The sequence below is a fragment of the Cavia porcellus genome, unplaced genomic scaffold (assembly GCF_034190915.1).
Source record: "Cavia porcellus strain 051 isolate PalLab524CR breed Dunkin Hartley unplaced genomic scaffold, mCavPor4.1 scaffold_7, whole genome shotgun sequence".
NCBI lineage: Eukaryota > Metazoa > Chordata > Mammalia > Rodentia > Caviidae > Cavia > Cavia porcellus.
The window spans coordinates 30,908,161-31,052,339 of record NW_026947490.1 but is presented as its reverse complement, the minus strand read 5'-3'; the positions used below and the strand labels follow the sequence as shown (position 1 = coordinate 31,052,339).

At 35.0% G+C, this 144,179-nt stretch overlaps 3 pseudogenes; 1 reads left to right on the top strand and 2 right to left on the bottom strand.

The window, feature by feature from the left end:
- Positions 1-15,735: 15,735 nt before the first annotated feature.
- Cavporv1r-ps685 (vomeronasal 1 receptor cavPorV1R-ps685 pseudogene) lies at positions 15,736-16,669 on the bottom strand (annotated as a pseudogene).
- Positions 16,670-46,369: 29,700 nt separating this feature from the next.
- On the bottom strand, positions 46,370-47,287 carry LOC106026659 (olfactory receptor 5AC1-like; annotated as a pseudogene).
- Positions 47,288-66,906: 19,619 nt separating this feature from the next.
- Positions 66,907-111,299, top strand: LOC106026635 (olfactory receptor 5H18-like; annotated as a pseudogene).
- The last annotated feature ends 32,880 nt before the right edge of the window (positions 111,300-144,179 follow it).

Genomic DNA, 144,179 nt, shown 5'->3' with positions numbered 1-144,179 from the left:
AAATGATGAAAGTAATGAAAGAGATGGTGAACACATCTAAAAAAGATACAGTTAAAAATTAGAGGAACAAAATAAAAATATAGAAGCCCTGAATGAACAATTTTTTATTTAAAGAGAAAAAAAGAAAGGACATGAAAAAACAAAGCAGTAAAAGCATACAAGTAATAGAGAATTTCAAGAAAAAAATATACAGTAAGAAATCACCAGTTAATAGGTTACATATTATCTTCCCAGAAACAGTTGTCCAAATTACAAAATTAAAGCATATAAAGTAGATATTCATACAGTGACATTGTAGACAGTTCCATTCAATGATCGAACAAAAGCTCAGTAACATGGTTTTTCGTCCTACACACTCGAACATGCCTGCAGTTGTATCCATTAGTCAACCTTCCTTTCCTCTGTTTTTTACAATAACAATTACACTTTTTGGTTTTACTACTCCCACAGTTCTTATTACTTTTTTTGAAGAGAATAAAACCAAATATGACTAAGCAAAACAGAGTCAGTTAGAACAGAAGGGTGGGCATAGTACATGATGCAAAAGTAGAATACCAGGTGATCAAAAGTGGTTACCATTGTGCCTCTTGCTATTTTTAAATTGAGTTGCCTATATCATCAGGTATAATAGAATTGATCAAAACAGTGCAGAGCAAGACCAATAAAACATACACTGGAAACCTTACAGGACTTCAAAAGAAGATACTAGTCAAGCCATAATGGGGATCATAGTATATCTTTTTGCCTTCAAAGTGGTTGCCTATACCCTCAAACTTGATAGTATCAAACAAAATACAATATAGAATAATCAGACAGAACAAGATGGGGAGAGCAATACTGGGGTTCAAATTGGGTTAATAGGAAAACCAAGAAAGTTACTATAATATGTCCCACTATTTTTTAATTTAGTTTTCCCTTAATTAAAAAATGAGAGAAAATAGATTAATTTTTTAAAAAGGTGGAGATTGAGATAAGAGAGGACATTGTAACAGAACAATGCAGGTCAGAACCAAACAATTCAAGCGTCATTGTGTTTCACCACCAGATAATCTAACATAATAGTAGCTGCCATAGTACCTTTTTCCTTGAATTATTTGAGTGTAACTTCACATGCTATAACGTCAAGCATATCAAGACAGTGTGAAGCCATTCAAGAGAATGCAATAATTACAGGGTATTTAGAACCAGCTAATAGAAAACAAACAATGGTTTCTATATTATCTCTTTGCCTATAAAGAGTTTTGTTTATATTATAGCATATAATGAAAAATTATAAGATACATCATGTTAAAACCAGTGGAAACAGATGTATCACAGCTTGATGGGACTTCAAAACAAGATGATATTAAATCAGCACTAGCTTTTATGTTGTGTTGTTTTCTTCAAAATAGCTATTTGTACTATCATAGATACTAAAATCGAACAACCAGGTTAAAACCATTTCAATTAATGAGTGAAAACATTATATGGCTTCAAATCAATATGATTGTGAATCATGATTACCACATATTTTTATGTATTCTTATCATTTCTTTTTTGTTTATTTATTTTTTGGGTCTTTTTCCTTTTTATCGGTACCAGGGATTGAACTCAGGACTGCCTGATTGCAAGGCAGGCACTTATGCAGCTGAGCTAAATCCCCAGCCCCTCTTATCATTTCTTACACTAGGAAAACTACTCAGTATTTATACATGTGAGTTTGATTTATTTCACTTATGAGTATGGTCTCAAGCTGCGTCCATTTATTTATAAATGTCTCAATATGGTCCTTCTTTATAGCTGAGTAGTACTCTATAAAAATACCACAACTTTTTATCCATTCTTCAGTTTATGGACACTTAGGTTGTTTCCAAGATCTGGCTATTACAAATTGGGCTGCTATAAACATTTGCACATACATCACTGTGGTATGATGCTTTCAGTTCTTCTGGAAATATCCCTAGAAGTGGTATAGCTGGGTCACAGGGGGCTTCCATTTCCAGTTTTCTGAGAAATCTCCAGACTGACCTCCACAATGGTTGCACTAGTCTACATTCCCACCAACAGTGCAGGAGAGTTCCTTTTTCCCCACAGCCTCTCCAGCCTTTGTTGTTGGTGGTTTTCTTGATCTTGGCCATTCTTTCAGGAGTGAGATGAAATCTCAGTGTGGTTTTGATTTGCATTTCTCTAATGACTAATGACGATGAACATTTTTTCATATATTTATTTTTCATTTGTATTTCTTCATCAGAGAATTGTTTATTCATCTCAGATGTCCAATATTGGATTGGATCTTTTAATTTGGTGGATCTGATTTTTTTTTTAATTCTTTATATGTTTAGACAGGAGTCCTTTGTCTGAGGGGTAGTTCACTAAGATTTTTTTCCAGTTTGTGGGTTTTCTTTTCACTATGATGTAGATTTCTTTTGATGTGCAGAAACATTTTAATATGAGGTGATCTCAGTTATTGACTCTGAGAAGTATTTCCCGTGTGGTTTGAGTCCTATTCATGAATGCTCTACCTACTTCTATGTCTTCAAGGTTTTTACCCAAATTGTCTTCCAATAGATTTAGTGTTTCTGTTTTAATATTTAGATCTTTGATCCATTTAGATTTTTAGAACATAGTGATAGGCATGGGTCTAGTTTTAGTTTTTGACGTATGGAGAGCCAATTCTTCCAGCACCATTTATTAAAGAGACTGTCATTCTCCCAGTGAACATGTTTGGCCCCTTTATCTAAGATAAGGTGGTTGAGTGTGTTTGTAGTTGTGGTCGTATCTTCTACTGTATTCTACTGATCTTCATCTCTGTTTTGGTTCCAGTACCATGTTGATTTTATGGTTGCTTTGTAGTATAACTTCAAGTCAGGGATTGTGATACCTCCTGCCTTGCCTTTGCTGCTTAGAACTGTCCTTGCTATTTTAAGTCTCTTCTCGCTCCAGATGAATTTTAGGAGTGATTTCTCAAGTTCTATGAGGTATGTTGATGGTATTTCTATCGCGATTGCATTGAATCTGTATAAAAGTTTTGGGAGAATGGCCATTTTCACAATATTTATTCTTCCTATCCATGAGCAAGGGATGTTTTTTCCATTTTCTGAGTTCATCTTCAATTTCACTTTTCAGTGTGCTATAATTTTCCCTGTACAGGTCTTTCACTTCTTTCATGAGAGTAATTCCTAGATATTTCATTTTTTTGGTTGCTAGTGTGAAGGGTGTGGCTTCTCTTATTTCTCTTTCTGTGGCTTTGTTGTTTGTGTACAGGAATGCTATTGATTTTTGAGTATTGATTTTATAGCCAGCTACATTACTAAATTTATTTATTATATCTAACAGTCTGTCAATGGAGTTTTGTAGATCTTCTGTATAGAGTATCATGTTATCTGCAAATGATAGCTTAACTTCTTTTCCTATCATTGTGCCTTTTATTTCTCTCTCTTGTCTAATTGCTTTGGCTAGTATTTCCAGCACTATATTAAATAGGAGCAGTGATAAGGGATATCCTTGTCTTATGCCTCATTTTAAGGAAAAAGCCTTCGATTTCTGGTAATTTAGTATGATACTGGCTGTTGGTTGTCATAGTTGGCCTTGATTATATTGAGGTGAAGACCATCTATTCCAATTTTCTGCAAGGTTCTTATCATAAATGAATGTTAGACATTATCAAAGCTTTTTCTGCATCTATAGAAATGATCATGTGATTCTTACTTTTGGCTCTATTAATATGGTGTATTACATTTATTGGTTTACATATATTGAACCATCCCTGCATGCCTGGGATGAATCCCACTTGGTCATATTGTATGATCTTCTTGATGACTTGCTGCATCCTATTTGCCATTTTCTTATATTTCCGTGTTTCACATGTTGTTCCAGAGTTTCCCTTTGGCATGTTAGAAATTTTCTCTTATGTCCTGGGTTCCTGGAACTCCTCTGGTAGTGTAGCTCCCCCCTTGGGCAGTGGAGCCCCTGGATTAAAAGAGGGTTGCCAGGCTCCTCTCAGCTAGACCTAAAGCCTCCTCAAGCTGCACAGTTTCCCCCTCTGGTAGCAAAGCTCCACTGAGGGCAAGAAGGCCACCTGGTGTGGTCCAGGCAATCCCAAATCGTGCTAAGCCCAATCTAGTGTGGCTGCAAGCCCAGCAGACTCCCAACCCACTAAAGCAAGGATCTCATACTGTACCAGAAATTGGATGTTGTGTACTTATCCAGCTCCTTGGATAGCAAAGCTCCCCAGGCTGATAGAGGGTCCCCTTATGGCCTAGGCAGGCCTAAAACCTCCCCAGTAGGGCTGCTTCCTCCTCCAGGCAATGGCAGTAGTCCTGGTGCTCTCCAGGTCAAAAGAAGGTTGTAGGCAAGGCTAGAGCAGGTTTCAGTGGCTCGGCCCAGCTCCCTCCTTCCAGTGGGCAGCTGTGGTGTGCTCCTCAGGCAAGAGAGGTGGCAGGTGGGGCTGCAATGGGGTGTCTCCACTTCACTGTGCTCTCTCCTTTCAGCTGGCAGTTGTGGTGCAGTCCTGGGGTGGGAGAAGTGGCAGTTGGGACTGTAACGGGGTCCCTCCGCTAGGCTGTGCTCTTTCCTTCCAGCATGCAGCTGTGGTGCACTCCTCGGTTGGGAGAGGTGGCGGGTGGGGCTCTTTTTTTTTTCTTTTTTCCAGTACCAGGGATCAAACTCACGACCACCTGCTTGCAAGGCAGTGCTTATGCCACTGAGATAAATCCCCAGCCTGGAAAGATCTTTTAAAAATAACAAGGAGTCAGGAAATAACAATTCAACAGCTGCAAGATGATGTAAAGAAAAACAACATAAGATTGATAGGGATAAATGAAAAAGAAGTGGACAACAAAAATGATATCAAGAGGCTATATACAGAAGTAAAACTGAAAATTTCCCAAACATGAGAATGGATAACTGAAATTAAGATTAGTGAAGCATATAGAACTCCAAATAGTCAAAAACAAAATAAGACTAAACTTAGATATAGTAATCACCATCCCAAAAATCCAACATAAGAATAGAATACTAAAAACCATCAGAGAGAAAAGACAGATAACCTACAAAGGAAAACCTATGAGAATCAGAACAAACTTCTCAGCACAAACAATGAAGTCAAGAAGAGCATGGAGTGAAGTATTTCAGATTCTAAAGGAAAATGATTTCCAACCTCGACTGATGTACCCTGCAAAATTGTCCTTCAAAATGGATGAAGTAATAAGATACTTCCATGACAAAGAACAGCTGAAGAACTTCATGATCACCAAGTCAAGCCTGCAAACAATACTGGAAGACAGTCTAGATACACATAGGAAAAAAGCATTATGCAATGTAGACAAATAAACAGAATGGAAAGATAAAGATGCAACAGCAGGATAACGTCAACAATAAACTAATATATAATGGTTATAACCATTAATGTAAATTATGTCAATTCACCAATAAACACAACAGACAGGCAGGATGGATCACGAAACATATCCAACCATATGCTGTCTGCAAGAAACCCGTTTAACCCAAAAGGAAACACACAAACTGAAAGTCAAAGGATGGAAAACAATACTTCATGCAGCAAGAATGTAATAAAAAGTGGCGGTAGCTAATCTGTTTCCATAAAATGTAAATTTCAAACAAGAATGATCCTAAGAGATAAAGAAATTCACTACATGCTGGTTAGGGGAAAACATTAAGAAGAAGAGGTACCTATCTTAAATACATATGCACCAAATTTCAGAGCACCCAGTTATTCGAAGCAAGTATTAATAGATATGAAAAATCAAATTAGAAATAACAGAATTACAAAAGGAGACATTGATGCACCATTGACACCAAGGAACAGATCAAGAGGGAAGAAAATCAGCAAAGAAAGAAGAGAACTAAATCACACCTGTAAATAAATGTACTTGATAGACATATATAGAATGTTCCATCCAACAACATTAGAATATACATTTTTCTTAGCAACACATGGGGTTTTTCTCTAAAATAGAGTATATACTAGTTCACAGAACATATTTAAATAAATGCAAATAAAATGAAATTAATCTATTCATATTATCCGATCATGGTGACATGAAACTAGAAATTAATGGTAAAATAACTGCAAAACCCCAACAAACACATGGAAATTGAATAATACACTCTTCAGCAATCAGTGGGTCACAGGAGAAATAAAAGAAGAAATTAAACCATACCTACAACCAAACAAAAATACAAATAGAACTTACGATATCTGTGGGGTGCAATGAAAGCAGTCCTCAGAGGAAAATTTATCGCACTGAATTCCCACATCAGGAAAACAGAATGAATACAAATATGAAACCTGGTGCTACACCTGAAACATGTAGAAAAAGAAGGGCAAGTCAAGCTGAAAGCTAAAATAAGTGAAAAAATTATTTAAAAAAACAGAGTAGAAATTAACACACTAGAGACTAAGAAAACATTCCCAAAAATCAATGAATCAAAGATTTTGTTCTTTGAAATAATAAATAAAATTGATATGCCCCTACCCAGCCTTAATACAAAAAGGAAAGAAAAAGCTCAAATTCATGCAAAGAGAAATGAAAAAGGTGAAATCACTACAGACTCTGTGGAAATACAGAACATCATCAACACCTATTTCAAAACACCCTACTTTCATAGGGTCAGTAACACAGAAAAAATAGACATATTCCTAGGAACATATGACAAACAAAAGCTGAGTCAAGAAAATGTAAAACTGCTTAATAACCCAAATTCTGTTAATGCAATTGAAAATGAAATTAAGTCTCTACCTTCAAAGAAGAGCGCAGGCCCAGACAGATTCACTGCAGAATTCTGCAAGAAAAAAAAGAAGACTTAATGCCAATGCCCCTCAGACTCTTCAATGAAATCAAAAGTGAAGCAATGCTCAAGTCATTCCTGGAAGCAAATATTACTCTAGTACCAAAACCTGAGGAAGACACAATTAAAAAAGAGAATTACAGGCCAATCTCCCTAATGAACACAGATGCCAACATCCTCAGTAAAATATTGGCAAACAGGATACAACAAATCATCAAGAAGATTATACAGCACAACCAAGTGGGATTCACCCCTGGCATGCAGGGATGGTTCAACATATGTAAATCAATAAATGTAATCCACCATATTAATAAAGCCAAATGTAAGAGTCACATGATCATTTCTATAAGATACAGAAAAAGATTTTGATGAGATACAACACTCATTCATGATAAGAATCTTACAGAAAATTGGAATAGATGGTCTTTATCTCAATATGATAAAGGTCATCTATGACAAACCAACAGCTCGTATCATATTAAATGGCCCAAAACTGGAGGCCTTTACCTTAAAATCAGGCACAAGACAAGGATGTCCCTTATCACTGCTCCTATTCAAGATAGTACTGGAAACACTAGCCAGAGCAATAAAACAAGAGAGAGAAATAAATGGGATAAAAATAGGAAAAGAGGAAGTTAAATTATCATTATTTGTGGATGAAGGGATACTCTACATAGAAGACACCCAAAAGTCAATTGAAGGACTCCTAGATATAATAAATAAATTCAGCATTGTAGCTGGATACAAAATCAATACTCAAAATCAATAGCTTTTCTATACACTAACAACAAAATCACTGAGAGAGAAGTAAGAGAAGCCACACCTTTCACACTAGCATCCAAAAAATTAAATACTTAGAAATCAAACTCACAGAAGAAGTAAAAGATATCTATACATGGAAAATTATAATATCCTGAAAAATGCAATTAAGACGATCTCAGAAAATGGAAAGACATCCCTTGTTCATGAATAGGAAGAATAAACATTTTTAAAATGGCTATTCTCCAAAAACTTTTATATAGATTCAGTGGAATCCCAATGAAAATATCAACCACATACCTCATATATCTAGAGAAATCACTCCAAAATTCATCTGAAACCAGAAGAGAACTAGAATAGCAAAGGCAATGCTAAGCAGCAAATGCAAGGCAAGAGGCATCACAATCCATGACTTGAAGTTATACTACAAAGCTACTGTAATAAAATCATCAAGGTACTGGTATAAAAATGGATCTGAAGATCAATGGAATAGATTAGAAGATACAACCACAGCTAACAACACATTCAACCACCTTATCTTTGATAAAGGGGCCAAACATGTTCTCTGGAAGGACAGTCTCTTCAATAAATGGTGCTGGAAAAGCTGGCTCTCCACATGCCAAAACTAAAAGTAGACACATGCCTATCACCATATACTAAATTAAAATGTAAATGTGTCAAAAATCTGAACATTAAAACAGAAATAATAAATCCGTTGGAAGAAAAATTGGGTCAAAATCTGGAAGATATAGAGGTAGGTAGAGAATTCATGAACAGGAATCAAACCACATGGGAAATACTTCCCAAAATCAATAGCTGGGATCATGTCTTATTAAAAAGTTTCTGCATGTCAAAAGAAAACTCTAGCATAGTGAAAGGAAAACCCACAAACTAGGAAAAATCTTAGTGAACTGTCCTTCACACAAAGGACTTCTATCTAAAGTATATATAGGTTTTTAAAAAATCAGACCCCTGAAATTCAAAGATCTAATCCAAAAATCAGCATCTGAGATGAATACACAGTTCTCAGATGAAGAAATACAATTGGCAAATAAAAAATTACAAAATGTTCATAACCATTGGTTATTAGAGAAATGCAAATTAAAACAACACTGAGATTCCATCTTACTCCAGAAATAATGGCCAAAATCAAGAAAGCTACCAACTACAAATGATGTAGAGGCTGTGCGGAAAAAGAAACACTCTTGCACTATTGTTGGGAGTGTAGTCTGGTGCAACCACTGTGGAGATCAGTCTGGAGACTCCTCAAAAGCTGGGATTGGAAGTTCCATTAGACCTAACTATTCCACTTCTGGGCATATTCCCAGGAGAACTGAAAACATCATATCACAGTTATATATGTGCACCCATGTTTATAGCAGCACAATTTGTAATAGCCAGATCCTGGAAACAACCTAACTGTCCATCAACTGAGGAATGGATAAAAAAGTTGGAGTATTTTTATACAATGGAGTTCTACTCAGCTATAAAGAACAGTCACATTGAGATATTGATAAATATATGGACTCAGCTTGGACCATACTCATAAGTGAAATAAATCAAACTCACATGTATAAATACCATATAGTCTCCCTAGTGTAAGAAATGGTAAGAGTACATAAGGGTTTATGGTAATCATGATTCCCCATTACATTTCTTTAAAGCCTTCTAATGTTTGCATTCATTAGTTGGAATGGATTTATCCTGATTCTTTGATTTTATTATCTGTGATAGGATGAACAGCTGTTTTGAAGAAAACAAGACATTAGAATAGCCAGTGTTGATTTAATACCATCTTATTCTGAAGTCCTACTGTGCTTTGTTCTTCTGTTTCTTTTGGTTCTATCACGATGTATCTTGTTATGATAGTATAAACAAATATTCTTTGGAAAATGAGATAATATAGTAGCCATTGTTCATTCTCTGATATCTGGTTCTGAAAGCTCTCTAATGCTTTTACTCTCTTAGATGGTTTTATACTGTTGTGTTATGTTTGATACTATAGTATATGAAGTTATGCTCAACTATTTCAAAGAAAGAGACGTTATGGTAGTTACTGTTAATTATAGGTTGTCTTGTGGTAAAATGCTGTGTTGCTTGCATTGTTTTGATCTGATCTGCTTTGTTATGTCCTCTATTGTCTTAATCTCTTTAAAATAAAAAATAAAAAAAGAATGTCTGATAGCACCGTATTCTGAGATCAGTACCAATTGCCAATGGATGTGTTACATGCTCAGGAGATGGTCCTCCACCTTCCAGAAATCTGTGCTGGTTCATGCATCTCACACCATGCACATCAAGCAATCTCATATGATTTCAAAAAATGACATAATGTCCACGAAGCAAAAGCACAGTCAGGACTCTAGAATCAGAATCCAAGGATCAACCAAGACAACTTCCCATGTCCCATACTGAGTCATTCAAAGAAAGCAAGAATCAGCTTTTCTCTAACTTCCCAACTGAAGAGTCAGTTACTTGACTTGGGAATTGTGTAACTTCCACCACTGCCCAAAGGTTCCCAAGCTTACAGTGCAATTTATAGCTACAGCTTCTTCCCTACTCATCAGAACTAAGCCTCCCCTATACCCTACACCATTGCTGTGCTGCATTCTAGTGTCTGCCTGCCAGCCAAGGTCTGGTTAAACCCAATGAAATGTGCTCCATGAGATATGACAAGGGCTGGCAGAGTTCCAGGAGCCAGAGATTTCCTACTCACACCTAACTGTGAAGAGTATCTCTCTTGACCAGAGTCCTCACGTATTAAATGAAGGCCAATTCTAGATGTCCTTTATGAAGAACTTCCGAATACTTCCGCATTTGGGGACCTGACAGGAAATAAGATTTCCTGACCTGTTGGAGATATGCAGGGTCAAGATTAGTACAACTTGAATGTAATCAAGAGAACAAGGAGTAACAGGGGTTGTCAACCAATGTTTCCCATAAATCACTGCTTCCAAGGCTATGGTGTTTGTAAATTGTATAACTGCCTATAAAATTTGAGATATGAACAGACACTGTCTAATGAAATTTCAAGAATTGTGCTCTGTTTAAAATGGGTCTTATGAGTCTGTCTTATAGGGTTCTTTGAACATTAGAAATAATTATATGTGAAACTAGGTTAACATAAAAATAACATTTCAGTATAATGTAAATGGAAAGCTGTGAGTTCATAAGTTCCTCAGAAATGAGTGAATTTGGAGATAACTGGGAAAGGGCAGCTCTAAGCCAGCTGTAGTGGCAAAGCTCTTCATTCCAAGTTCTGGGGACAATGTAGCAGAAAGATCTCAAGTTTGAGCCCATCCTGATCAATATAGCCCTTAACAAAAGCCTATATCAAAAAAATTAAAGAGTTCTGTAGATGTTTCTCAATGTGAACAAATGGGACTGTAACCCCAGTAAGGAGAATCAACCAACCAGCCAACAAGGCAGCCAACTGAGTTCCATCAATTGTCAGAAAACTGCAGAGCTCTGCACATATTAAACAGATTTTCTTGGGAATCTAAAAAACTTTTTTAAGTGGAAGTGTTTTAATTTCATTATCTCGTAACGCTGTACATGTTAGGAAAATTTGTTTAGCATCTGGCTTTTTGGTGAGTTCACTCAAATACTTCTATAAAAGGGCCATGGCATAGGACCAACAATCTCCTGCTCAGGCTTACAAACACTGAGTAAAACACATACAGGATACATATGTTTTAGTTAGAAGGCACAACTGATGGTGCTCCTTGTATTAATATCAATCAAAGTCACAGAAGGACTAAGACCTCATGGTACCATGTCCCTGGCCTTTGTTAGGTGCACAGCTCGCCTAGTGGTTATGATGGTGTGGTGCAGGTAGTGATGGGGGTGAACTGCTGATGCAGGCCAGGTTCAGAGACTCAAAGTGCAAAGCATTTTTGGAAAAGTACACAGGAACTGTTCGTGGTTGAAGATCCACCTGACTTTCTGTTACTGGACACCACTGAGCTGGATGGAATTTGGGAGAGTCAAAACCTCAGCTGTAGAAGTTCTCTTGCTTTGAGGAGCCAGGACTTCACATACTGCTGCTGGTTATTTCCCTGGCGTGGCCTGGGTATTAATGTCATCCTCATGCCAGCCAAGAACTGTGTCATAACTCACTTAGGCCTAAGAAACTCCATTCAACATACATTTATGTCAGTTTATTAATTAATATCAATCACTGCCTGCTCGCCCCATATCTACTTGGTCCTCAGAACTTACACATTTCAACTCCATACCATGTGATGGGATTCTCAAGGTTGGAGTTACTGTGATGGATCAATGAATTATGTAACCTTCTTAAATACTGAGTGGCACATGGCAAATTTTATGTCTTTCATTATTGTCATACCCTAAATAAACAATGGATATCTAAATTTTATGTAAAATTGAAATGATGAGGGAATGTTGTTGTAGTAAATTATTAATAGTTAGTGTAAAATGACATTTGGTTAATTTCTCCAATTAGCAATGAAGTTCTCTCAACTATGATCTTTTTGGCTCTTTCTGTAGACAAGGTCTCACTGTGCAGTTCAGGCTAGCTTAGAACTTAATTGTATCCCTGCAGGTTTCAAACTCCCAGCACTTGCCCTGCCTCACCTTTCCAAGTATTGGGATTGCCGTTGTGTGCCACAAATCCCACCATGAACTATCACATTTTTTACAGATGATTTTACATTCCAACCAACTTTCCTTTTTTAAAAATAACATTACTAATGGGTATAATTTTATTAGTGACAATTTGTGATAGTGTAGTGCACACTCTTGTTTTAGTGCACTGAATAATGAGATTTTTTTCAGGCTTATAAAACATGAGTATTTCAATGTTTTACTAAGTGTGTATAATATTTTCTGATATCCACAAGAATTGTGATAGGACAATCCCCAGTGGCAGTAGAAACCATTGACAGTGGCTCTGCCTGCATTGTGGACAATGGCACCTGGTTGAGTGTCCACTTATGGTTGCTTTCCTGGCTTCTTCTCCTGAAAAAGGTTTGCATTTCATGGGTGTCTAGATCTCTAGACTGGGTCTTGGCATCACCTTTGTAATCTCAGTATACGCTTGCTGTCATTACAACAGACTCTGAGCAGCATCCTGGTTGAGAGAACACTTGATACCATGATAATGTCAACAACATGCCTTTCAGATTTTATTTGGATAGAACTTGAGCTTCCTCACAGCTTCATTTCTTCCACTTGCAGCTCATTTTCTCCATGCCACCTTCTTGGTGTCTTGCTCAGGGCCTATTTCAGTTACTCTACCACTGTAGCCATGTGGACTCTGACTGCCCATGTTGGATACTTTTGGGGGCGCTCTCTGAATGGTAATTTCAGCCACACCATGAAGAAATATTTATTGGCTTTTTAATAAATCAATTTCGTGTTTCTTTATATGACTTGGTTGATTTATTTCCCTTTCTAATTATTTTACTTAATTGGAAACTGGATCTCTGAATAGTACAAGAAAAATGGAATTCAGGAAATCACCTTATCTCATCCCTCCCCAAATAGAAATTTTGTTTCCTTGATTATTCTTTGTGCTATGTAGTATATGTTTTGTCAACTACAAACTGAGGTGTGCAAACTGGTGATCAAACTGAGGTGTATAGGCAAGGTCTTCTGAGGTCCTTACAGTGTTTCTTCTTCAGTTGTTCACATATAACTATGTTCTCAATTCCACTAAATCTGAAAGTACTTTTAAATGTTAGAGATCTTAAATGGCTCCCTGACAGAAGTGGGAAAGCAAGCAGAAACAAATAGTAAAAATGGGAAACAGAGACACTGGCCTTTTAAATCTCAGACAAAAAGAGTGGTTGTAATGGTGCCAGAAGTCTTCTAGGAGTGTTTCTCAGGCTCTGGGGCAATACTGCCAAGTCTAAAAGTGGCATTCAGAACACAGAACCCACCAATTGAACCACAAATATATTGATTCCCCCATGATTTTGGAAGATATAGGCAGGCTGCTCCAGAAGAAGATACATGTAGCCCTGTGCCATCAAGAATGGTCGGGCAGCTGTTACAGTACTAAGAGCTATAAATGCAAGAAGTTGACATTAATTTACTAACACAGCTTTGTTTGGAAGTTTCAGACCTTTAATGTGCTCCAGAGTTCCACAGTGCTCAATGTAGGTTCTGACAGTGTAGTTCCTGCCTAGTAGTTGAAAGAATCATCATGCTTTCAACTTCTTAATCTTCCCCGACCCTCATCCACTGTGGAGTTTTAACATCAAGACTGCTCTTGACTGTATGGTTCACTATCTCTTATATGACAAAAGAAAAATGAACAGATACAATGAGCAGGAGACTTGTCATGAAAGCCAAATCAGAGAAGTGAATTAACCACGGTTATTCAGTAGATATTGAGAGGCAAAGGTAACCATAGGCTATATTTTCAAAATAAATTGAAATTTATTAGTAGCTTGAAAGGAAAGAATCAAATCATCACTAGTACCTAACAAATTGGTTATGAGTGGATTGTGGTTGAAAACTTTAAATTTTTATGCTTTAAATAAAAATAAATGACACAATCTACAGGCCATCTATAAAAATGACTTTAACTAGTCATAATGGAGAAAAACTCGTTATATGTTGGTGAAAATGAGATCATTACTTGAGTGGCAATTTATACAAGCTTTTTGGAAAACTGACATTCACCACAGGATGCATGAATTGTATATAAAAATGTTTTAAAGGCACAGTATTGTAAGATAATAGTCAACAGTTAAAAGGGAAATATATGGTGCCCTCCTATGAACCAGTGACAGTCAGGGACCAGGTAATGAAGAATCCAAGATGTGCCCTCCCATGAGCCAGAAGCATCAATGAGGGACAGGAAGAGAATGAGGAAGCCAAACTGGCCTCTCATTAGCCAGTGGCAGTAGAGGGTTTGAAAGAAAACTCAGAAGCCCTGCTACACTTTCTTTGAGCCAGTTCCAGTTGTGGGCTGATAGGAGAAACCATGCACTCCTGTAAAGCATCTGGGGTTTGGGCTGGGAGACACGAAAAGCTCCCTGCCACCACCCCATAAGCAACTGGCTGTTTCAGAGGAACACAATCTGAAATGATAGCAAGTGTAGTTAAAAGAAACTATAATGTTAGAGTTCTTTGATTGACATTGCAGACATAAAACTGGCAGTCTGATCATCTATTTACGGAATAACAATATGCAATATAGCAAGTGTTGTGGATTTTCTTCTGTCTTGTTTTAGAAATCTCGTATTTTTCACACTGTTTAGTTTTGTTCTACTTTTTTCAAATCCATTTTATTCCAAAATAAAAAAGTAAAAGAATAAGATTAAGATAAAAAAAAAAAACTACTACAAAATTTCAAGCACATCAGTCAGGGCAACTATGGTACATACATTGTACAAAGTCATGCTTAAATCATTCTCCCACAGTACAAGACATCTGCATTCATTTGTCTGAACAATACCAGTGATTTGCTCCATTCTGTCTTGTTTTATTCCCTTTAAAATAATTTTTTTAAAAATAAAAATACATCAGTATCCAATAACATCATTGTGAATGGTTAAATATGTGGTTAAACATTAACAGCATGTACTGACAGGTTTTTTAAAAGAACATATAGATCAAAGAGGAGTGTGCTTCAGTGATAGAACAATATCCATGTCAACATCCATGAACAATGCCATACATTTAATCTCCCTACAATGAAATGTACCTTTATGGAAGTAAATTAACATAATAGAAATTAGCAAAGAAAATTTAATGATTACAGTGACAACATAAGTTTATGATTACTGCCCCGATATGTCCTTTGCTGTATGAAAACTATAAGGTTATTTCAGTTGCTAAATTCACCATATTTCTTTCTTAAACCAGACCTAGTTCCTTTCTAGTGGCTGAAAGAATCATAAATGAAAAATGTGTCATATATTTTATCAAATTAATCAACCAAATACAAGAATATATAAAGCACAGTATATGGTAAACCAGTTTACTTTTGTTGTACCTAGTATTATTTGCAACCATGAAGTAGACATTTGCTATAGAGAATTTTCTTGAGTTATTCCCTCATAAATGATAAACAAAAATGTATCCACACATAAATATCTGATACACAAGTACGGTTGTGTAAACATGTATCCTCGTGTAATGTGAATATATGTGTCAATAATTCTGTTGGATAATGGGGGAAAATTCAATAATGCAAAAAGTTTTTAAAAATTACCCATTTGTCATATAAATAGGTGATTTTCCATTGCTTATACAGGCAAAGCAAAACCTGGATACTCTGTATTCACACCTCAGAAGCAGCAGAGGGCTGAAAGCTGGGAAAAACCCAGCAATTATAGCACAAATGTTCACCAGGAAAAAGTTAGGATTATAAGTAAGGGAAAAAAAATTTGAAAGATGCAGGAGAGTGTGTAAAAACAGACATAAGAGCTAACTAGGAAAAGGATGTGTTTTGTTGCTCTGGATTCAGGAGAAGATGTGGGACTCAGATTAGTTCTGTGGATGTGTCTTGGCTGCTTCCTGTGCCTATAGAGGATGGAAATCATGCTGGTGCAGAGCATCAGACTCACATGCAAAGCATCAGGGAGGGACAGCAGGGCTGTGTATAATGACTGGGCAGTTTTGTCGTGACGAACACTGGAACAGTTCACATGATATTTTAGGCCTGTGTGATTTTCCTTGGTTGAATTTCCCATCATGTACATAAGAAAAATAACATTTACAAGGCTGTACAGGACCCAGATGAGGCACAAGGTGTAACCAACCTACTTGGAAGCCTTCATTTTAAGCTCTGCCAACTTGGAGTTCCTGGGGCTGATAGTGATTGCCTGGAAGACACTCAGGAAACAGATGGTGCCAAGGGAACCTCTCCTGCCCACTTTGTGTAAGTAGAAGAGTAGTTTGCATCCCACCTTACCAAGGGAAACTTGCCAACCAAATGCTTCCATGGTGTGAGGTACTCTTCTACAGAGGAGAGTTAAGAAGTTGGCAAAAATCAAGTGATTAAGAATCAGGTCTGTACACTTCACCTGCACCCAGTGAAGTAAAGGAAGAGATAATGGTACAGAAGAGAGGAATTGCCCAGAACCCCAATCACAGTTTGTGATAAGAAGATAACACTTACAGCCACTTTACTGGCTGCCATCCTGCCCATTCTCTGCTGTCTGAGTTGGGGACCCTGCAAAGAAATATGAGGCATTGGCTGCATGTACCAGGTTACATGGACCAACATCCCCACCTGCCAACTGGTTTGCATCAGAAAATATGTGCTGCTGATTTTCCTTTGAGAAGACTCCAATTACAGATTTATACAGTTAAAGTAATTGTAATTGTAATTGTAAATTTAATTGTAAATTTCTGTTGGGAAGTGGACAGTCATGAAGGCTAATTCCTTTTTCACCATCTATGATGCAAGCATGAGTAAGATGTGGAACTACAAAGATAAGGAAATCTTACACACAGGCAAGTCAAGTATTTTTGTAAATTCATGCCTTGATTAAAGCTAGGTATGGCCTTGCTCCTGGATGAGAACTGACATGAAGAACCTCCATGTTTTCTTAAAAGCTGTATCCCTGATTTCCAAAAGGAATCCAAAAATACATTTGATTTTTTTGTATGTTCCTGCTATCTTCTTTCATAACACTTGATGTTACATTTCCATTTAGTTTTGAACATTTATACTACTGGTCAACATCATTTATAAGATAATATTTCAATACTTAATAAATATAGGTGCACTGAGGGACATTACTGCTGCAGGAAGCAGAGAAGCTTTGTGCAATAAGGGAAAAAACCAATGCCAGGAGAGCTGCTTAATGACTGAATTGAACTCAGGTACTGAACCAAGTGCAATAATTCCTGTTACAGGAATTGTTCAATAACCATGTCATACACTAAACTTTGGGATGTGACTCCAATATATTCTATAAGAGTGTAGGTTGGTGACAACTGGTTATTTATTTCTTATCATTTACTCATTTGCTCCTGGATCCCTGAGATAACTGAAACTACTCACAAAGAACCAGAATAGGCAGATGCAAAATGGCAATGCAAGACATAGAAACGTATTTGTGTACTTGTTAAGGAGTGGATTTGGGTTTGTTTGGGGCTGTTATAGTGCAATGTATACTTTAACTATTCTGCAGGAGTTATTTTTCTGTTCAAAGCTAATTTTAAGGAACAATAGAGAGATTCCCTCTATATGCACATCTTCCACAAAATTACAATTCAGAATGGCTTGTTACAATTGATGAGAAGGCTTTTAAATATGAAAATTAGATTATATATTGTTGCCAGTAAATGATGGAAAGCAACAATGATTATACTGTTTTTCTTAAATGTTGCTATTCTAAATTTAAGAGAGTAAGTATCACAAGACACTAAACATACTAAACATTTTTAGAAAAAGTAAGATTACTGTCTTCATGAGTTACATATTATATCCATAGTTAGAGAAAAATCTTTCTATTTGTCCAATTTCTTGATTCACTTCCTGTGCAGGATATGATTTGCCTTATGAATTCATCATGTTCTTTATAGATACGAAGAAATCATAGGCTCAGTGTTGTAATCCTAAAAGTGTATTTATGATTTCTTAGACTGAACAGCAATTTTAAATTTTTACTTTTTAAGTAATAGCACACATATTTCTTTTGGCTGCCTATTTTGTATTGTGAAGGACATATTCCAGTGCTTAACTGGAAAAAATTATGCACTTCAATGTTATACATTTTAATGACATTATATATGCACAGATCACGTACTACTATCACAAATTCATCACACATACACCACGCACATATATTTTGCATTTGTCTCTGTGTGGATTTTGGTGTATGTATTGTAAAGATGTTTAAAACCTGCCCATTCATAAATTTTCAAGTAAATAATACAGCCGTACCCACACAGTCCTTCATTAGCTTGCCTTGTTCTTTCTGATTATAACTGAAATTTTATTATCAATTACTTACTTCAGTAAGCATGTTAAACATCAGGTTAAAATGTCACATAGACTATACCACCAAATCACTGCCAGTGAAGATCTCATTAATTTAGACACAATCAGGGATTAGCAGAAGTTCTAGAAATATGATTTCTTTTTACTTTCTGACCCCACTACTCAGAAAAGTGTCAGCTCAATGTGTAGCTTTGGCACTCAGTCAAGCTTAATCCAGAATCCTTTATTCCAGTACTGTTAGCTACACTCTTCAGAGAAAATTTCCCTTACTAACTCTGCCTTCCAAATTGCAATAGGAAACGATCATCAGGGTGCCTCACTTCGCCAGGATGGAGATCACTGTGTGACACTCTCCTCTCTCCATGAGGGAGATTAGTTCTGCATAGAGGTGGCTGGTACCTCATATATGGGTGTGTGATATTGTGAATTCATCTCCCCTCAGACCTGTCATTACCACTTCGTCTGTAGTGGCACTGAGTGTGCCGGCTTGGGGAGTTGAGATCAATTCTGACAGCCATTTTTTCCCAGGTGATGGTTGTCAACAACATTTACAAGTTTCTTTTTAGGATCTCTTAAGGGAATACTAAACTTTTAGAGAGACTATTACTTCTACCTGACAATTTCAGGGAGACAGGTCCTTCATGAAATGGGACACTAAATGCTGAGTCCTACATGAGAGACAATGGGATTGAGCCAATCTCAGCATAACCCCTGCTTTTCTTAATTTTTGCCCTAAGCTAGTTTCATCTTATTGTTTATCTCATTGCATTTCTGTTATTAGAAGAGCAATGGAGGGAGACAAGAACATCTGGGAAGGATTTTAAGAGACACTAGTAAAAATAAGAACACAATTCTACAAATGTCAACACCAGTGGGCAAGGCTACACAAGTAGATTCATTAATTCTAACTTTGTGATCCAGTTGAATGGCAATTAATATTGAAATTCTGTCAGGAAATCTAACAAACTTCCAAATGAAGTAAAATTCTTTTGTAAATGATTTCTAGCAGTTCATGAGCAACAGGTAGAAAATTATCAACTTTGGTTGAAAAATAAAGATTATTCTTGATTATAAATTTTAAAAAATAACAAATATATGGTCTCAAAATGAAACAATAATTGTGAGGAGTATTTTGAGGGAAATTAATGCCAACATATCTTTATAAAAATAAACATTTAATTGGGAAATTCATCACATTTTTCAAGAACATCTCATGTAAACAAGAAAGAGACAATACAGTAGGTACAAAACACTGGGAAAACTAAATTGAAGATACTTTGTAGCCAGAGAGAAAAGTTGGATTTTGAGTTGCTCATATTCTGTGCATGCTAATGCATACGTGGAAGAAGATATCTAGACTGAATATATATCTGATCCTGAGGGTATCTACTCTGAGCTCCATTTAGTGGAAAATATAAATGAAAATGGCTTCAAATTGGAGAAACTCGACTCAGGGAAACTGTGGGTTAGAGTAGGACAGGGTGACTTATGGATTGGGTGAGGTACACAGAAATCTTCACTATGGTTTGAGAAGAATTTTTCTACTCCGACCCAGTCTTCCATGGAAGTACGACGCAGACTTGATGTTGCTTATTTTTCAAAATCAGATGAGATCAAGGATATTCAGAGTGGTGTGGCCATAGAGGCATGTCTGAGGACTAATTTCTCTAACCAAACAGTAATGCTCTTCAGGAGAGGATGATGATGAAAGATCTCAGACTATGGGAGTTATTGGAGATAGGCTATCCTTGCCAAAAATCCAGATGCACTAATAAGAGCAGATCCTTGATGCTCCTGAGGCTCAAGTTATGATGCACTGGTGGAAAAGAAGCTCCACTAATGTCCTTCTGCAGGAATTATATGATTAGTACCTGTAAACTGCTGATTAGTTTTGTATCTTCCAATCTAAAGAACTGCATTAAGCTGAAAATGATTCATAGCTCCCAATCAGTGCAGCCAAAGAAGAAATGGAACCCCGCATATCATGAGAGTAGTTAGAAAGACATCTTTATTCCTATGGTGGAGAATGTCAGGTGCTAAGCATAGGCTTCAAGGTCTTTAAAGTACTAGACAAAAGCAGTCTTAAAATATATATGGAACTAGAGGAGATTGGAAATAACAAATTTTGAGCAAACTAAATGAACCTATAGATACTATTCTTTTCACTTTAATAAATACTGAACATAATACTTAAAACAGTATGATGCTCGCATATACAGAGATACATAAGTAGAAGAGAATAAAGAAATCACACGAAACAAAATAAGTGAGTCAACTAACATTAGTGGAAGGTATTGGAGATACATTTTGATGCTTCATATACCTCCTTTACCTGTGGTTTTATTTCTTTCCCTGCACTTGGAAACTTTTCTGCTATTGTTTCTTTCAAAAACAATTTTATTTGTTACATCTTGTGATTTTTCACTGATTACAATTAGTTTTCTTTTATTTTTTTATTTCAAAGAGATAAACACCCAGAAAAAAACCAAAAGAAACAACAGAAACAAATAGACAACAACAACAAACACCCAAAAACTACAGCAATATAGGATTTCAAAACAGGATTACAGGAATTTAGTGATGGTTGTTACAATGCATACTGTTATCTTCAAGAGAGATGTTCAGATCTATGTCAACAGTTTCTTACCCTTCCACAATATCTATTGTAGATTTTGAATCTTATATACTCTTTCAGTTTCTTACACTAGGAAGACAATATGGTATTTACACATGTGAGTCTAATTCATTTCACTTATGAGGATGGTCTCAAATGCAACCATGAACCTACAAAAGCCTCGAGCTGATCATTGTTTATAGCTGAGTAGTGATCCATTGCATAAAATAATCACTATTTCTTATCCATTCTTCAGTTGATGGGCATTTGGGTTGTTTCTACACTTTTGCTATTACAAATTGAGCTGCTATAAATATGTACATACACATATTTTTGTACAATGATGTTTTTAATTCTTCTGGGGAAATACCTAAAAGGTGAATAACTAAGTCAAATAGAACCTCCAATTATCGTTTTTGAGGAATCTCCACTACACCAATGATGGAGAAGGGTTACTGTTCACAATACCCATTCCAACATTTGCTATTTGTTGATTTCTTGATATTGCCCATTGTTTCTAGACTGAAATGGATTCCGTGTTGTTGTAATTCACATGTCTTGAATGACCAATGATGTTGAGCACTTTTTCATGTAATTAATTTTCCATTTGTATTTCTTCATCAAAGAATTGCATATTCATGTCAGATGCCTATATTTGGGTTGGAGTATTTGAGTTGGAGAGGCTTTTTTCAATTCTTTTTACATTCTAGGTAGAAGTGTTGTCTGAATAGGACCACTACTGATTCTTTTCCGTTAACTAACAGAATTTGTAATACAGTTATCTGAGTTATCATTCAAATAAATATATGAAAATATATAAATTTGTATATTTTTTTCTTTTCCCTCTCTTCATTTCTTCTGTCTGGACTTTTGTCTGAATCTTTTATTCTGTTCCATTGATCCTCAGGTCTGATTTTTTACCAGTACCACACAGATTTTATTACAGTAGCTTTACAGTATAATTTCAAGTCAAGGATTGTGATGTCTCCTGCCTTGCTTTGTTGCCAAGGATTGCTGTTGCTATTATAGGGCTGTTCTGATTCCAGATGAATTTGGGGAGTATTTTCTCAAGATCTGTGAGAGATGCTAATGATATTTTGATGGGAATTGCATTATATGTATAACAGTTTTGGGAGTATGATAATTTTTATAATATTGATTCTTCCTATCCATGAACAGGGAATATCTTTCCAGTTTCTGAGATCCTTTTCAGTCTCCTTTTTCAGAGAAAGGTGATTTTTCAATATGTAGATCTTTTACCTTCTTTGTGAGATTGACTCCTATGTATTTCACTTTTATGGAAGCTATTGTGAAAGGTGTTGTTTTCCTAATTTCTCTTTCAGTGGCTTTGTTTTTTGTGCTCGAGAATGCTATCAAATTTTGAATGTTGACTTTACATTCAGCATAATGCTGAAGTTGCTTATTATAATCTAGTAGAATTTTGGTGAAGTTCTTGGGATCTTTATGTAGAGTATCGTGTCATCGGTACATAATGATAATTTATCTTCTTCCTTTACTATCCTTATTACTTTCACTTATATCTCTCATCTAATTGCTCTGGCTAATATTTCTAGAACTATACTGATTAGGAATGGTGATAGTGGACATTCTTGCCTTGCTCATGATTTTAGATTTAAAACGTTCACTTTTGGTCCATTTAGTATGATGTTGGCTGTTGGTTTTTCATGCATGACTTTTTCATATTGAGATAAAGACTATCAGTTCTGATTTTCTATAGGATTTCATCATGAATAAGTGTTGGAGTTTAACAAAAGCTTTTTCTATGACTATTAAGATGATCCTAAGATTTTTTTTCTTTCACTCTGGTGATATGGTGTATTACATTTATTGATTTGCATAAGTAGAAACATCTCTGCATCGCTGGAATGAATCCCTTTTGATCATGGTGTACAATATTCTTCATGATTTGCTACATTCTCTTTGCAAGTGTTTCACTGAGAAATTTTGTATCTGAGCTCATTAGAGATATTGGCCTGTCATCTGTTTTTTGAATGGATCTTTTTCTGGCTTGGTATCGGAGTAACTCATGCCTCTAAGAATGAGTTACTGAAAATTGCTTCCTTTTCAATTTCATTAAAGAATTTGAGTTTTATCAGCATTAATTATCTAAACTTCTGGTAGAATTTAGCCACAGATCCTTCAGGATTTAGGTTTTTCTTTGTTAATAAGATTTTTATTACATTTTTAAATTCACAGACATATTGGGTTATTCATAAGGTTTACATCTTGTCCACTTTGATAATTCATATATTTCTAGGAATCTGTTCATTTCCTCTGCCTTCTTTCCTATGTGAATAAAAATTTCTGAAGAAGTTCTTGATGATCTACTGAATTTCCACAGGGTCTGTAGTGACTTTAACCTTTTTGTTTCTCATTGCATGAATTAGAGGGTTTTTTTTCTAGCATTGTCTCCATAATACTGGCTAAGGATTTATCAAGTATTTATTCTTTCAAAGAACCAACTCTTTATTTCAATAATTTTTGTATTGTTTATTTAGTATCCACTGAATTAATTTTCACTCTATTCTTTATACTTTCTTCCATTGTACTGGCTTTGTGCTTGACTTGCTCTTCTTTTGCTAGGAGCTAGAGGTATAGTATTGGGTTGCTATTTCTGTTCACTCTGCTTTCCTCATATGAGGATTCACTGCTGTAAGCTTTCCTCTTAGGAATATTTTGTATCTCACAAGTTCTGAGATATTCTGCTTCCATTTTAATTTGATTTTACATATTGCTTATTTTCTTCTGTAATTTCACCTGTGATGAGTTGGTTCTTGAGAAGAGTATTATTTAACTTTGAAAAGTTTATGTAGTTTTTGCATAAACGTCTATATAACCAGAAAACATCTATATCTATATACATTTTCAAAACAAGATGATAGGCATTTAACAAGTGTTGTTATGTTTCATATTGTTATCGTCAAGAGTTGCCCAGTTAACCAGGTACAGAAATTAAATAAAACAGTAAAATGAAACACAGCATTGCATTTCAAAATGAATACAAAAGTAAGTGCCCCACAGTTGCCATAATGTGCAATGGCATTCTCTTCGTAGATGCTCAGACCTGCAAAGTTAATCAAACAATGTAAGTATCAAGTGATTCATTTCTCCTCAGTTGCTGTCATCTCACTATTAATTCCATAAAACCAGCCAGTTGCTTCGCAGGGGTGGGATTCTTTTCTTGTCTGCCAGCCTGTGCACTATCACATGAGAGGGTGTGATTAGGCTTCTTGACTCTCTTCCTGTTCCCATAACAGGCCTTGTTTCTCAGGAAGTCATAGATTGGTTTCTTGATTGTCTTCCTGTTCCCCATGGTTGGCCCTGGCTCATGGAAAGGGATGGTTTGGCTTCTTAATTCTCTTTCTGTTCCACATGGCTTACAATGATTCATGGGAAGGTGAGGTTTGGCTTCTTTTTTAAAAAATTTTATTGAAGGAGAAAAAGAAAAAAAAAACAGAAAGAGGATACAAGTTATACAGAATTTCAGAAAAAATAACCAGTAGGAAATCACTACTTAATAGATTACATATTGTCATCTTAGAAATAGTTGTTCAAGTTACAGAATTAAAGTATATAAAGTGGACATTCAAACAGTGAGACTGCAATAAGCTCTGTTCAATGATCCGACAAAACTCAGTAATATGGTTATCTATGTATACACTTAAATATACATGCAGTTATATCCTTTAGAGCACTTTCTTTTCCTTTCTTTTGTACAATGACAGTTACACATTTTGAGTTTTATTACTCTCACAGTTCTTATTACTTTTTTTGAAGAGAAAAAAGCCAAATGTGACATAACAAACAGAGTCAGTCAAATCAAAAGAATGGACATAGTACATAATGCAAAAACAGAATACAAAGTGATCAGCAATGGTTACCATAATGCCTCTTGCAATCTTAAAAAGAATTGCCTATATCATCAGTTATAATAAAATTGAACAAAACAGTAAAGAACAAAACCCATAAAACCAAAACATGGGAGACATTGCATGACTTCAAAAGAAGATAATAGTCAAACCAGAATGGGTGTCATAATGAATCTTATTGTCTTCACAGTTGTTGCCTATACTCTCAAACTTGGTAGTATCAAGCAAAACAGAATAGAGGAAAATCAGTCAAAACAAGATGATGAGAACAATACAGGGTTTCAAATCAAGTTAATAGGAAGTCAAAGTGGGTTACTATAATATATCCTGCTATTTTTTATTTTTCCCTTAATTAAAAAGATAAAAATAAAAAAGTAAATAATAAAAAAGGGATATTGAGATAAAAGAGGACATAACAACAAAACAGCACAGGTCAAAACACAACCATTTAAGCAAAATAGTGTTTCACCACCAGATATCCCGACATAAAAGTAGTTACCATAGTGTCTCCTTCCTTGAAATATTTGAGCATAACTTCATATACTGTAGCATCACACATATCAAGACAATGTAAAACCATTCAAGAGAATGATAGTATTATAGGGTATTTAGAACCAACTAACAGAAAATGAACAATGGTTTCTTTATAATCTCCTTGTCTATAAAAGTTTTTGTTTATATTATCACATATAATAAAATCCAATAACATACAACATGTTAAGAATGATGGAGATAGAAGAACAAAAGCTTGATGGGACTTCAAAACAAGATGATATTGAATCAGCACTAGCTATTATGTTGTCTTGTTTTCTCCAAAATAGATGTTACTATCATTCAACCTTCTCTGCCTCATTTCTGTTGAGCTCTTTTTCTGTTGTTAGTTGTCAGTTTGTCTTCTTCATTTTTCTTTCTGCTCCATTCATTGTGGCCTCTCTGCCACTGTTTGTGGAATCTTGGTATTTTTCTTTTTTTAGAATGTCCTGCAGTATTCTCTGTAGAGTTGAATTGGTGGTTGCAAATTCCCCTAGTTCATCTTATCCTGGATGCACCTTGCTTTTCCCACAATTTCTAAGGACAGTTGTGCAGGATATATCAATTTTGGTTGGAGGTTATTATCTTTCAAACCTTGAATTATTTTCCCCCACGCTCTTTGTGATTTGATGGTTTGTGCCGAGAAGTCTGCTGTAATTCTCATGGGCGTCCCCTTGTAAGTGATCTGTTTCTTGTCTCTGACAGCTTTTAATATTCTGTTCTTATATTGGATTTCTGGAATTTTGATTATTATATGCCCTGTTGTAGCTCTGTTTGGGTTGTAGGTGGCTGGGGTCCTGTATGCCTCATACATCTGAGTATCTTTACTTTTTGCTAAATTAGGGAAATTCTCCTGGATTATTTCTGTGAATAGCCTTTGTAGTTCATTTGTTTGTGTCCCTACTTCTTCTTTTACATTCTTAATTCGTAAGTTGTAGATCCTCTTATCATCTTCAGGCCTTTGTATTATTGCTGTTTGTTTTCTTGTTATGTTTAAGAAGTTTTTCATTTCATGCTCCCACATTACAAATCTGTCCTCCAGTTCAGATAATTTATCCTCAGTTCATTTCAAGCTGTTATCCCAGCTTTCAATAGAGTTTTTAGTTTCCTGGTAATCTCGTTGAACCTGCTTCATGTATTCTATGTTTTCTCTATTTTCTCCATCAAACCATTCTCACCTTTTTTTCTTCCATTACACATCTGTTTTTTCTTTGGAAGTACTTAGCATTTCTGTAACTATTCTACTTATATCTTGCTTTAGGTCATTAAATACTTCACTTTTGAACTCGTCTATGAGGCTCTGGAGATATCGCTTTATGTCTATTGGTGCCATGTCTGATATTGCATGTTTTCTGCCCTCATTCTCCTTTGCATTTACCTTTCCTGGATCAGTGTTCTCAGGATTGGGGGCCGAGGACCCTTTCTTGTTACTCCCTCTTCCCATACTTTTTTTTCCCTTTCATACGAGTGTATATAGGTGGCCCAGTTTTTTTTTTTCTTTGTCCATTACAGTTTGTTTGAATTGCGCCAGCTAGGTGTTCCTGCACACTGCAGTGTACTAGGGAGACACAGACCTGGGAAGCCTCTGCTGGGCCTGCCCCTCCAGGTCAGTCAACCTACTGAAGGCTTCACTGCTAGGGTGCACCACCAGGTGCTGGGACCTGGTTTGGGCTAGTCTACTGGGTCTTAGTCTGTGTCATCACCCAGGCCAAGCACTCCCCACCAATCCCGCTTGAGAGGGGAGTAAGTGATTAAAGTCACTGCAGCGTCTTCTTTCGGCTAGTCTTCCCAGTCCCAGAATGTCCTCTGTTGGAGCCTCCTTATCTATGGAGGGGTCCCTGTTCCTCTCATTCACTGCAGGTTGATGCAGGTCTCCCCGCCCGTCCCGCTCTCAACTCTGTTCACCGATTCCCGCTCTCAGAGATTTTGCATCTTTCTCCCTGCTGTGCCAATTCAGATGCAGCTGTGGCAGCAGGAAATTCAAATCATGGCTTCCAGCAGGTTCCAGCTTCATTGCTGAGATTTTATCTGTTCTGGTTATAGCACTGGGATTGCATTTCCAGTTGGTTTCTCTCAGCTTAGTTCCTTCCTAGGTCTGCAGGATGTATCTCCCCTTGCTTAGGACTCCTCACATCACACCATTCCTGGATTCTAGAGCTGCTGTTATCTATCTGCCATGTTCTCCCGGAAGTCCCTCGAGGTTTGGCTTATCTTTTCCTTCTGCATGGCTGGTCTAGGTTCTCAGGAAGGCCTGGTTTGGATTCTTAGTACTCTTTGAATCTCACATGGATGGCCCTGGATCCAAGGAAGGGGTGGTTTGACTTGATTCCTTTTCACTTTGGAATGGCTGGCCCTGAGCTACAGGAAGACATGGTTTGGCTTCTTGGTTCTCTTTCAGTGCTCAAAAGCCAAAATGCATGTAAGGTTTATATCCACATTTCAAAGGGGAAGAATAAGAAGACAAATTTGAAAGGTGTCAGTAGCAGAAATAAAGTTAGAATCAGTATAATCCAAATTTTACTCTAAGCATCCTTGATTTCTTGGTTAGGAAAGACCACAGTTTTCCACATGTGACCAACTGTAATGCACCATTTCCTGAATTGGTTTTATAATGTTCTGTTTTTGGTTTGATTTTGCTATACCTAAATGATTGAACATCTATTGTGAAGATAGAAAGATGCACTGTTTGACGATTATCTTCTTTGGAAGTCTTGTAGGGTCTCCAATGTGAGTTTTAGTGGTCTTGTTCTGTACTGTTTTGTTCAATTCTATTATACCAGATGATACAGGCAACTCTTTGTAAGATAGCAAGAGGCTTAATGGTAACCATTGTTGATCACCTGGTAATCTCTTTTTGCATTATATACTATGTCCATCCTCCTGTTCTAACTGACTCTGCTTTGCTTTGTCACACTGGGTTTTGTTTCATTTTGGTTTGTTTTTTGTTTTTTTCCCCTCTTCAAAGAAAAGGTTATAAGAACTTTGGGAGTAATAAAACCCAAATGTGTAATTGTTATCCAAAAAAGAGAGGAAAGAAAGTGATCTAAAGGATATAACTGCATGTATATTTAAGTATGTAGGATAGAAAACCATATTACTGAGTTTTTGTTGGATCATTGAACAGAACTGTCTGCAATCTCACTGTATTAAGGTCCACTTCGTGTGCTTTAATTTTGTAATCTGGACAATTGTTTCTGAGATGACAATATGTAATCTATTAACTAATGATTTCTTACTGTATTTTTTTGAAATTCTGTATTACTTGTACCCTTTTACTGTTTTGTTTTATATTTCTCTTTAAATAAAAAAAAAGATGCACTGTGGTGCCTATTACAGTTATATCAGTGTCCTGCTGTGAAGTTCTTCACCAAGTTCACTGCACTGTCTCAAATGGCTTTGTTCTATCTCATTCCTTATAAGTGTTGGGCGCAGGCGCTCAACATACCATACCCCAGCCGGGACTAAGGACTACGCCAGCTTCCACAATGCACTACGTTCCTCTTTAAATTAGCCAACCCGTGCGCACCCCGCGCTCTACTCCATACTCTGTGGCAACTCCTGATTGGCCACAGCTGGATATAGTAGCCAGAGCCTGCATCCCATTCCCGCCCTGCTTCCTTGTGGCAGCCTGTGATTGGTCACGGCCAAATATATAAACCAGAGCCCGCGTAAATAAACTAGCAGTTAACTGTAGTCCACAAAAGCATCTCCTGTCTCCTGTTTCATTGGAGCTGCGCCGGTCAACTGGTGGCCCGTACGTGGAGCCCAGAACGCTGAGACCCTCTCTCTCCAACAGTACGGGAACGAACTTCTCTCTCCGACGGAACAGAGACGTCAACAGGTAAAATCGTCAAGCGCCAATAGCGGGGGCTACTTGGCGGGCGAGGGCTGACAGGTTAAACTGCTCAACGTTGGTAACGGGTGCTACACAACAGGGCCGGATGGCGGGGGCTATCGGGCAACCTTGGGCAGATGCGTCGCAAGGGTCAGGAACTCGTAAAGAGAGTTCCGGGGGCCGTAAAGAGGCCAGTTTTGGGGGCGCTGTAAAGGGGCGCGGGGACTAAGCTGTCCCTGTATAAAAAAAAAAAAAAAAGGAAAAAGAAAAATATAAAAATAAAAAGAAACTCTTGAAATTCCGGTTAACATGGGTAACATGGCTACTCAGCCACTGTCAGTCGCCTTAAGCGACTTACTGAGAGAAAAGGGATTACAAATAAAACGAGAACAAATTCAAAACTTCCTCGATCAGGTCGATAAGGTAGCACCTTGGTTTGGTCCCACGGGGTCCATTACCATCCCCAGCTGGGATAAATTAGGGAGAGATCTTGACTTTGCAGCAGAAAATGGCCTCTTGGAGCCAGGAGTCAGACCCCTTTGGGCCGTAGTGAGAAGCTGCCTCGCAGACACCTCTTGTCGTGACCATATAAGGGCTGGCGCCATGGCGCTTGATTACCATCAGGCAGAATCCTCCCGTGAGCAATCTCGCGAGTCCAGTGCCGCAGGCGAGGTGACCCCACCCAACCCAGAAACAAAGGACTCGTCAGATAATGAGGGGGAGGAAGGAGAAGTATACAAAATGGCGGATGCAGACACCACCGAAAGAGGGGAAGTCACACACATGCAGTCGAGAGGGCCCTACTCTGAGGCCATAAATGAGCTGCAATGCAGGATTTCTCAGAGTAAATGGGTCAATAAAAGCGAGTACGGGATCCCAGGGCCACCCCGTATAAGACCTATGGCTCTACCTCGCGACCCGCCAGATTATCATGCCCACCAGAGACCCTGCCATCAGCTATGTAGCTGTCCGCAACGGGTCCAGATGTCCCCTGGGACATTCCAGGAAGACCTTTGGCATCAAGTCAAAAGAGAGGACCCAGGAGGCCTGGGCCGTTTTCTCCAGGCTTTTCCGGTTGCTGTAGATGCTCAGGGAAACAGAGCCCACCTGCCTATAGATATGAAGGCGATAAAGCATCTTAAGGAGGCCAGCACCATGTACGGTGTTAATGGGGCGTATACCCTGTCCCTAGTAGAAGCCATGGCAGGAAACGCCATGACACCTGCTGATTGGGCCAGTTTGTGCAAGGCAGTGCTCAGCCCAGGCCAATATCTTGATTGGAAAGCTTGGAATGTTGAACTTGCCACAAAACAGGCCCAAGCTAATGCCCAGAACAATCAGGCCGCCTGGAACGCGGATATGTTATTAGGACAAGGGCAGTATCTCAATAACCAGCTGATATTTCCACAAGAGGTATGCACAGATAAATAAAATAGCCATACAAGCATGGAAACGGGTCTCGGCTAGGGGAGAAGTCTCAGGCCGCTTGACAAAAATTTTGCAGGGCCCGAGCGAGCCTTTTTCAGATTTTGTGGCCCACATGATGGAGGCGGCAGAGAAAATTTTTGGAGACGCAGAGACAGCCATGCCGCTCATTAAACAGCTCACAGCTGCTCTGGGTCAGCACCAGGTGTAGTTCGTTAACTTGGCAGGAGTCGGGGCTTGCCATTGTTGACGACCCTACCACGAGACAAAGCAGAAGCCGCATCCAAACTTATTCAAGAGCAATTAAAGTTAGGCCATATCAAACCCTCAAGTCTATTCTGTTTAAACAAAAGGAGGGTATTGCCCAGGGCATGACACCTAGGGCCAGACTAAATCTCGCCCTCTTCACTTACAATTTTGTAAACATCAACCCACAAGGATCCACGCCAGCACAGCTACATGCCAACCCTGTCGCACCCAAACATGGTTGGGTACACTGGAAAGACCTCCTGCATGGGGTGTGGAGAGGCCCCAGCCCAGTACTTAGTTGGGCGAGAGGGGCGGTCTGTATCTTCCTACAGGAAGAAGGCAGCGAACCTGTCTGGGTCCCGGAACGCCTGATACGTCCCTGCAAACCACCAGACCCCGACCCAGAGGAAACGTCAACCACAGAACAAGGGAACCAACAGGAGCCTCACAAGCCAGACCAAGCAAGTACACCCACAACTCCCATTAACCATGGCACCTTGGCCAACTCCCCTGGTTAGTAGCCTCCTTTTCCCCTCCTTCTTGCATCTCGTACGGTCCTTGCAGCCAATGACTTTTCTAAATTGCTCCACCGCAACCTATTATATGTTATAATGTTGGGATAACAGTACACTTTCAGCTGTTGTTATGCAGGTACTCTAGTTCGCACCGGTTCCAGTTATGGCGGACTCAGACGAGTTTCCTGTGATCCAGCTCAGGCCAACTCTCCAATTGGCTTTCATAAAGGAATGGGCAAAAACAGGGGCTCTGGCTACCATAACTACACTTGCCGCATTCGGCAGTCTACTTCTGCTCTGTCCGATTCGCAGACAAAGGAATAGGGACAAAGTATCAAACAAGCATTGCTGATCATGGAATCTGGTCAAAGCCCAGCAGCATGGCTCACCATGCTGTGACGCAGGTGTGGAGCAAAGCATCGCAGGGGGTGTCGTCCTTGGCCAGGAGACACCCCGGTCCCCATGTTGGTGAGCATGTGGGTTGGGCTCATAAAACAATACTCCCGCCCCCTCCAAAAGAGCACCAACAAGTAGTGAGGCACTGTCATGACTGCGCAGCATGACGCCTCACGAGGGGCACCGACCTCTGGAGACCCTGCGTCAGTTATAAAGAAAGGGGGAGATGTTGGGCACAGGCGCTCAACATACCATACCCCAGCCGGGACTAAGGACTACGCCAGCTTCCGCAATGCACTACGTTCCTCTTTAAATTAGCCAACCCGTGCGCACCCCGCGCTCTACTCCGTACTCTGTGGCAACTCCTGATTGGCCACAGCTGGATATAGTAGCCAGAGCCTGCATCCCATTCCCGCCCTGCTTCCTTGTGGCAGCCTGTGATTGGTCACGGCCAAATATATAAACCAGAGCCCGCGTAAATAAACTAGCAGTTAACTGTCATCCACAAAAGCATCTCCTGTCTCCTGTTTCATTGGAGCTGCGCCGGTCATATAAGAAGAAAATTAAATAATTAGATAATATTGTGGCAAGGTAATATTTAGAAACCAAAGTATGACTAGGATATAAGTATAGCACATGAATAATTGAATGTAGAGTATATTTATTAATGGATGATTATGAAACTTCACTAACAATTATATTTGAAAGATATAACATGAATCTAAAAGGAGTGGTAATATGTACATTAAATTGAAATTGATTTATATTGAGATGAGATGTGTCATTGGAATTTTTAAAAATAAGCTTTTGGATTTAGCTCAGTGGGAAAAGCACTTTCCTGGCAAGTGCAAGGTCATGAGTTCAATTCCAGGGAAGAAAAAAAATAAAGTTAGTTGAGATATAAATTATATACTGTGGAATTGAAATTTGCTCATTTTAAGTATATAATTTAGGAACTCAGTAAATTTACAGAATTGTAAAACCAACTCTAGATTATAATTTTAGAGTATTTCAGTCCATCTAAAACATATTTTTTACAAAATAGTTTATGCAATCTGTGACCACAATCATGGAGAGTTACGTTCATTAACTGAGGTGGCACTGTATATAAAGTTTTATAGGGAATGAACCCCAGGACCAGCATCCCTTATTTCTGACTGCTTTCTGCTATTCAATCCAGCCCTCTTACATTTTTTATTTTGAGACAGAGCATATCTGAATGTTTAAATTACCCATGATGGGCTCAGCTTTGTGATCTTCTTGACTTAGCTTGCCAGAGTACTTAGATTACAGGTATGTGCTTCCATGTCTGGTGATATATTCTAGAATGTGGAAATAGCTGTGGCATTTTGCTTCAGCTTGCTTGGTATACCACTCACACTGGTGACACTGATTTTTCCTGAAAATGTTTCTTTTTGTGAACTTGAGAGAACTCTCTCAGTGAAACCTACCACATGACCAGCATTACAGAAAAAACAGTCTAACCAGATTTACTCATCTAGAGTTTATGTTTATCCTCCCTTCACCCACATCAGCTGGAAGTTGCCCTGTGTTAGGACTTGGCACTAAGGAAAGATGCCAGCACCATCATGTTGGACATGCTCCAATTTCATGACCCAACCAAATTCTTTTATGAGTGACCTAGTTTCAGGTATTTTGCTATAGTAACCAAAAATGGATGAAAACAAAGGTAATACAAAATTCTCCTTCCCATAGACATTAGATTTCCTTCCAAAAACAAGTTGATTCCCTAGAGGTATCAGAAGATTGATTCTCCTTGTAAAATGTGAATTCACAGGTCATGTCAGATTCAGGCATCAATATCACAACTTTTTAAAAACTGCTTTAAAATGTAATTGATAGAAAATGATTCAATTAGTGAGGGCAAGGCAGACTGGGGTCTACCTGCTCACCCAGCAGGCTATACAAGGATGTGACCTTTCCTCTGCATGTACCTGGCCTTATGCAAGAAAAACTCAGCTTGACCCCTGCTTCTGGTCCTGTGAAATCTCACAAGCAGGAGCACATACCAAGGTAGGTCAGATTCAACTTACTCTGGAAATTGAACTCAGGACCTAATGTTTTCCAGGGAGGTGCTATGCCATGAGCTAAATCCCTGGCTTACTTACTCTTTTATCCCGCATCACCAACCTAAGAAACAGAGTGAAAGCAAACCACAGGCGCTATGGGCTGCTGTGTACCCAGAGGCTTAGACAGTCCATGACTCAGACATCAATAGGTTCATGCCGGAAGTTGGTTTTAGCAAGAAACCCTTGAAAGCTCTGGGTTATGCTCCAGAAGCTTGGTGGCAGAAAATTGGTTGTTTTAACTTAAATGGAAGTTTTAAGAGATTGCGCTTACTTGTTCAACCTTGCTGAAAGAAGACTGATTTGTTCTGCTATCTGTGGAGGTGCACACCTGTAATCACAATGCACAGGAGTCTGTGGCTGAAGGATCACTTCAAACTTAACGTGAGACTGGGATACAGAGTCAGTTCATCCTGCAGTAACTAGTGTGATTTATTTCAACACAAACAAACAAATCACATAAAAACAGAAAGAATGACATGTCCTAGACAGCAACATTGTACCCTCAATCACTATGGACTTTTTTTTTTAATTAACAAAACTAAAAGAAAGAATAACATTAAGATAAAAGAGGATATAACAACATAAGAACACAGGTCAGAACAGAATGGTTTAAGCAACTTGGTGTTTCACCACAAGATATCTCAACATAAAAGTAGTTACCATAGTGTCTCTTTCCTTGAAATATTTGAGCATAACTTCATATACTGTAGCATCACACATATCAAGACAATGTAAAACCATTCAAGAGAATGATAGTATTATAGGGTATTTAGAACCAACTAACAGAAAATGAACAATGGTTTCTGTATAATCTCCTTGTCTATAAAAGTTTTTGTTTATATTATCACATATAATAAAATCCAATAACATACAACATGTTAAGACCGATGGAGACAGAAGAATAAAAGCTTGATGGGACTTCAAAACAAGAGGATATTGAATCAGCACTAGCTATTATGATGTCTTGTTTTTTTCCAAAATAGCTGTTCAAAACTCACAGACAATAAAATCAAACAACCCAGCATAAAACCATTACAATTAATGAATGAAAACATTATAAGGCTTCAAAGCAATATAATGGGGAATCATGATTACAACATACTTTTATGTATTGTTATCATTTCTTACACTAGGGAAACTATTCGGTATTTATACATGTGGGTTTGGTTTATTTCACTTATGAATATGGTCTCAAGCTGCGCCCATTTATTTATAAATATCTCAATGTTATCATTATTTATGCCTGAGTAGCACTCCATTCTATAAAAATACCACAACTTTTTTATCCATTCCTCAGTAGATGGACACTTAGGTTATTTCCAAGATCTGGCTATTACAAATTGTGCTGCTATAAACATTGGCGTACATATATCTCTGTGGTACAATGCTTTCAGTTCTTGTGGGAATATGCCTACAAATGGAATAGCTGGAACAAGTGGGAATTCCAATCCCAACTTTTTGAGAAATCTTCAGACAGACTTCCACAATGGTTGCACCAGTCTACACTCCCACTAATAGTGCAGGAGAGTTCCTTTTTTCCCATAGCCTCTCCAGCATTTGTTGTTGGTGGTTTTCTTGACCCTGGCAATTCTTTGAGAAGTGAGATGGAATCTCAATGTGGTTTTAATTTGCATTTCTCTAATGAGTAATGATGATGAACATTTTTTTCATGTATTTATTTTCCATTTGTATTTCTTCATCTAAGCAGTGTGTATTCATCCCAGATGCCCATTTTTGGATTGGGTCTTTAATTTTGGGGGTTTGATTTTTTTAATTCTTTATATGTTTTAGACAAAAGTCTTTTATCTGAGGGGCAGTTCACTAAGATTTTCCCCAGTGTATAGGCTTTCTTTACTCTATGCTGGAGATTTCTTTTCACATGTGGAAATTTTTTAATAAGACATGATCTCAGTTGTTGATTCTGGGAAGTATTTCCCATATGGTTTGATTCCTGTTCATGAATTCTCTACCTAACCCTATGTCTTCAAGTTTTTTACCCAATTTGTCTTGCAATAGAATTAGTGTTTCTGTTTTGATATTCAGATCTTTGACCCATTTAGATTTTAATTTAGTGTACGGTGATAGGCATGCGTCTAGTTTTAGTTTTCGGCATAGGGAGAGTAAGTTTTTCGAACACCATTTATTAGAGACTGTCCTTCTTCCAGGGAACATGCTGGGCCCCTTTATGAAACATAAGGTGGTTGAGTGTGTTTGTAGTTGTGGTTGAATCTTCGAATCTATTCTATTGATCTTCAGCTCTGTTTTGATTTCAGTACCATGTTGATTTTACTACAGTTTCTTTGTAGTATAACTTCAAGTCAGGAATTATGATGCTTCCTGCCTTGCCTTCACTGTTTAGAACTGCCTTTGCTATTCTAGGTCTCTTCTCACTCCAGATGAATTTTAGGAGTGATTTGTCTAGATCTATGAGGTAGGCTGATGGTATTTTTATCGGGATTGCATTGAATCTGTATAACAGTTTTGGGAGAATGGACATTTTCACAATATTTATTTTTCCTATCCGTGATCAAGGGATGTCTTTCCACTTTCTGAGATCCTCTTCAATTACTTTTTTCAGTGTATTATAATTTTCCTTGTATAGGTCTTTCACTTCTTTTGTGAGAGTAATTCCTAAATATTTCTCTCTCTCTCTTTTTTTTTTTTTTTTTGGTTGCAAGTGTGAAGGCTGTGGCTTCTCATATTTCTCTCTCTGTGATCTCGTTGTTCATGGATTGATTTTTGAATATTGACTTTGTATCCCACTACCTTGCTGAATTTATTTATTATATCTAAGAGTCTTTGAATGGAGTTTTGGAGGTCTTCTACGTAGAGTATCATGTCAACTGCAAATAACGATAATTTAATTTCTGCTTTTCCTATCTTTACCGCTTTTATTTCTCTCACTTGTCTAATTGCTCTGGCTAATATTTCCAGTACTATATTAAATAGTAGTGGTGATAAGGGACATTTTTGCCTTGTGCCTGATTTTAAAGTATAGGCCTTCAATTTTTGTCCATTTAGTGGGATACTGGCTGTTGGTTTGTCATAGATGGATTTTATTATATTGAGGTAGAGACCATCTATTCCAATTTTCTGTAAGGTTCTTATCATAAATGAATGTTGGACCTCACCAAAAGATTTCCTGCATCTATAAACATGATCAGGTGATCCTTACTTTTGGTTTTATTAGTATGGTGAATTACATTTATTGATATATGTATGTAGAACCATATCTGCATACCTGGTATGAATCCCAATTGGTTATGGTGTATAAACTTCTTGATGATTTGCTGCATTCTATTTGGGAATATTTTATTAAGGATTTTTGAATCTGTGTTCATTAGGGAGATTGGTCTGCAACTGTCTTTTGTAGATGGGTCTTTCTTCGGTTTTGGTACTAGAGTAATATTTGCTTCCACGAATGACTTAGGAAGGATTGCTTGCCTTTCAATTTCATTGAACGGTTTGATGAGTGTTGGCCTTAAGTCTTCTTTGTACTTCTTGTAGGATTTTGCAGTGAATCTGTCTGGGCATGGGCTCTTATTGAAAGTAAGGACTTAAGTCCATTATTGATTTTGTTAATAGATATTGGGTTAATCAGCAGTCTTATATCTTCTTGACCTAGCTTTGGTACTTCATATGTTTCTAGGAATCTATCTGTTTCTTCTGTGTTATCAAAACAATGAGAGTAGAGGTTTTCAAAATAAGTGGTAATGATATTCTGTATTTCTACAGAGTCTGTATTGATTTCACTTTTTCATTCCTTATTACATGAATTTGAGCTTTTCCTTCCCTTTTTAAAATAAGGTTGGGTAGGGGCTTATCAATTTTATTTATTCTTTCAAAGAACCAACTCTTTGATTCATTGATTTTTGGATTGCGTCACTATTGCATTGATTTCTGCTCTGATTTTTACAATTTCCTCTCTTCTTTTGGCTTTGTGTTTGACTTGCTCTTCTTTTTGTAGATGTTTCAGGTGTAACATCAGGTTATTTGTATTCACTCAGTTTCCTGATGTGGGAACTCTGTGCAATAAATTTCCCTCTAAGGACAGCTTTCATTGCATCCCACAGATTCTGATAGGTTGTATTTGTATTTTCATTTGCTTGTTGGTATTTTTTAATTTCCACTTTAATTTCCCATATGACCTAATGATTACTCGAGTGTTTATTCAGTTTCCATGTGTTTGTGGGATTTTTGCAGTATCTTTTATCACTAATTTCTATTTTCATGGCACCATGATCTGATAGCATGCAAGGGATAATTTCAACTAACTCTTTTGCATTTATTTAAGTATGCTCTGTGAGCTAATATATGGTCTATTTTAGAGAATGACCCATGTACTGCTGAGAAGAATTTGTATTCTGACATTGTTGGATGGAACACTCTGTATGTGTTTATCAAGTCCATTTGTTCACAGGTGTGATTCAGTTCTGTTATTTCTTTGCTTATTTTCTGTTTTGTTGATATGTCCCTTGGTGTCACTGGTGTGCTAAGGTCTCCTGTTATAATTGTGTTACTGCTAATTTGGTTTTTCATTTCTGATAATACTTGTTTTATATGATTGGGTGCTCTGGAATTGGTGCATATATATTTAGATAGTTATCACTTCTTCTTGAACTTTTCCCCTAATCAGTATGTAGTGACCTTCTTTATCTCTTCTGATCATTATTTGTTTGATCACATTGTCTGCAAGCAGAGTAGCTATGCCCACTTTTTTGATTTCTTGTTGCATGATATATTGTTTTCTATCCTTTGACTTTCAGACTGTGAGCATCCTTTGGGGTTAGATGAGTTTCTTCTATACAGTATATGGTTGGATTTTATTTCTTGATCCATTCTGCAGTCTGTTTCTTTTAACTGGTGCATTGAGACCACTTACATTAATGGTTATAACTCTTATATGTTGGCTTATTTTTGAGATGTTATATTTCTGTTGTTGCATCTTTATATTTCCACTCTGTTTAGTTGTCTACATTGCATAATGCTTTGTATGTTTGTAGTTGTTGTTGTATCTTCTAATCTATGTCATTGATCATTAGCTCTGTTTTTATTCCAGTGCCATGTTGATTTTACTACAGTTGCTTTGTAGTGTAAGTTCGAGTCATGGATTGTGATGCCTCTTGCCTTGCCTTTGCTGCTTAGAACAGTCTTTGCTATTCGAGGTCTCTTATTGTTCCAGATGAACTTGAGAAGTGATTTCTCAAGATATATGAGGTATGTTGATGGTATTTTGATTGGGATTGCATTGAATTTGTATAGCAGTTTTGGGAGAATGGGCATTTTCACAATATGTATTCTTTCTATCCATGAGCAAGGGATGTCTTGTCACTTTTGGAGATGTCTTCAATTACGTTCCTCAGTGTATTATAAATTTCCTTGTATAGGTCTTTCACTTCTTTTGTGAGAGTAATTCCTAAACATTTCATTTTTTTTTGGTTGCTAGTGTGAAGAGTGTGGCTTCTTTTATTTTTCTCTCTGTGATCTTTTGTTTGTGTATAGGAATGCTGTTGATTTTTGAGTACTGATTTTGTATCCAGCTATATTGCTGAATTTATTTATTATATCCAGGAGTCTTTCAATGGAGATTTGGGGACTTTTATGTGAAGTATCATGGCATCCACAATAATGATAATTTAACTTCTTCTCTTCCTATCTTTTCCCCTTCTATTTCTCTCTCTTATCTAATTGCTCTGGCTGGTATTTCCAGTACTATATTAAATAGGAGTGGTGATAAGGGACATCCTTGTCTTGTACCTCATTTTAAGGAAAAAGCCTTCGATTTTTGGTAATTTAGTATGATACTGGCTGTTGGTTCTCATAGATGGCCTTGATTATATTGAGGAAAAAATCATCTATTCCAATTTTCTGTAAGGTTCTTATCATAATGAGTGTTGGACCTTATCAAAAGGTTTTTCTCCATCTATAGAAATGATCATGTGATTTTTACTTTTGGATTTATTGTTACAGTGAATTACATTTATTGATTGATGTATGTTGAACCATCCCTGCATGCCTGGGATGAATCCCACTTGGTCTTAGTATATAATCTTCTTGATGATTTGTGGCATCCTATTTGCCAATGTTTTATTGAGGAGTTTTGCATCTGTGTTCATTAGGGAGATTGGTCTGTGGTTCTCTTTTTCAGTTGGATCTTTCTCAGGTTTTGGTACTAGAGTAATATTTGCTTCCAGGAATGACTTAGGAATGATTGTTTCCCTATCAATTTCATTGAAGAGTTTGAAGAGTGTCGGCAGTAAGCCTTCTTTTTATTTCTTGTAGAATTCCACTGGAATCCATCTGGGACTGGGCTCTTCTTGCAGGTAAGGACCTAATTACATTATCAGTTTCATTAATAGATATTGGGTTATTCAGAAGTCTTACATCTTCTTGACCTAGCTTTGGTACTTCATATGTTTCTAGGAATCTATTTCTTCTGTGTTATCAAACCTATGAGAGTAGAGGTTTTTAAAGTAGGTGCTGATGATCTTCTATATTTCTACAGAGTCTGTAGTGATTTCACCTTTTCATTTCTTATTGCATGAATTTGAACTTTTCTTCCCTTTTTTAAAATAAGGTTGAATAGGGGCTTTTATTTTATTTGTTCTCTCAAAGAACCAACTCTTTGATTCATTAATTCTTTGAATTTTTTTTTTTTAGTCTCTATTGCATTGATTTCTGGTCTGATTTTTATCATTTTCTCTCTTCTTTTGGCTTTGGGCTTGACTTGCTCTTCTTTTTCTAGATGTTTGAGATGTAGTAACATATTATGTATTCGTATTCACTCAGTTTTCCTGATGTGGGAATTCTGTGCAATAAATTTCCCTCTGAGGACAGCTTTTATTGCATCCTACTGATTACAGTAAGTTGTATTTGTATTTTCCTCTGCTTATAGCTATTGCTTAAATTCATCTTTAATTTCCTTTATGACCCACTGATTACTCAAGAGTGTGTTATTCAGTTTCCATGTTTTTGTGGGATTTTTGTTGTATCTTTTATCATTAATTTCTAATCTCATGGCATTATGATCTGATAACATACATGGGATAGATTCAATTTTTTTGCACTTATTTAAATATGTTCTTTGGCCAACATTTGATCTATTTCAGAGAATGTCCCATGTATTGCTGAGAAGAATATGCATTCTGATGTTATTGGGTGGAATACTCTGTATATATCTATCAAATCCATTTGTTCACAGATATGATTCAGTTCTTTTTTTCTTTGCTGATTTTCTGTCTGGTTGATATGTCCCTTTGTATAAGTTGTGTGTTAATGTCTCCTATTATAATTATGTTATTGTTTGGTTTTTCATTTCTGTTAATACTTGCTGTATATTACTGTGTGCTCTGGAATTTGGTCCATATATATTTAAGATACATAACCTGTATTACTGACCTTCTTTATCTCTTCTGATCATTATTGGTTTGAAGTTCACATTGTCTGCAAACAGAAAAGATACCCCCACTTTTGGAGGGATTCCTGTTGCATGATATATTGTTTTCTATCCTTTGACTTTTAGTCTGTGAGTATCCTTTTGGGTTAGATGGGTTTCTTGTAGACAGCATATGGTTGGATTTTGTTTCGTGATCCATTCTGCAGTCTGTTTCTTTTAATTGGTGCATTGAGACCATTTACATTAATGGTTATAACTGTTATATATTGGTTTATCATTGACATGTTATCTTTCTACTGTTGAATCTTTATCTTTCTTTTCTGCTTAATTGTCTACTTTGTTTAGTGGTTTTTTTCTTAAGTGTATCTAAACTGTCTTTCAGTATTTTTGCAGGGTTGGCTTGGTGATCATGAAGTTCTTCAACTGTTCTTTGTCATGGAAATATCTTATTTCTCCATCAATTTTTAAGGACAGTTTTTCAGGGTACATCAGTCTAGTTTGGAAATCTTTTTCCTTTAGGGTGTGAAATTCTTCACTCCATGCTCTTCTTGACTTTATTTTTTTGTGCTGAGAAGTTTTCTGTGATTCTGATAGATTTTCCTTTATAGGGGATTTGTCTTTTCTCTCTGACAGCTTTTAGTATTCTATTCTTATGTTGGATTTCTGTGATGGTGATTTTTACATGCCTGGGTGTAGTTTTATTTTGTTTATGGCTATTTGGAGTTCTATATGCTTCACTGATCCTGAGGTTAGTTTCTGTCCTCATGTTTGGGAAATTTTCAGCTATTACCTCTCTAAATATCTTCTTGATATCTTTTATTTTGTCCCCTTCTTTTTCATTTATCCCTGTCAATCATATGTTGTTTTTCCTTGCATCATCTTGCAGCTGTTGAATTGTTATTTCCCGATTCCTTATTATTTCTAAAAGATCTTTCCTTTCCTGTTCACTAGCTGCCATCCTGTCTTCAAGTTGTAAAATTCTATCTTCACTTTCATCAAGGCAGTTTTTACAGCTTTCAATGGAATGTTTGATTTCCTGTATATCTCTGTGCATCTGCTTTATGTATCCTGCTTTGTTTCTTATATTGTTCATCCAGGGATTCCACCTTTTAGTTTAGTTCCTCCAATTTTTTAACTGTGTTTTCTTTAGGTATGTTCAGCATCTCTTTCATTTATCATTTATCATTTCTTCTTTTGCCTGGGATATTACTTCTAGCTTGAATTCCTTTAAAGCTTCCTGGAATTGCTTATTTATTTCAGTTGCTACTATTTCAGATATTTCAGGTGTTTTACATATATTTTCTTCTATGTACATAGCTTCTAAGTTTTCTTGGGATGGGCTGGAGGTCTTTCGCTTTGTCATTTTCCTATATTTCTCTGCTTCAAGTGTTGTTCCAAGGCTTCCCCTGGATATGTTGCAAATCATTTCCTGTGTCTCAGGCTCCTGGGACTGAATGGAAGTTGCTGATCCTGGTCCAGTTAGGCCCTCAGGCCCTCCCATGCCACCTTCAGTGTTTCAGGTCATTGAGCACGCACCTAACCACTGTGGATGATGGGTTGAAGCTCTCCATGAATGAAGGCCAATGCCCTGGAACTCACTTCACCTACTCTCAAATCCTGTAATTGAAGAAAGTCACTGGGCATAATATAGTTGGTTCACACCTCCCAAAGCTAGTCTAGTGTGCTTGGGCTCTGGGGATGTCCTTGAGCTCTGGAAAGATGGTCTTAAAGTCTCCCCAGGGCTAAGGATAGCACAGATTTACTCCAGCCACCAGCTAAGCTTCCTGGTTTGGAGAAGTTCACTGAGTGTGTCCTGGGCAGGCTGCAACCTTCCAAGGGCAGCCTAGTATTGCTGGGCTCTGGGCTTGTCCTTAAGCTCGGGAAGATATGTTCTTAATGTCTCCCTGGGATTCTGGATGGTGCAAGGACTTACCCCAGCCAGCTGTTTCCCAGTTTGGAAGGGCATTGGGTGTGTTCTTGGCAGGCCTAATACTTGCCAAGGGCAGCCCAGTGTGGTTGGGCTCTGGGCGGGTGCTTGAGCTCCAGAAGAGATGTTCTTAAAGTCTTCCCAGGGCTAGGGATGGTGCAGATTCACTCAAGCCACCAGCTGAGCTTCCCCATTTGTAGAGGATCCCTGGGCCTGTCTTGGGCAGGCCTGAAATGTGCCAAGTGCAGCCTAGTGTGGCTGGGCTCTTGGCGGGTCCTTGAGCTCCAGAAGAGAGCAATCACTATGGACTTTTACAAGCAATAGCTGAATGACAGTAGGTATGAAGAAGTAAATGTTGTAAATTACTGAGAATTTAGGAATACTTGTTGCCATGGAGTAACTTGTTCAAAACTGAGTGGTGCATTTTTGTTTACTTCTTGTGTTTTTGAGACCAGATTTCACTATGCAGTTCAGGTTAGGCTTGAACTCACATTGCAACTCAGGCTGGGCTTGCTCGCATGGTGACCCTCCTGCCTCAGGCTCCAGAGTGCTAGGACTATAGGTATGTGCCAACATGTCCAGCTGACTGGTACATTTTCAATGATATTTTCTTTATCCAATTTATATTGCTTTTAAAATCTTGGTTTCAGGATTCCCTTCATAGAGCATGTTGGCACATACCTGTAGTCCTTGCCCTCAGGAAGCTGAGGAGGCCACTAGAGGCTGATAGTAGGAGCTAGAGATGGCCAAAGAGTCATTGCCAGGAGAAGATGTGACAATAAGTCTTGGACACAAGATAACTAGTGTTGAATTGCAAGACAGAGAAAGAGCCCTATGAGCCAAAGTGTGGGTGGCTTATATTATAGAAACTAGAAAAAGAAGTGGAATAGATTTTCTCATGGAGCACATAGAAAGAAATGCATCCCTGACAACATACTGGCTTAAACCCAGTGAGATTTATGTCAGACTTATTTACTCTGGAAATATGATAAATTTGTGTTATGAAAGTATTACCATACTAATGTTATGGAAGTTTGTTTCAATAAAAATAAAAATAAAAATAAACCACTTCATGTCTACTTTTCCTCTCCATTTTCTAAAAAAATCTCCTAATCTTACAAGTGAAGAAATTTAAATTCACATATGTGATTGTTCCCACACACGGCCATCTCCTATATTTTCTTCAGTTTCCCCAAAGCAAAAGAAATGGGTTTTTCCATCACATCTATCTTCTAATAGATAAGCAAGTTTAAGCTTTGTGATCATACACAGAAAGACCAGAAATCAGTCCCCCAAGCCTATTGAAGTAATTCCAAAGAAAAGAATAAATAAATTTATAAAGTCAGCTATTTATCATGCTTTAAAACATCAAATATAAGCTTTTCCTCACCCTAAGGGATCATGGAAAAGAGTATGTTTTAAAAAAAAAGAAATTCAATGTTCATTGTTACACCTTTGCAAAGTACTGTCCTCACTGATGGTGGAAATTCCTGTGATACTTTTCCTCATGGAGTGACTGTTAGATAACACTTGTTCCAAATGAATCCAGCATAGAAAAAGTATATGTAATATGACTCTTCACAGATGAGGAGCAGTTTTTCTTTAAATGATAATGAAATAAATGTGACAGATAACAACATTTATCAATTACATAAGAATAATCAGGATGCATGGCACATTTTTAGAAAGTGACAAAACTTTGTCGCTAGGCTGAACTGGAGTTAAATATAGCAATAACTTTTATGAAGATTCTGTGAACACAGAAAATAAACAGCTTGAATTCAAACCTAAGCACGGTACAGATCTATTGAGAAGAAACAAATCTAAGGCTTTCAATCTTAAAATGTACTACGCTGGAAGTCAATCTTTTCCACACTAGGTAAATTGTAGGACTCAACAAAATTGTTACTTCTTCATGGTAATATATATATATATATATATATATATATATATATATATATGGAAATTTGTGCGACATAACAAGAGAAATCTTTTTTTAATTGAATATATCCTCAAGTCATTAGGACAAAGGTTATATACTTATACAATGACCTTGCAGAAAGCATATGTAGTGTGAATAAGGAAAAATCAATTTATTTAATCATAAGATGATCAAATATGATTGTTCATTTTATTTTGGTTTCAATCCTGGAAAATAATATACTCATTTACTACTGTGTATGAGGAATAGGTTTCTCAACAATACAAATAAATGACAAGGTAGAAGTTTTAAAGAACTCAGAACTTTCCAATTTTGTTGTACTGAACCACATAATATTTTAAGCATTTTAATTGCTAAAGTTTTATAATTTTCAATGATTGATATAAAAATATGCTACCCTCCAATAGTACCCTAAACTTTGTAGAACTATTCGTTTTAAATGGTGTAATAGGTTAAGGTTTGTCATATTTGATCTAACATCATTTTAGTTTACATATTGCTTGGGTAATTACATATATCAACTAAAGTGAAGACTTGAAAAATACCTTGCTTACAAGAGCATATGTATATTTTAAAGGAAGGATTTACACACATTGCATCTTCCCTTAAGAGAATATAAGTTTAAGAGAGTTTTAAAATGTATATACAGAAATACAAGTGTTTATTTGTTCCAATGGTATAACAATTTATTGATTCAAGTTTGATCTTTGAACATGAATTTAAAACAATAAATAATTGAGATCTCCCCTTAAAGTCATTGTCAGTTAGTCTTGTGATCATAATAAAGTATTACTAAGAAAGCAAATATACTCTAAATTTCTATTCTTTTAACAATATATAAACTTTTTACCTTATGAAAATTATGTGAACTCTACTATGTGCAAAATACAAGACTAAATTTTGGTTTTTTGAGACAGGCTCTCACTATGTAGTTCAGGTTGACCTGGAGCTCACTGTGTAGCCCAGACTTGTCTCAAACTCATAGTGATCCTCTTGCCTCTGCCTCCCAAATGCTGAGCTAAAATGGTGTATTTTTAAAAGAGAAAATAGAATCTTGAAAGTTTCTCAAAAGAAATATCTATTTCTTTATCACTTTTCTCAGTTCATTTAAAACTTCTTTGTTTCTTAGGCTGTAGATAAATGGGTTTAGCAAAGGAATTATAATGGTATAGAACAGCAAATATATTTTATCCTGATATTTATCTGGACCAGACCCTGGACCCACATACATGATGAAGAGAGTGCCGTAGAACAGACAAACTGAGAGCAGGTAACCACTACATGTGGAGAAGGCTCTGCTTCTGCCCTTTTCAGACTTCATTTTCAGGACAGCAACAAGGACATGAGTATAAGAGACTATGATACTCATGAAAGTAATAGCTTGTATAAAAGCAGCAAAAATAAAAACTACTAATACATTAATAGATGGGCCAGTGCAAGAAATTGTATAAAGTGGCAAGATTTCACAATAGAAACGATCTATTATATTTGACTTACAGAAAGTTAATCTAAATAATAATCCTACATGAATGATGGGATGAATAAAACCAATTGCATAAACTATGCTTACCAAGCAAGTGCAGAATCTATCGGACATCACCACTAGGTAAAGGATTACAAATGGCTACATAGTGGTCATAAGCCATTACTACCAGGAGGAAACATTCTGTCGTGGCACTAAAACCAAAAACATAGTATTGAACCATGCATTCAAAGAGGGAGATCATTTGGCCTCTGTCTAAAATATTGAGCATCCTGGGGGTCACAGAGGAGGAAGTACAAGCATCAGCAAAGGCTAAACTGCTAAGGAAAAAGTACATAGGAATGTGAAGATGGGGATGTTTCCAAATGAGAAAAATCAATCCAAAGTTGCCCACTATAGATAGTAGTTATGTAAATCAATGAGAACACCAAGAACAAAGGGACCTGCAGCTCTGGATGATCTGTTATCCCATTGAGAAAAAAAATCAGTCACCAACATCTGATTTGCCTCCATTATATCTATGTAGACTGTTCACTACAATGAGAGAATATGCATAGAAAAAATTACCAGCGTTCACATTAAATTGGGTTGGATTACAATGTCATGTTCCTCTGTTTTCAGTGCTCCTTAATAGATATGATGATATTATTATTTATACAGTATAAATAGCAATATAAATAATTCTGGGGTACAAGAATTTTTTAAAATGTTAATGATGAGACCAAATACACCAAGTTCCAGTTTTTTGGGCATTATAACATTTCATTCAGAATTGTGATAATATATTTAGATGGACAGATAGATATTTTAAAAATTAAAAAGTTAAAAATGAAAATTAAATTTATATCTTATACTAAAATCTTTTAAAGCAAGTCTAGATAAAAATTCCAGATATAATGTCTGGAATTTTGTAATGAGATAGAAAATAACAAAATTTGCCAACAATGAAACACTCTCTATTTTATGAGTAAAAACGTGTATGCTATCAGCCTGCTTGCATATGAGAGATAATGTAAGAGCTCTCACTAAAGATACAAATTTAGAAAATTATTTAATAGCTAATAATGTCTATTAATCTCAACTAAACTTTATTAAAGAAATGATAACCACTTTTCCTTTCCTATTCTTTAACACATTAAGTGGCTTTTAAAGTCAAAATGAAATGTACATTACAAAAGATACCACAGAAGAAAGAATGACTAAGTTTTTAAATATCTTGGTTCAATTTAGAAGCAAAAATTATAAATTTATTTTATATAGGAAACCAAAAAGAAGAAAAGCTGAAATAAATTAGCAGATAATAACTAACATAAAGTAAGGAGAAGCCAGGAAGGAAAAAGTGCTAGGTTAAAAAAATTCTCTTATGAGTTTAATAATCTATAAAATATGATTCTGGACATAAGATATGCTTCATGAATGCAAATTTATGGAAAGAGAAGGTTGAATAGGTGGTTGGGCATGGTAATCCACACTTGTAATCTGAGCACTGTGGGAATCTAAGCAGAAAGATCACCAATTCAATCTCAGACTGGGCAACTAAGTGATTAGGTAGACCCTGTCTCAAAATTTAAAAAATAAAAACAGCTATGTAACTCAGTGCAAAATCCCTTGTTTCTCTTTTTATGAATCTAAACCCTTGATTTGTGCTCGGAAGCAGGTGGTGCCAATTTAAAAATCTCAAGACTAAATGTGTAACCATTGAGATAATATTTACACATCATATCCACAGCTCCCAGATTCTTACATCTAGACCAGTCAAGTGCATATCATACCAATACATAATTTTACTTTTACTGTGTAACTCAGTCAAAGCATCTTCTCTGTAAACAATAACAACAAAAAGCAAACACTATGGAAAATTTAAGAAACACAGATTCATGAAAATTGTAGTCTCAAAACAATAAAATATATCAAAAAACTGAAATATTTTATATAGAGAATAATCTAGGCTGTTTGTCCAAGAACAGAGAAATGAGTGTGTGGAATAGATCTCATTGGGAATAGAAAAAGAGAAATTTTGTCTGAAGTTTTCTTTTGAGATGTGAAAATGCATTAATGGCTGGTGGTGTCTTTATACTCACAATCATTGACACGTGTGTCAATGTCCAAAAGTGCCAGATTATATCTGTTGAGAATACAATAATGAAACCCTCTGCAGATGTCATGAACTCTTCCTTTCTGTGTAGGTCTAGGAAAACTAGCTGAAACAGAACCACACCAGGAGGAAAGCATAGATTCCTATATTATGATCTTCAATTATTGGAAAATCTTCCTGACTGTGGGACATTTCTAAAGTCCAGAACGAATTTTAATTTTTAAAGACACATCAAATGTGGGTTTTATAATTCTTTGACAAAACCTGTGTTAACTAAAATGTCACAAAATTTTAGAATCTTTGAGTCTCAATTGTACCTCTGAATTAATAGCCTCTGAATTAATTAATCAATCTCTGAATTAATGCCTAAACTAATGTACAAACCTCATTTTAAAGTTTTATTATTTTAACTTTATTTTAAGGTTTTTATTGCAATTTATTAGGTTTTCCAAGATTCATTTCTCCTGGAAAGTTATTCTTCATTGTTATTAACAGGCAGTGGAACATAAAGGTCAAATATACGTACTTTATAATAAGATTAAGAGGGATTAAACAAAGTAATTGTTTAGCTTTTGAAATTCAAGCCTGATTACTGTTCCATCAGTCATCTGAAAAATATTTATCACATATTTTGATAGTTAATAAGAAATTCTTGGTACTGAAATAAACTTTACAAAACTAATGAAAATGAAATACTAAATTGTATTCTCACCCAATTCCTGTAAGATGAAATAGATGACATAAGATTGAAATATTCACAAACACTTAGGGTACAAGAACAAAGATATCAAAGATACTTCTGTGCATTTTTTCAGAAGTACCATTTGTGGGGAATGATATTTCCTGCTTTCCATCCTCAATTTTGTGAATTTAATACAGAAACTCTTTGTTTATAAAGTCAATATGGCAACTCCCTCAATGCTGCCAAAAGATTCCCTGTAGGATGAAGCTAGTCTACTGGGCATTATACACTGATCAACAAATTACTTCAAACAAACCTGTTAGAATAAATATTTTTTTGAAAACAAAATAAAAGCAAAAATGTGTATTACATTGAGATTCATTAAATGCATTAGATGCAACTGACTTGCCATTAAAATTTAACTCTGAAAAATAAGAAGCACACTATTGCACAGGAAAAATATTTTGATGATTACATATCATATAAAACATACAGATATATATAGGTTATCTTTGCGATGGCAATCAAAAGTCCCCTTAGCAAATGATTACTTTAAAACTAAATTCCAAGAACCATGCATAATATATGAAATCAGTGTACTTCATGTTATTCATTCCAGTCAAATACCTAGAAGAAATATTTTTCCATAAAAATGTAGAAAAACAAAACAAATTATAGTCACACCAGTAACTGATGAATTGTTTTTACTTTTTGTACCGTAGCTGTACTTTTGCATATTTATGTACTTACATTTATGTATACTGTATTTGTATAACTTTTTAAAACAATATTAAGATACTAGTATACATAATTTTTTATATACTGATAATATGTCACATATTTTCCTACATTGTTCACTTGAAAAATATAAAGATTTTTGGCTAAATAATTATTATAAAAATCTGATATCACAAAGTGCTAGAGTTGAAAATAATTTTATAAATACACTTACTTGTTAAGGTTTCTTTTACTGATCTGCCATAAAATTTATGGATAAGTTGTAGTATATAAAATTTGAAATAACCCATTTCCAAACTTTATACAAGAAAAAAAATTTCTTTATATACACATAGGTGCATAATCCTATGTGTCACTATCCATAGAAACCTAAGAAGAAATATGTCTGACCTTTATTTACAAAAACTTTGCAATTAGTCTAAAAAGCATCCTCTTTTTAAACTTTTTACTAAAAATTGACAGTTCATATATCGATACAATATAATCATATATGTATACAATAAAATATACTGTAGTCACTATGCATTGTAATCTCACAAAATATATTCTTTCTGTCTGATGGAAACTTTGGACCCTTTAACCAATGGCCTTCCACTCCCTAGTCTCTGGTAACCATCTTTCTACTTTGCTTTTATTAGTTTAATTGTTTTAAATTTCATATTTACATGAGGATATTTGTCTTTGGATGCCTAGCTTATTTCACTTATCCTAATGTCTGCTAGGTTTATCCACGTTGCAAATGACAGGATCTTCTTCTTCTGAATAGTATACGCCATCGGGTGTATACACCTCATTCATTTTATCCACTGATGGAACTGTAGGTTGCTTCCATACCATGTGAGTAATGCAATGTCGATGGGAGTGTAATACTTCCTTGAGGTATTGATTTCAAATCATTTAGATGCAATCTGAGAACTGGAATTGTTGGATCAAAAGGTAGTGCTATTTTTAGACTTTGAAGGAATTTCCACTCTTTTCCATACTTACTGTACTAAATACATTCCAACAACAATATACAAACTTTCCTTTTCTCCATATCCTCACAATGAGTTGATACTACCTTGCATTTTAATTTGCATTCCTCTAGTGTTCAGTTATGAATAATATTTTTTATATATTTTGGTAATCATTTTAGAAAATGTTCATCCTAAACTCATCTTTTTATCAAATTATTTATCCTTGCTATTGAATTGTTTGATTTCCTTATACATTTTGGATAATATCCCCCTATCAGAAGTGATATGGTTTAAGTCCAAAATGTTCCCCAAAACTCTCATATATTCACAGGGAGAGCCTTTGGAAGGAGACTGGACTGTGGGGCTGCTGTACTCCTCGGTGGAATAACCCATTAATGAGTTTGTAGCATCTGTGCTGCTAGGAGATAGGCACTGGTTGGAGATGGGTAATGGACATATGACCTTGGTTTCTACTTTTGCCCTGTGCCTCTGAGTCTTCATGATTTGAGCACTGATCTGCCACCTCAAAAGCAACTGACCATGGGCTAAATCTTCTGACACACATAAGCCAAAATAAACATCACCTCTGACAGGTTGCAAGCATGGGCTATTTTGCCCCAGGACCAGGAAAGTGACTAATATAAGAGATGTGGCTTACAGATACTTTCTTTCAATCCATTATCTCTTCACTCAGTATTTTGTTTGTTATGCAGAAACACTTTGCTTTTCCTATTTGTGCGTTTAGGGTACTGTTTAAAATAATTATGTACCTATGAATGTGTGTTGTTTTTCCCTGGTTTCACTCAAGTATCTGGTCTTATCTTTCAGTCATTAATTCACCTTAACTTCATTTTTATATTGAGTGTGAGATAACAGTCCAATTTTATTTTTCTTCATGAAAATAGTTCCCCGATTTTTGTTATGGGCCCGTTTTATGTAGTTAATTGACCATAAATGCATGGGTTCGCTTCTGAGTTTTTAAATCAATTGTTTATTTTTATGTCTGCACTATTCTATATAAAAATTCCTAGCTACTTAATTGAGCGCTATGTGCTAAAAGTATTAACTTTCAAAAAAAGTATAAATTCATATAAATTTTATCCTATTTAAAACAAAATAATATTGAGATAGTTTGAATAGAAAATGTCTATATTCATTTGAGAGATGATTTAAAAATAAAGTTAATGTAAATTTCAAAAACAATAAAGAATATCCCATACCAGATATTTTGATGTCATAAAGTTATCTGTAACAATTGAAACTATACTTCATTTCATCAAGAATCATTATGAGTACAAGTTCATTAAATGAAATGTAGCAGTTAAGAGTTTGGACAGGACATGGTGGCACACCCTGGCAACCCCCAAATTAGAGAGGCAAAAGAATCTCTGTGAGTTTGAGGTCAGCCTGGGCTACATAGTGAGTTCAAAGCCAACCTGAACAGTATAGTGAGACACTGTCTCAAAGAAAATACAAAAAAAATTGTGGACTTTGTCTCCAGGACTTTAATCAGATACACTAGCTAACTCTTGTTTTCCTCACTTGAGAAATAGTTAATAAAGTTGCATTTACGTGGTTGTTGCAAGAATACAATAAGAGACTAGAGTGCAAATCCTTATCACTCTACTTGCAGTGAGTGTTCATTATTTATACTTGGAGTTTCTTTCTTTAGTTCAGTTATTCATAATGACATTTGCTAAAATCTTTTGGAAGAGAACAGAGTTTGAAGTGAGCAAAATTGAGACACATGCTGTTCTATTGCCAATTTGTAACAATGGCAATTAACTTTCATGAAACAATTTTTTGCAACAAGTTAAAACCATCTGCAGATTGACATGGAGACTAGAAAGTTAGTGATTCAGATGGAACAACTGAAATAGATTATCTACTCATGATCATCAGAACAAAATGTAAGTAAAACATAGTTTAAAGAGAAACATTTATATACTTCAATAAAATTGTAGAGTGGCATTTCACGATAAAATGCTGCAGGCTGCATCTTTGAAAAAAAGAACATTCGACTTTCTAGCCACAATACAATTTGATAACTAACAAATGACACTATTTTCCCAATAAGATTTTCTCTAGAAGTTTCCAAATTATCTTGTACAGCAATACATTGCATTTGTTTATTGTCTGTAACATAACTCTTTAATTAGTATCCTTTCACTTCTTTCTCCAGTGACTTGTTAGAGAGAAAGGGTCGACTTTCCAATTGTGTTTCCAAATACTGCATATTCTGGTTGTGTAATTTGCACTATTTAACTGTTTTCCCATTTCCTATGTTCTTCTATTCCCTGTGGAAGTCATATATCTAAGGACTTGATTAAACATTTTCAGCTGTGTTACATACATGTACCAATTCCCTTCAAGAAATGTAATCATAGAGTACTGCAAACATGCACTAATAAAAATTTTTAAAACATTTTAACAAAACAGTCAACAATGCCTATGAAATAGACTTATCAGTGTCTATGAAATGGTAGTTCATAGACATTGCTATTGGCTTTGTATCATCAGGTCGGGATGCACATGTTTCTTGCTACTTAAGAAACTCAGTTGAGGGGCTGGGGATTTAGTTCAGCAGCATGAGCGCCTGCCTTGCAAGCAGGCAGTCGTGAGTTCTTCCCTGGTACCGATAAAAAAGAAAAGAAAAGAAAAGAAACTTATTTGAATCTCTTGGTTATAGTGGTAACAGCCAGATCTCTCCATCTTTGAGGTTTTCCCCTTATATCTCACAAGTAATTACAGATATGAGACCTTGCAATTAAATATATTATTAATACCTTGAAAATTTCCAGAATGTGGAAAACAATTTTTAGTTAAGATTTTTAGTGTCCTTTGATGAACCTTAGAATTAGTTATGGAATTAGGGATTTTTAAATGGCAATTGTTTTAATTCTACCATTTGTTCTATGTTTTCAATTGCCATAATTTGATGCAAAAGAAGAGTCTAAATGTTTTTCAGACTTCCTAGAAGTTCACAGTTGATTCTTCACCTCCTTTAAAGTTCAACTTCCTTCTGGATGTAGACAAATATTTCTGATGAAATAAACGCTTATTTGGAATACATTTTAGATGATCTAGCATCTTCTTAGAAAGAAAGAGCTATGGCCATTGAACTTTAGATTTCTACAAATTCCATCTGATCAATGATTCCTGTTTGTTTTTCTATTAGTTTAGTGATTAAATTGTTTCTTGTCAGGAAAAAAAAACTCCATTTTGATTAATGTTGTATTTTAAATCTTCTTCCCAAAGAAGCATTTTAAAAACACATTTTTATTAGTACTTGTGTGCAGTACATAATAACTTTATTCCTGCGCAGAGTTGGTACATATACTTAACACCTTTTGAGTCTTTTTGCCTTTCTCCTCCCCTCTCCATTTGTTTTTTCCCTTCCCTTTGGCAAAAGATCTTTCTCTACTACTTCATCCTTGTAAATGAAGGAAGTACAACTTCCTTACATTGTCCTCAAGCTGATGAAATGATCGAATAAAGTAATTTCAATCAAGTATGATAATTTGGATATATCAACTAAGATAATTATAAAATGTTAATATGTATGAGGTCAGTTTTTCCATTAGGATATCATAATTCAAAATCACAATGAAAAACGTCAGCAGTTATAGTGTTTTAACTCTGAAAATATGACACAAAGCCCAAATGCATCAGAGTCGTTGGGTGTTTAGGAATCATGTAGACTCTCCTGCCTCCCAGTGACTTTCTGGATTTAATACCTGCAGGCTCAAGCACACTGAAGACTGAGAATAAAGACCTAAGCTCCTTATCAATGGCTTCTCTTCTGTTTATGTTTCCAGTTCTCTTTGAAGTTCTATGGTTTGTGATTTCAAATCCTCCAAAGGTTATGCTGCATTTTAGCACAACAGTAGTTTTAAATCCAAATCCAAAGATATTACTCAAATGAATGAAGGAAATATTAGATAGTGTTAAGTTTTATTTTGCAAATAGCAAAAACACAAAGCTAGAATGGCTGCTTAAAATTTTTCAAAAAAAGATTTTACAGTCCTTTGCATGTAAGTAAAATCAGTATCTTGATTCTATGAGAGCTACATAAGAGCAAATTAAATTGTCTGGAAAATTCAAAGAATTCAGCAAATCCCTCCCTACTGAAAATCCCACATAACCTGATAAGGTATGGATTCATGTTTCCACAGCATCAGCGAGAATGGAGAGGGCTAACACTGAGGCCACTCACTGACTCTTCTGCAGGGCAGGCCCCGGAACTGTACAAGGAAGACCACAGGCAAGCTCTTTGCAGGCTCTCAAATAAGACTCTGGGCAGTAGACTCTCCTCTCTTAAGCTCCAGCAAGACTGCACACATCTCCCACACTCCACATCAGAGCCTGGCACAGCAAAATTGGAACAATGTCATCTCAGGGTTTTCATTTCCTGTCTAACTCCATATTCTGCTCCACATTTTCTCCTTTCTCACTAAGATAAAAAAAAATACAGGCTTATTTTTACTTCTCTTGACTTTATGTATTCCCTACACTGTGAAGATGCCTGCCTCAGCCCCGTAGACAGAGTTAAATACATACATATATATACATATGGCTTATAATACTGTGATCTAAGTCTTCCAGCTTATTTCTTATCAAAGAACTGGGAAAAAGAAAACAATTCATATTCATTGAAGATAAATTCCTATTTTTAAATCAGAAGGTGAATTTCTTCATCTTTACAATGCTTTCTTGACATTTCAAAATATACCTCCAGATAGAGAGAAATATTCTGCCAACTACAAATCCAATTTTACAGTCAAGCAAGAAATAAAATTAATATTTTCCATCCTCCGCCATCATTATGTTATATCCTTACTAAATATGAGTTCACTTGAAAGTTTGTTAACCTTTTTTAGGGCAAGCATGAATACCCACTTCTATGAATACAGAATACTAAGATCTAAATCTGCCCAATTATGACTGAAGTTCACCTATTTGATGAAAGTCTGTCTTCTTACTAGAAAGCTGCCTCCTGAAAGAGTTTTGCCCTAGAATAAACTACAGGACTTTACGGTAGTGGAAGGTCAAATCAGGGATGTTTACTTGAGGTCACTTCCTACTTCCCCTATTATGACTTCCTTTTTCCTTTCTCAGTGTGCACAAAGAAAATTCTGATCAGTTCCTCATGCATTATCAGTGCCTGCCCTAAGTGCCATCTCCAGTCAAAGGGTACATATACCCCATAACCCCATATCCAGGCAGAGGAAAGACCAGACTGCTGCCGGTTATGGGCTCCTCTCCACATTCTTGGAAAAAAGGCCACTTTTACTTTTTCTTACATTCTGCATCTTTATTGTGCCAAAAAACTCTAACACCTCCAACCAGAGTACAGCCCACTTTTGCCCAAGAGATGCCAGCTACATGCTCTGCAAGGCTTCCTTGAACAGAAAAAAAGGCTGGATCTTAACTGGTAGTTTCTCAATTAGCTTTGTAAATGTTTCAGGAATTATAGATTTTTCACCCCAAATCCAAATCTTCTCTTCATCCTCTTTTATATGTCTATTTACACCCTCACATTGCAACTCCATGTCTGCTTCAGTTGTCTAACTCACTGCAAATGGTGCTCCGTGATGATTCCTAGAAAGATAGTGTGACTTTATCTCACTTCTTTCAGGATCTCTCATAATGCATCTGGCATCTATATGACAAGCCTCAGGTGCTCTTTTGGACTTGCCTAGATTAATTCTGAAGATGTATATACATATATGACCTCTACACAAAGGCACAGGTCATTCTCTATACATATTTGACCTCTACACAAAGGCCCAGATCATTATCATGATTTACTGCTGTTTGACTTGGGCTTAGCTCACTGAAAAGTGATTCTTTAAAAAAGATAGAGTGTAAAACAAGATAATCAATTATTTCTTATTTTCCTACTTTCCATCATTGCTTTCATGAGGTTACAATCTAATTTGAACATGACCTGTATCTTAGTGATTAATTTAATCAGTACATAGAGTATGTATAGCAGAATCTAATATATTTTGGGTAGCAGAAAAAAATAATTTTATACCTATTTTGTAAATCTTTAATATTGATATAATAAGACATGATGAAGAGTAGCATGTAATGCCTTGGGAGTAAAGTGAAGATGGCTGAGTTCATTCTGTCCTACCAACATTCTCTTCTCCTCCGGCCTGGAGATGCTACTGAATTTTCCAGACAGAGTGCCTGTTGGGACTTTTGGTCTGGTCTTTCTGTTTGGAATCAGGCCTGGATGCTCTACAAGGCTGTTCTGCCTCTTGGATCTCTTTCATGGAATCAGCTCTCCAGGTCTCTAATATATGTGATACTTGAGCGCTCCAACCCACCCACTGTTATGCAATCTCCTCATCCTTAACAAAAATGGGTCCCACGACTCTTCACTGCAGGATTTTCCAGAGTTTCGTTGAAAAATATGATGATAAGAAAAAAATTCCAAAGCTAAACTCAAAGGTCTCCTACTTATCTATACACTCACTCTGTAAGACTGAGTTTCTCTTGAGGTAGTTAAAAAGGAAGATGTAAGTCAGATATTTTTCTTTCCTAATCCAGTAATTAGGAATCTAGAAAACCAGACATAAAGAAATAGAAATTTTCCACTATTGGCAAATTATTAAAACCTGCTTCCAACAGATTGGCAAGTTTAAAGCCTTCTAATTATAGACAGAAAGACCAGGATTAAGTCTCCCAAACTTAGCAAAAAGAGCATAAATAAATTTAAATCTTCTCCAAAGATTAGCATGCAAAGCAGTCAAATGTTAAATACTGGCTCTTTACCATCCAAGGAACCATGAAAAGAAGCTTCTTAAAACACAAAATTAAATTTTTGTAGTTTAATGTTTGCAAAAATCATCATCTCCATTAACTTTGGGTTCTTCTGTGGCTAGATTCCTTTTCAGAGACTTAAGGATGATGATCCTGCCTTGTATGATGTGGTAGAAGAAAGCATGGAGAATGTAATAATCTGGTCTCCATGTCATACCCAAAATAAGTAGAGGTTATTACTTAAATAATATAATGATAAAGGTCACAGAGAAAAGCTATATGCTAACATGCAAGAATCATATATGTAAGACAATTCCATCTGAGGGCACATTTTAAAAACTTGTGTTTTTCCACTGGACTTGACTGGATGAAAAAGGAGAAAAGTATTGTAATCTAAATATTACAGTCCCTTTTCCTGTCTTCTTTACAGTCCAGGAAGCTTATATTTCCAATCTTATTGAAATGTTATCAGAATCCTGGTGAGTTGACTCCAATCTACCATGTCCAGTGCAACCCATGGTGAGAATAAAGACACTAAGACACATTCATAGTTATGGGCAGCCACAGGGTCCTAGGTCTGATCCAGGGGAGGATTTATGGGACAAAGGCCATTTCACCCAGAATTTATCAACTTGAGAAGAAGGCAGTGGCTTGAGGACGAGTGATGGTGAGAATGACAGGAACTACATGAGTCTCTGAGCTAGGCTTAGCTAGGAGGCCAGAAAGTACAACTGCAGTATATAGGAAGAAGGGTATGCAGAAAAACCAGTCTGCATAATTTATTTGGGATAGCAGCATTTAAATGTTTAGGAAGCCGGGTTTTTTTCATCTTTCCGGTATGTAAATTTTTGTGCCCTAGGAAGTCAGAGTCTCTCATCTTGGGGCTCAAACCCAGCTGAACATTCCTGGAGCTATGTGGCTCTTCAATCCCACAGTGCTTAACTGTTTATGGGGAGATGTGAGGCAAGGAAACAGGAAACTATTGGCTGACTTTAAAGATTATCCATCAGTGTTTCAGCTAGCCCGATTTGCATTGCTTAGAGCCAGTTGAAAGGAAAAGGAAGCAGCTGAGCCAGGTCTGTGCATGCAGATAAGGCCAGATTTAAATAATGTGAGGATAATTGTTCTACATTCAGAGAGTCATCCAAAAGGTCTTCTACAGAAAAGAACTTCTACAGAGATTCTATATTTGCAAGGACAAACCTACTTGAATTGGAGCCTACACAGCAGAAGGGACATCATGATGCAGTGAAAGGAATTGGAATATGAGGAAACCAAGTGCCAAACAAACTATACCTAAAACCAATCTGCACTATGTTGACAGCAATTTACTATATCTACAAATAATTATTTTAAAATGATGGGAATGAGAGAAAGCTGGCACATGGAGAGATAATTTCCTTTGTTATGCATATTCATAAGGTCATCTGTAATAAAGTCAGGTTCAAAAGGGTTCCAGCAAAATGGATGGACAGCAAATCTGTACAACTTTGATAGAGAAAAAATCAGTTTCATTTATTTCACTAACAGTTGATTAAATTTTCTTGCTATGTTAGGAGATTAATAATTCCAGAAAGAAATTCCATTCAGGTACACAGAACTCCAGCCACCTACAACCAAAACAGATCTACACCCAGGCACATAATAATCGAGATCCCAGAAATCCAATATAAAAACAGAATATTAAAACTGCCATAGACAAAAGACAGATTACTTACAAGGGAAAACCCATAAGAATTATGGCAGACTTTTCGAAACAAACCATCAAATCAAGCTGAGCCTGGAATGAAGTATTCCAAGCCCTGAAAGCAAATAACCTCCGGCACAGATTGATATACCCTGCAAAACTATCTCTAGAAATTAATGGATAAACAAGATGCTTCCACAACAAAGAGGACTGGGGGAATTCTCAACCACCAATCCAACTCTATACAGAATACTGCAGGATATTCTTGTTTTTAAATTTTTATTTAAAGGAAAAAAAACAGTATAAGGGTACAAGTAATACAGAATTTCAAAAAACTGAACTGTAATAAATCACTAGTTAATAGATTACGTATTGTCAACTTAGAAATAGTTGTTCAAGTTACAGGATTAAAGCATACAAAGTGGACATTCAAACAGTCAGACTGTGAACAGTTGTGTTCAATGATCCAACAAAAACTTAGTAATATGCTCATCTATCTTACACACCTAAACACACTTACAATTGTATCCTTTAGAGCACTTTTTTTCCTCTATTTTTTACAACAACATTTACACATTTTGGATTTTATTACTCCCATAGTTCTTATTACTTTTTTTGGAAGAGAATAAAGCCAAATATGACAAAACAAAGCAGTCAGTCAAAAGAAAGGATGGATATAGCACATGATGTAAAAACAGAATACAAGGTAATCAACAATGGTTACTATAATGCCTCTTACTACCTTAAAAAATGCCTATATCATTAGGTATAATAAAATTGAATAAAACTGTACAAAACAAGACCAATAAAACTTAAACATTGGAGACATTACAGGACTTCAAAAGAAGATAATAGTCAAACCAGAATGAGTGTCATAGTGAATCTTATTGCCTTCAAAGTGGTTGCCTATACCCTCAAACTTGATACTATCCAACAGAACAGAACAGAGTAAAATCAGTCAAAACAAGATGGTGGAAGCAATAGAGGGCTTCAAATCAAGTTATAGGAAATCAAAAAGTTACTATAATATATCCTGCTATTTTTAAATTTATTTTTACTTTAATTAAAAAATAATTAAATAATTTTTTTTTAAAAAAACAGGGAGACTGAGATAAAAGAGGACATAACAACATAACAACACAGGTCAAAGCAGAACAATTTAAGCAACATAGTATTTCACCACAAGATAGCCCAACTTAATAGTAGTTACCATAGTGTCTCTTTCATTGAAATATTTGCATATAACTTTGTATAACATAGCATCAAACATATCAAGACAGAACAAAACCATTCAAAAGGATGAAAGTATTACATGGTATTTAGAACCAGCTAACAGAAAACAATGTTTTATTATCTCTTTGCCTATAAAAATTTTTGTTTATACTATCACATATAATAAAATCCAGGAAGATACAACATGATAAGACCAATGGAGACAGAAGAACAACAGTTTGTGGGGCTTCAAAACAAGATGATATTAAATCAGCACTAGCTATTATCATGTCTTGTTTTCTTCAAAATAGCTTTTCATATCATCACAGAAAATAATATCAAACATCCCATAATAAAACCATTCCAATTAATGAGTGAAAACTATATAAGGCTTCAAAGGCACATAATGGGAATCATGATTACCACATACTTTTATGTGTTTGAATCATTTCTTACAACAGGGAAACTATTCAGTATTCATACATGGGAGTTTGATTTATTTCACTTATGATTATGGTCTCAAGCTGCGTCCATTTATTTGTAAATGTCTCAATATGATCCTTCTTTATAGTACTCCATTGCATAAAATACCACAACTTTTTAATCCATTCCTCAGTTGATGGACACTTAGGTTGTTTCCAAGATCTGGCGATTACAAATTGTGCTGCTATAAACATGGGTGCACATATATCACTGTTGTACGATGCTTTCAGTTCTTCTGGGAATATGCCTAGAAGTGAAATAGATGATACAAATGGGACTTCCAATCCCAGCTTTTAGAGAAATCTCCAGAATGACTTCCACAGTGGTCGCACCAGTCTAAGTGCAGGAGAGTTCATTTTTCCACACAGCCTCTCTAACATTTGTTGTTGATGGTTTTCTTGATCCTGAGGCCAATCTTTCAGAAGTGAGATGGAATCTCAGTGTGATTTTAATTTGCATTTCTCTAAGCGTAATGATGATGAACATTTTTTCATGTATTTACTTGCCATTTGTATTTCTTCATCTGAGAAGTGTGTGTTCATCTCAGATGCCCATTTTTGGATTGGATCCTTGAATTTGGGGGTCTAATTTTTTTTTAATTCTTTACATGTTTTACAGAAGTCCTTTGTCTAGGGACAGTTCACTAAGATATTTTCACAGTTTGTGGGTTTTCTTTTCACTCTGCTGGAGATTTCTTTTCACATGCAGAAACTTTTTAATAAGAGATGATTCCAGTTATTGATTCTGGGAAGTATTTCCAATGTGGTTTGAGTCCTGTTCATGAATTCTCTACCAATCGTTATGTCTTCAAGTTTCTTACCCAACTTGTCTTCCAATAAATTTAGTGTTTCTGTTTTAATATTCAGATATTTCATCCATTTAGATTTTAATTTAGTTACATGGTGATAGGCATGGGTCTAGTTATAGTTTTTGGCATATGTAGAGACAGTTTTCCAACACCATTTATTAAAGAGACTATCGTTCTTCCAGTGAACCTGTTTGGCTCCTTTATCAAAGATAAGGTGTTTGAGTGTGTTTGTAGTTGTGGTTGTATCTTCTAATCTATTCCATTGATCTTCGGCTTTGTTTTGATTCCAGTTCCATGCTGATTTTACTACAGTTGCTTTGTAGTATAACTTCAAGTCAAGGATTGTGATGCCTCCTGCCTTGCCCTTGTTACTTAGAACGGTCTTTGCTATTCTAGGTCTCTTCTCACTCCAGATGAATTTAAGAAGTGATTTCTCAAGATCTATGAAGTATGTTGATGGTATTTTTATTGGGATTGCATTGAATCTGTTTAAGATTTTTGGCTATTTTCACAATATTTATTCTTCCTATACATGAGCAAGGGATGTATTTCCATTTTCTGAGATCATCTTCAATTTCTTTTTTCAGTGTATTATAATTTTCCCTGTAAAGATCTTTCACTTCTTTCATGAGAGTAATTCCTAAATATTTCATTTTTTTGGTTGCTACTGTGAAGGGTGTGTTTTCTCTTATTTCTCTCTCTGTGATTTTGTTTTTGGTGTATAGGAATGCTATTGATTTTTGAGAATTGATTTTGTATCCAGCTACATTACTAAATTTGTTTATTATATCTAAGAGTCTTTCAATGGAATTTTGGGGGTCTTCTACATAGAGTATCATGTCATCTGCAAACAATGATAATTTAATTTCTGTTTTTCCTATCTTATCCCTTTTATTTCTCTCTCTTGTCTAATTGCTCTGGTTAGTATTTCCTATAGCATATTAAATAGCACTTGTGATGAAAGACATCCTTGTCTTATGCCTGTTTTTAAAGTAAAGGGCTTCAAAATTTGGCCAGTTACTATTGCACTGGCTGCTGGTTTGTCACAGATGTCATTTATCATACTGAGGTAAAGACCATCTATTCCAATTTTCTATAAAGTTCTTATTATGAATGAAGATTGGACCTTATCAAAAGGCTTTTCTGCATCTATAGAAATGATCATGTGATTCTTACTCTTGGCTTTATTGATACGATGGATTACATTTATTGATTTACATATGTTGAACCATCCCTGCATGCCTGGCATGAATCCTACTTGGTCATGGTGTATAATCTTCTGGATGATTTGCTGCATCCTATTTGCCAATATTTTATTGAAGATTTTTGCATCTGTGTTACTTAGGGAGATTCGTCTATAGTTCTCTTTTTTAGTTGGGTCTTTCTCAAGTTTTGGTACTAGAGTAATATTTGCTTCCAGGAATGATTTAGGAATGATTGCTTTGCTTTCAGTTTCACTGAAGAATTTGAGGAGTGTCTGCATTAAGTCTTCTTTGTATTTCTTGTAGAATTTTGCAGTGAATCCATCTGGGCCTGGGCTCTTCTTTGTCGGTAAGGACTTAATTACATTTTCAATTTCATTAATAGAAATTGGGTTATTTAGCAGTTTTACATCTTCTTGACCTAGCTTTGGTACTTCATATGTTTCTAGGAATCTATTTCTTATGTGTTATCAAACCTTTGAGAGTACAGGTTTTCAAAATAGGTGTTGATGATCTTCTGTATTTCTATAGAGTCTGTAGTGATTGCCCCATTTTCATTTCTTATTGTATGAATTTGAGCTTTTTCTTGCCTGTTTTTAATAAGGTTTGCTAGGGGCTTATCAATTTTATTTATTTTTTCAAAGAACCAACTCTTTGATTCATTAATTCTTTGGATTGTTTTCTTTGTCTGTATTGAATTAATTTCTGCTCTTATTTTATAATTTCCTCTCTTCTTTTGGCGTTGGGCTTGACTTGCTCTTCTTTTTCTAGATGTGTGAGGTATAGCAGCAGGTTCTTTACTTGTATTCGTTTTGTTTTCCTGATGTGGGAACTCAGTGCAACAAATTTTCCTCTGAGGACAGCTTTCATTGCATCCTACAGATTCTAGTAAGTTGTATTTGTGTTTTTGTTTGCTTGTAGGTATTGTTTAATTTCCTCTGTAACCCACTGATTACTCTAAAGTGTGTTATTCAATTTCCATGTGTTTGTGGGACTTTTGCAGTATCTTTTATCATTAATTTCTAATTTCAAAGTGGTATGATCCAATAACATGCAAGGAATAATTTCAGCTCCTTTGCATTTATTTAATGTGTTCCGTGAGCTAATATATGGTCTGTTTTAGAAAATAACCCATTTACTGCTGAGAAGAATGTGTATTCGGTTGTTGTTGGGTGGAATATTCTGTATATGTCTATCAAGTTCATTTGTTCACATGTGTGATTCAGTTGTGTTATTTCTTTGCTGATTTTCTGTCTAGTTGATCTGTCCTTGGTGTCAGCAGTGTGTTAAGGTCTCCTGTTATAATTGTGTTACTGATAATTTGATTTTTTATTTTTGTTAATACTTGTTTTATATAACTGGGTGCTCTGAAATTTGGTGCATATATATTTAAGATAGTTATCTCTTCCTCTTGAAGTTTTTCCCTACCAAGTATTTAGTGACCTTTTTAATCTCTTCTGATCATTATTGGTTTAAAGTTCATATTGTCTGCAAACAGAATGGCTATTCCTGCTTTTGGGGGGTGGTTCCTGTTGTGTTAAGTATTGTTTTCCACCCTTTGACTTTCAGTCTGTGAGTATCCTTTTGGGTTAGATGGGCTTCTTGTAGATAGCATATGGTTGAATTTTGTTTCCTGATCCATTCTGCCAGTCTGTTTCTTTTAATTTGTACATTGAGACCATTTATAACTGTTATATGTTGGTTTATTGTTGACATGTTATCTTTCTGCTGTTGCATCTTTATCTTTCTGTTCTGTTTACTTGTCTGCTTTGCTTAGTGGTTTTTCCTAAGTGTATCTAAACTGTCTTTCAATATTCTTTTCAGGGTTGGCTTGGTGATCAGCAAGTTCTTCAGCTGTTTTTTGTCATTGAAGTATCTTATTTCTCTACCGATTTTGAAGGACAGTTTTTCAGTCATTCTAGGCTGGAAATCATTTTCCTTTAGGATCTGGATTACTTCACTCCGTGATCTTCTTGACTTTATTATTTGTGCTGAGAAGTCTCCTGTGATTCTGATAGGTTTTCCTTTATAAGTGATCTGTCTTTTCTCTCTGACAGCTTTTAATATTCTATTCTTATGTTGGATTTCTGGGATGGTGATTATTATATGCCTGGGTGTAGTTTTATTTGGGTTATGGTTATTTGGAGTTCTATGTGCTTCATTGATCGTGATATCAGTTTCTGATCTCATGTTGGGAAATTTTCAGCTATTACTTCTCTAAATATCCTCTTGACATCCTTTATGTTGTCCCCTTCTTTTTCATTAATCCCTATCAATCTTATGTTGTTTTTCTTTGTGTCATCTTGCAATTGTTGAAGTGTTATTTCCTGGTTCCTTATTATTTTTAAAAGATCTTTACTTTCCTGTTCACTAGCTGCAATCTTGTCTTTGAAGTCTGAAATTCTATCTTTGCTTTCATTGAGGAGGTTTTTACAGATTTCAATGGACTTTTTGATTTTCTGTATCTCTCTTTGCATCTGCTTTATGTATTCTGATTGTTTCTTATATTGCTCATCCAGGGATTCTATCCTTTTGTTTAGTTCCTCCAATTTTTAACTTTGTCTTCTTTAAGTATGTTCAACATCTCCTTCATTTCTTTTATCATTTCTTCATTTACCTGGGAGATTATTTCTGGTTTGAATTCCTTTAAAGCTTCCTGGTCTTGTTTCTTTACTTCAGTTGCAATTATGCCTGATATTTGAGGTGTATGGCATATATTTTCTTCTATGTACATCACTCCTAAGGTTTCTTTGGATGGGCTGGAGGTTTGAGATTGTAATTGGTCTTTCATTTTGTTGTTTTTCTGTATTTCTGTGTTTCAAGTGTTATTCCAAGGCTTCCCCAGGGTCTGTTGCTAATCGTCTTCTATGCCCTCAGCCCCTGGGACTTTGGCCACCCAGTTTCTTGAGAGTGTCACTGTGGGTGGGGCAGCCCGGCTCAAGCCCAGCCTCTGGAACTGATGGAACCCCCTTGCTTAGAACTCCAGAGTCCACCAAGCACGGCCAGGAGTGGGGAGGCCATTGCAGGCCCACTCAGCACCCGCTGCACTGTTCCAGTGCACCCAGAAGACACCAAACTGTTCTTTTTGTTTTTTTATCTCTGTGTATTTTTCAAATGGTAAGTGATTCATTACAAGAACTCCCGTACTCCAATACTGTCAGTCCCAAATCATTATTTGTTTTACTTTATTAGATTCATATTATGAGGTATATTCTACCTGGATGTTCATTCTACAAACTTCTGATTGCAACCAAATAACATCAGTTTTGTGTATTTGTCCATCCAGTCACCAAACAGTTCCTCGTTTTTTACTGAATACTTCTTCCACATCAAATGTTTGAATAAATTCTCATTATTCTGCATTCTGAAAACTTTAATATTTTTATTTATCTCCATCATCAAATCCTGTGTCATATAGATTAAGGATTCTACACAAAGAATACCTTGGGAAGCATTTTTTAAAAAAGACAATTTCAGAGGATATCTAGTGAGGACATGGAAAAGGAAAATGCAACGCTTATGACAGAATTTGTTGTCGCAGGACTTACAAATCATTAAGGGCTACAGGTCTCCCTGTTCCTACTGTTCTTGGTGATATACCTCATCACCATTATGGGGAACCTTAGTCTAATAGTGCTCATCTAGAATGACTCTCATCTTCATATCCCCATGTACTTGTTCCTTTGCAGTCTAGCCTTTGTTGATGCTTGAATATCTTCTGCAGTGATCCCCAGTATTGTGGCCAACTTGTTAGCCAAGAGCAAGTTGATGTCTCTCTCTGAATGCATGATACAATTTTTTGCTTCTGCATTTGTGTAACCACACAAATCTTTCTTTTAAGGACAATGGCTTATGATCACTATATTGTCATATGCAAACCTTTACTTTAGCCAGTTATTACATCCAGTAGACTATGCATTCACCTACTGGTTTTATCATTTATAGGTGGTTTTCTTTATTCTTTAATTCATGAGCGGCTTTTACTTGTACTAACTTTCTGTAATTTCAACACAATGCATCACATTTATCATGACATTATACCATTGTTTGTTTAAGATTTCCTGTACTGACCCTTTCTTTTAATTTTCCAATGGTATTTATTTTGTCTGGTTAAATTCAAATATTCAACATTATGATTCTTCTTCTGTCATATACACTAGTTCAAGCCCAGCATGAACCATGTCTTGAGACCTTGTCTCAAAAAAATAGTAAATAACTAAGCAGAGAAGCTGCTACAGAAAATCTTTAGTTATATATGTATATGTATGGGGAAGTGTTCAGAGATTTTGCAGTTAAAATTGTCTGCTCCTCCTTTTGTTCTCTGATTAAATAAGTCTGTGAAACATCTTAATGTTTTAAGGTGATACAAATAAAACTCTTTAAATGTTAAAATTATGTTTAATTTCACAATGTAAAAATTTAAACAGATATGTTATATAAAATACTGCAGAAGACAGATGAAAGCATCATTCCAGCTGATACATTCTTTGTGAGTTTATTAATGCAATAGATACTAAAATAGCATCATTTCTTTTAAAATGGCTTAGGTAGGATATGTAACAGAGTTGGATAACCTGGAGACTCGTATCATATTGACTCCATTTTGCAGGTTTGTTTTTGGTTGAATAGACAAAAAAAAACCAGGAAATCTACTAGCTGTTTAGACTTCCTTTTTTCACTTTATTGGTAAATGGTAAATTTTTATCACCTGACTTTTCATGAAATTGGAGCATGATCTAAAAAAGAAAAAAAGAGACTGTGAAGGCAGAGCCACCACTAAAAGCACACAGAGCTCATTCTCTTATTGTAATGAGATGGGGTTTGTTGACTCATTTTGTTTATGATGTTTTAGAGGCTTTCTTTGGATGATACCAGGTAGACTGAAAAGCTTTACTAATTTAGAGAGCTAACAGATGAAGCTGGATAAAGTTAGTATAGATGTCAAGAATAAAGTGGCAAAATTAAAAAAATAAATTTCCTCAATCTTCTGGAAATTAAAAAAAAGGAATTTAGTAACATCATAAACACTATTCAAACATGTTACTAAAACAAATGGCTTTGGAAGAGCAGATAATATCAAGATATAGTGCTATGGTACCCAGTGAATGTTGGATAATGAGAAAATTTGGAAGTTTTGTGCTTACAAAGTCCTCAAATGCTATCTTTCCTTCATACTCCATACACTTTAAGTATAGGGAGCCATCTTCCTCACCACCCTTGCCCTTCTACTCCCTATTGAAATTTCACACATAACCTCACTGATCTTAATTAGGTTCTTAGTCTAAAAGTTACCTATGTATTTAGGAAATTTTTTGTTTCTTATCTCTTCCACCTTGCTTATACTAGCTTCATTCCCAAATATTGATACCAAACATCTCTTCCTACACAGACTTTTCCTTAAATTATATCCTTCTTCAACAACTTTAATAAATGCCTTACTATCAAAGTTTGTACATATGTATTGTATATAAATAGATATGAATATATAAATGTAAATATAAATAAAGGTACCTATGGATGTGTTTGTTCATGTGGGTATATAGTTTGCATGATTTACATATATTCTTCCACTTGTATTCGCTCATCCTGAATTATTTTGGGGGCATTTGTTTGCTTTGTTTTTTGTTGTTTATTTGTTTTCTGGTTTTGGTTTTGGTTTTGGTTCTAGGACCTGTGTGCCCACTAATTATTAAAATACTGAGAAAGGATGTAGACTAAATAGCCCATGCTGGGCCTTGAACTTGAGATCCTTCTGTCTCAGTATTCTGAAGTGATGGGGTTATATTGAGGTATTTTCTAAAACCTTTAGCTTAATTCTTGGTATCTTTTTTTCCTACAATTGTAAGTGGAAACAATCTTGTGGCCAAAATGTGTTACTGAAAGCCTTCTGGATACATCTCACTCCTTCTGGCACACACTTTTTCTCATATAGCTCTGGTCATTGCAGAAATCATGTAGTGTAACACACTTTGAATTAAGTTACAATTGAAATGGTATTCTACCTAGAGGTCTACCTCAAATGTTATGCCCTCCATGAAAATAATTTATTTCTTCCAAAATATGTATGCTAGTTAGGTAATATAACTGACGATATTGTCTGTGAATATTTTCTAGATTACCTGAAGGGAAAATTGCTATTTTGGGCAATAGGCCACCCAAAATACATGAATTGGAGTAGTTCTGTAGTGTGATATCTTGTGAAACAAAATTTGATTAAAGTACTTGTAAAATTTAAATCTGATATATATATCAGATACTATATATATATATATATATATAGTATGTAATATATGACAGCTTTCAAAATGTATAAAAAATGTTAGAAATCCAATTAAAATGAGCAAAGACAAATGACAATTCACTTGACAAATTAGGGCAAAAAGACATTGAACATCATTGATCATAAGTTAAATGCAAATTAAACCTCATTGAGATATCACAACTTATTAAAATGAATACATTTGGAAAGATTATCCATATTAGAAGTAGTAATGTAAAATTTTGTTGCCAAAAATAGGCAACTGTGTGGACTAAAAGATAATCCCCCAAAATGAGGAATCCGTCAGTTTATAACAAATTTTTATTAGGTTAACAACTGCCTGTGTATATAATATTGTTTTTTCCCTTTCCTGCAAAGCACTTGTATGAATTCATTTTCATATACACTGTTTTTCTCTTCTTATTTCCTTGTAATTGAAAAGTCTTAAAAACCCAGATAATTAATTAAGATGTTTTTTGATTTTCCAATTTCTTGTTGGTGGAAGTTAACAAACTTTTATTGTGCATACAGTTGTATACCATGCTTCAGATATCAAATCTAAATGCCACAACAGATACAGCTTTTTCCTGTATGTTTATTGACAAGTTCTACTGCTAATAACCTGAAAGAAAACATGAACATGTCATTATTATGTTAAAATTTCTCACTCAGGCCATGGACCTCAGAGACAGGTAGGAGCATTAGTCTCCTCTCCTCCTTACCCCACAGACCTAGGAGGCTAACAGGATTGTCAGTCTCCCCTCCTCCTTCAGCCATGGACCTAGGAGGTTGGCAAGAGTATTGGTCTCCCCTCCTCCTTGACCCATAGACCTAGGAGACTGGCAGAAGTGTCAGTCTCCCCTCCTCACCCTAGAGACCTCACAGGCTAACTGGATCATTGGTCATCCTTCCCCCCATCTAAAAGACTGTAAAAGAATGCAGCAGCCCACAGACAATTGGCAATCCCTTTCATGGTGGGCTGGTGGAAGCCCCAGGAATACCTCACCCACACAGAGGATCTCAGTGGGCCTGCAACAGTGTGGTGAGTTTCTCCCTCAAAAAGAGGACCTCAGTGAGTAAACATAAGCAGCAGCAAACCCGCCACTCCAAGCTATAGGACTTTTGTGACCCTGGAAAGAGTGTGTGCAAGTCCTCCTCCTATACAGAGAACAACAGGTGGGTTGAGGAGAGTGCTAATAAGTAAAAACTCAAAAGGGTCTATGAGGCCACCAGTGACACTATAGAGTCCCAGCTGAGATGCACACTATACCTGGGTAGACCTGGAGGCCTGGAGCAGCCTAAATGCACAGCTACTGAAGACATAGATAACAAAGCACAGAAGCATAGGAAAATGATGGAAACATTGAATGAGCAATACTGAAAAGAAGTAGAATGCATGAAACAAATTCAAAGAGATATCCAGGAAATAAACAATTTCATTGAAAGCTGGCAAAACCATTTAAATGAAGCTGAGGATAGACTTTCAGATCTTGAAGGCAAGATTACAGCTAGAGATCATGAACAGAAAGAACTTTTAAGAATAATGAGGGAACATGAAATAACAATTCAACACTTCCAGACAATGCAAAGAGAAGCAATATAAGACTAATAGGCATCAATTAAAATGCAGAAGTCAACTCAAATGACATAAAAGCTTGCAGAAGTAATAGAAAATTTCACAAACATGAAAAAAGAATCACATATACAAATCAGTGGGGCATATAGAATGGCAAACAGTCATAACCAAAATAAGTCAACAACCAGACATATAATAATTAAGGTCCCCGAATTTCAGCATAAAATCCAGATACTAAAAGCTGTTAGAGAAAAGACACAACTCACCTATCAAGAAAAGCCCATTAAAATCATGGCATACTTCTCAGTACAAACCCTCAAGTCAAGACGAGCTTGTAGTGAAGCATTTCAATTCCTGAAAGAAACTAACTTTCAACCCAGATTGGTGTCCCCTGTAAAACTTTCTTTGAACACTAATGGAGAAAAAAGATACTTCCATGACAAAGAACAACTGAAGAAATTCATACCCACCAAACCAACCTTACAAAGAATACTGAAAGACATAACTAGAGAGAGAAAAAAATGATGACAATTCCCAGAACAACAACAGAAAGAAATGACCAGGCACAGCAAGCAATAAAGCAACATGACAAATCAGGAAAACAACATGACAAAGTTGAACCAGTACATATAAGTTTTATCCATCAATGTGAATGGCCTCAATTCACCAATTAAAGTAGATTGACAGCATGGATCAAGAAACAGGATCCAATAATATGCTGTATACAAGAAACACATCTGGATCAAAAAGAAACTCATAGTCTAAAAATTAAAGTATGGAAAACAATATTTCATGTGACAGGAGCACAGAACAAAGCAGGGATCGCTATTTTGTTTGCAGACAATATGAACTTCAAATGAAAAATGATCAAAAGAGATTTTAAACAGGTTGCTACATACTCTTTAGGGGAAAAATTCAAGAGGAAGAACTAACAATCATAAATATATATGCATCAAATACAAGAGCACCTAACTGTGTAAGACAAATACTAAGAGACATGAAAAACCAAATACACAATAACACAATTGTAATAAGGGATCTTAGTATCTCAATTTCACAAGAGATAGATCAACTAGACAAAAAGTTGGCAAAGAATTAATAGAATTCAATCAAATCTATGAACAAATGGACTTAGTAGACATTTACAGGGTGTTCCAACCAACCACATCATAATGCACATTATTTTAAGCTGCATATGGGGAATTCTATAAAATAGACCATATATTAGCCCATAGAACATTCTTAAGTAAATACAAAGAGATTGAAATTATCTCATGCATATTATATGACCATAGGGCACTGAAATTGGAAGTGAATGTCAATAGAAACTGCAAAACATACATAAACACATGGACATTAAATAAAAACCTTCTAAAAAATAAATGGGTTACAGATGAAATTGAAGAAATTAAACAATACCTACAATTCGGTGAAAATGCAGATATAACATACTGAAACATATGGGACACAGAGAAAGTACAAACTCATGCAATAAGGAATGAAAATATGAAATTACTACAGAATACATGGAGATTTGGAAGATCATGAATACCTACTTTGAAAGTCTTTACTCACATAGGGAAGGAAACAGGGGGGAAATAGATTTCTAGAAAGATATGAACTAAGAAAGCTCAATTAAAAAGATACAACAATTTTGAATAACCTAGTACCAGCTATGGAAATTGAAAATGTGGTTAAAAGCAACAAAGAAAAGCCCAGGCCTTGATGGATTCACTACTGAATTCTATAAGAAATTTAAAGATTCAAGGCCAATACTCTTCAAAATCTTCAATGAAATTGAAAGGTAAACAATTCTTCCTTACTCATTCCTGGGGGCAAGTATATCACTCTGATACCAAAACCACAGAAAGACCCAACCAAAAGGAGAATTATAAGCCAATCTCCTTAAAGAACAATGATGCAAAGACGGTCAATAAAATACTGGCAAATAGAATGCAACAAATCATCAAGAAGATTATACAACATGACCAAGTGGGATTTATTTCAGGAATGCAGGGATGGTTTAACATATACAAATCAATAAATGTAATACACCATATCAACAGAGTCAAGGATAAAAATCATATGATCATCTCAATAGATACAATAAAAGCTTTTGAGAAAGGACAACACTTGATAAAAATGCTGCAGAAATTTGGAACAGATGGTATCTACCTCAATCTGATAAAAGCCATCTATGACAAATTAATAAAAAACAGTATTCTAAATGGACAAAAACTGAAAGCTTTCACTCTAAAACAGGAACAAGACAAAGATATCCACTATCACTACTCCTATTCAATATAGTTCTGGAATCATTAGCCAGAGTAATTAGACAAGAAAGAGAAATAAAAGGAATAAGGATAGGAAAAGAAGAAGTTAAATACTCATTATTTGCAGACAACATGATACTCTACATAGAAGACACCAAAAACTCTATTAAAAGACTACTAGAGGTAATAAACAAATTCAGCTGTGTACTGGATACAAAGTCAACACTCAAAAATCAATATCATTCCTGTACACAAACAAAAACTCACTGAGAGAAAAATTATGGAAATATTGCCTTTCACAATAGTATCTAAAAAACGAAATATTTAGGAATCAATCTAACCAAGAATGTAAACAGCCTATATGCTAAAAATTATGCTACGCTAAAAAAGAAGATTGAAGAGAATATTAGAAAATGGAAGGATATTCCTTGCTCTTGGCTAACAAGAACCAACATTGTGAAAATGGCCATATTCTCAAAACTGTTATATAGATTTAATGCAATCCTGATCAAAATACCATTAATATAGCTTGCATATCTAGAGAAAACACTCCTAACATTCATTTGGAAACAGACGAGATCTAGAATAGCAAAGGCAATTCTGGGCAACAAAGGCAAGGCAGGAGGCATCACAATCACAGAATTGAAATTATACTACAAAGCTACAATGATAAAATCAGCATGGTACTGACAATGAAACAGACCTGAGGATCAATGAAACAGATTAGAAGATGCAAACACAACTACAAAGACACTCAGCTACCTTATCTTTTACAAAGGCATCAAATATGTTCACTGGAAGAAGGATAGCCTCTTTAATAAATGGTGCTGGAAAAATTGGCTTTCAACATGTCAATGATTGAAACTAGACCAATGTCTATCACCATGCACTAAACTAAAGTCAAAATGGATCAAAGATCTAAATATTAAAATAGAAACACTAAATCTGCTAGGGGACAAAGTAGGTAGAAAACTTGAAGACACGGGGGTAGAACAAAATGAACAAAATGCAAACTGCATAGGAAATACTTCAAAGAATCAACAACTGGGATCTCTTCTTACTAAAAAGTTTTTGTACTTCAAAAGAAATCACCAACAAAGTGAAAAGAAAAGCCACAGAATGGGAAAGAATTTTAGCCAGTTGTCCCTCAGACAAATGACTTCTATCTAAAAAATATAAAAAACTGAAAAACATCAGTCCCCCCAAAATTCAAAGACCCATTCCAAAAATGGGCATCAAAGATGAACACACTCTTCTCAGATAATAAAGTACAAATGGCAAATAAATACATGAAGACATGTTCAAATCACTGGTCATTCAAGAAATGCAAATTAAGGGGCTCAGTGGCATGTATACCTACCTGGCAAGTGCAAGGTCATGAGTTCAATGCCCAGTACCACCAAAAAAATTGCAAATTAAAACAACACTGAGATTTCATTTCACTGCAGAAAGAAGAGCTTCCATCAAGAAATCAACTGATAACAAATGTTGCCAGGGCAGTAGGGGAAAAGGAACACTTCTGCACTGTTGGTAGGAGTTTAGAACGGTACAATCACTGAAAATCAGTGTGGAAGTTTCTCAAAAACTAGGAATGGAAGTCTCATTCAATCCAGCTATTCCCTTTGTGGATATTTTCCCATAAAGATTTAAAATGTCATGCCACAGTGACATGTGTACACCCATGTTTACAGCAGTACAATTTGCAATAGCTAAATCTTGGAAACACTCCAAACGCACACACATCAGCTCAGAATAGATAAAAATGGTATGGTATTTTTATACAATGGAATATTGCTCAGGTATTAAAAGGTATAATTGAACCTTTTATAGGTAAATGGAGGCAACTTGAAACCATACTCGTAAGTGAAATAAATCAAACTCGCATTTACAAATATAGTCTTCCTAGTATGAAAAATAATAAAAAATGAAAACTGAAAGTGTAATAAGGCCCAAAATGTACAATAGATATTATAATAATGAAAGAGAAACGAAGTGCTCAAAAGAAAATAATGACATGGGTGGGGAAAGGAGAAAAAGAAGAAAGGGAAAGATTATATGTATGTAGATTACATATATAACTGTGTGTATATGTATGCAAGATAGATAACTAGACTACCAATCTCTGTTAGTTCAAAAAATAGAATAGCTTGTGCTGTCACTGTTCGATTGTTTGATCATTTTTTGTGCCTAGATCTTGTAACCTGAACTAGTTCTAAGATAACAATATGCAATATATTAACTCATGTTAATTTCCTACTTTTAAAAATTCTGTAACAATTCTAACCTTGTTTTGCGTTTTAAAATAAATTTTTCTCAAATGCAGTATGTTGGAGAAGCAATAAAAGTCCTGACCCAACCTCCAAGCCCTGTTTACTGTTATCTATGCGACTTGGTTGGTCACACCTGGTTCTTCCCTGGCCTCTCCTTTTAAATGATATTCCCAGTTGCAATGTTTTACTTATCTAATGAGCCAGACTCTACTAAATCTCCTGCATGTAACCAATGTCTACAGTTAGCATTACTCTGTTAGCAGTACAAACTGTTCAGACCCTGGTGTAACTGCTGAATGTGAATCTGCATTTCTGTGAGATCTCCATGCAAATTGTATACACCGAGGTTTCAGAAGCAAAATTCTGTGTCTCGTCTCTTAGAGCTCTTTTGTCTTACTGTTTCTCTGCCTCTTCCGTGGACATTCACTAGTAAAGTTTCTCATTAGATTTCAGCTTGAACTGGCATAACTAGAGATATTTCTAGAATCTGAACTGTAATTTTGCAGTCAGATCCCAAAGGGAATTCAAAACTTTGTCCTTATTAAGCTTGTATTTTGATTACTTTGGACAAAACCGTCCAAATTAGAACACTCAGAACAGCACATTTTATGTATGAAGCTTTCCTAAATCTATCAGAAATGCCACATGGATTAGAAAATAGTGAATCGAGTATAATATCAATTGCTTAAACTAGCACTGCCTAGAATGACTTGATGTTTATGATTTCAAAGTCTGTGATATCCTGTGGGGCAAACTGAGGCTCTCTGTAGATTGTCCAAATCTATAATGCCCAGTAGAACAGTTCTCTAAAAGGAGTCTTTAGGTTTTCTTGGGGAATTGAGTTTCCCAGTCCTTTCTCTTTTGACAAGAGCACAGTTTTAAAAGTGGCTGATTCATATTTTGGTAGACAAATTCATATACACAACATGTTCTCAGCTTGGGAAGTGAAGCCTCCAAAATGATTCAGTGTGCCAAGAATTTCTACCTATATTTTTATCTCTCCTATGCTATAAATATATTTTTCTACTTTATAAAGCTTAACATTTTTAAAGGATAACTATAATTTCTTTCAAGATATGGGTAAGAAATAAATTATTTATAAAACATTTATTATTCTTTATGGAGTAAAGTAAAATTTTTGCTTATTTTATAACAAGCTAAGTTTAGGTTTAAGGATGTCAAAACAAACAAATGGAAATGAAAAACTTTTAAGGATTATATGTGTACTTTATTTTCAAAATTAAAGGCTGGATAAATAAAACACCTACCTATAAGACTGCATCTGTTTGGGGACTAGTGTAAATGAGGGTAGTCATCAATTTTTAAAAATCCTTTGAAATTTGCAGGGCTGCAACAAACTTGACACCGCTGTATCACTTAGCATTAGAAAGTATTATAAAACTGTCCCACTTTGGCATTGCCCATTTCTAACACTTTGTCTGCAAGGCAGCCCACCATGTCTACAAATTTTTGTGGCTCAGAAAGAACTGTTATTCTTCCATGATCACCTGCTAGCCATTTTGACTTTTATGTTACAGTGTAACTCAGTTCTCATCCCTACAATAACTGTGATAAAATTTATATATGAACAACGTTTAGACAGTGCTAGTATATCATGAATACATAATTTGTTAGAAAACTTATTTGTTGGTTTGTTTGTTTGTTTGTTTTTAAGACAGGGTTTGTAACTTTTTACAAACCTATTATATATTCATTTTACTTTCAAAGAATAACAAAATTAGTTTATTACTTGGTGTGACAATAAAAGATCTATGTCAATATAATATATAGATTGGTTGTTGAGTTTTCCTGTTGAACTAATTACAGAACATGATGATACAAAAAGATGATGCAAAGGAATCTCTTGTACTCTAGAATTTTCTTTTGTACCTCAGCTATGGAAAAATACTCCAGTTCCTCTTAGAAGCCAGGATAAAAAATTATCAGGATCAGCATAATCACTAATCTTTTCAGGTTCATATGGAGGAAGAAAAAACTTAAAATGTACAAGTAGAAATTTTAGCTTTAAGTTTAATGGATATTTGTGTATAACCTGTTAGAAACATTTCTCCTGGAACTAAGTCATCTAAATCAACAAAGTATGAATTTAAAGAGACAAAAAAGACTAACTTTACTAATGAATCACTCGTTATGATGAATGGTACTAATCTTACATCTGGTTCTTATTGTCTCTTGAATCATCTCAGTGACTAAAATTGCACCATATATTTGAGGCTGGTTCATAAGATATATTACTTCTGGGAGAATCTTTCCCTCCACCACCAAAATATCATTACCTAGCTTTTATTGTACTTTGGTCTTAATAGGGACACTCCACTCTTCTATCAAACTAACTTCTTCAAATGATGGAAATACAATACAACTTACAAATTCAATTAGTAGATACAAATTCTCACATTTCATTTGCTGTGATTTTTTTTTCAACAAAAGCAATGGAAAACCAAAATGGATAAATTTTTCGTAGGAATTTCATGTTTCACATATGTTATTTCTGGCATATTTATTTCATGATGGAATATAAGTCTGTATTCATGTGTCTTATTCAATTATTTGTTTACAGTATCAAATATATGAGACATGGTAATTATTAAAGTACATGAATTATTTCTGAAGTCTGAAGAGTCCAAAATAAGGTATTCCTATGTTTGGTGTTAGAGGCACTTATGATACCCATTTTGTAGTTGTTTTGTAGAAATGCAGAACTCAAGAGTTTTGGTGTCATGCTGGCATCAATCTAGATTTTAAACAAAATTATGTGAAGCCAGAGAGATATTCAAAAGAAACTTATACATGATGTGTAGTTGTGTCATTAAAGTGGAGCCACAATGAGGAGCTGAAAAATTCAGAGCCATCAGGAATATGCATGCTGATTATTACAGAGTTACCATATGATCTAAGACCATCAAAGACATGGAAAGTGAGGGCATGAAATATTGGTGATCTACTCACCAATTCAGTGTGTATAAGGCAGTGGATTTAGACGTTAAATATTTAATGTCTTTCCTTCTTGCTTTCCATGTGGTTTTGTGACAATTACTCGATTGTATGTGCTTAGGTCTCCCTTGTGAAATAGGAATGTAAATACACAGATGAGGCACTTTTCATTAATGTTGAACCATGTTATTCTTTTAGGATAATTGAGAATGGAAGAATCTGTTATAGGTCAATGGAGTCCCTAAAATTTTCAGGTATTGGAAACTTGGTCCAAAATGTGATGATATTATGGGTTAATAACACCTTTAACTGGTGGCTTAATGAACTATAAAAAGTGGAACGAAGTTACATTTTTTCCTTCTACAGATAAATGATCACTCTAAAGTTCTTGAGGTCTCGGGCATAAATGGTACCTGCACATCTCTTTAGGGCAAATGAGAGGACAAAATATGAAGATACTTTCTACAGGAGCCAAGAACCCAATTTTCGTTCCACAAGAAAGTGGATAACATACTGAAGTTGGTTGGAAGTGTGGAGATTTACATTATTTCTCTGTGTTCCTCTCCCCTCTTTTTCACATTAGAAAAGACCCACACACACGTGAAGATAGGTATAGAGTGATTTGAAGTGAACAGGCCCTTCCATTACCTCAGATTTAGTTTTGAATAAACACTTTTTCATTTACACAAAAAGCAAACAAGCAAACAAACCTGACCATATTTATCTAAGTGAGCAGTAACAGTTTGAAATGCAGCCAGAAATCATTGATGTGGGACCAGAGCATTTACACATAAAGTTTCATGGCTCTCTCTAGATTAGAGCTTTACCATTTTAAATGCCCCTGACTATTAACATTTATGTTATTGTAAACTTTATTCATAATAGTTTACATTTGGTGAAATATTTTTTAAAATTCATTATTTCAATGAAGTTCAAATGTCCAGGAAACCATTTCAGACACTTTTGAATCAGGTTCTATTATTGTACCTAAAGACTCAATTTCAAGTTTTCATTACAACTCTTGGGATTTTTTTTCCTCAACAAAAGAGAAATTGTCTTGGGACATTAATTTGTATTTATCATAAATCTTATGATTTTTTGAAAGTTAAACATAACAGTTTAAATTAGATGTGTAAGTCAATCATTGGATTATTTATAAATGAATACTAAAACACATTTTCTAAGTAATAGATTCACATGTTTTTTCTTAAAATCTATGAACTATAATACATTTTAGTCTCTAAAGATGTTTCATAGGTTTGTGTAAGTTTAACACTGATGTAGATCAAAATATGCTAGCCTTTAAAAGTTTCAGAGGTATATTATATTTCTAAGTATAAATACTTTCTTCAGACTATAGATCTATAAGTTAATGGTGAAATTTGTATAATAATTCTCAAAGTGCTTGATGGATGCATGTATGTATCATTTTAAGATTTTCTAATGTAACTTTATATTACTACAAATCATTTAATAGTCTAACAACAGTTGATTTTAGGAAAAATATATTTCATGTTGAAGTCAGTAGTTATAACTTCACTGGTCTCTTAATGAGTCTGTTTATGTGACCTAATGATAATAATTTTAAAAGATACTAAAAAACTTATTGTATATTTTTAATAGAAAAGTATTACTATTTCAGTTCATTCCATATTGAAATTAAGTACATAAAAAGTACCAGTTAAATTGCTTAGTTTTAATATAGAAGAATTGAAAGTTTCAGAAAAATTTTTTTTGAATTTTCCCCAGCAAATATGTTGTCTGTTCTATTCAAGAGGGTATAGTGTTTACATCTATGCATGGCATAGCTTGGGATGTAAATATGAGTAATAAAAGGATTTTTGAAACTATCAATAACCTTTCTATGAAGTAGCACAATTTTGTAATAGTTCTAAAGTTATTCTTTTGATTTAAATGGTTCACATAAGTTCACAGTATGTATTTTGAGTAAAACATCTATAATTAGGATTGATTCTTAAAATATTGAGAAGCACATAAACATATATAGGGATAATGGCAGAATTTTTATGTTAAACAATAATGCATCTCAAACCATAATGTTAATTGAAATAAATCAGATATACAACCTTGAATATTTCAAAGTTTCTTTTATATGAAAAATCCAAGTTATTTTTTAAAAAGAGCAAATAAATGCTCATACTCCAATACTTTATTACAGAACCTCATTAGTTCTACTTCTCATACATTCCTATAAGATTTCCTACACCATATTTTCAACCATGTGTCTTCCAAGCTCTTACTATTGCAGCCAAATAATTGGCTACAGCTGACAATGGTACAAAAAATTGAACAGCTGCTCATTTGTCTTTCCAGACAAATGGAAGATTACAGCTTGAGGTTCTACTGAAAGAATTTGGAAGAATTTCACTAGGATACTTGTTTTAGGTTGGCTCATAAAGGAGTATCAGTACTATTGCATTTTGGTTAAGAGTGGTGCCAGCACATCTCACCCCATGTTCTCTAATCTTGGTTGTCTTTTCTTTCACAGTTGGTTGATCCCCAATCCCTTGTAACTGTACATCTAGGATGAGAAAGATAAGACAGCATCATTTTAAAAAGCAGAAATTTTGAAAATTCGGATCATTTTGAAAAATGTACATATCCTACTAGGACATGTTAAGTCTAATGTGTATACCACTTCCATTTACTGATGAAATGCTACTGTGCATGTCCAAATTTATATCATCCATTTCATATAGAAAACTCAGGACATGTTGTAACATGGGTCCATGATTAATCATTTAGCATCCACTAAATACCTTTAGTATGCCAGCATCTGTTTTCTCAAAAGGATAATGGAGATTTGCTTTAGGATATAAAATGTTTTCAGAAAATTGTAAGGACCTACCATATAATTCACCTATATAGCCCTGCAAAAGGCTTCCACTCAAATTGTACATGCCACTGTGAGTTGAAGCATTACTAGATGCTGAGTTCAATGTCATCAGTTTGCAGAAAAAAACCTGCTGCACAACCTTGTCCTATGGGTACTGCACTCAGGAGTAGAAATTATTTTAGATATTTGGCAAGTGCATCACAATAACACATTCAAATAATGAATGCATTTCTTATATATGGTCTCCAAGTGAAACAACAGAATTTATTAGACTTTGTGTTTTATTTTTGGTTTTATAAGAGGCCCTAAGAAAAACACTTATGTTTTACCTTAGAAGTGATATCTTGAAATATTCAGTTTCACTAGCTCTTCAAAATTTCACTTAGGTAGAAGAGCACTAAGCTTTTGTATGATTTATTCCTGTCTTTTTAATCAACAGTATTACCAATAAATTAAATACAATTGCTGCTACTTGTTCAGTAGGTCAAATCAGCACATGTCACCAATGTAATGGACCAGTATGAAAACTGCTACAAGAAGCAATGGTCCATATTGTGGAGAAGGTATTTGCAAATCACATATCTAATACAGATGGAAAAAATTTAAAAGTTCATAATTAGAAAATGGGCAAAAGTGCTTGGGAATATAGCTCAGTAGTGCTTTAGCATGCACAGGGTCCTTAATTTGATCTTCAGCACCACATACAATGAGCAAAAGACCTGGGCAGACGTTTTGAAGATGAATATATGCACATAACAAATGAGAATACAAAAATAGCAGACTGCTTTAATCATCAGTAAAAAGTAAATAAAATCACAATGTATGTCACAACTTACTTATTCAGATGATCAAAATGAAAAAAAAACTACTTGTACTAGAAGCTTCAGTGAAGAACATTTTCATTCTAACATAGATAATAAGATGAGTTAAGAAAACATCATGTGCTATGTCTATCCTTGGTATTGACTGACAGCTTTGTTTTGCCATATTTGACTGTACTCTTCCCCCCCCCCCAAAAAAAAAGTAATAAGCACTAAGGAGTAATGAAATCCAAAGTGCGTGAATTTTGTTGAAAAAAGAGAGGGGGAAAAAAAAAGAAAAAGAGCTCTAACGGATATAACAGCAAGTGTGTTTAGGGGTGTTAAATAGCTGACTGTATCAATGTTTTTGGATCATTGAACACAGCTGTTTGCAGTCTACCTGTTTGAATGTCCACCTTGTATTCTTTGATACTGTGATTTGAGGAACTATTTTCAAGATGATAATATGTAATATACTAACAGGTGATTTCTTACTGTTATGGTTTTTTTTGTTTGTTTGTTTTGTTTTTTTTGTTTTGTTTTGTTTTTTTGTAGTTCTGTATTACGTGTACCCTTACACCGCTTTGGTTTGTTTTGTGTTTTTCTCTTTTTCCTCTTAAATAAAAAAATAAAATAAAAAAAAATTGTACCAAAAATTAAGAAGGTGGTCAATATAAGTCAACTTCCAAATACGGTAAGAGATATCCCTGTATATTGGGTTACTTATTCCAGATTTTTCAGAGTTTTTACAATAATTTCTCTTTCATCTGTGTTATATTTCTCTATATACAATTCTTTATCAGTAGCAGAACTCCAAGCAATCAATGCAATTAATGAAAAAATATAGTGTTATTATTTGTGCTTTCATGGTTTCCTGAATGTTAAGAATCAATTCAAATCATTTCTTTTTCATAGTCCCTTGGATTTTGAGGAAAAACCAAAAGTTGCATAGTGTCAACTCCAGTGAAGAATGAGGACACATTGTATTTTTTATGAACCTGCTTTTCTGTTCAACTGCAATTAAAAGCAGTATTCATTATAGTGAATATAACTATGTGTTTGATCATATCTCCTAGAGACACTCACAGCAGAAAACTTTCAGAACAGTTTTGGAAAGAGCAATGATGACTGCATGAATGTGTCACTAGCAAGAGAGACTATTTTGAAGGGATTAATTGCAAACTGTATTTTGACTGTAAGTTGTAAGTATAATGATATACAGTATTATGTGATAACACCTTGCATGCATTTTCCCCTATCTTTTCATTCATGAGATGAATGGAGGTGAAATATTTTATTTAACAAAAACACTTTACTATGGAGATGATTATATATCAGTCTTCATAAATCTAATATAAATTCCATAGCGTATATATTGAGTTTTATTTTTCTAAATGAATGTTTACTCACAAGACTTTTTGTTTACAATGAAAAAAAATCTTGAGTATTTTACTACCATCTTTACAGTCCTATGTGGTTTTCTTTCAACTTATGGAAAAGAAAAAAGTGCTGGCCTAGCCTCCCATGCTTTTTGTGATCTTACATGCTGATTCCCTGTGTTCTATCTAACTTCTTTCACTTCTGATTCTGCAGGTTAGTTGTGTTTGTAATTTTTGTTTTCTCTAACATCAAGACTCTTGTAATCTAAGTCCTTTAATGATCAGGCTGCTATACGTGGTGGGTCAACAGGTATCTAATGTTTACAAAGTAAGACTACAGGACTTGGTCCCAGAGCTACTGAAAGAAACATGCATTTTAAGAAAATCTCTAAGTCATTATTGGACATTGTGTTTGAGAAGGATAGATATTGATCACCATCCCTTGAAATATCTTTGTTTTTCTTCAGCTATTCCTTCTAATATTAAACTAGTAGTTCTAATCAAGTTTAAATTAAAGTGGAAAAAGCTATGTATTTATCTAGTCTTGAGAAGAGTTTTCATGAGGAACACAGATATACTTTGAGTCAGTTTCAGTAAGCAGCCTGTATCTTCAGTTTCACAACATGCTTTGATTAGCTCAGACAGAACCATACCAACCAAAGCCTTCACAACAGTATATTTTTGATACATTGTGGTTCCTATAATTAAACTTGAATTATCCTTGAGATGGACAATATTGAGTGACAATGCAATGTTAGTTCTTAAAATTAAAATATGTATGATAATTTGATGTTTATGATTCCAGAACTCTGTGATGACTGGGGAAAACCTAGACTGATTGTTAATGTCCGTATTTACAGAGCTCAGTAGAATAACTTCAATTTTCCTTCTGGGAATGCTCTGGTACTCTTAGGAGAAATTCAATTCTATATTTCTTCCAGCTGTGAAAAAAACAGTGATATAAGTGGTTGACACCTGTATTCAAACCAAAAAACATTTTATATAAACTGCATTTCCTAAGAGTGAGACATGAAAATAATTGTTATTGTAGAATTTGAATTATGGTAGTTTTTCTGTTTTGTAAGGACTCATACTTTTCACAGATCTCCAATGTTTTTTTTTTCAATATATAGGTAAGCTAAAGATAATCTTTAAAAATTATTATTACAAAAGTTTAAAATTGTGTTATTTTTCAATAATTTAAATGGGGTGTACAAGATACCAAAAGATCCAGATGAAACTTGTTAAATGGTGCATTGTATTATTTTATTTTTGTGGGAAATTTGATAAACAATATTGCTTGAGAGGATTTTGAGATTTAATGAATTTATATGGTGATCTTTAAATTAAATGATTTAATCCTAGGTTGATGTATTCCTGGCATAATGATTTTACAGAAGAAATATTTCTGAACTGTATAAAATGTATTTTATGAGCCATAACATTTTAAGATATCATTTAAATACTGGCAGACCTTTCACCCACTTTTCATGGTTATATTATTTTATGCAGATTTAAAATACGACAAAGTGCTCTAACATTGCTCCCTCCAGCATTTATGCATTAACCAGTGCCCACACACAACTGAATATGATTATTTTTAACTATTTTGTGATTTAGGATTTTATGGAAAGATTTCCATTCCTAATAAAGATATGCTCAATATATAATTTTGGAACTTTTGTTTATAAAGTCCTGTTTTAGAGTGCAACCTATTCCTTTTTTGATTCTTTCTTTTTTTTAAATTGGAGGAAGCATATTTTATATTCAGATTACAACTTTTGCTGCGAAATACTGATGTACTTAAAAGTAGAAACTAAAAAATCACTAAAAAACTATGATCTAGAAAGGAACATTAAAAGCCTGTGATTCAGGCAGAAATTCTTGTGAGATGATGAGCTTGGTTACATTGCTATAAAGAAACATTTTCATGCCTGATTTTTTTATGCTTATCTATATTGCTGTATTATTTATTCTTTTCCTGTCATATTTTTTTACTCACCCCAAATTCACCTTGAACTTCTTCTGTCCTGTTTCCTTCTCTATTTATTCCTGTCTTCCTTATTTTAAAACTTTTATTAAAATTCTCTGCAGGAATTTTGGGTTACATTTGGTTATACACAATAGGAAAATATCAAACATTTTTATAATAAGGAATATTCTCTTTCATTCTTTTGTTGTTATGCTACTTGTTGCCTATATACTTTCAAATGTTCTCTTATCTTAATTTTTTTACAAAACAGAAACTCCTGCTAGTGAAGTCACTAAAAATTTATTCATTTCTACAACCCAATAATTTTATTAACTCCACACCTACTAGAACATTTGTTTTGGCACTGAGTATTATTCTTTACTTTGTGTGTTACTGGAGTACAAATTTTCTCTTTATGTCCACAAGACCCTGCTTTTTTTTCCTGTTTGGGGGGTCATCCTATTCATGACTTTTTATCTTATATCTTGCTTCACTTTTGTTCTGTCCAATGCTTTGGATACCAACAGTAGTTGAGTTTCTCAAATGGAAATTGGCTCAAAGTAAAAACTTCTAGAAAGATTACAGTTATCAGTTTGAAATGGGTAGACAATAAGAAAACAAGGCACCAATGAACAGCCAAATTAGGACCCAATGTTATCATAATACAGATTGCTATTACTGCTATTGGCCTTAGATCTCACAGCTCATACCACCGATGCTATTGCTGAGGAGTTGGGTTGTGTTTGCTGAAATCTTGATATTATTGCTTTTGGAATCTTTTCATTTTTGTCTCTATAAGTTTCTATACATGTCTCCATTTGGAAGTCCCGTAATGTGGGTTGCATTGTACAAATCGAGATAAAAGACCCTCAGTCTAAGTGCATAGGGGATGGTGTAGAAAGTTTTTTTTTTTCTTTTTGGTTCTCAAGTTAATAGTGGCCTTTGCCAAGCAAATGAAGGTTCAGATGTGGCCTTGTAATAAATGACATCTGTCCACATTCTAATTACCAATCTCTTTAATAACATTTCTTCACCATTTTGCCTGCATCTATTTTCTTTGTGTACATTTGCTCAGATAGAGATTACCATTATATGCCTCCAGCCACACCACTCCAATGACATCCATGGTATTTCTTCGGTTGGTATCTAATAGATTAATACTTTTAGCTAAAGGTTCCCTCTACAAATCTGACAAGTTCACAATTTTATTCCTGCTGATCACTTACCCAGTAACCAAGGGACATGTCTCTGCTTCACTGTCCACCTTTTAACATCCAGAGTGAACCCTAGTCCTAGAGATTCTCCATTCTCTTAATTATTGCAAATGCCACATCATGTATGGAGAAGGCATGACTCTTAAGCTGACATCAGAGGAACATTTTAAAAATACAATTCTTGACTCATTCTTGAACTTTTGACTATTTCTCAGGTAATATCTCATACTATGTTTTCTTCAGTGAACTCCCCTAGGCAATGGAGATGAATAATATGGTGCGATAAGTATTGGGCAATAGCAATAGTATCCTGAGTATTATCCCTAATTTCAATGTTGTCTTCCTGTAGCTGTTATGTATACTACCAAATATTTTAATGAAATAAAGTATTATTCCATAGTTTAAAAAATCTTAACATATATACACTACTTGAGAAATAAATTTCAAATTCCTTAACATGACATTCAATTCAGTTTATAAGCATGAAAATTCAAGTAGCTTTACTCTCAGCTCAGAATGTATAAGATATAGAATTTACTACTACATTCAAAACTTCTCAATAAATTTGGAACATAGTCTGTCATTTTCTCTAAATCTTATGTTTTGGGCACATTGCTTGAACTAAATTAATCAAAATATTTTCTTTCCAATTCCTGCAAGGTTTTTTCTCCTACTGAAGTTCTATTTATTCTGAAAATTGCATGTTATCATTGTAGATAAGTGATTTTCCTCTGTAGGTTATCTGTTGCTTGTCTCTAACAGCATTTAATATTCTGTTCTTATACTGAATTTCTGGGATTTTGATTATTATATGCCTGGGTGTAGCTCTGTTTTGGTTGTAGGTGGCTGGAGTTCTCTATGCCTCATATATTAGAATATCATTCTTTTTCCTATGTTTGGGAAATTTTCCTTAATTATCTCTGTGCATAACCTTTATATTTCCGTTGTTTGTATCCCAGCTTCTTCATTCACATTCTTTATTCTCAAATTATAGATCCTTTTGTCATCTTCTAGACTTAGTATTGTTACTGCTTGTTTCCTTGTTATTTTTTAAAACGTTTTCCCTTTGACTACCACCACTGCCGGCCAGAAGGTGAGGGCCCAGCCGAATGGAGGGGACACTGGTCCAGCTCCGCCCACCGCCTCTCTTGCCCAGGGAACACACTACCACCGTGCCAGCCATAAGGTGAGGGCCCAGCCAAACAGGGGGACTCCGGTCCAGCTCCAAACACCGCCTCTCCTGCCCAGGGAACATACTACCACCACTGCCGGCCAGAAGGTGAGGGCCTGCCGAACAGAGGGGATACCGGTCCAGCTCCACCCACCGCCTCTCCTGCCCGGGGAACACACTACCACCACTGCGAGCCGGAAGTTAAGGGCCCAGCCAAGCAGAGGGGACTCCAGTCCAGCTCCGCCCACTGCCTTGTCTGGACAAGGAGCACACCACAGTGGCTGGCCGGAAGGAGGGAGCTGGGCCGAGCCACTGAAGCCTACTCTGACCTTGCCGGCGACCTTCTTTGATCTGGAGAGCACCAGCACTACTGCTGCTGCCTGGAGGAAAAGTGGTCATTCTGAGGAGGTTTGAGGCCTACTTAGGCCATAAGGAAAACTTCTATAAGCCTGGGGACTTCTGCCATCCAAGGAGCTGGATTGTTACACAACATCTAATCCCTGGGACAGTATGAGATCCTTGCTCTAGGGGGTTGGGGGCCCACTGGGCTTGCAGCCACACTACACTGGGCTTAACAGGATTTGGGATTGCCTGGACCACACCAGGGGGCCTTCTATCCCTCAGGGGAGCTTTACTACCAGAAGGGGAAACTGTGCAAATTGAGGAGGCTTTAGGTCTACCTGAGAGGAGCTTGACAAGCCTCTCTTAATCCAGGGGCTCCGCTGCCCAAGGAGGGAGCTACTACCAGAAGAGTCCCAAGGACATAAGAGTCAATTTACAACACAACCAGGGGAAACTCCGGAACAACACTTGAAATACGATAATATAGGAAAATGACAAAAAGGAAGATCAAAATGCAATATCAAATATCCAACCCATCCCAAGAAAGCCTAGGAGCCATGTACATAGAAGAAAATACATGTCTTATACCTGAAATACCTGAGACAATAGTAACCAAAATAAAGAAGCAGCTCCAGGAAGCTTTAAAGGAATTCAAAGTACAAATAATCTCTCAGGTAACAGAAATAATAAGAAATAATAAAAGAAAAGAAGCAAATGCTGAACATATCTAAAGAAGACAGTTAAAAAATTGGAGGAACTAAACAAAAAGATAGAATCTCTGGATGAACAGTATAAGAAACAAACAGAATACATAAAAGAGATGCAAAGAGATATACAGGAAATCAAAAACTCCATTGAAAGCTATAAAAACCACTTCAATGAGTGTTAAGATAGAATTTCGGACCTCGAAGACAAGATTGCAGCCAGTGAACAGGAAAGGAAAGATCTTTTAAAAATAACAAGAAATCAAGAAATAACAATTCAACACCTGCAAGATGATGCAAAGAAAAACAACATAAGGTTGATAGGGATAAATGAAAAAGAAGGAGACAATATAAAGGATGTCAAGAGGATATTTAGAGAATTGCTGAAAACTTCCCAAACACGAAATTGGAAACTGATATCAGGATCAATGGGGCATATAGAACTCCAAATAGTCACAACCAAAATAAAACTACACCCAGACATATAATAATCACCATTCCAGAAATCAAACAAAAGAACAGAATATTAAAAGCTGTCAGAGAGAAAAGATCACTTACAAAGGAAAACCTATCAGAATCACAGCAGACTTCTCAGCACAAATAATAAAGTCAAGAAGATCATGGAGTGAAGTAATCCAGATCCTAAAGGAAAATGATTTCCAACCTAGACTGATGTACCCTGAAAAACTGTCCTTCAAAATTGATGGAGAAATAAGATACTTCCACAAAAAAGGACAGCTGGAGAAATTCATGATCACCAAGCCAATCCTGCAAAGAACACTGAAAGACGGTTTAGATACACTTAAGAAAAAAACCACTTAACAAAGCAGACAATTAAATAGAACAGAGAGATAAAGATGCAACAGCAGAAATATAACATGTCAGCAATAAACCAATACATAACAGTTATAACCATTAATATAAATGGTCTCAATGCACTAATCAAAAGAAATAGACTGGCAGAATGGATCAAGAAACAAAATCCAACCATATGCTGTCTACAAGAAACCCATCTAATCCAAAAGGATACTCACAGACTGAAAGTCAAAGGATGGAAAACAATACTTCACACAACAGGAACGCAAAAAACAAACAAACAAACAAAAGCCTGGGTAGCTGTTCTGTTTACAGACAATGTGAACTTCAAACCAATACTGATCAGAAGAGATAAAGAAGGTCAATACCTACTACTTATGGGAAAACTTCAAGAGGAAGAGATAACTATCTTAAATATATATGCACCAAATTCCAGAATACCAAGTTATATAAAACAAGTAATATCAGAAATGAAAAACCAAATTAGCAGTAATACAATTATAACAGGAGATTTGAACAAAACATTGACATGAATGGACAGATCAACAAGACAGAAAATCAGCAAAGAAATAAAAGAACTAAAGCACACCTGTGAACAAATGGAATTGATAGACATATACAGAGTATTCTGCCCCACAACAACAGAATACACATTCTTCTCAGCAGTATATGTGTCATTCTCTAAAATAGACCATATATCATCTCACAGAATATATTTTTAAAAATGCAAAAGAGTTGAAATCATCCCCTGCATGTTATCAGGTCATAGCGCTATGAAATTAGTAATTAATGATAAAAGATACTGCAAAAGTCCCACAAACACATGGAAACTGAGTAACACAATCTTGAGTAATCAGTGGTCACAGAGGAAATTAAAGTACAAATTAAACAATATCTACAAACAAATGAAAACAGAAATACAACTTACTGGAATCTGTGGGATGCAATGAAAGCTGTCCTCAGAGGGAAATTTATTGCACTGAGTTCCCACATCAGGAAAAAAGAACTAATAGAAATAATTAACTTGATGCTACACCTCAAACATCTAGAAAAAGAAGAGCAAGTCAAGGCCAAAGCCAAAAGAAGAGAGGAAATAATAAAAATCAGAGCAGAAATCAATGCAATAGAGACTAAGAAAATAATCCAAAAACTCAATGAATCAAGGAGTTGGTTCTTTGAAAGAATAAATAAAATCGATAAGCCCCTAGCCAACTTATTAAAAAAGGGAAGAAAAAGCTCAAATTCATGCAATAAGGAATGGAAAAAGTAAAATCACTACAGACCCAATAGAAATACAGAAGATCATCAACACATATATCAAAAACCTCTACTCTCAAAGGTTTGATAACACAGAACAAATAGACAGATTCCTAGAAGCATATGAAGTACCAAAGCTAGATCAAGAGGATGCAAAACTGCTGAATAACCCAATTTCTATTAATGAAATTGAAAATTTTATTAAGTCCTTACCTACAAAGAAGAGCCCAGGCCCAGATGGAATCACTGCAGAATTCGACAAGAAATACAAAGAGGACCTAATGCCGACACTCCTCAAACTCTTCAATGAAATTGAAAGGGAAGCAATCCTTCCTAAATCATTCCTGGAAGCAAATATTACTCTAGTACCAAAACCTGAGAAAGACCCAACTAAAAAAGAGAACTATAGACCAATCACCCTAATGAACACAGATGCAAAAATCCTCAATGAAATATTGGCAAATAGGATGCAGGAAATCATCAAGAAGATTATACACCATAACCAAGTGGGATTCATCCCAGGTATGCAAGCATGGTTCAACATACATAAATCAATAAATGTAACCCACCATATCAATAGATTCAAAAGGAAGAATCACATGATCATTTCTATAGATGCAGAAAAAGCTTTTGATAAGGTACAACATTCATTTATAGTAAGAACCTTGCAGAAAATTGGAATAGACGGTCTTTACCTCAACATAATAAAGGCCATCTATTACAAACCAACAGCCAGTATCATAGTAATTGGCCATATATTGAAGGCCTTTACTTTAAAATCAGGCATAAGACAAGGATGTCCCTGTCACCGCTCCTATTTAATATAGTACTGGAAATACTACCCAGAGCAATTAAGCAAGAAAGACAAATAAAAGGCATAAAGATAGGCAAAGTAGAACTTCAATTATCACTATTTGCAGATGATATGATACTCTACACAGAAGACCCCCAAAACACCATTGAAAGATTCCTAGATATAATAAACAAATTTAGGAAAGTGGCTGGATACAAAATCAATACTAAAAATTCAATAGCATTCTAATACATTAACAACAAAATCACAGAGAGAGAAATAAGAGAAGCCACACCCTTCACACTAGCAACCAAAAAAATGAAATATTTAGGAATTACTCTCAAGAAAGAAGTGAAAGACCTATACAGGGAAAATTATAATACACTGAAAACTGAAATTGAAGATGATCTCAGAAAATGGAAAGACATCCCTTGCTCATGGATAGGAAGAATAAATTTTGTGAAAATGGCCATTCTCCCAAAACTACTATACAGATTTAATGCAATCCCAATAAAAATGCCATCAACATAACTCATGTATCTTGAGAAATCAATCCTAAAATTCATCTGGAGTGAGAAGAGACCTAGAATAGCAAGGACAGTTCTAAGCAGCAAGGCAGGAGGCATCACAATCCCTGACTTGAAGTTATACTACAAAGCAACTGTAGTAAAATCAACATGGTACTGGAATCAAAACAGAACCAAAGATCAGTGGAATAGATTAGAAGATACAACCACAACAACAAACACACTCAACCACTTTATCTTTGATAAAGGGACCAAATGTTCACTGGAAGAGTGACAGTCTCTTTAATAAATGGTGTTGGAAAAACTGGCTCTCCATTTGCCGAAAACTAAAACTAGACCCATGCCTGTCACCATATACTAAAATAAAATGTAAATGGATCAAAGATCTAAATATTAAAACAGAAACACTAAATCTATTGGAAGACAAATTGGGTAAAAACCTTGAAGACCTAGGGGTAGGTAGAGAATTCATCAACAAGACTCAAACTGCACGGGAAATACTTCCCAGAGTCAATAACTGGGATCACATCTTATTAAAAAGTTTCTGCACATCGAAAGAAATATCTAACATAGTGAAAAGAAAACCTACAAACTTGGAAAAAATCCTAGTGAACTGCACCTCAGACAAAGGACTTCTGTCTAAAACATATGATGAATTAAAAAAAACTCAGACCCCCAAAATTCAAAGACCCCATCCAAAAATGGGCATCTGATCTGAATAAACAATTTTTAGATGAAGAATTGCAAGCAGCTTATAAATATATGAAAAAATGTTCAGCATCACTAGTCATTAGAGAAATGCAAATTAAAACCACACTGAGATTTCATCTCACTCCTGAAAGAATGGCCAAGATCAAGAAAACCAACAACAACAAATGCTGAAGAGGCTGGGGAGAAAAAGGAACTCTCCTGCACTGTTGGTGGGAGTGTAGAGTTGTGCAACCATTGTGGAGGTCAGTCTGGAGATTTCTCAGAAAGCTGGGACTGGAAGCACCATTTGACCCAGCTATTCCACTTCTAGGCATATTCCCAGAAGAACTGAAAGCATCATACCACAGTGATATATGTGCATCCATGTTTATAGCAGCACAATTTGTAATAGCCAGATATTGGAAACAACCTAAGTGTCCATCAACTGAAGAATGGATAAAAAAGTTGAGGTATTTTTATGCAATGGAGTACTACTCAGCTATAAAGAATGATCACATTGAGATATTTATAAATGGACACAGCTTGAGACCATACTCATAAGTGAAATAAATCAATCTCACATGTATAAATATCGAATAGTTTCTCTAGTGTAAGAAACGATAAGAATACATGAAAGTACATGGTAATCATGTTTCCCAGTCACACTGGTTTGAAGCTATATAATGTTTTCACCCATTAATTGGAATGGTTTTAATCTAGGTTGTTTTATTTTAGTGTCTGTGATACTACAAATAACTATTTTGAAGAAAATAAGAGCGTAATAGCTAGTGCTGATTTAATATTATCCTGTTTTGAAGCCCCATCAATTTGTTGTTCATTTGTTTCCATTGGTTCTAACATATATCTTATTTTATTTTAATGTATGCAATAATATAAGCAAATTTTTATAGGCAAAGAGATAATTTAGAAAGTGATGTTTGGTTTCTGTTAGCTGGTTATAAATACCCTGCAATAATTTCATTTTCTTGAATGGTTTCATACTGTCTTGATAAGTTTGATGCTATAGTATACGAAGTTAGACTCAAATATTTCAAGGAAAGAGTCACTATGGTAACTACTATTAATGTCAGGCTATCTGATGGTGAAACACAATGATGCTTAAATTTTTTGGTCCTGACCTGTGTTGTTCTATTGATATGTTCTTTTTTATCTCAATTCCCCCCTTTCTTTTTTTTAAATTAATTGATTTCTTAGTATCTTTTAACTAAGGGAAAACTAAATTAAAAATAGTGCAATAGATTATAGTAACTTTTTTGCTTCCCTATTAACCTGATTTGAACCCCTGTACTGTTCTCCACATCTTGTTCTGACTGATTTTATTATATTCCATTTTGTTTAATAGTATCAAGTTTGAGGGTATAGGCAACCATTTGGAAGGCAACCAGATATTCTATGATGCCCGTTATTGTTTGACTATTATCTTCTTTGGAAGTCTTGTAAGCTCTCCAGTGTGGGTTTTATTGGTCTTCTGTACTGCTTTGTTCAATTCTTTTATACCAGCTGATATAGGCAACTCTTTTTAGGATAACAAGAGGCATAATGGTAACCATTGTTGATCACCTAATAATCTTTTTTTTTCTTTACATTATATGCTATGTCCATCCTCCTGTTCTAAATGACTCTGTTTTGCTTTGTCACATTGGGTTTTTCTTTGGTCTGTCTTGTTTTGTTTCTTGTTTTTTGGGTTTTTTAAATCTTTTTTCTTTTCCTCTTCAAAGAAAAAATTATAAGAACTGTGGTAGTAATGGAAACCAAAATATAGCATAAAATAGCATAAAAAAGAGAGGAAGGAAAGTGATCTAAAGGATATAACTGCAAGTATATTTAAATGTGTAGGATAGAGAACCATATTGCTGAGTTTTTCTTGGATCATTGAACAGAACTGACCGCAATCTCACTATATTAATGTCCACTTTGTATGCTTTAATTTTGTAATCCCACAACTGTTTCTAAGATGACAATGTGTGATCTATTAACTGGTAAACTCTTACTGTATATTTTTTCTCTTGAAATTCTGTATTACTTCTAGCCTTTTACTGTTTTGCTTCATTTAGTTTTGTTTTTCTCAAAAAAAAGTTTTCCCTTTCATACTCCCACATTGCAAAATTGTTCTGAAGTTTGGATAATCTATCCTTTGTTTCTTTCAAGCTGATTTGCCATGTTTCCATAGAGTTTTTATTTCCTTGTGATCTCTTTGAATCTGCTTCATATATTCTATACTTTTTTATATTCTTCACCAAATGGTTCTTTCCTTTGTTTGCGATCCTCCCTTCTTGTGTCTGTGTCTGCTTGAGGTGTGCTTATTATCCCTTTTATTAATCTTCTTATATCTTGCTTTATTTGGCTAAATATTTCACTTTTGAAGTCATCTATGAGGTCCAGAATATATCTCGTTATGTCCACTGGCACTGTGTCTGATATTGCATATTTGCTGTTCTCATTCTCCTTTGTATTTACCTGTCCTGGGTCAATGTTCCCAGGGTTGGGGTCTGGGGACTTTTTGTTGTTGTTTCCTATTCCCATGTTTTGCTTCTTCCAGGAGGCCCCAGTTTCTTTCTTTGTTGATTACAATTCTTCTGAAGTGCGCTGGCTAGGTGACACTTCCCACAGCAGTGTGCTAGTGAGTTGAAGACAGGAACAGCATATGCTGGCCACTCCCCTCTGGATCAGTCAAGCTGCTGTGCCCTCTACTACTGTATTAATTTGTGACACCTCCTCTCTGGACCAGTCAAACCTCCGAGGTCCCACTGGGCCAGTGTGGTTAGTGTGTGCCATCACTGCAGGGACTTGACCTTGGATAACCTACTGGGTCTCAGCTGGGTCACGTGACCCAGCCCTACCTCATTCCACCAATCCCGTTTGGGAAGGGAACAATTGACTGTAGTTGCTGTTGCCCCTTGTACTTGCCAATCTTGCCCAGTCCCAGAATGTCATTTGCCCAGGCCCCTATTTATGGAATGGCTCCACTCCCGTCACCAGAGTTCAATGTAGGCATCCTGCCAACTCAGCCCTCCATTGGCTCGCTGACCCCTGAACTCAATGTAACTGCACCTTCAGTGAGTTGAAGGAGTGGGACCTCGGACGGCTAGGCAATATGCCGTGGGACCTCAGAGGGCTCAGCAAGTCACGGAAGGACCTTGGCAAGTTGCACCAGGACCTCAGCCAGTCGCAGCAGCATCCTGGCAAGTTGTGGCAGGACCTCAGCAAGCAGCCACGGGACCTCAGATGATAGGCAAGTCACCTTAATTTCTTTTTGGGATGAGAGAATTCTTCTTCCTCTGTTTGGGGCCACCCATTCTGTAATATATTGAATTCTATGTTGACTACTTCAGGGAGCTTCTGTAGCCAGTTGTAATCTATCTGCCATCTTTGCTCCTCTTCTCCATCAATATTTGTTATAATTCAATTTACTGTTGTTATCCATTCTCTCTGGGTTAAGATATAATCTCAGTGTTGTTTTCATTCGCATTCCTCAAATAGACAGCTATCTTACATATTTTCATGTATTTATTCTCCATTCCTACCTGTTCTTTAAGTGTCTATTCATTATATTGCCCTTTTTTCATTGGGTCTTTTACTTCAAGATGTCTATTATTTTAGTTCTTCACATATTTCTGAAGTTAGTCCTCTTTCTGAGAAATGACTGGAAAAAACAATTTTCCCATCCTATACATTTTCCCTTTGCTCTGTTGGATATTTCTTTTGATGTGAGTATTTTTAATTTGATAGGGTAACATTTGTTGATTCTTGTTATTATTTCCTTTCTTACTGGGCTTCTAATAAGAAAATGCTGCCTTTCCCCTATGTCGTTATGACTTTTACCTATTTCACTTTCTAGCAGATTCAATATTTCTAAACATTTAGCTCTTTTATTCATTCAATTTTAGTTTAATACATGCTGAAATATATCAGTCTAGACTGAATCTTCTGTAAGGGGATGTGTAATTTTCCCAGCACCACCTATTAAAAAGTTCATCTTTACTGCATATTGTGCTTTTGGTCTCTTTTTCAAAGATCACATAGCTCAAAAATCTGGAGTTGTTTCTGCATGTACTATTCCATTTTTCTGATCCTCATCTCTGTTATCACGGAAGTATGTTGTCTTCATTATTGTAACTTTGTAATATAACTTTGAATCTGGCATTACAATGCCTCTTGCATTGGTACAGCTACCTAGAATTGTTTTTGTTATCCTTGGAATCCTCTATTTCTATTGAAAATTTAGTACTATTTTCTCTAGATCTGTGAGGAATGCTGTTCATATTTTGGTTAAGATTGTGGATAATCAGAAGCAGGCAGGTGCACACTATTCCCGGAGCCCAGCCTATTTGGGACTCCTGCACCCTCTGGGTGCAGAGTAAAGGCTGGGCGGGTCTGGGGTGCCTCCATCCATCTCCCTGTGTGTCTGGAAGACTGTGGATATCTCAGCAAGCAGGCAAGCATCACCAGTTCCAGAGGCCCACGGCCTGCGGTAAGTGCCCAGTGCACTCTGCCCCAAGCCCAGCCTGTTCGGAACCTTCCAGGATTCCGGGTACAGTGAAGTGGCTAAGTGGGTCTGAGGTGCCTACATCCACCTCCCCATTCCGGCTGCGCTTGGAGAACTGTGGAGTTTCCAGCAAGCAGGTGGGCACACACTATCCCTGGAGCTCAGCCTATTTGGGATTCTTGCATGATCTGGGTGCAGAGTAAGGGCTGGTCTGGTCTGGGGTGCCTGGATCCACCTCCCTGTGTGTCTAGAGGACTGCGGATCTCTCAGCAAGCAGGTGAGCATCGCCACTTCCAGAGGCCCTGTGGCCTCTGGTAAGTGCCCAGTGCACTCTGCCCCAAGCCCAGACTGTTCGGGACCCTTGAGCCTTCTGGGTGCAATGAAGTGGCTAATGAGTCTGAGGTGCCCACATCTGCCTCCCCATTTCAGCTGCGCTTGGAGAACTGTGGAGTTTTGATCAAGCAGGCTGGCGCAGTGTCCTCAGAGCTCTGCTTATCTGGAACTACAGAGTTCTAAACAGGCAGAAGAGAGCCACTGGTTCCAGAGGCCCAGCAGCCTGGGGGCACTAGGGATCAGAGTCCCAGGAGCTGTGAACATAGAAGTGGATTTCCAACAGACACTGAGGAAACTTTCAAATAACACTTGAAACACAGAAATATAGGAAAATGACAAAATGAAAGGCCAAATTACAACCTCAAACCTCCAACCCATCTCAAGAAACCCTAGGAGCAATGTATATAGAATAAAATGTATGCAATACACCTCAAATACTGGACATAATAGCTACTGAAATAAACAAGCAACTCCAGGGAAGCTTTCCAGGAATTCAAACTCGAAATACTATCCCAGGTAAAAGAAGAAATGATAAAAGAAATGAAAGAGATTCTGAATATATTTAAGAAAACAGTTAAAAGATTGGAGGAAATAAAAAGATAGAATGCCTGGATGAGCAATATAAAAAACAAACAGAATACATAAAGCAGATTCACAGAGATATACAGGAAATAAAAAACTCTACTGAAAGCTGTAAAAACTGCCTCAATGAAAGTGAAGATAGAATTTCAGACCTTGAAGACAGGATTGCAGCTAGTGAACAGGAAAGGAAAGATTGTTTAAAAATAACAAGGAATCAGGAAATAACAATTCAACAACTGTAAGATGATGCAAAGAAAAACAACATAAGATTGATAGGGATTAATGAAAAAGAAGGGGACAACATAAATGATGTCAAGAGGATATTTAGAGAAGTAATAGCTGAAAATTTCCCAAGCATGAGATCAGAAACCGACATCAAGTTCAGTGACGCCTACAGAACTGAAAATAGTCATAACCAAAATAAAACTATACCCAGATATATAATAATCACCATTCCAGAAATCCAACACAAGAATAGATTATTAAAAGCTGTCAGAGAGAAAAGACAGATCACTTATAAAGGGAAACCCATCAGAATCACAGCAGACTTCTCAGCACAAACAATAAAGTCAAGAAGAGCATGAAGTGAAGTATTCCAGATCCTAAAGGAAAATGATTTCCAACCTAGACTGATGTACCCTGCAAAACTATCATTCAAAATCGATGGTGAAATATGATACTTCCATGACAAAGAACAGCTGAAGAACTTCAAGAACACCAAGCCAACCCTTGAAAAATATTGAGAGACAGTTTAGATACACAAAGGAAAAAATACTAAGCAAAGCAGATAATTAAACAGAACAGAAAGATAAAGATGCAAGAGCAGAGAGATAACATGTCAACAATAAACCAGCATATGACAGTTAAAACCATTAATGTAAATGGTCTCTGTGCACCAATCAAAAGAAACAGACTAGCAGAATGGATCAAGAAACAAAATCCAACCATATGCTGTTTATAGGAAACCCATCTAACCCAGAAGGATACTCGCAGACTGTAAGTCAAAGGATGGAAAACAATACTTCATGCAACAGGAATCCAAAACAAAAAGCAGGAGTAGCCATTCTGTTTGCAGACAACGTGAATTTTAAACCAAAAATGATCATAAAGGACAAAGAAGGTCATTACCTATTCATTAGGGGAAAACTCCAAGAGGAAGAGATAACTATCTTAAATATATATGCATCAAACTCCAGAGCACCCAGTTATATAAAACAACTCTTAACAGAAAAAAAACTCAAATTATCAGTAACAGAATTATAACAGGAGACCTTAACACACCGTTGACACCAAGGGGCAGATCAACCAGACAGAAAATGAGCAAAGAAATAACAGAACTGAATCACACCTGTAAACAAATGGACTTAATAGACACATACAGAATGTTCCAGCCAACAATATCAGAATACACATTCTTCTCAGCAGTACATGGGTTGTTCTCTAAAATAGACCATATGTTAGCTCACAGAACATATTTAAACAAATGCAAAGGAGCTGAAATCATCCCTTGCATGTTATCAGATCATAGCATTTTGAAATTAGAAATTAATAATAAAAGATATTGCAAAAATCCCACAAACACATGGAAACTGAATAACACACTATTGAGTAATCACTGGGTCACAGAGAAAATTAAAGAAGAAATTAAACAATACCTACAAGTAAATGAAAAAACAGACACAACTTATCGGAATCTCTGGGCTGCAATGAAAGCCGTCCTCAGAGGAAAATTTATTGCACTGAGTTCCCACGTCAGGAAAAGAGAATGAATACAAATAAATAACCTGAAGCTACACCTCAAACAGCTAGAAAAAGAAGAGCAAGTCAAGCCAAAGCCAAAAGAAGGGAGGAAATTATAAAAATTACAGCAGAAATCAATGCAATAGAGACTAAAAAAACAATCCAAAAAATCAACGAATCAAAGAGTTGGTTTTTTGCAAGAATAAATAAAATCAATAAGCTCCTAGCCAAACTTATTTTTAAAAAGGGAAGAAAAAGCTCAAATTCATGCAATAAGAAATGAAAAAGGTGAAATAACTACAGACTCTACAGAATACAGAAGTTCATCAACACCTATGTCTAAAACTTCTACTCTCAAAGATTTGATAACACAGAAGAAATAGATTCTTAGAAACATATGAAGTACCAAAGCTAGATCAAGAGGATGTAAAACTGCTGAATAACCCAATCTCTATTAATGAAATTGAAAATGTAATTAAGTCCTTACCTACAAAGAAGAGCCCAGGCCCAAATGGATTCACTGCAAAATTCTACAAGAAATACAAAGAAGACTTAATGCTGACAATCCTCAAAGTATTCAATGAAATTGAAAGGGAAGCAATCCTTCCTAAATCATTCCTGGAAGCAAATATTACTCTAGTACCAAAACCTGAGAAAGACCCAACTAAAAAAGAGAACTATAGACCAATCACCCTAATGAACACAGATGCAAAAATCCTCAATGAAATATTGGCAAACAGGATGCAGCAAATCATCAAGAAGATTATACACCATGACCAAGTGGGATTCATCCCAGGAATGCAGGGATGGTTCAACATATGTAAATCAATAAATGTAATCCACCATATCAATAAAGCCAAAAGTAAGAATCACATGATCATTTCTGTAGATGCAGAAAAAGCCTTTGATAAGGTCCAACATTCATTCATGATAAGAAATTTACAGAAAATTGGAATAGATGGTCTTTACCTCAATATAATAAAGGCCATTTATGACAAACCAACAGCCAGTATCATACTAAATGGCCAAAAATTAAAAGCCTTTACTTTAAAATCAGGCACAAGACAAGGATGTCCCTGTCACCGCTCCTATTTAATATAGTACTAGAAGTACTAGTCAGAGCAATTAGAAAAGAGAGAGAAATAAAAGGGGTAAAGATAGGAAAAGAAGTTAAATTATCATTGTTTGCAGATGACATGATATTCTACATAGAAGATGCCCTAAACTCCATTGAAAGACACTTAGATATAAAAAATAAATTCAGTAATGTAGCTGCATACAAAATCAATACTCAGAAATCAATAGCATTCCTATACACTAACAACAAAATCACAGAAATGGAAATAAGAGAAACCACATTCTTCACACCAGTAAGCAAAAAAAAAAAAAGAAAGAAAGAAAGAAATATTTAGGTATCTACTCTTACACAAGAAGTGAAAGACCTATACAGGGAAAATTATAATACACTGAAAAAAGAAATTGAAGATGATCTCAGAAAATGGAAAGACATCTCTTGCTCATGGATAGGAAGAACAAACATTGTGAAAATGGCCATTCTCCCAAAGCTGTTATACAGATTCTATGCAACCCTAATAAAAATACCATCAACATACCTTATAAATCTAGAGAAATCACTACTAAAATTCAACTAGAACCAGAGGAAACCTAGAATAGCAAAGGCAATTGTAAGCAGCAAAGGCAAGGCAGGAGGCATCACAATCCCTGACTTGAAGTTATACTACAAAGCAACTGTAGTAAAATCAACATGGTACTGGAATCAAAAAAAAAAAAAACGCCGAAGATCAATGGAATAGATTAGAAAATACAAACACAACTACAAACACACTCAACCACCTTATCTTTGATAAAGGAGCCAAGCAGGTTCACTGGAAGAATGATAGTCTCTGTAATAAATGGTGTTGGAAAAACTGGCTCTCCATTTGCCGAAAACTAAAACTAGACCCATGCCTATCACCATGTACTAAATTAAAATCTAAATGAATCAAAGTTCTGAATATTAAAACAGAAACACTAAATCTATTGGAAGACAAATTAGGTAGAAACCTTGAAGACATAGGAGTAGGTAGAGAATTCATGAACAGGACTCAAACCACACGGGAAATACTTCCCAGAATCAATAACTGGGACCACCTCTTATTAAATAGTTTTTGCATGTCAAAAGAAATCTCCAGCATAGTGAAAAGAAAACCCACAAACTGGGAAAAGATTTTAGTGAACTCTCTCTCAGACAAAGGACTCTTGTCTAAAACATATAAAGAATTTAAAAAACTCAGACCTGCAAAATTCAAAGATCCAATCCAAAAATGGGCATCTGAGATGAATACGCAATTCTCAGATGAAGAAAAGCAAATGGCAAATAAATACATGAAAAAATGCTCATCATCATTGGTCATTGGAGAAATGCAAATTAAAACCACACTGAGATACCATCTCACTCCTGAAAGAATGGCCAGGATCAAGAAAACCAACAACAACAAATGCTGGAGAGGCTGTGGGGAAAAAGGAACTCTCGTATACTGTTGGAGGGAGTGTAGACTGGTACAACCTTTGTGAAAGTCAGTCTGGAGATTTCTCAAAAAGCTGAGGTTGGAAGTCCCATTTGTTCCAGCTATTCCACTTCTAGGCATATTCTCAGAACAACTGAAAGCATCATACCACAGTGATATATGTACACCTATGTTTATAGCAGCACAATTTGTAATCCCCCGATCTTGGAAACAACCCAAGTGTCCATCAACTGAGGAATGGATAAAAAGTTGTTATATTTCTATACAATGGAGTATTACTCAGCTATAAAGAAGGATCATATTGAGATATTTATCAATAAATGGGTGCAGCTTGAGACCATACTCATAAATGAAATAAATCAATCTCGTATGTGTGAATACTGAATAGTTTCCCTAATTTAAGTAATGATTCAAATATATAAAAGTAGGTGGTAATCATGATTCCCCAGTATGTGGCCTTGAAGCCTTATAAAGTTTTCACTTATTAATTGGAAAGACTTTATTCTTGGCTGCTTGATATTATTGCCTGTGATGAAATGAACAGCTATTTTGAAGAAAATAAGTCATCGTAATAGCTAGTGCTGATTTACTATCATCTTGTTTTGAAGCCCCACCAAACTATGGCTCTCTGTCTCCATTGGTTTTATCATGATGTAGCTTGCTGGATTTTATTATATGTGATAGTATAAATAAAAATTGTTATAGGCAAAGAGATAATATAGAAACCATTGTTTATTTTCTGTTAGTTGGTTCTAAAAACCCTACAATGCTTTCATCCACTTGAATAGTTTTACACTGACTTGATATGTTTGAAGCTACAGTATATGAAGTTATATTCAAATATTTCAAGGAAAAAGACACTATAGTAACCACTATTAAACCAGGTTATTTGTTGGTGAAACACTAGGTTGTTGAAACTGTCATGCTTTGACCTGTACTGTTATGATGTTATGTCCCCTTTTATCTCAATCTCTTCCTTATTCATTAAAAAAGTTATTTAGTTACTTTTTATGATTTTTTAATTAAGGGGAAAGCCCTAAAAATTAGCAGGATATATTATAGTAACTTATTTGATTTCCTATTAACTTGATTTGAAGTCCTGTAATACTCCCACTAACTTGTTTTGACTGATTAGACTCTGTTCCGTTCTGTATGGTAGTATCAATTTTGAAGGTATAGGCAACTACTTTGAGGACAATAAGATTCACTATGATGCCCATTCTGGTTTGACTATTATCTTCTTTGGAAGTCCTGTAGTGTTTATAAGGTTTAGGTTTTATTGGTCTTGTTCTCTTCTGTTTTGTTCAACTTTATAATACCTAATGAGATAGACAATTCTTTTTAAGGAAGCAAGAGGCATTATGGTAACCATTGTTGGTAATCTTATACTCTGTTTTTACATCATGTGCTATGTCTATCCTTGGTTTTGACTGACAGCTTTGTTTTGCCATATTTGACTTTATTCTCTTCCAAAAAAAGTAATAAGAACTAAGGAGTAATAAAACCCAAAATGTGTAAATTTTGTTATAAAAAAGAGAGAAAAAAAAGTTCTGTAAAGTATACAACTGCAAGTGTGTTTAGTGGTGTTAAATAGATGCCCGTATTAATGTTTTTGGTTGGATCATTGAACACAACTGTTTGCAGTCTCACTGTTTGAATGTCCACTTTGTATGCTTTGATACTGTGACTTGAGCAACTGTCTCTAGGATGATAATTGTAATCTATTAACTGGTGATTTCTTACTGTTTCTTTTTGTATTTCTGTATTAATTGTACCATTACACTGCTTTGTTTTGTTTTGTTTTTTCTCTTTTTCATTTTAAATAAAATTTTTTAAAAAAAGATTGTGGCTAATCTATATATCCATTTTGAAGTACAGTCCCTTTGATTATGTTTCTTCTCCTTGTCCAAAACCATGGATAACTTTTCATTTTCTGACATGTTCTTCAATAATGTTCTTCATATTGAATTGCTTTTCATAGTGGAGGCCTTTCACTTCCTTTATTAGGTTAACTCTTAAATATTTACTTTACTCAATGTTACTGTGAATGATATTTTCTAATTTTGTTCTCAGTGATGCATTATTTGTGTATAAGAATGTTATAGAGTTTTGCAAGCTGATTTTGTGTTTTGCAACACTGCTAAATTTGATTAGTAATTTTAGGAATGTTTCAGTGGCATTTGGGGGATGTTATATGTAGAAAGTCATGTTGTTGACAAATCGTGATACTTTATGTCTTCCTTTCCTATGCAAATAACTTTTGTCACTTTTTTATTTTTGTCTTTCCTGATTGTTCTGGCTAATGTTTGAGGACTGTATTGAACAAGAGTGGTAACAGAGGGTTTCCTGGTCTTGATTTTTATTTTAGAGGGGGAAACTTCCCCTTTTTACATTTATATGATGTCAGTAGCAGATTTGTCATAAATGCATTTAACTAGATTGATAAAAGATTATTCTATTTTTCCTTTAGGGTTTTACTCATGAATGGATGTTGTCAAAGAATTGTTTAGCCTCTATTTTGAGGATAGCATGAATTTGTTGTCTCTTCTGTTTATATGATGGGATACATTTATTGATTTGTGTATACTATACCATCCTTAAATCCCTGGAGTGAAGATGACTTGGTCATGGTGTGTGAACCTTGCCTGCTTTTTGATGGATCCACCTCTGGTTGCCAACAAATCACAGTAATGCTCACTTCTAGGAATGACTGTATGAGTACTCATTCCTTTTCAAATCTATTAAAGAGTATTATCCATAGATCTTCCTTGAAATTCCTATAGGACTCCACAGTGAATCCACCAGTTCCCCAGGTTTATCTTTGTTGATAGATTTTCTATTATTGCTTCAATTTCATTGCCTAATACTGTATTTTCAGAGCTTTTAAGTCTTGGTTCATTTCTGGTTATTCTAATGAATCCAGATATCTTTATATTTAATGATAGAGTATTAATATGTCTGTGCAACTATATTGCTTGCTGGATCAGTCAGTATTCATTTCATGATGTTAGTTCCAGGACACGTGGTAACTTGGCACTCATGATTAAGAATTTAACCCCAAATAATTGTGTTTGTTAAAAGATTGATACAGTTGCTACAGACATAAGGGTTTGCTACAAAATTCTAAGGGTATACCCTATAATTCATTTGCAGAAGCCTTCAAAAACTCTAACCAATATTGAATATGTCACTGACAGGTGGCATATAACTAGATGCTGAGTAAATGATATCAGTGACAGAGAAAACCCTGTTGCCCACCAATTTCCTATGTGTCCACTTAGAAGTAGAATCTTTTCTGGATGCTAGGCAAATGGGCCAGAATAGTATACTCAAGGAATATATGACTTCCAAATTTTTCTTATAATTTCATCAAATTTCATGCCTCTTCTTGGTTGTGTGAGAGACCACAAGCAAAAGTCTTATGCTTTATCTTAAAAAGGATATCTTGATATGTTGTTCTTCCCTGATTCCTATTAATTCCACTGAGTTAGAAGGCATCTATAGTTTTGTGTTGTTTCCCATCCTTTGACACAACAGTATTACCCAAAAATCTAAAAGAGTTGCTGTATTTTTTTCACTACCTGTGTGAAATCTGCAGTGTCATCACTGAAGTAGGTCAGAAGTGTAACTTCTGGAGGGAAGCAGTGACCAATATCCCTGAGAAGATATTTGCATGATATATATCTAAAATAAAATATACAAAGAAAAAATCAACCACTTAAAAACTAATCACTCAACTAGAAAATGTGCAAAAGGGCCAAAGCTCGGTAGTAACTTAGTATGCACAAGATCCTTGATTTGATCTCCAGTTCTTAAACAAGGATCAATGGGCAAAAGATGTGAGTAGCTATTTCAAATATAAATATATGTGGGTATCAAATGAGTATAAAAGAATACTGGGCTATGTTAATCATTAGTAAGATGTAAAAATGAAAACAAAAATCCAAATAATCTCAATGGTAAGAATTGAAAGAAGTAACCATACTGGATTCATCAGTGATGAACTTTTATAATCAAAGATAGGTAACAAAATGAATAAAGTAAAAATTGTACAAAAAATGAAGTAAGCATTCATTATTAATACAGCTACAGTTATACTAACAGATATCTTTCCAAATCAGGCAATTTATTCCACATTTTTTCAGAGGTTTTAGAGTGACAGTATTTTTTTCTGTGTTATTTTACACTGTATGTTATTCTTTTTCATTAGCAATATTCTAAGCAAGCAGACTGACATATTAACAAATCTCACTCAGAGAATGAGGTGTTTGAATTTGCACTGTCATGGTTTACTTGATGTTCTGAAACAACTGAAATGATTTACCTTTCATTCTCATTTTCTCTTGAGAAAGAGGAAGAAGTTGCATGGTGCCCACTGGTAAATCAGATGGATGAGGAAACACTTTAACATTTTTATGAATATTTCTGTTGGATGGTACGTGACAGCAGCATTTACTATAAGTCAGATCAGATCTCATGCTGCTTACTCACAAGTTGTGTTACAATTATTCACAATTGATTAATTGTTTTTCCTTTAACCTGGGGAACAGAACAAGTACCTAACCTATATTCACAGATTCTTGGTGATCTATCAAGCGCTGACTGAAAGTTTTCAGAACAATATAATTACACATAAACTGGTTTATTCCAGTATGCCAGAAGTATCATTTGTGATACAAAGCACTGAATAAAAGTCCAATTTTAGTTGGTAAAATGAAAAAAGCCTATGATGATTTGATATATATGATTGCAAAAGTCTGCAATGCCTGGGGACAACCTGGATTCCTCATATATCTCCAAATTCATGGTGCTCAGTAAAAGAGCTACACTTGTCCTACTGGGAATTGTCTGCTGCTCTTAGTGGTATTTTAGATCATACTTCTACAACTGGAAAAATTACAGTTGTACAACTGGTTGAGTCTTGCACTCAAAATAACATATATATGGTGTTACATATTCCTGAGAGTTGGAAAGAAAACCCTCAAACGAATCAGTACTTGAAAGAATTATCTTATTTGTTATTGTTAACCCTGGATTGGTGTATTTTTCTGTTTCATACAGCTTAACATTTTTGAAGGATGTCCACAATCTCTTCTAATATATGGTAGGCCAAAAGTAATTTTTATTTTTAAACATTTTGTGTAAAGTAAAAATATTGTTTAATTTGTTAGAATTTAAATTGATTGTATAAGATCCCAAAACCCCAGGTATAAAATGAAAACTAGTACATTATCTTCATATTTAAATTTGAGATAAAATGTGGATAGCAATACTGTAGTGAGAGTGATTTTTTCCTTTTAGTGAGTTTGTATGGTCATCTACAACTTTAGATTTGTTTTTCCTTTTTGAGACAGAATATTGCTATGCAACATAGACTGGCCTTGGTTCTCTTTGTAAGCAGCGTGGTCTCAAACTTGCAATGATCCTCCTGCTTCAGCTTCCTGAGTACTGGAATTACAGGAATGGACCACCATGCCTCTCAACTTTAGACAGTTTAAACTGAGGTTTACATACTTATAATAACTCTTACATAAGAGTCACTTCTGATGATGCTGGTAGAGCAGCCCAATGTGTTTAATTGTGTCTGATTAAAAATGTTAAGTGGTCCTCTAAATATGTGCTTGATCATATGTGTGATGAAATGAGTCAGAAAAGCATAAAATCATATAAATACATATGAAATCATATATGTGATTTCCAGAAAGTTTATTTCTCCAGCATAATAATTAAAATGAACAAAATTTTTATTGTATGAATTTAGGTTCAGCACATGATGCCTTGACATGCATGTTCATAATCAAGGAACTAATGTAGAAAAGCAAAGCAGCATTCTTCATTTCATATAGCAAGGATTTGGTTTTTGGTGATGAGGGTACTGTGATAGTACCATAATGTATTATTCTTAATTCACAAGTATATATTACTAAGGACCAAAACTGTAGTTCTCACATCATCTTTATATTTAAAGAAAATGGAGCATTTAAATGCAGAAAAAAATGATGAAATGTCAATGCATTTATGAAAAACTTGTTTTACATTTTAAATCAGATGTCTACATTGTACTGAAATCCCATGTGAAAAAAAATCCTCCAACTTGAAGAATATAAACTGACCCTATGATAGTAAACCTTTAATAAATTCCAAGATTAAGAAATGCTTTCACATCCATACCTCAGAGTCTCTTTCTTTCTCTCAGTTCAGTCTTGCTTGTATATCTGTTCTCTGTCTTTGATTTTTCTATGCTAATTAATATAAAGGTAGTTATGCTATTCTGTTTATTTTCTTCCAACTTCTCAATTGCTTTCACCTAAATCAAATTTCCATTTCACAGTTTTTCATAGTTTTTTTCCTTTTCTGCTTATTTATTTATAAACTTTTTATTAAGTTATGAATTATGCTTGTGTAAACACAATATAAAATATCAACAGTTCTTTGTGTCGCTTAGCATATTCTTCTATCTCTTCAAAGTAATGCTGTTTCCAATATATTCTTAATTATTCTCTGATCTTACTTTTATTAGATAACAGAAACTGTTTTCATTAAATCACTGAAATTTCTTAGTTTTACAATCAAATGATTCTATTAATTCCTTATTGTATAAGGCATTGATTTTTGTATGTGGTACTAAAATTTGTTTTTCTTGTGTATCTTCCCTCTCTTATATTGTCAAAACTCTGTTTTTCATTTTCCCCTAATTTTTAAGATAAGTCTGTTCATTAGTTTTATGGCAAATATTTTGCCTCTGTTTTGTTAAACACGTTAAGGTTCCAATAAGAAGTGATTTTCTTAAATGGAGATTTACTTACAGAAAATAGAGAGGATAGAGAAATCAGCTTGAAATATGGGCAGGAAAATAAGAAACAAGGCAGCAAATGAACAACCAATTTATGACCCAACACTATCTTCTTAAAGATTACCCCATTACTATTATTCTTAGATGGGGCAATTAACATCAACAATGGTATTTCTGTGGACACAAATTGAATGTGCTGGAGTCTTATTATTGTATTGGCTGCCTCTTATCTTTCATCTCTGAACCTTTCTTTAACTCTCTTTATATGAAAAATCCTTTTTATATTGTTTATCTGGTAAAATCTGGATTAAAGCATCTTTCTTTAAGTGAGAAGTGCATGGTAAAATGAGTTTCTACCCATTTTGGCTTCTCAAGTGTATGATATCCCTTTCCAGCCAAAAGTTTCATGTGGTAGAAAGGGTTTCTGTTGTGCCTAATAAGTGATTTATGCCCATGTTATAATATCTGTAACGTAACCTTCTCCAGATCATTTCTTCTCTGATCTTCTTCTTTGTATACCTTTACTGATGGACAGATTACCAAAAAAATGTGCCTCCATGTACTCCAAAGACACCCATGTTATGCTGTTAGCATCTAGTAGTTTAACACATTTGACATGCTTGTAGTGATGTTCCTTCTACAGATTAACAATAAACTGAAGTTTCAGCTACATTCTTGTTATACACAGTACAGTCACCAAGGAACATTAGTCTCCTTCACTGGCTGACCTTTAATACTTCTTAAGAATCAAATCATAGCGACTCTTCATTGTCCTGATTTTTGACACTGTTACAATACATATGGAGTATGCACCACACTTATGCATATTACATACTCAGAACATTCTAGTAGTATAACTTATTACACAAATATAAGACTATCTCTCTCTCTCTCTGCATGTATAATACAATCTTTCTCCTTTATAGTTAGTGCAACCTCAAAATATTTTCTCTTAGTGGCAGTGATTTATGATCACTATGTAGCTATATAAAAACCTTGCTTTACCTAGTCATTATGACTAATAGACTATGCATCAATCTATTAGTTTTATCATTTGTAGGTGGCTTCTTCATGCCTTAATTCATGGTAGTTTTTTATTCATATTAACATTCTGTAATTCCCACATCACATATGACCTTTATTGTGATGTTATACCATTGTTTAAGATTTCTTGTACAGATTCTGCTCTTAATTATCTACTTGCTTTTACTTTCTCTGATTCAATTCAGGTATTCACAATTTTGATGGTTCTTGTCTCTTATACACTTATTCTACTCACTGTTTTAAAAAAGAAGTCTCTCAAAGGCATAAGGAAACCCTTCGCCACCTGCAGAGCCCATCTCTTGTCTGTGTCTTTATACTATGGCCCTCTTGTCTTCATATACGTGCACCCAGCATCTTCACAAGTAGATGATCAGGATATGATCTTCTCTCTGTTTTACAGCATCACAAACTCTGTATTAAATCCATTTTACTACCGTTTGAGAAATAAACAATACATAGATTCACTGAGAAAGATGTTAAAGACAAATGCTTATGTCACATATTAATATCTACTCTCTTTTACCTAATGAAAGATAAAAATGCACATTTTCAGTATTTTTCACAGATTTTTGTGGTTATAGTTCTATAATATTAATGACTTAAGTGTATATGTCTTATGTTCTGAAAACATTTGCATCCTTCACTCATAAAGTTTTAATATATTATTCATGTCATACAAGAAAATTTAAAGCTGAAAAGAAGTAAAACAATTTACAATTTGTGTTCTTGCATTATTTATATATTGATCAATAAACTACATTGTTCTAAATGATATGAGTATGTCAAGTTAATACAAATAATAACAAGGTGTAGTTTGGACTCATATCTCATTTATGTTTCTGTGGCTTGAAATTTGTTTATGAGTAAAAAAAGTGCTGTGTTACTGCTGGTCATAAAAAGGTCTTTCATTCTACTTTTTTGCAGGGGAAATGGTGAGTTCCATATCTTGGAATTATTCAACTCATATATGTTAGAGAAATATCATCTAAGCTTTGAATACTCAAGAGTAAGATGGAAGCTGAAACACTGAGGTCAAGACTTAGAGTAAAAGTTGTTCTTAAATTGGTGTTCAAGTAAACAAAAGAGGTGTGCTGATTTGTATTCACTTTCTTTAAAGCTGCCTTGATTAGTTTCTGGGCAATGTAAAAATCCGCACTAATTCAGAAAACTAGTGATGACGTTAAAATAATGGATGAACATTGGAACCAGTGGCAGAGTAGGAAATTTTCATCTTCCCTAAGTGTAAACAAAACTAAAAAGATTAACATCCAAAATTATTGCTCACATGAGGTGCTTTAAATTGATATTAACAAAGTACAAATTGTTGAACTCTGATGTAATGAAGTACTATCTAACTTGGGGCTGGAAAAAAAACTTTGAAAGTTGGGTTTCCTTGCTCTTCAGATTCTCAAAGTAAAATGTGTAATCATGCTCCAGGTTTCCCTTTGCCATTTTCTCTCACAACTTATCTTAGACAAAAAGCCAAATATGGAGGCCACTTACACTATCATAGTGAAATTCCACATTTTTTCTTGTGATACTACTGGTTCCCTCACCCTAAAAATTACTTTTTTGTACAGAATTCTAGCTAATATATACTCAATTCTGCTTATACTTTCATTCCTCTGCCTTACTAAACTTTGCTATAACATGTTTCTTCATATACAGACTTTAGATTCATTCATAGACCAATTTAATAACATTGGGTTGTCATTTCTAGATCTAGGTCACAGTGTTCTGTAGGGTCACAGTTCTGTAGACAAATAGAATAGGGACTTCATTATGTCTTCTAACTTATCTTTTTTTTAAAAATGAAAAAAATAAAAATGATGTTAGAGAATTTCAAATGAGAATAATCAGAGATTACAATGGCTAATACATTATGTATTATTTCAAAGTAGTTGCTCAGATTACAAAATATAGGCATAAAAAAGATAAACAATGAAAGGCCAAACCCTTCCTTTTGATGAACTAATAAAGATTATTATTTGTTTTTCTTTTCAGCAGTTTCTTCCCCTTTCACTTTTACAATATCTATTAGGCATTTACTCTTCCAGTTTTTTACACTAGTGAGACAATATGATGTTTACACAGCAAGACTGACTTATTTGCCTTATGAGTATGGTCTCAAGTTGCATTGATTTATCTATAAAACCTCAAATTCCCCTGGGAGGTAATCTATAGACAAAAGGTAAAGGAATAGAGGGAAAAAATGGATTAAAAAAAGACACCAAATGTCCTTAGGACTTGCACCAAGGGAGTAGAAAAAGAGCTAACAGGCAGGACACAGAGAGAAAGCCAAGTACAAAAATGGTAAACTGCCCCTCTGTCCAACAGAATATAGGTGAAGCAAATGGGGGTGGGGGCAGTGAGTTAAGTTTAAGACAAAATATATTCACACCTTCCATATACATATGCATTCACTCTAGGTTCACTATATTCATGTCCAGTCTAGTGTCACTATATACATTTCATCATTATAGACTACAGTAGACATCCATACTCCCTCTTACTAACTCTTTGTTAATAATGAATAAGGTATCCCTTTGCCAATAAGTGGCCCAATCCAAAAATAAAGTCCTAAAGGTCAAGGACAATCAAACAGACACAAAGAAGATGAAAAATGCCATTATGCAGAGGTGTCCAAAAGCCTATCCAGTTATAGGAATTTCTGTGTCTGGTGGTGACTCCACCCAATAAAAGTATCCAGGAACATAGGAGTGATGATTCTCCCATTTTTGGAGCCCCTACTCTGAATGTTTCTTATCAAGGTAGTTAGCTATCTTCTCCATCTACTCGTTCCCTCTTCAAAAATAAAGTATCTTTCTTTCATTAAATTTTGTCACTCTAATTTTTTATGTATTTTACCATCACGGGGGGTTGTCAGGACAGCAAATTTGGGTTGCTCATTCTCTGGATTCAATACTTTTATGGCATAATTATGTAGATCAGCATAAATTGATATGGATATCAAGTATGTCCAGATTATCCAATTTATATGTCATTGTTCATATATTTGTATAAATACACATATATTTATATATAGGTATAATTTTCACCCTGTTTATGCTCATACTGGCATTATTTGTGGCTTATAACAATATCTTTGTTGGGTGGTGTGGTTTGAAATTGAATCTTTCTGTATTTCAGCTTAGCCTTGAAGTTACAGTGATCCTCTTGCCTCAGTCTTCTGAATGCTCAGATTATAGATATGCCCCACCATGCAATTTTAGCTATTAAAATTTTAGTTGTAAAACACTTATGATGATTTAAAGTTTATGATTTTATAAATCTGTGATGACTGGAGACATCTCATTCATGTCCACATTCACAGTGTCCCATTCTTTGATGCAGTGGTCATTTGTATCATTTTATAATCTCCAATGTGATAATTTCTGCTCTGCTGTTTTTTATTTCCTTCCTTGTACAACCTTTTGGCCTAGTCTGATCTTTTTCAAAGTTTGAGTTTCACCATTAAATTGTTTATGTGTACTTGTTCTGTTTTCCTGATACAAGTAAATTTCCTTCTTAAGACTACTTTCATTCTATCCCATAAACTCTTGTATGTTGTATTCTTGTTAACATTCAACTGTAAAAACTCTTTTGTCGTGGATTTCCAATTTCATTACACTATTGTCTGAAAATATGTGTGGGATATTTCTTTTGTCATGGATTTCCAATTTCATTACACTATTGTCTGATAATATGCATGGGATAAGTTGGTTCCTTTGCATTTACAAAAGGTTTATCTATGAGCAACTATATGATATATTTTGGAGAATGTCCCATGTGCAGCTGAGTAGAATATGTATGCTGATGCTAAGAGGTCAAACATTCTGCAGATCTACTAAGTCCATTTGTTCAAAACTTTGGTTCAGATTTTTTCTGGTTTAGTTGATCTGTCTTTTTGTGAGAGTTGTTTACTGAAATACCACAACACAATTGTATTAAACATTATTTGATTTTTCAGATTAGTTCTTTTATATCATTGTGTGTACTGGTTATATATTTGTTGCATATATATTTATGATTTTTATCTCTGCCTTTTGGATTGTTCCCTTTATGAAGACATATTGACCCTATCTCTCCTAATCAGTCTTGGCTTGAAATTCTGTCTGAAAATTCAATAGGTTTGAGTTTCACCCTGCTTTTTCTGGGTTCCTGTTACATGGCATACTGTTTTCTATAATTTGAATTTCAGTCTATGAATCTACATTTTTAGTTAAATGTGTTTTTGTATGCATCATATTTTTGGATCTTGCTTTTTGATCCATTCTGCTAGTTTGTGTCTTTTGATTGGTGAATTGAGATCATTAACATTGATGGTTAGAACTGATATGTATTGACTTGTCCCTGTCATGTTATTTTCCTGTTGTTGGCTCACCCTTTTTTCCCACTCTGTTTATCTGCTGGGTTCATAGAGTTGTAGTACATTTTATTTCTTTTAAGAAGTTCCTTCAAAATCTTTTTGAGAGCTGATTTGGTGGTTATAAATTTCCTCAGATATTCTTTATCTTGGAAGTGTGTTACTTCTGCATCAGTTTTGAAAGACAGTTTTTCAGGGTATATCAGTCTGGGTTGAAGGTGGTTTTCCTTTCGAACTTTGTATACTTCACTCCAAGCTTTCCTTGACTTGAAGGTTTGTGTTGAGCAGTCAGCTGTTATTGTGATGCTTTCCTTTATAGGCTATTTTTCTATTCCCTGACAGGTTTTTGGATTCTATTTTTGTTTTGCATTTTTGGATTCTTGAGTACAATATGCCTTACTTTAGATTGTTTTCTATCATAATTAACTGGAGTTCCTATTATCTCAATAATCTGTATGTTCAATTTTTTCTTTATCCACAAAGTTTTCTGCCATGGTGTCTGTAAACAGTTTCATAGAAATCATTTGTGTTACCTCCTGCTTTTTTCATAGACTCCAATCAGTATTAAATTATTTTTGTCTCATCTAGCAGCCGCTAGGTTGCTTTGTTGTAGTCCCTTGATATTTATGAAACAGCAAGCCTGTCCTCTATATCTTAGATCCTGTCATTACATTGGCTTAGTTTGCTGTGTGTACTTTCAATAGAATTTTTATTCTCCTGAATATCTGCTTTAATCTACTTTATGAATTCCACTTCTTTCCTATGCTGTTCATTCATGAATTCCATAATTTTCTTAGGCTCATATATTTTTAATCTGTATCTATTCAAGAATCACTAAGAATCATCTTTAATGTAGACACTATCTCTGCAGTCACCTGAGCAACCATTTCTGGTTTGATTTTTTCCCAGATCCTTTTTCAATTGCTCTGCTGTAGCCACTTCAGAAAGATCACTTACAGGGCTTTCAGATTTTTCCACATCATTGCCCCCTGGCTTTGCCTTTGGGGAACTCAGTGTGTGTGGCTGCATCTTGTTTAAGTATCTTCTTCTTTTTCTTTCCTTTTCTTAGTTTAATTTCTGGAATAATGTTTATAAATTGCCTAGAGTAGGTTGCTTTATTGCTAGTATTGAAGACAATTAGTAAATGGCTACTTTTCTGGGGTATCTTCTGGTGTAGCTGGTTTTGGGGTTTTGAGTCTGTTGAGAGTCGTACCTTTTGAATTTGTTGGCAATGAGAAGTTGTTGCTTCTTTGGCACTCTGTCACAGTATTTTCTATGACCTTAGTCAATCTCATTCATAGAATGAGGAGGAACAGCTGTTTATAACAATTATGTCACTTTTGGCTATAATGGTATAAAAAGCCTCACACACAGTGTAGAAAATGACAAACTTAGCAAATCATTAATTTGATACTTTTAACAATATGAACCAGATGTTTGGTTACATAATAAAATTTGAACAAACCAGAAAATTACATGCAGTATACAAGTCCTTAATATGTCAGTCTTGTCCTCAAGGTTAATTTTTATTATGCATTAAGGAAAAAAATAGAGAAGTGGAAAAAAGGAAGAGATTACAAGTAAGGGTGGAGGACAAAGGGTATCACACTAACTTTGGCAAACTGGTGCAGAATACTGGAAGGAACAAGAAGAGAGAGGTAAAAAGAACAGAACAGAACCATAACCACAAACAGGCTATAAACCACATCCCTACTCATAAATATAAGATCAAACAATAAAAATAAAATAAAATTTAATTTAATTTAAATAAAATTGCATTAAAATTCAAAAAACAGAAACAATCCCACCACAACAAAACACAAACAAGAAAGAGTGAAGAAAAAGTCCACTTCCAGGTTTCCATGACAATCTGTTCCAGCAAGCCTGCAGTAGCTTATTAGTGAGGCAGTGGATAATCTCATCAAACCTGCACTTTCTGGTTAAAATGAGATTCATTCCACCTGCTGCTGTCCAAGCATATTCTGAGAGTCTAGCCCAGCTGGAAGCCACTAGATAGAAACACCAGCAGTTTTGAAATTGATCTCAGCTGGTCCATCTCAAAGATGGCTCTGGGCCAATTGCTCTCTTCTGTGGGAGGATTAAGCCCTCTGCACTCATTGCCAGCCAGTGCAGTCCTTCAGGTCCACTGTTCCCCTCCACTGCTGCATCTCTCTGTAGGCCTCTGGGGTCACCAGCATATCAACATGTGTCTGCATGTTTGAACCACTCCCTTTGTGCAGTGAGTTACATCTCAGGGAAAAGATATCACCAGGTATCTTTTTCTTCCTTATTGAAGTTTCTCTTCAATATCTCCATGGGCTTAAATTCATGCTTCAGATTCTTCCTGTTTCCAGATGACTCACTTTCCTTCTTTCTGTCTTCCTCACATTACTATATTCCAGTGTCTAGATGGTGACTCTCCAAGAGGCTCTTTGTCTGCTGATTTCTTCTTGACCACCTTGGTCTCCCATGTCTTCTCTGTTTTAAAACTTTTATTAGATGTTGTACAAGAAATATGGATTACATTTGAATACACACAAAAATAGAAACTGTGCTCCAGTCATTTGGAGTATACTCTTTCATTCTCTTTTCCACTATGTTAATGTATTCCCAATATACTTTCAATTATTTTGTGATCCTAATTTATTACATGATAAAATTGCTCTCAGTAAAGTGACTAAAATTTTCTGAATTCCTACAATCAGATAACTTAATTTGTCATCTTATTAGACTATTTATTTTGGTTCTTGGTAACATGTCTTACTGTGGTATGCTTGAGTATCTTCCCTCTTCTTATGTCCCATAAAAGTTTAAGGATTTTGTTTTCTATTTCTGTGAAGAATTTTTTGTATTTTCATTGGGATTGTATTATATCTGAATTTCATGACATTTTAATTCTTTCAACCAGTAAATCTAGGTCTCTAATCACCTTTCATATCATCACCAAAATCTCCCATATGTTCTGTACTTTTCACTGTTGAGATTGTTGTTTGCAAGTTACAATTAATCCCAAATATTTGTTTAGACTATTGTAAGTAAAATTATTTTCTTGATTTGTTTCTCAACACATTTGTTACTGGTGTGCAAAAGAATTTTTATGTTTGTCTGTTAATTTATATTCCACATTATTACTCAGTTCATTAAGTTATCCCTTTGAAAATGTCTTCATATTTTGAGACATACTAAATTATATCAACTATAAATAGGGATAAATTGGTTTCCTCCTTTCCTGTTTGGATGCTTATTACTTCTTTGTCTTGCCTAATTGTTTTGGCTAGGTGTTCCAGGCCATTCATAAATACCTATAGTGAAGGTGATAGTCATTTTGCTGCACATACTGGTGTCAGGGCTTCCAGTTTCTCTCCATTTAGCTATTCTCCATTTAGCTCCATTAGGCTATTGGATTATTATATAGTTAATCTTTATTGTGTTGAAGTATGTTGTTTCTTACATAAAGCTTTTAATATTTTTCAAAAAAAGAAACAGAGAACTTCATGAATATTTTTTCTGAAAAAATTGTTGTTATGATGTGATTTTTATCTTTCCTTCTGTTGGTATAATGAATTATATTTACTGATTTGTGTTTGTTGAACCTCCTTCATGTAGTATAAATAAATTCTCCTTGACCACAATTTATAATTATTAGCTGTACACTTGGAGCCAGTTTATTTTTATTATATTTAGAATTTTTACATAAGTGTTCATCAGAGATATTATTTTGTAGTATTATTTATTCATAACATTCTGATCTCATTTTGGTACACATGTAAATTTGGCATCTTAGTGTGTTTTTGGAAGAGATTCCTGCCTTTCAAAATTTGTAGTAGTTTAATTACTTGCCCTAACTTTTCTTCGAATGTTATAAAGTTGATCTGATAGATCAACTTGTTCTTCCCTTTTTTTAAATTTTATTTAAAAGGAAAAAGAGAAAAAACAAAATAAAACAAAACAAAATGGTGTAAGGGTACGAGTAATACAGAACTACAAAAAAATAGTAAGAAATCATCAGTTAATAGATTACACATTATCATCTTAGAGATAGTTGCTCAAGTCACAGTATCAAAGCATACAACGCAATTGTTCTTCACTTTTAATATTAGATCAAAAATGTCTTTCAGTTCTCACACTGAAAAGTGGGACTAAGTCAAAGTTGTGGGTCACTGAGGGCACAGAATGTAAGGGATTATTTTTGTTGTCTTGGCTCCTCTCTACCCTCTCTCCTTCTTGACTGACCTAAGATAAGATGAACTGTTACCCTCTACCTTGGCCCTTCCACCATGTTTTCTGATCTTGGAGTCAGCCAAATCTGAACTGTTGAAGAAACTGTGAGCCCAGTAAAATTCTGTACAGATTTAGACAGATTTGAACAGATTAGCTTTTAAGAAGCTTACTTCAAATTGTGATTGTTGCATCATGTCTCAACAACAGGAAAGCAACTATTACATGGCCTTCATTTTTGAAAAACCTCATAGTAGATTAAGTATTATTATTACTCATTGCCCTGTTCAATTTTTGTATGTATTCAAGTTATAATTTTGATTGGTTCTATGTATTTTAAATTTATTAATTTCTGAATTTTTAAACTTATTGGCACCTAGTTTTTAAAAGTAGTTTTAATGATTCTTCTTGTTTCTGTGATATCCGTTGAGTATTAACTTTTTATATACGATTTATTTAATTGAATTTTTCTCTTATTCTAGTTAAAGTTTTATCTTTTCAAACAGCCAGTTTTGTGATTACTTGATATTTGTATCATTTCCATATATCCTAATTCACTACTCATCTGTTTATCATTTCTTTCCATATTTTGGTATAGTTTGTTCTTTCTTTACTAGTTTCTTTGGATGTTTCTTTAAATTATTTTAAAGTTTTCTCTTATTTTGGATGTAGAAATTTATTTCTATAAATTGTAATACTGCTCCTTCAGGACTCACTAAATTCTGGATCACAAAATTTTCTATTGCAATTTCTGCTCTCACCTGAAATGCCCTGAATATAATGTTTATTGTCTGCATTTCTGTCATCATCTTGACCTTTGGTTTTTGACAAGAATCATGAATCCGGCTCTACCTAGAGTATTTTTGAATGCATCTGAAAACATTTCTGGACTCCTTCCACAAGACTGCTTCAAATCCTTCTAAACTACTAGGCCAGATACAGTCACAACAACAATGCTACTTTTGGTAGAAATTTTTTTAACAGTAATAAATTTTGTTGACACTGAAATATAATACCTGACACACAAAGCATAAAGGAAAAGTGACTTAATTTAGTTCATGTTTAAGGTATCCCACTATATGGGCACGAGGGACCAAGACAACAACATTGTGAAAGGAGGGCATGATAGCAAACATGCTTAGGTTCATAGTTGTGAGAAGCAGAGCAGGGAAATAGTGCCAGTGGGAAACAGGTGACAGACCACATATGCCACTCAAGGTCAGCCATTTGTGACAGGCTCTATAACCAGCATTGTACTCTAATAACCTAAATGTTACTTAATCAAGTGAAGTTGATATATCAGTGTTAATGGTGACAGTATATTTTTATGTGAAGTTTCCATTTTTTTCATATAGAATAAGGCTTTCCTCTTTGCTGCAAATTAGTTATACAGAGTGTAGGTTACATTTTGGTATTGTTGTACATGTATATAACATATTTTTTCATTACAATCTTCCTTTATCTTCCTGTCTCTAAAATCCCTTCTCTAATCATATTTCTTAGACTTTCACATTATCGCTTTCTCTTTTTAAAAAATTACTTTTCATTCTTCATGTGAGATAAAATATGGAATATTTGCATTTCTGAATTAGACTTATTTCACCAAATTGGAGTTTTCCAGTTTCATTCTTATGCAAATGACAATGCAAACATTTATCCAGTATTGTCAATTTCTTCCCTAATAACCTTGTAATTCTATTTTAGAGATATTTTCCTTCCACAAATTTTATTTATAAAGCATTTTATTAATTTTAAAGTGACTATCAATGACATGATTTTATTCATTTCTTTCCCGATAAATTTGTTATTGGGATATAGAAAACCCATTAATATTGAATATCACTTTTTTGGTCTTGTCAATTTCCTGAATTTCTAAGGAGATTTAAACATTTTGAGCTCTACATTTTTAGGTGTTTTATTGAAGAATTCTTTTTTTTTTTTTTTTTTTTTGCCTTTTTCGTTTTTATGGGTACCAGGGATTGAACTCACAACTACCTGCTTGCAAGGCAGGCACTTATGCCGCTGAGCTAAATCTCCAGCCCCTTATTGAAGAATTCTATTGTCTGTGAAAAGAGATTATTTGATTTCTTCCTTGCCAGTTTGCAACTAATTGTTTTGTTTCTTTTGTGTAATTGCTCTAAAATTTAAGGTATATAAGAAATAGACATGATAACAAAGGATATTATTAACTTTTTCCCAATTTAATTGGAAAAAGTTTGTTTTTACCCTTTCAGTATTGTATACATAGAGAGTAAATTCAAATTTCATTAGACATTTTTATCAGTCCCTTAAGACATCAGATTATGCCATCCCAGGTGGACCAAGTCCATTAGCTTTCTTCAGGAGTAAATAATAGGACAGAAAAAAAACAAGGTTTTTATGAAAATTATATTCTTTACTTCTGTTACCCAGTCAACTAGTATTTATGTCCTTTTACTAAACTATTACATGTTCATTAAGCCTTTGGTAACAAAAGTAGTCATAGTTTGTTATTTGGTGTAAGAACAAACGGATCTATACCAGCGTTCTCCCTGGACTGAATTATGCAAGTTTTCCTCTGAATATAATAACAGATCATGATGACACAAAAAGATGACCAAAGGAATCTCTTATATCCTAGAATTTTCTTTCATACCTCAATTGTGGACAAACGCTCCAGTTTCTTTTAGTATCTAGATAAAAATTTATCAAAAGCAGAATATCCTAACTTTTTGGGATCATTTGGAGAAAGAAAGAGCTCAAAATAGTAAGTAGTGGTTTTAGATTCCAGTTCAGGATATTTGTGTTTATCCTGGTAGAAACATTCCTTCTGGAACCATGTCATCTAAACCAACAGAACATGAATTTATGGAGACAGAAAAGAACAGTTTTACTAAAGGGTCTCTCACTGTCGTGAATGGTCCAATTTTTGTTGTCTGACTTGGATCCTTGTGATGAGTAAAATAGCACCATTTATTTGGTACTAACTCATAACCTATAAAACCTTTTGTAGAATCTTTTTTTTGTCTTTTTCATTTTTATCGGTACCAGGATCGAACTCACGACCGCCTGCTTGCAAGGCAGGTGCTTATGCTGCTGAGCTAAATTTCTAGCCCCACTTTTGTAGAATCTTGTGCTATACTATCAATGAATCACTACCTAGCTTTTTCTGTACTTGGGTCTTCATAAGGTCACTCCTCTCTTCCATCAAACTGACTTCTTCAAAATTATGGAAAGTAGTAATTCACAGGTAGGAGCTAATTTTTGTATGTCATTTGCTGTGATTTTTTTATATGAAAGCAATTAAATTTCAAAATCAAAATGGATAATTTATTGGTTAGAAATTTAGCATTTTATAATTTTTGTATGAAGGTATAGCAAGTCTGTATTTATGTGTCATAGTCAATTATTTGTCACTCTATCAAACATATGAGACAGGGTAACTTTATTTTCTTCTCCAGTTTGGAAACCTAAAGAGTCCAAAATCAGCTATTCCTATGTGTGTGTTATGAAGACTTGGTTGGACCCATGTTGCAGTGGATCTTCAAAAATGCAGAACCAAAGTGTTACAGTATCATCAGAGCATCTACCAAGATTCCAGACAAACCAACAGGAGGCCAGGTTGAAGTTTGAATGCCAGCTAGGAATGCCTGATGGGTGGTGTCTAGCAGAGTTACTGAGGTCAGGTCTCCACATCAGCTGTGTTCTCCACTGGGCTCCCTGACCCCTGGCTTCAGTGCCACCAAAGCTCCAGCGAGTCGTGGCAGTGAGTTCAGGCAGCTCCAGGGAGAGCACTGTGGCTGCTAATCTTAGCTGCTCAAAAGGTAGCCCCGGACCATTCCTTTGACCAGCTCTTTTCCCTTTAGTTTCTTCCTCAGTAGAGAGGACCCATATCCTTGTCTGCTCGTCTCCAGGATGTTTTATTCTGCCATCTGAATTGTTTCTCTCAGGGAGGCTCTGTATTTTGCTGCTTACTGACCTGCCATCTTTAGCTCCTCCCCTGTTGTTTCAAATATATCAAATGCACTACAGTTTTGTGGCATTTATGTAATTAAATTTTAGATGTCATGAAAAACTCCCATAATTTATAGTTATTCTGACTTAAGGTCTAAGGAGCTTTTTCATAAAGACCATACTGAACCGTTGTGGTAACACACTTCTGTAATACCAACACTGAGGGAGACTGAGGAAAAGGAATCACAAATTCAAGGCTTAGGCACTTTAGTGAGACCATGTATCAGAATAAGAAGATGTGAGAGTTTGCCAGTGATAGAGTGCCCTAATTTCAGCTCTGAGTACCTTAAAACAAAACAAAACAAGATGATATTGTTTATGATACAATCCTACTGTGATTCTTAGGTCCCAAACTGACCACGATACTACTACTAGCATTATCTTCAACTTCAGAGTTCTCAAATGTAAATTTTTTTCATTTAATAGGGAAATTCATGGTTGTAAAAATTGTATAATCATATTTAATGCATAATGTATCTGTCTAAATGAGTACATCATGGAGCTACACCTGTGAGTCTTACCCCTGAAAAAATAGCTCAAATCAAGTGTCACATTTTAATTATAAGTTCAGAGGTAATTCACTCAATTTTTGCCACATGCTATTTAAAGGCATGTGAAAACAGTCACATGCTGCAGAACAGTGTCTGGTATATAGGTTAGCCTCTTCTAAAATTAGAAAGATTAATGTTACAACAGAGAACATTAGAATAAGATGAAATGCTAGTTCAATCATACTTCTCAAAATTCAGCACTCACACAAACATCAAATGAGGAGAAATAAAATTAACCATAAAATATGATATCATGTTCAAATTCAAATGCTACTTTAGAAATAGTTCTTTACATTTCATTGTCAAAGTAGATCTTGATAATACAAGGAATTAGCTTCCATGTACAAGTTTTGGCATCGAGCTTCTCAGTCCTATAGGACTACTACAGGTATTCTTCCTGTCTTGGAACTGAGCAGGAGCCTGGATGAGTCAACAGAGAAAACAAGGAAAACCACAGGTCAGAGCACCAGCAGAAATATGTCCGGGTACTTCTGTTGCTATGTAGCTTCTCTTGTTGATTCTCTCATTGCTGTATATGGGGGAAATGTTTTACTGCGTAACTAAGAACTTTTTAAATTAGCATTTCAATTATTTGACACCAAATGGGTGCTTTGAATGTGCTAAAACTCTGAAATATTTATTACCTTAAGTAGTTGATATGGTCTGTTGATTTATGTATACTATTAATTAGATTAACACATTCTTTCCTTATATATCTCATAGAGATAAGTGTCATTCCAAAAAAGGCCAATGTAAGAAATGAATTAGACAAATGTAATCTAATGAATTCTTACTGTAGTTCTTTCACAGAACTGCATGGACATGGTCAATGACCTGGCCCACTCAGTTGCTTCAGAACAGCAAAGAGTAAATGCTAGATTAATCCCAAATTACATATCTGCAGTATGTTCCTTTAATACTTTTAAGTACTTTATAATAGTTGCATCTGTTATTCCAATTAGTTTTTAACTGATTGCTTTATAGACAAACTTACACAAGCATTTAAAGCCATTGGGGAGTCGCAGCTTCAGAACCTGTTTTTGCTATGTAGGGATATTACTGGCTATGGGGTCCCAAATTGCACCTCTGAGGAAGAAAACATAAGCGCTTAGGCAGGAATTAAGCCATGATTCAGGCATAGTACTGGTCTTAGGTGATTTCATGAAGAAAATTGATAATAACTTTGACTGAAGGCAAATCACTTAGCTTTCCATACCATGTACCATGTAAGTTGGATGTAAGTCATAGCTAAAAATGTAATACTTTCTCTCTGGACTAGTAGAATAGGTATTCATCAGAGAACAAAGACTTTTAATTTGTTGAACATAGAATGGAAAACTGGAAAACATAACTCCTTCAATGCCTTCGGGGTGACAATAAACTTATACCAACCACTGTAATCCCCTGTTTTCAGACGTTTGTGTTTTACCTGCGAGGGAGACAGCACTGTGCAATTGCCATTGAACATGGTAACTGCTGCTCTCAAGGAACCAACTTTAAGCTGAGTTCACAACAATGTCTTTGAGGGTCTTCTACTGTTCTATATGAATGTCAACTTCTTGAAGGTGTGGCATGCCATAGAAAAAGTAGAACCTATAAACACACATGCTGGAGCATTTCTCAACTTTATAAAAGAATAGCCTCGATCTATAGTGATGATACCTATGATCTCACACCAGAGGACTAATTAAACTTCAGGTGCTCAAAGCTGGAAGGAACTATGGTACTGCCAGAAGGAAGTGGGAACAAAATTGAACTTCACGTAGTTATGTTCACTTCAGTCTGAATTGCTGTCCATTTTAGTATGGAAAGGGCCCAATAAAACTAACATCATCAAGTGACATTACTGTTTTTTGAAGGGACGAAATGAGGCCTTTGTTACTGGTAAGTCTGCCAGCAGAAGTAGCAGTTTTATCAGGTTTAAGTTCAAACATATTCTCTGCTTTCTGTTGATGAACGTATTAGGCCTCTTCTCGGTTTAACTATTATGGGTTTTGCTATTGTGAACATGGGTAGGCCTGGATCATTCCAGTACCATGTCTTTAATTCTTTGGGGAAAGACAAAGGCTCTGGAAGAACTGGATCAAGCAGAATTTCTATTTTAAGTTTTATAGAAATCTCCATACTGATTTCCATAGTGGACATGTACCAACAAAGAAGTGGTCCTTTCCACACACAGCCTTACCAACATTTACTATTGGATTTCTTGTTGATAGATATTCTTTTGGTATAAGATGAAATCTTGGTATTTTGATTTCTACTTCTGGATTGTAATTTAGTTCACAGAAAATGCTATGGCCTATGTCCATTCTTCAGGTTTACAGCGATTCTTTACACCATTTGATAGAGAGGCTATCTTTTCTCCAGCATATGTTCTTGAACCCTTTTGTCAAAGATCAGGTTCTGAATGTTCCTCGGGTTGTTTCTCTAACTTTTATTTGGTTATATTGATCTACAGCTTTGTTGTTGTTGTTGTTTCTGGGTTTTTTATGCCAGTTCCATGTTGCTTTTGTGTGTCAATGTTTCTTTGTAATATAACTTGAAATCCAGAATTGTGCTGCACTTTGCTTTTTTTAACTCAGAATTGATCCTGGGTCTCTTCTAGTCATACATAAATTTTAGAATTATTTATTTAGGTCTGTGAGGAAAGCTCTTGCTATTTGGAGTGGAATTATTTTTTTTTTTGTCTTTTTCATTTTTATCGGTACCAAGGATCGAACTCACGACTGCCTGCTTGCAAGGCAGGCACTTATGCCACTGAGCTAAATCCCCAGCCCCCAATCGAGTGGAATTATTTTAAGCCTACATATCTGCTTTGGAAATGTGGAGATTCTGACAATGTTGTACCTGGAAGACTCACAAAAATGTTTTAATGCCTTCTTTGGATTAGCTGCTAAGTGTTCAGTTATCTCTAATTAGCATGAATGGTCTTGTTTCCTAATTGCTTTCTCATTGGGCTTTTTATTGGTGTACAAGAGTGCTACTTACATGTGTGAATATTTTTAACCTCTTATCTTGTTTAATTTATTTATTTGTTCCTCTTCTTTTCCTATATGTATCTCTTTCATTTTGTCCACGTGCCTCATTTTTCAGGCTGAAAGTTTGATTACTACATTGAACATGAGTGGTGTTAGTGGACATCATTGTCTTGTTCCTGATTTTAGAATAAAAACTTTCAAATTTTTCTTCCTCATAATGTGATCTTGGCAGTATGTTTTTGATGGCTTTTATCAAATTTAGAAAATGTCTTTCTATAACATGTTTGCTTTAAGGTTTTTAGTAGAGCAGATGATGCTTTTTTAAATTCATTTTCTGGGTCTATTGAGAAGATCATGTGATTGTTTTCCTTGCCTTTATTTATGTGATGAATTACATTTAGTGATTTGTGTGTGCTGAAGTATTTTAGCATTCCTGGGATGAAGTATACTTAATCATAATGTACAATCTTTTTATTTGTTGTGTTCATTAAGGATCTTTATATTCATTGGAGAGATTGACCTGTAGCTTTCTTTTCCATGGGTCTTTCTCTGGTTTAAAAAAATAAAAGATTATGTTGGTTTTCAGGAATACATTCGACAGTACTCCTTCTTGCATAAGTTATTAAATAGCAGAATATTGACTTTCAATCTTCCATGGAGTTATTGTAAAATTTAGTGGTGAGTTTTTGGATTCTTTGTTTTATCTTACTTGGTAGGTTTTTTTTTTTATTTACTACTGCCTCAATTTTATTGTTTGTTACTCTATTTAGCTTTTAAAATCTTTTTTACCTAGTTTTAATAATTAATATATATCCAAGGATCCATCCTGTCTGGATTCTCCAGTTTGTTGGGGTTCAGGATTTTGAAGTAGTTACTAATAATTTTTTATATTTTGTGTTGTATATTGTGATTTCCCTTTTTTCATTTCTAATTGAATTGATGCATGTTTTTCCTTTCCTTTTTCCTGGCTAAGTGCCTGTTTGTCATATTTATTCTTTTGAAGAATCAATTTTTTGATTCAATGATCCATTTCTTATATTTTAATTTGACTTCCATTAATTTCTGCTTTGCTATTTATCATTTCATTCTTTGCACTACCTTTCTAGTTGCATTGTTTTTGTTTTCCTGGGACTTTGAGGTGCATCATTGACTAATTATTTGGGTTCATTCTGTTTTTGTGATATGAGCATTCACTTCCTTTTTAGGACTGTTTTCTAGTCTCCCGTAGACTTTGTTATGTTTTATTGGTAATATTGTTTGGTTCTAGAAGCTACCTAATTTCAATTTCTCATGTGACCCATCAATTATTCAAAAATGTTTCATTTAATTTCCATGCATTTACATAGTTTGTTTGATTCTTTTTTTCCTTTGACTTTTAATTTCCTTGTACTAGGATTCAAAAATACACAAGGGATAATTTTGACTACTTCTATATTTACTTAAACATGTTTGTGGGTTAGTAGACACCCTGTTTCTAAGAAAGTTTTGTGTGCTGCTAAGGAAAGCATGTATTCTGTTTCTGTTGGATAGAACACTCTGTAGTTATCCCTTAAAACAATTTGTTCAGAAACATGCATCAACTTATATTTGTATGTTGATTTGTTTAGCTGGTTGATATGTGTATTTATGATACTGTTGTATTGAATCTCTCTCAATATTTTTGTTGATAATTATTGAATTTCTTATGTCCAGTAGTATTTGTTTTATGAAGTGGTCTGTGTCACTATATGGTATGTATACATTTAGAACTATTATCTCTTCTTATTGATAATTCCATTAATGAGTATCTAGTGACCTATGCCATAGATAATAGCATTTGGAATAATTTGTCTTATTAAAAATGTATTATACCAACCTATATCACAAAGTAAAAAGTTTTAGTAGAAAATACTATAATTTTAAAATATTTTTTCTAAAGTTTTTGAGTACAAATATCATTATATTTTCACTGTTGGTTATATTTTTGGTGTCACAATTTGATATATTCAAAAATTTTCTCAAAATAGAAGCACCAATATGACACTGATTTTCAAATATAATGATATACTTTTTTTTTTTTTTTTTTGGTCTTTTTTCATTTTTATCGGTACCGGGGATCGAACTGACGACCGCCTGCTTGCAAGGCAGGTGCTTATGCCGCTGAGCTAAACCCCCAGCCCCTAATGATATACTTTTAAAGCGCAGTTGAAGGGCTGGTAATACAGCTCAGTGGCTCAGCAGTGCAGCCTGTTAAGTGCAAGGTGCCGAGTTCAATTTCTAGTACCAGCAAAAAAATAAACAAAAATAAAGAAGACTTTTACTGTTTATTCCATTGTACTTTTTAGGAACTCATACCACAATCACTTTTAAACATCTTAGAAATTCATGTTCCAAACAGGAATTCTTTGAAAGATGTCCATTTGTTTTTGGAGGGTGTTCATCTGTTTTTGTTAGAAAAGAATGAAACATCTCTGAGTTTTAGTTCCTTATGTGACTCTTAAGTAGATAGAAAACTTTGCAGTGACTAAGAGTTTTTTTCTCAATGTTTTGATTTCCTTTAGCACATTATTCACATTTGGTTTTACTCATAGGAAAAATGCTCATAGAATTTAATTTTTCTGGCCTAGTACTTTCTATTCTTTTATATATTTTCATTATAATAGTAACTAGTAAATACAGAGCCTGCCAAAAAAAGATACATACACAATTAAAGACAAAAAACTTGTATAAATATTTTAATGTAAAACTATTGAGACATAATGAGATTAATACAAGTTACCCTTTACCTCTAAAATTAAAAGAGGTATTTAAAGTGGTGGTCCCTACCTTCCAGACATTTATTAGCATGGCAAACTTTGGTTGAGTAACCTTCATCATTGAGATTGCTAACCATACGTTTTAAATTTCTTCTCTAAAGGCCAGAAGTGTAATGGGTTTTCTGTGACATGTTTTAGGGTTCCCCATACCAGGATAACACTGTCTGCTAAAAAAGCATCATATTATTTTTCTTTTCTGAAAGTATTTATAGATTTTAGAGGTGGGCTCTGTATATTTTAATTGGAATCTTACTAACTTAGCAGTTACAAAACTGAGATTTCTCTCTTTAAAATTCCCATATAAATTTGAAAACTACAATTGTATTTACTTTTAGAATAATTCACTCTAGCACACTACGTTTCTGAAGTGACTCACACTTCAATTTACTATTTTTGAGGTTTTTTATTTGTGAAAATAAATATATGCAAACATAGAATGATTTTCAAGAAATATGAATTGGCTCTACTTCCAATTTTTCTTCATTTGATTTATCATTTGTTGGTGTCTTCATGATGTAGAGGTGTTGATAGGATTCCTTTGGATAACCTGCATGATGTGAAGACTTCAACATATAAAACTCTCCATAAAATTGTTTCCAATACTATAAACCCATTTACTCATGCTCTGCACATACAAAGATGAGTAGGCTGTATATAGGAAGGTTTTACTTTGGGGATTCATAGCAATGCCAAAAATATAAAATGCACACAGCAATGTATATGGCTAGTCAGTAACATTCACAAATACAAATTACATCATTGGGAATTACTTCTGTACTCTTTCTAGGTCATGGTCACGTGATGTACCATATCTACACAACAATCTGCATCAATACTTTTATCAAGTCTTTCTCCCACCAGAGTTTTGTGACAGTTCATGACAAGTGAAATAAAATATTGTGTTTTGAAGACCACATTTATCTGACTACAATTATGGGTTTTTTGGTAACAAAGAATTTTTGTATCTGATTTTGTGGAAACTCTAATACTAGAAATAATTATTGGTATAGCCTAGCAAGATTTATCCCAAGGAATGACTAAATACAGAGTATTCTTCATTGTCACATACCAGTATCATGAAAAAGGATGGCATTAGAAACTTGCATCGAAAATAAAGATTTTTCCACTAGTACGAAACTAGAGATTGTCATAATTGTTCACTAGTGTTTTGCAATTTTAATGCTACATTTGTAAGAGGTATTATTGCAGATCATTTAAAAGTTTCTCTCCCTAAAAGAATAAAAAACATTTGTGAACTTGTAATGATAAAATGATTTGTGCAGTTCCTACAAATCTGATCAATTTAAATTTTTAGGTAATTAGTTTAAATAGTCTATTTTAATTAATTGCAATGTTTAGAATGTGTTTTCAGAGTACTGTTTCTTTGTTATATGGCTATTTGTTTTTTCCATTCATATGATATTAAAAAGTATATTTTGATAGCTGCTTTCATATGTACAAAATAATTAACGAGTTTAAGAAGTTTACATAGTAAACAAATTCTTCATTGTTTTATAATCCTTGATTATAAAAAAGTGAAAATTAAACAGTGGATATTGAAATGACAGTATTTTATGTCAGAATATTATGTATATTATGATTGAAAAGCCATTAGGACTCAGAAGCAAGAACTATGTGACAATGAATTAAAAAATAAAAAAGGAAAGAAAGAAAATTTAATTTGGTCAGTAGTTTGTTGACTGCAAAGGCGTTTCAGGTTTTTTGATTTGCCTTAAATAAAAATGATAGGCAAACTTATAAAAAGTAATACAGGACCATCAGAAAACTTTTATTACTAGGGGTTTTATTTTTATTAGTCATTGAGAAACTATAAAAAATATTATGCATATATTATTTACTTTATATTTCTTATTTAAATCATTATATCACAGGTTCAATGATTATCTGTGTTTTCTGAAGGTGGGTTGTGTCAGTCAGATTTTGTTGCCTTGTCCAAATACTAAAAAAAATTAGTTGAAAAGAAAACACATTTTTGTCTCATGACAGAAGTTTCAGTCAAGTGGTTCCATTGCCTTAGGACACTTGCAGGAATATCGTGGCAGTAGGTCATGATAGAGGAAACCTGCTTCTCTTATGACAGCCAGGAAGAAGAGACAGCATATCCAGACAGGAATGAGGTAGAGACCAAATACATCCTTCAAAGCTGGTGACCCCAGTCACTTGCTTTAACTAATTAATTACTTTAATCCCAAATAAGATCACTCAGCTAATTAACTCCTCAATGGATTAATCTACTTGATGAAATTGGAGCTTTTATGATCCACATATACTTTGGCTTTTAACACTCCTAATTAGGGATTAAACTTTCAAAAAAATCTTTAAGAGGCATTTTAGATTCAAATTGCAGCAGGAGATTAAGGCTGCATTAAACTGGATAACCAACTCGGTGGTGTGTGCCACATCTCATGGAAAAGTGCAATTATCATTAGGAAATGAGATGTTTCCTTTAAAAAGAAGATGTGTGCAAAACACTGCATCCAAAATGACTCCAGGAGGCCGGGGATACAGCTCATCTATACAGTGTCTGCCTGGCAAGTGCAGGTCCTGATTTCGATTCCTGGTACCAAAAATAAAATAAAATAAAATGCCTCTAGGCTTATGCATCTGGACTGCTGTTCAGAGGAGCAATTAGCAAGTGATGGTCTCAAATCTTCATTTACAAATGGCCATACTAATCAAATGACGTTGTTCTTGATCATTTATATTTGGAAAAAGGACAAGATAATTTTTTGATAGGACAATTTGCATGTGGCGAGAGGCTAAGAGAGTTTTTTTGAGAGAAAAAAGTCTCAGAAAAGAAAAACAAAAAGCAAAAAGGCAAACAATGATAAACTCAATACAATAACAATATAGGTTCCCAAAACAGGATGATAAGAATTTGACAAAGGTTGTAATATTGCGTATTGTTACCTTCAAAGGGTGGCTTAGATTAACAGTTGTAGACATGTAAAAATGATCAAATCATAAAAGTATTAACTGTTCTTTCCCAATAACCAATACTATTAATAGTATATTCATTTCAGTTATGATATATATATATATATATATATATATATATATGAATGAATGAATTTCTGGTTTTTTTCATTTTACTTTCTTTTTTTTTCTTCCTTTCCCCTATCCTAATTACTTTTCTCTTGAGCAGTTAGTTCCTTACCTTACACAGTGTTTATTGTAGCTTTGGATCATATATACATTTTCAGTTTCTTACACTAGAGAGACAATATTTACACATGTGAGTTTGATGTATTTTATTTACTAGTATGGTCTCATTACATCGTCTTACTTATAAAAGTCTCAATGTGATTTTATTATAGCTGAGGAGTATTCCAGAGTATTCCATTGTATAAAAATACACATCTTTTTTATTCATTCCTTGATTGATGGGCACTTAGGTTGTTTCCAAGATTTGGCTATTACAAATTGTGCTGCTAAAAACATGGGTGCACATATATCACTGTGGTATGATGTTTTCAGTTCTTCTGGGAAAATGCCCATAAGCAGTATAGCTGGCTCAAATGAAATCTCCAATTCCAGCTTCATGAGGAGTCTCCACACTGATTTCCACAATGATTGTACTCCCACCAAGAGTGGAGAAGGGTTCCTTTTGCTAACAGTGCCTCCCACATTTGTCATTGGTTGATTTCTTGATCTTGGCCATTCTTTCTGGGGTGAGATGGAATTTCAATGTTGTTCTCATTTGCATTTCCTGAATGACATTGATGTTGAACTTTTTTTCATGTATTTACTGTCCATTTGTATTTCTTCAGCTGAGATGTGTATAGTCATCTCAAATACTCATTTTTGGGTTGGGATCTTTGAATGTGGGGGGCCTGATTTTTTAAATTTGTTATATATTCTAGATAGTAGTCCTTTGTCTGAGGTGCAGTTGGCTAAGATATTTTCCCAATTTGTAGGTTTTCCTTTCATTCTGTTGGAGATTTTCTTTGACATGCAAAAACTTTTTAATTAGGTGAAATCTCAGTTGTTGATTCCTGCAAGTACTTCTCATGCAGTTTGATTTTTGTTCATGAACTCTTTGCCTACTCCTATGTCAGCCAGATTTCTACCCACTGTGTCTTCAAGAAGATTTAGTGTTTCTGTTCCAATATTTAGATTTTTTTATTTCTTTTGACTTTCGTTTAGTGCATGGTGATAGACATGGATCTGGTTTTAGTTTTTCAGCATACAGAGAGTCAGTTTTTCTAGCACCATTTATTAAAGAGACTATCTGTCTTTCAGTGTACATGTTTGGCCCCTTTGTCAAAGATGAGGTGGTTGAATGTGTTTCTAGTTGTGGCTGTATCTTTGAATCTATTTCATTGATCTCCAGGTCTGTTTTTATTCAAGTACAATGCAGATTTTATCACAGTAGCTTTATAATATACATTCAAGTGGGGGATTGTGATGAATCCTGCCTTACCTTTGTTACTCAGAACTGCCTTTGCTATTCTAGATCTCTTTGGGTTCCAGATAAACATTAGCGATGATTTCTCTAGATCTGTAAGGTATGCAGGTAGTATTATGATTGGCATTGGATTAAATCTGTATAACAACTTTGGGTGAATGAGGCCTAGAGAGTTTTTATAGGGCAATTGTCCCAATTACTTATTTACATGTGATAGGAGTTTTCCAAGGCATTTTGATAATAATTGAGCCTTTCTCTTTTGATAATACTTGAGCCTTTCTCGTTATCCTTTGGGCCAATGTGAGCCTTCTTCAGCAGTGTACTCTTGCCCTATAAATTGAATTTTGTTTTCTGCTTTCTATTTTCAACAAGTCTACATTCTCACTGCCTTTTCTCTGTGTCTAGTCCAAATGTCTGTTCAAGACATCAAAGACCTGGAAAGAAGCCCTGGGGAACCCTTGACCTGTAGTAAAATCAGAACACAAAGACAGTCTCAAAATGGAAAACAATTTATTCTTACATTAAGAAATTTTACCCCAATGGAATGTTAATAACTTTCATAAAAGATTTTAAAATGTGACCAATGACTAGAAATCTCAGAAAAGATATATAAAGATACTTGGTTTGAAGAAACAGACCAAGAACTTTTGGGGGGGCATATGTTTAAGGTAAATGTTTTCAGATTTTGAGAACCCTACTGAGATTTATATTACAGTGCACATTCCACAATCAGGTAATACCAAAGGGAACAATTTTCTGGGATCCTCATAGGAAAGAGCAAATAACTCTACAGAGAAACTGTTCTATGTTAATGGTACAGAAAACGTTTTCAAATCAGATTGTGAGTCAATTGTGGAATGGTAAGTTAATAATGGTTTGGTGACGATGAAATTCAAATAGTAATCATTAAAAGTTTAGTGACCATAGAACCAGAATTATAAATGTCTCTGAAAATGATGAAGTAAAAGATGAATGATGAAATTAAATGAAGGTTCTGTTTAAAAATCTAATGAACACAGTTTGAAAGAAAAACAGTGACACTATTGCTAGGAATAGCAGCTATAAATAGTTACTTGAGATTTGGGGGGGAGTTAGTTAATACAATATAAGAAAAGGAAACAAGAGAAATGATAATGCAGAAGTTAAAAGACTATATTATATTACTTTGTGGCTACATGAAAAAGAAAACAAGCTTTTAATTTTAAAAAAAGTAGTGCAGCAATTCATATTGGAAAATGGAGTAAAACTGGTTTGAAAACAATAATAAAGGGAATTAATACTATGGATCATTAAATCAGTGAGAAAAATTTCCCAAATGAAGAAGATTAAAGATGTAAAGAGAGAATATATATAGACATATAGGAAAACTGTAGCTCAAATATTATTTCCTGTATTTTTAAAAATGGCAATAAAACAAAAACAGGTATGCTATAGAGAAGGAAAAACTAGAGGTGTAAAAAAGAAAATCCCTTGTATAATGGAAAGGCTTAAGTGAAGAGGCAAGAATATTTAAAATATTTTTGCAAAGTAGTCAAAATTGACCAGTCATTTTAAAAGATAGAAGAGTGAAAGTATTGTACTCTGACAATTTCATTGTTTTCCACTTAACTTGTCTTTTATGTACAAAAACAATAGACTATTGATCATATATTCAAGACCTGTAAGAGACATCTCACATGGTTAAATAGGTGTGCTCTTCTTAAATTCATTTTCAAGTGAAATATAAAAAGAAAACTATTCATATCAAAGGAATAATGAGTTTAGACACATAAAAATATTGTATTGTGACTGTGCTTGAATCATGGTAAATACATCTTCTCAAGTATTTCTCCTTTTTGGGGTTAAAATTTGCAATGGTCTTTCCTCTGGATTTTTGAATTGTACAGTTCATCCATGTTACCTGCAGTTACCCTACTCTGCAATAATGTGGTGGTACAATGGGATCCAGGATGACCAGTTTTTCACAAGGCTACACAGCAGGCACATGGAAACCTGACCTCAGCATTTATTGATGGGGGAGGGGATTACCGGAGAACAGCAATTTAGCAAATAGCAGTGGTTTTACACTAATGAGAATATTGCCCTGGAGATACTTTATTCTTCATAGTTTTAAACTTAATCTTAGTACATGGGAGAGGATGAGTTACCCCTATAGGGATAATGGAAAATCTCAAAAGGGTGATACACAAAATCTCAAGCCTCTGTTAATCTCTTATGGAAGCACACAACACTAGTCATTGTGATTTTATGGTCCCTGACATGAAGGTGCATCTGAAGAATGCAAGGCCTCAATATTAAAATACAATGTACAGATTTACATACATCCCTAAAGGATGAATGGAACTTGAGATTACATTGTAATTGGTATCATCCAGTCCATTAAAACTAGATATGTATTGGACACCCAATGGGTGACCAGAACAGCTGGACTTATCCATTCTTAAAATGTTCTTGTTTGAGAAGTCATAGATAACCAAGGCTAGTGATGTCAGTTCCATACCCTTGCACTCTGCTTCCTATTGGATCAATAATAGCTAAGTGGCTATACTTATACTCTTGCTGATTGATTATAGTTTGAACCATGTTGTATCCACATGCTGTACAAGTTATATTTCACAGAGCCTTCAGTGACAATCCATTTCTGAGACCCCTCTTGTCTTTCAGAGACTATGTCTTAATAAATCTTTCCTACTCTTAACCTGCTTTGTCTTCTGGAATTCATTTCCAAACTTGGCACATCTGAACATGAGCGGGTTTGGTGTTATACTTTTCCTATATCATTATCACATTATAAATGGTGATCATTTGTAGGGTGAAACAATAAAAATAAAGCAGCTCAATGAGGAAATGTTGAACTCAATACATATTCACTGAGAAAGTGTAAAAAGTGAAGAGAAATTTGTGTAGAAATTAAGAATAAAGTGGGAATTCCAATTTAGCATTTCTTTTGGCTTATCTACACACTAAATAGGCCAGTTCCCTGCTTCCAGGTCTTCTCTCTCCTCCACACTTTAAAAAATTTGTAGGTGTAAACTCTGTGTGAGATGTAAATATTTTTAAAAGCTCCTTGCTGATTTTACAAGAGTGTTTCATTTGAAGGATGGAGAGGCAATCCCTCTGAAATGCATAATGTGATATAGGGCAAAGAAACTAGATGTCCATATGCGTCGTGTTCTCTAAAATTGAAGATTGAATTTTTGAAACAACAGACATTAAGAGCAGAGAAAAAAAACTTCTGTCTGAGAGATACACAGAAAGGGTCCCACGTGGATTGCCCAAGAAAGCCACAAGATGAGGCAAGTCCGACCTGGGAAAAAATGGGCACACAAGATGGGCAAGAAGTGGGACAGAATTATGCTCAACCAGTAAGATTATGAGTCTAATTGCTCAGGTAAGATTGATAAATTTAAGGACAAGGGCCTTTGCTTGTAGCAGTTGAATTAGTGGCCCCTTCTGGCTTCCTCCAGGTGATGGGTAACAAGCAGAATATCAATCCCTGATGTTTATCTTTAGGGGGTGACTGCATTTGTTTTGTCTTTCCTTTTGAGATCTGGCCCACAGTGCTAGGTATTTGTTTTCCCTTATAGTTGCAAGGTATATGATCATGCTTATAACTGTCAAGGAAGATAGAATCTGTCCTAAATGTCTGAACATCTATGGGAGTATAAAAATGTAATATAGTTCTAAGTATGAAACTATCTCCTATCCTCAGAACAAGAGAGAGAAATTTTAAAGGTTCTATATGACATTCATACAGAAATTTACATGCTGGTGTTTGAAAACCAGTGTAGAATTTAAATGAATAATATTAATTATTATGATACATTACTAAGTTCCACTAGGAATATGATATCAAGAGTACAATCTCTGAAATAAAGGCCTTAGCATTAAGATCAGTATCATCTTCAAGCACAAGCCACACAGATAAGCTGTGAGATATCTGACATATAAAGATAAAGACATATAAGGAAATATAATCATATTATTCTGAATAAAAGAAAGCAGATAAATTGCTAGAATATGGGTGGAGAAAGGACTGAATACATACCTATATAAAAATTTACTAAGCATTTGGAGTAGCTGAGAGAATGAATTAAATGTAAAGAAGACATTACTAAGAAGGGAGTAGAGAATTTCTGAGGAATATATCAGGTATATGACAGTTGGTCTTTTTCTTTCAAAAATGACTTTCAATGTAGTCCACAGGCCAATGAGCATATTTATCTTGTTTCTAGTCTTTTTGAGAAATATAAAGAACACTAACTTTTCCCCTTATTTCTTTTTCTTTATAACAGCTGTTTATTTTCTCTTATAACATTATAATAATCATTAAATATATTTTCAGTATTAATGAGATATATATATCCCATCATAAGATTTAAGTACCTGGTAATAACATTACCAACGATAAGAAATACTACAGAATAGAGACCTGATCTAGATTCAGTTTACATGCTGAGCGCTGCCAAAGTATTTACCCTGCTTCCTGGGCTGGAAAAATTATCCTAAAAGAAATCAGGTAACTAATAACAGCTTGTGGTATGTAGTGTTACTGTTGCTTTTCTCTGGTTGCTGAGACAAAATGCCCAATGACCACAATTAAGAAAGGAAGGGTTTAGTTAGCTCACCGTTTGTAGATTTCAGTCCATGGTCAGCTGGTTCCAAGGCAGGTGGCAAGACTGGGGCAATAGTTCAAGGCTGCAAAAGACAACAAAGAACAAGAGCAAAAAGAGGGGAGAACAAACCTCTTTTCCTCTCTTATATTGTATGCAGGCTCTCCACCTTCTTCTGGGTGTAACACTCACACCATCTGTGCCCTCCTCTTGCACAGTCTCAGAACTTTTCCCAAATGAGGACCGTGACCTCCTGCTGAGTCCCTTAAACTTCTAAACTTTTCAAATTGACACCAACAATATCCTAGAACCCTAAGGGCATGTCCTCTACACTGTAGGATGTAGAATTGCTGAGTTACCCACATAAGCTGCTAAATTTCTCAAATCGACGCACTGCAAGGTTTTGGGGAGCAAAAGAGACCCATGGAACATTTGCTGTTAGTGAATTTTGCTGGATTGACATACCTGGTTCAAATTATTGTAAGTATTGGCTCCTACTGGCTTCTCCTTATTCTTTTTTGAGTTGGTGGTGATAATTTAATCTCATGGAAGTCATAGACAAAGCATTCATGTGCCCTTTTTTTCCGCTTATTTACTTCTGGGAGATGTGTGGATGATGTCTGGTAGAAGAAATCTTCATTTCAGTCCTCTAAATACATCTTGAAATCTGAGGAGAGACAAAGCAATTAGTTAAAAAAAATTCATTCTTTAATGTTTGTCCTTACATTCTCTCTCTAACTTTGTCTCCATCAAGGAATACCAGGTTGAATCAATAATCAAAATTGCTACACATATTTTTGTGAGAGTATCATGTACTTTTTTCATAATACAGGCAACAAGGGTGAAAAAGAAAAAATTATGGAAAAATATATTTAATTGTACAGAATTTAAGGAAGTTAAGGCATAAAAATGAAATTCAAGAAGCCAAATTACATATATATCCTATTTAGGAAAGAGATATGTTGTAATACTCATAGATGGAAACCAAGTTGTCATTGAATGGGCTCAGACATGCTACAGACAGATAAAAGGATTGTCTTTTCTGAAAGATAAATAACTTTGTGAGATAGGACAATTTTTCACTAAATAAATATTTAAGCTATAAACAAAGACAATGTCCTTTGTGAGCACAGCAGAGCGTCTGCCTCTCAAATAATTGGAAATTGTCTGAATTTTATGAAATTTAGCTAACATTTCAGACTATTTGTGAAGTCCTGTGGGGATAACCAGTGACATCAGAACATATTCTTTACTACCTATGAAACTATAACACTATGAAGCATTAATGTATTTTTATAACAAATAATTGTGCAAGTGGAGAAAAATAGAGGTAAACACAAAGACAGCATAGTTCAGAGACACAAGGTTTAATTTGAAATGTGACTGAGGAGAGAAATGATTGTAGCCATTTGAGTGGGAATAACTAACAATATTTGATGATATTAATGGCATGTTTAGCTACTAAAATATATTTTCAAATTATTGCATTATATTCTTTTGCTGTTCTGACTATTCTCTTGTTTGTAGGGAATATCTATACTTGTATGAGCTGTTCACTGAGAATCTGTAACCCACAGGACAGGCTGAGAGGCCAACTAGGAAACAGCAGAAAACAGAAGACAAGACTGCAGTGATAGAAAAACATGAATATCAAGCCAAATGCAACAGAACTGCATGCCGTCGGGCAACACAAAGGATCCCTGTGCAAGCAAAAAGAAAGTTGCACAATATGAACAGAAGCAGTAAAAATGAAATGAAGTAAAAAGACATAGAGAAACAAAAATGCTCTTGGATGTGTCACAATCGTCTCAATTCTTTACCTGGAAAACCTGTATTTTTTCCTTTGTAATTATCTAATATACTTTGTGTCAAAGAACAAGGACTAAAGTTCCACTTCAAAGAAGATGAAGAAGTTAACAGATACCGTTCTTGGGTTTAATCATGAAGTTAGAAATGAAAATTTTCAGATTCTCATAGACATGAATGGAGAGCCTGAGGCAAGCCCAAGAGTGCAGGCAGACAGTCAGGACCCTGCCTGTGCAGGGCTCCTCAGGTGCAGCTGTGCTGGTAGGAAAAATGATGGTGTTTAGCCTAAGGAGGCAAAACAGAACAAAGGCCAACATAATTCAGTAAAGAGGGTCTTAAAAGCACAGCTGTATCAGCTGCTATCTCCTTCCCACCTGGTCTTCATTTTTTCTCTGTGTAATCTATTTGCTTCCTTACTGGGCCTGCTAACATTATTTGATTCCAGGCCAAACTGATATTAATTATTTGTTGTGAGGCCTCCCAAAATTAAAAAAAATTGAGTTTGTCTTGTTGGTGTTTCCTGAACTAAAGTTAACTACGTGTGTCAAATCCTAAAGTCTACTTGTTATACCGGCACCAGGCTAAGTTGTAAATCTCCATTTGAACTACCAAACAGCTGCACTCATTTTCAAACTCTACATGCACAGAAAGATGTTTGTTTGTAAGTGGATACAGTAGACAGAGTGCTTGCTGGTGTTTTAAAAGACAAAACCTGGAACACTTTTCTTTTGACTTTACATAGGAGAAAATTAGGGTGTAAAATGTAGATGAGAATAAAACAATACCAAGATGTGTAAGTCCATTTAAAAAATGTAGATGAGCAAATGACTTTAGCGTTATTAATGCTGATTGGGAATTTGACTGGCCAAATGAGCATGTTTATACTCGGTACCAATTAAGAGGCTTACCATTTTAATCACTGGCAGAACTGGATAATCAGTGTTTTCCTGGATGACAAAGGGTTTTTTTTGTCGTTTGTTTGGTTTTATTTTGGTCTAGTGAACTGCACGAGAGAGTCCTCAGTATAGAGAAGATAACAATACACTACTACAATATCTCAGAGTATCTCTACAGCTTGAGGGGAAAACATTGCTGCCATTCCTACCCTGAGGAAAACCTACAGTAACAGAATGTTTCCAGAAGTAGAAACATCCTACCCATCGGAACCTCCATGTGACCTGACCTCTCAGCTTTCTCTGACTCCCCACCGGAGCAGCTGCTGTGTAGGATCCGCTGCAACGTACCAATGGCAGTGTGTTGGGGCTGGACACACCGGAGAAGATCCTCTAACATTACTAGGCAAAAAGATGGATCAGGAATACCCTCCTAAGCCCTGGGAACTGTTCCTCATGAAATAATTAAATAGCACAGTTACAGGACCATGATAACCACACTCCTGCACACACATCATTAAGCTTTGATTTCTTTTTTAATCAGCCTGAAAAGACCAGCTTTCAGATTCCCGAGGAAAATGCAAACACATCTTTAAAAAAAAATGTAAGTTGTGATTCCACTTTGAGTCACTGAATTACTGAGTTACTCAGAATTTAAAGCCTTCCTTTAATTACTTGATTCATAGAAATTCCCTTGATTCACTAATATACAATTTAATGACTGAAGGCACTCTGATTTTCTATATTTCCTTCTTAAATTTCAATGGGCATTTTTCTATCACAGCGTCATATATTATCTTATATGACCCTCTACTTTTTCGTTTTTTCAAGTGTGGGGATCAAACTCAAGGACCCTCTACACTGGTAAGTCTTTTCAAACATTTGGAATTTCTTACTTGTGGTTATTTGTACTATGGAAACACTTATTACTTTTCACAAGCCTAAAAAGTAATATACAGAAAAATATATTATCAATTTTGATATTTAAACTTAATTCATAAAGAAGTCCATCACATTTGGAGAAAAAAGAATAATAGTTAACACCAAGAAAATCCTGTCTTCTACTGTTTTGACCAGGTTTTGTTTCATAAAACATTAAGTAAGCCTTTTTCAATGACTCATTTGCCGAGTCTGACACAGTTAGGTCCTCTCAGGAACACAGGGTAACACCCATCTTTGAGTGTAGGTTGTCAGCTGAAAGATGCCATTTGCTGTTTCTGTTTTTGGTCCTTTGAGCATGATTTTGCTTCATGTGTGGTCCTACCATGGTCTCCAGTCTTCAGCCCTTATGTGTGTATTGCTTCTCATTTCATCCTCAGATTTCCTAAGGGTTTCATAGCCAAGCCATCGCTCTTAATTTTTCCTGCTCCCCTGGAGCAGCAGGAGATTTGTGGAACATTCTCAGGCTCTTTCTGTGCAAGGTTTTTGTTGCCTTGTCTTGCACTTTTTTTTTTTTTTCGTGGTCAATAACCCTGCTCTTTTTCATACCTCAGATTTTGAAGACTTTTGTGACGGTTATTGTTTCCTTGCATGGTGAAAAAAATAGTCATTTAATAAAGCTTTCAAATCTTTCTTGGATCCTTACTGCTTTCCCAACCCACTAGGTTTTTGAGTAGAAATCAGAACAAAATGCAGGGAAGAAGATGTAGATATGTAAAATGACTTTCATAAAAGCCCCTTATGTAACATTTATAACTTCACTACAGAGATGATTCACAGTCCAATAGCATACTCATTAAAAAATAAAGGAGGAGGACAGCAAGGACTATTTGGATGAAAATACAATGAAAATCTGTTTAATTTTCTTATCGGAAAGTATGAAAAATGTTTTAGTAAGCTGGAATGTCACAAGAGGAAGACCAGAGGACACAGGTATAACAAAAACAAGTACTATGTAAGATGAAGTACTATTATTTTCAACACAAGTCTCTTACAGACATTTTCTTAGATTTATGTGTAAGAATTCCACTGGTTTTCCTGTGATAATGGATATTTCACATATATAATTTATATATTGATTTTGTTTCCTATGACATCACTGGATTGTAAACATGTTTTGGATTTTTATTGATAATTTTATTTGGATGATCATCTCATTTGCAAAGAGTGACATCTTTTCTCATTTTCTATTTATTGATATATTTTACATTAAAATGGTACCTTGTATAACTGTCAAGTAGCTTTACATAATCAATTTTCTGCTTTTTAATTCTGGTTCATTTATTTTTTGCTGATTATTCCCTTAATTATTTGGTCATTTTATTGAGACACAGGTGATATTATAACTACCCACATTCACATATACAGGTTGGAGTTTGACATGTTCAACCCTATTTTGTTTTGTTTTTTTCCATTTACTTATTGGCCTCGCTAGTTCTTTCACTATGATTTTGAACATCAATATTAAAACATCGTTGTAATAAGTGTTTGAAAAAATAATTCCTACTTATAATTATTTTTAATCATTTCCTCTTTGTCCTACATTTATGAGAAATTTGCCATTTACCATTTTTAGTCTCTTTATATGATAAATAATGTATTTCTCAATATTGAAATAGCCTTGCTTCACTCACATCATGGTGATACTTTCTTATAAATCCTGAATTTTGTAAAGCAATATTTGTTGAATTTTCTGTCTATATCAATGGGAGATATGTGTACAATATTTTATTTCCTTAAAGTATTTTTTAGTTTAAGGCTTTTTTTCCTAAAGAGGAAAAGGATCCATGATACTGTCATCACAC